This window comes from Vitis riparia, chromosome 18, assembly GCF_004353265.1.
Source record: "Vitis riparia cultivar Riparia Gloire de Montpellier isolate 1030 chromosome 18, EGFV_Vit.rip_1.0, whole genome shotgun sequence".
Classification (NCBI taxonomy): domain Eukaryota; kingdom Viridiplantae; phylum Streptophyta; class Magnoliopsida; order Vitales; family Vitaceae; genus Vitis; species Vitis riparia.
The window spans coordinates 9,250,412-9,366,654 of NC_048448.1; the positions used below are offsets into that span (position 1 = coordinate 9,250,412).

A 116,243-nucleotide genomic window follows, 5' to 3' on the forward strand; every position below is an offset into this window, starting at 1 on the left:
ATTGCCACATGTTTCATGCACGAATGAAAGACTAGATTAGAATAGAGATAGGTGGCACCAACATTGCCACAATAGATAACAGGCGGTATAGGAAGAGTGAATTTAAACTCTGTGAGAAATGAACAAATCTAATTGATTTCTGAAGTAGTAGCAGCAACTAATCAATACTCAGCCTCTATGGATGATCGAGCAATTGTACGTTGTTTCTTGGATGACCAAGAAATTGGATGATGACCAAGATAAACAATATGGGCACTCGTAAAGGTATAATTGTCTTCGTTGCTAGCCCAATCTGCATTTGAGAAGGCATGAAGAGAAAGTGGATTTGCCTTATGAAGAAATAATCCATGAGTCAATGTGCCACTCAAATATTGAAATAGTCATTTTGTAGCATTCCAATGTTCAGATGTCGGGCAATGCATGAATTGGGATAGCTTATGAACAACATATGATAGGTTTGGGCGAGTGAGGCAAGGATACTGTAGACTGCCAACAATGGTTCTATATTCTGTGCAATTAGTCAGAGTTGCACCTGAATGAAGTATGAGATTTCCATCTGTAACAAGTGGTGTAGCAACAGGTTTTGCATTAGACATTTTTGTCCAGGCAAGAAGATCAGAGATGTAGCGCCGTTGAGTAGGCAACACACCAGATGGAGTGGTAAGAACCTTAATGTCGAGAAAATAGAACAAGATGCCAAGATCCTTGATTGAAAATCTTTGTGCCAGAAGGTCAATGTAGCGTTGAATAATATTGGTGTTGGTACCTATGATAATAATGTCATCCACATAAATAAGTAGATATACAGTAATATCACTTGAGTGGAGAATGAATAGAGAAGTGTTAGCATGAGAGTTTGTGAACCCAGACTCAATGAGGAACTGGCGAAGTTCAAGATACCAAGCTTGTAGGGCCTGCTTGAGTCCATATATAGTTTTCTTTAATTTGCATACATGTGTTGGATTGTCTCTATCAACAAATCCAGGAGGCTGGGCCATGTAGATATCTTCGAAAAGATGGCCTTGAAGAAAAGCATTATTAACATCCAACTATTGCAACTGCCAGGCTTAGAACAAGTCGTATTGTTGTCGGCTTGACAACCAAACTAAAGGTGTCATGATAATCCACTTCAGGTCGCTGATGAAAACCTTTGGCAACTAATCTAGCTTGTACGTGTCAACAGAACCATCAGGAAGTCGTTTAATATGAAAAACCCACTTACATCCAACAAGATTCTGCATAGAAGTAGATGGAATAAGCTCCCAAGTTCCATTCCAAACAAGAGCATCAAATTCATCATTCATAGCTTGTCTCCATTTGGGATCAGTTAGGGCTTGGTTAACAGTATGAGACTCATTGTCTGATGGTTGAGAAAGGGTAGCAGTGAGATTCATCTTGGTTAGGGGTTTGTGGATGTTTATTTTTGGCTCTAGTGGTCATGGGATGAGTATTTTGATGGGTGGGTGGAGCTATGGTTGAAGTAGAAGAGGTCTCAGAATTGTGTGGTTCTGGTGGTAAACGGTCGATTGGTGAGGAGGGGTGGTTGACTGATTGGGCATTTTGAGACGAATGTTGACATAAGAAATCCCTTTGTGGAGGCGTATTGAGTGAGCCATTTGAAATGGGTAGAGTTTGGACTGGGGGAAGCTAGTTGGAAATGATCTCTGGGGTGGGATGAGCTAGATGGGATTGGTGAGTAGTAAAGGAAGAAGAGTTTTCAAGAAATTTGACATGACAAGAAATATATGTTTTAGAAGTGGACATATCAAGACAGATATAGGCACTTTGTGTTGAAGAGTAACCAAGAAAAACATAAGAAGTGGAATGAGAGTTAAGTTTATGTTGAGAATAAGGATGAAACCACGGATAACATAAGCAACCAAACACCCGAAATTTAGTGTAGTTGGGTGGAGACTCAAAGAGTTTGTCAAAAGGAAATGAGAGATGTAGTGTGGGTGTGGGCATACGGTTGATGAGATATACAATAGTGGCAAAGACGTAAGTCCAATAAGTTAGAGGCATCGATGCATGAGTGAAAAGAAATAGATCGGTGTCAACAATATGGCAACGACGTCGTTCGGAAAGACTTCAGGTGTATGTGGTGGTGTAGTAAGATGGGACATACCATTTGTGGAAATAAAATTATCAAGGGCTTGATATTTGCCACCATTATCAGAATAGAGGGTAACAATCCGGTGTTTAAACTTGCTTTCTACCAATGCCTTGAAGCGCACAAAGACATCATACACATGAGATTTCCTTCTAAGTGGATAATACCAAATATACCATGTATAATGATCAATAAAAATAACATTGTACTGAAAACCATCAACAAAAGAAATAGGAGAGGTCCATACATTAGAAAAAAGAAGTTCAAGCATATGGGATTAGGTTAAGGTAGAAGAAGAAAATGGAATTTTATAACTTTTATTACATGAACAGACATTACAATGTGTGGAAGAGGATAACGGACTAGACAATGGTAAAGAAAACTTGGAGACAATATTTTGCATAATAGTAAATGATGGATGACCTAGTCTAAAGTGTTACTCAAACAAAATGGTCTTGACATTGGAAAATGCAAGCAACGGTGAAGAGGTAACAGAAGGGATTGTAGTCAGCCACTCATATACGCCATCCTTAGGTTCACCCATCAAAAGAATTGCCCTCGTGTTTAGATCCTTCACTTGAAAAGCAAAGGGTGAGAATTCAACAGAAACATGGTTATTAGTGCAAAATTGATAAATTAAAATTAAGTTCTTTTGCATAGAAGGGACACAAAGGACATTTTGTAAAGTAAAGGTGTGAGAGGAATTAGGTATGGTGGTAGAACCGGTATGTGTGATGGAAAGGGCCGATCCATGGTCGATCATGACATCATCAGATCCTTGATACGGGCTATGAAGAGAAAGATTGCTCATGTCAGACGTAACGTGGTGAGATGCTCCACTATCCAACAGCCAAGTAAGAGTAGTGTTTTTACCGAGAACAACATGATTGGCTTGTGGTTGCCAGGGTGTGGAGGGGCAATATCCCTAAGTGCCTTGAGGATGAGGTGTTAGGGATTGTTGATTAGTGACAAGCTGAAACATCGGGCATCGTTTGGTAGTGTGTCCTTGAATACCACATGCTTGACAACGACCCAAATAAGGTTTGGGTTAGCGTTGATCATGAGGAGAAAACGCAGTGGTAGGGCCTGGTTGTTGTGGAGTGGTGGCTGGTGGACACCAATTTGGACGATTCAGGAAGGTTGTGGGATTTTCCGTTGCTGGTAGTGATGAGATGGTTGAGCGATCTAAAGAGATGCTTTTTGTTAAGAAGTTTCTCATGGAGCTCAGCAAAAGAAATTGATGTGTCACGGGCATTAATGGCATCAATGACGGATTTGTACTCATCACTGGGTCCTTCAAGAACCTGATCAATAAGATCCTCATCATCAACTAGCTTCCCAAAAAGGCAAGTTCATCGGCATGAGTCTTTATCGCCTGCATATATTCACTAATTGATTTTGAGCCCTTGGTACGCCGCTTTAATTGTTCCTTCAATTGTTTAATATGACCACGAGATGGTTTGGCATAAGTATTGGCTAAGGTTTGCCATGCATCAAGGGAAGTGGTGGTGTGGGCAATAAGTGGTTGTAGTGAAACGAAGATGTCACCAAGGAGAGCGCTAAAGATGAGACAATCCTGACTTTTCTAGGTTGTGTATGCCGGATTTGGGGATGCAACACCAGTGATGATGATGGTGGAGTAGGAGTGCCATCAATGAAGTGATGAAGATCATAACCTTCAAGAAGAGATTAGATTTGAAGGCTCCATGTGAGACAATTGGTGGATGACAATTTGGTGATATTGAAGAGATTGATTGTAAGGAAGGGATGTTGAGGATCTTGGGAGTTTTGGATGGTGATAGGATCGTTGGTGGAAGAGAGGGATGCACCAGAAGCCATTGAGGAGAAAAAAAAAGGAAGAAAATACGCCCAAGAAGATTAGGCTCTTGATACCATGTTGAATTAGAGAGAGAATTATTGAGAAACAATGGCTTAACTTTTCCATTGATTAAGAATGAATATATATACACAAAATTGGGCATTGTCGTGAGTTACCTAAAACACAAAAATAGGAAACAATATACCTAAAATACAAAAATAGGAAACAATCCCAGAATTAGGGGATTACAACAAAAATAGGAAACAATCCTAGAATTAGGGAATTACAACAAAAATAGGAAATTACAACTAATTACAAGAATTTAAAAATATAAAAAAAATCTATTGTAATAAATTATTTAATATTGATGTTGTCACATGGTCAAATGGTCACATGGCCACATAGTCACTTACCATTCAATGAATACAATAAATTATATTAATACTTGTATTCTGTATGACATATTATGGATAATAGGAAATTTCAATAAAACCTAGAACTGAAAAACTAACCTAATAATTATCATCTTCAAATAAAACCTAAAATTATGAATACTAAATAAAATATTTATAATAATTAATGTTATTTAATATTAATAAGTAATAAATAGTAGTGTTCTTCTTTTCATTATATTTACCATAATTTTTATATATTCTTTTATGTGGTAAGTTGTGACTACAAGCGATGAGAAATGGTTAATATGCTTTGTATGAAATATTTTAGTATTTTAGTACACCTAGTAGTCGATAAGTAGGAAAAATCGCCTTGTTCAAAATTTTTATAAATTAAGGACGACGAGCGTATATCGATTTCAAATAGATCTGAGAAATAATAGGATATACTTCATTTACATTTTATAAGAAGTGAGAATGATTTTTTTTGGAATTTGACATTACAACCCCCCTTACTATAAATACTTGTTTTAGGTGAGCTATCTCCTGCTTTAATACCATTTTAGTGAAGTTTGAGAAACTAGTGAGAGAATTGAGAGTAATTAGTTCGTGAACTTCGGAGATGAAGATAGAAAATTTTGTGAAATTTCTCATCTCATAATTAGATTGTTAGCTTGATCCTTAACTTCAATAAGTGTAACTACAAGAGCAAACACTTACCTTATCATTGAAACTAGTGAGACTAAATGGGTATTAAGAAGTAATTTTTCAAATATGAGTATATTTCAATGAATAAGTCCATGTACTTTAGTTTGTGTAATTAACTGAACTTAAAAGTAGGAAACTTTTTAACTAAATTTGGGGCTTGTGGGTAGATATATCAATAGGTTTTTTGAATTTTATGAATTAAAATTCAATTCAGATGAACAAAATTGTGTATTATTTAATTTAGGAAATAATAATTAAATTGATTTTATGAAATGTAAATCCTTGTTTTGTTTAAATAATTCTGAGTTTTGAATTAATCTCACCTCGTATTTACTGTTAATTTTGAAAATGTAAATGGTTTGAAATGATTAATTAAGGGTTTAATATTTATTTATTTTAGTAGAGCTAGAATTAATAGGGATGTATTCCTTGGTTTGTGGGTTCAATTTCATTCTTATAGCATGATCTTTTCTATTTTTGTTTGTTTACAATTAACTACAATATTTGTTGGTCATGGTTACACATAAATGGAGGATAGATGGTGAAGATCTAAAGTTCTAACCTCTCAAGTTTTTAGGCATCATACAATTAGGCCTTTGGAATTATTTACTAAAATTTTATTTTTATATTAAAATATTTAGGAAACGAGGAATATATAACATTTCATGACTTAATATATAGGCAAAGGGTAACATAGCCCAGATGGTGACAAGTTGCTTTCCCATGCGAGGGTACTCGAGTCTAAGCCACCTCCATGCCCTTTTAATTTTAAAAGCTGACACGTGACCTCGCACCTACCATCCCACCACATGGCCTAATAAATCAGTGATAAATTGAGAAAATTTTAGGAACAACTATCCTTTCTATTTTGAAAACCGGACCAGCCGGTTCTCCCAGACTTATCCACTTCATGGGCTGGGCTTGTTTTCTTCCGAGCCTTCACATCCAGCCCACCTGTTTGTCCAAAATTTAAGGTGTAGGAAAGAACCTTGTCCAAAATTGAACATTGGGTACTAAAACTTGACATTATTTTCTACTGTCAGAAACCAACATATAAAATTAGTATGTCTTTCAAAAACCCTTAAATAATTAATATTAATTATTTACTATATATTAATCTGTATGAAAATAACACATTAATTTTTTTAAATTATAAAACAATAAGATACACAACTTTTGATATGTATACAAAATTATATATTATATTTTTTTTCCATTTTAAATATATCTTCACATTAAAATATCATACATTTTTTATTTAATAAAATTTAATATATTTATATATTTATATTTATCTTTATTATTTATTGTGAAAAAAAATAAAATATTATTATTTTTAATCTTAATTTCTTATTTCAAAAGTTAATTTATATAAAATATAATATATATATTTATTATGTCACGGATTCCACTGCGATTTAATTTATTTGATTCTTGAATTATGAATTAAAAATATCTATGCTTTCATATCCGATCTATAAAAAATTTGCCTTTTATGAAGTCAAACTTTCATATTTCATCCCACAAGTACGAAAAGAAAATTATTCTGATAATGTGAACTTTTATGGGAAATCAATTCTCACCCGGCATCCTTTTATTTTAATTTTTTTTTCTCCCTCACCTCACTTTTACTTGCCTCATTCCACACACCTCACACTTGACTTTTACACGCCTAGCACATGTTTTTCCTTTTTCTTTTTCTTTTTCTTTTTCTTTTTTTTTTTCATTTCTTTTATAGGCCGACATGTCCTTTAGTAAAGCATTTTTAATTTCAAAATTTTCACTCTTTCACCATTTAATATTTATTATTTTTAATTATTTTTTGATAATTAAACATAAAATTATAAAAAAAAAATAGTTACAACAAGTTAAATATAAATATATAATAAACAAATAATGAAAATATCATCCTACAAATAATATATTTGATAATTTTAAATATTAATTATAATAATACATTTGATAATTTAGAATTTGGATTTAGAAAATACATTTTATTATTTAAAGGTTCATGATATGAATTTTTTTTATAAATTGTAAAAAAAATACTTATTTTATTTTTAAAAATAATAAAAATATATTTATAATATTATTTTATAGTTTATATTATTTTAATTTAAAATTTAAAATTTTCATATCAAAATCACAAGAAGTGATGGTGGTCTTAGTTTTTTTTCTTATGATTTGAACTTGATATTGGTTTTAACATTTTCTTTGGTTAAAAATTTTAATTTTTAAATTTACATAAAACAAGAAAATATGTTTTTTCATTAAAAAAATTGTATTTAGTATTTTATATTAGTTTTCTCTTAATTAATTTTAATTTTTTGTAGAATTGTTATAATACTTACATGTTTTAAAAAAATGTACATTCTTCTTAGAAAAATGGGTACATCTAGTATCAAATATGTACATTTCATCGAAGTTAAATCTTACCCTAGTTCTGCCTAATTTGGGCATAAGATTTTACTCTTGTAGGCCTCAAGATGCATTTAAGGCCTTCCATCGTCCCTTCAACATGGTAGAACCTTGGGTACATTCTTAAGAAAAATACATATAAATTTTTAAAAAGTACCTACATTTGATTTAAGTTGAATTGTTCCCTCATTCGACTTAATTTAGATCTAACAAAGAAATATGTGCATTTGAGGCATTCTCATACCCCATTCTAAATAGTAAGACCCTGGGCATATCCTTTAGAAAAATGCGTGATTAAAGTTAAATAGTTCCCTCATTCAGCTTCGAATCTAAACTTTAACTTATGTATGTCTTGGGATGCATTTAAGGTCTTCCTAAACCTTGCCCGACATGGTAAAACCCTAGGTACATCTTTTAGAAAAATATGTACATTTTTAAGAAAAAATGTACATATGATTTGAAGTTAATCATGTTAGAAAAATTGACTAATTCAATCAAAGGTAATCACCTTAGAAGGGGGGAGGGTGAATAGGGTGATTGTCTCTTTTTGCAAATTTAAATTATGTAAATGCAAGAGACAATTATATGCAATTTATATAATAAAAATAATATAAAGATAATTGCATATAAAATAAAAAAAGTAGGGAAAAGAAGATGTAAACACAAAAGTTTTATAGTAGTTCGACACAATCCAACCTACGTCCACTCTCTTCTAGCTTCAATCCCAAGCTTGAGGTTCCACTAATTCAAAGCTTCCAAATCAAACCTTCAAGTAATACAATTGAATTATGGTTCCAATCCACTATCTTGGACTTTTGGTTTTAAGCACCTTTTACAATCCTCAAGAGATACCTTACTCTTGAACAACCCCTCAAGTGATACTTCCACACTTGAGAATCCCTAAGTGATACCTCACACTTATATTTTTCCTCTCAAAGATTTACAAATAAAGATAGAAAATATTCTCAAACAAAATCCTAGTACAAAACTTTAGGCTAAAATGATACAAGATAAACTAGGATTGAATTGTGCACTAATTAATGATCTACAGGTTTTAGAATAAAGGTGCATTAAAAAAACACTCTTCCAAGACTCAAATAAATTTAAGAAGGTTTTGAAAGGTTAAACTCTCAAACAATAAAGACTTGAGCATTTTTATAGAGAAGAGAGGTCAAACTAGTCATTAGGGGTTTGTTTGGTTGAGTTCCAATTTGATCAGTTCATTAGTCGTTAGCATTTAATACATTGAAGGTAACCATTGAACCTCGACCGTTGTTCGATCGATACTCAATCGAATGAGGTTCAATTTCAATCGGTTAAACAAGCATTCTATAAGAGAGAGAAGGTTTTTATACCTTTCAACCGATTGAGTTGAACATGTTAACCGGTTCCTCAGTTGGTTCAACAGGTTGAGTAGATTCCTTAATCAATTGAGTTGATTCCTTAACCAATTGAGCCATTTTTTACTCAATAACCATCTTGTTCAACTTAAAACTTTTTAAATGAGTTTGAAAAGCATTTGACACAAGGTTTTAGTTGAACATATGAAATCATCTAATTTTAAAATATTTGAAACAAAATAACTCTTGGATGATTCTGGTGCATAAGTAAAGAATGTAATGCATGAAAAACCTAGTGCACCAACAACCTTATAAAGAGATCCTATGAAGCTTAGGTTTTGAAAAACACTTCTCTTTGAAATCTTTTTTTTTCTTATTGATTTCCCTTTGACATTATTTTGTTCTTTGTGATTGCCACTTTGGAAATCATCTTGCCTAGTGATTACACTTGAAATATAATCATTAGTTCCATACCTTATTTTGTAATAATCAAAATCGAGATTAACCAAATTTTGGTTTTACAAATCATAACCTCATATGACTAATTTGCGTCTAAAATTTGACTTATGTATGCCCAAGATGCAATTAAAGGCTTCCCAAACCCCGTTTAGCATGGTAGAACCCTAGATACATTTTAAAGAAAAATACATAGGTTTTTTGTAAGGCGGACTGTGAACCTACTATGCTTAAGTAGGGTCTAAATATTCACCAATGTAAACCCCAGAATGAATTTGAGTCCACCCCCTTCCTCCTGGCCATTTCAAAACCCTACATACATTCTTAAGAAAAATGTATACATTCTTAAGAAAAAATATGCATATTTTTTTTGTAAAGGAGGATCATAACCCTCTTGTACTTAATTTGGGCTTAATATTGACTAATGTAAGCCTCAGAATGAATTTGCGGCTTTCCCTTACCCCTTAGCCATGTCTACACCTTGCATACATCCTTAAGATAAATATACGTACATTCTTTTAAGGCTAACCGTGGCCTATTTTAAGCCTTATTTGGGTCTAAATATTCACATATGGAAGCCTCAAAATAAATTTAAGGCCTTTCCCCTACCTCGTTGGCCATTTATAAACCCTACATACATCCTTATAAAAAATACATACATTCATGAAAAAAATGAGTAAAATTTTTTAAGGTAGGATGTGACCCTATTCAACATTATTTAAGTGTAAATATTCACTTTTGGAAGTAGTTTTGTTAAGAATGCACGTAAGGTTTACAAATGGCTAATAGGGGAGGGGAATGCCTTTAAATCATTCTAAGGTTCACATTAGTAAATATTTAAATAAAAAACTTAGGCATAATAGGATCACAGTTTGCCTTCAAAAAATGCATGCATTTTTCTTAAGAATGTACATATTTTTCTTAAGAATGTATGTGGAGTTTAGAAATGACCAACGAGCCAAGGAAAGATAGATTTCCTTATGAAAATATTTAGGTCTAAATAAGGTTGAATAGAGTTACAGTCAAACTTTAAAAATGTATGTATTTTTTTTTTTTTAACAAATGTTTATATTTTTCTTTAGAATGTACATATTTCTCTTAAGGAAGTAACTAGGGTCTAGAAATGGCCAAGAAGGTAACCTCAATTTCATTTTGAGGCATATATTGGTGAAAACTTAGACCCAACTAAGGCATAATAGAGTTATAGTCCACCTTAGAAAGAAGTATGTATTTTTCTTTAAAATGTACCCATTTTTTTTAAGGATCACTCAAAGGAACATACTATCTCAATCCTATGGGATATCATGGTGCTTCTACCAAGAATATTTGTTGTCACTTGCCCTAACCACTAGTTAGCTAATCCATAGGGAATGTATGATAACTCAGGATCTCACCCATAGGTCAAGTAATTGATGACCTCATAACTAATGCAATATTCTCTTAAGGTTGATAAGTCATGCAACATAGTAGGTTTGAGTAGTCATGACAACCAAACAGCCATTAGTCATGACTCCCTTAAAGTTATGTTCAGTGGTAATCATATTCACTAGTATACTCACCATTGGAAACCTATCCTGATGATTAAGACAAGTCATCTACCAATTGGGAGATAGCGCACTATGTCTTTTAATGGATTGCCCAAGTCCATAAGTCAATTATGAACTAACTCATTAATTTGTAAGAAACCTATAACTTAAATCTTCTATACAACTCTTAATATACTCAAGTCATTTACAATACAAGTGATCATAACATAATGCTCAAATCTATCACACTACAAACATAATAGACAAAAGAAAAATTGTTATCATGAAATCAAAATGTTATATCATGTCACTACTTTTAAGGGCTCTATCCTAACCCCTATATCACTACATATGTTATTTTTCTTAATGACAATCTCATTTCCTAATGCTAAAAAAAATCACCATTGCAAGGTCATGATCTAATGAAGTAAGAGTATAGGGTTGTTGACTTTACAATTGCAAAAGTAACCTAGATACCTAATATTTTGTGTTAGCTTGGTTTTAGTCCCTTGAAACCACTAAATCTTGTCTCTAAACAATCTAAGTGCAACTTACGTATGTGTCAATCCATTGCTTCAATGATGCATGAAACGTGTTGCACTTGACTAGCACTTTGTGGGTGATAAATTAACTAGTGGCTCACTATGTCTAGCTTATGTTTACACTAACAATCAACTTGTAAACATCATAACCAAAACCCTGAGTAAACACCTTTTTTTCTTCTTGGATTCAAGATTGGTATCTTCAATGTGGGAAAAAGATTCACAATGACATCAAGCTCAAGTCATTCCATTATTGATGGTCCCTTAATTCTCATGCAAGTCTTTAGGACCTTGATCGTATAATTTGTAACGACCCGCTCCCAACCGTGTAGATATTGTCCGCTTTGAGCCCAAATGGGCCCTCACGGCTTTAAAACGCGTCTACTTGGTTAAGAGGAGTCTCTACATATATAGCGCCAGAAACTTGCTCCCCTATCCGATGTGGGACATCACAAATACCCCCTCATGCAAACACAACGTCCTCATTGTGTCCCATGGGATTGCGGGGCCAAACAGACAAACACCTCTTACGAAGCCAAACAAACCCCCACACCGGGGTCGGGGATCGGCTCTGATACCATTTGTAACGACCCGCTCCCAACCGTGTAGACATTGTCCGCTTTGAGCCCAAATGGGCCCTCACGGCTTTAAAACGCGTCTACTTGGTTAAGAGGAGTCTCTACATATATAGCGCCAGGAACTTGCTCCCCTATCCGATGTGGGACATCACATAATTTCTTGTTATTTCCATACTTCTATGAGTCAAGATGATTTTTTTTTTTTTCCATATTTCTTGTATGCCCAATGGCATTATTTTATAAATTTGTGTGCACATGAATAAACTGTGTAAGCACAATTTTACAAACAATTCTTCCTAATTCTCTTTATATTTAACATCTTCATGTGGTTAAAGAATAAATTCATAGAAAAATAATAAAAATTATCATTAAATGCCCGATATGGTAAAGTTAATTGGTATCATATTCAGAACATATATATTGATGTTATGGTATATATATATACATATATATATACATAGAATTGAATTCTTGCACAAATTAAATACTAAAATAACAATGCAAATAATTTGTTCGAGTTTAATCTATACTTTTGAACTCTAACGCACGGATAAATAATTTCTATTAGGCCATGTTTGGTATGCGAGGATGAGGAGTAAGAATGAACATCTCATTCATTTTCTCATTCATTCCTATATTTGGATAACTTAAATATTAATGAGAATGAAGTCCAGAATGATTTCAAAGGAAATGAAATCTCACTTATAAATAAAAATTTTATTCCTCTCTAATAGAAGGCATTTTGATTTATTAGTGCAAGTTATTTTTAAAAATACATTTCAAAAATTTTTGAAAACCCAAAACTTTTTTTAATAAGCTATTTTTAAAAATAATTTTTTTAATTTTAATTTTGTAAAAAAAATTATAAATTTATTTATATAACATAAATTAGATTTAATTCAAGTCTTATTAAAAATAAAAATAATTTTGTGACTATAAATAAATTAAAAATAAGTAATTTTAATAAAATATGAATAGTAATATTATAATTAAAATCATAACTTATATATTTTTTTATGAATATTAATTATAAAAATATGGATATTAATATCTTATAAAAGCATAAATATTGATTTATTTTATTAAAAATAAATATATATAATTGAACATGTAATAAACAGGCCTTATATTTTCCAATATTAATCAGTTTGGTCTCATTCCTCCATTCTAAGGATTAAGTGAAGCTAACATAGGATAAACAACATTATCTATCCAATTCTTAGATAAAAAATAATATATAGTGAGTAAAAAGCTTCCCTAAAGAAATGTAGGGGAATCAATTCATGTCATTAATTTTGTTAAAAAATAATAAAAATTACACCTTATGTTCTCAAGGCTATCAAAGAAATTAACTAAAGAATCACTTGATATGATCTGTATTTATCTAGAGAGAGAATATAACAAATTAAATAAAGAAAATTAAGTTCTTTTAGCCTCTATTTAATCTGTCCACACATAAATTTTCAAAATTTGTAACGTCCAGTCTTATGAGATTTTCTAATCGATCCCTCAAAGAAATCACGTGACAGTTGTTACAAATCATTCAAATTGCAACAACTCATCTGCTACTTCGCTCTCCATGGAATTTATATTAAGTAATCAACTCATCAAGGTGACTACATGAATTAATTTAAAAAATCTGTCTGGAGAAGGCTGGCAGCTTATTCCATAACTCTCATCTCTCATTCTTCCTTTATTGCAATTTTCATTTTTCATATGCCTCGTCCTCTGCAACTGAGAACCTAAAAATAAATAAGAAAGAATAACATAGAGAAAAGTGGTTATTTAAATCAGGATCGTGAAGTTAATAACATTTATCGGCTACTTCCCTGATCCAAATGGAGCTCGGGGTTTCTACAATTTTAGAAAAGACCATAAAAGTAGAAGCCCTAGGCCTAAAGTAGATCGAGCTTTAATCGATGTAACTGATGAAGTAGTTGTACTGACCACCACATATCAAGCTTCCACCGCTGTGACATGCTTGATGAGCATGGCAACAACATCTGATGAAACCCTAGAAGCAGACTCTTTCAAGCTTTGAATCCTCATTGCAGTTTCTTCATCAAGCCGTTTTACATTTGACCCACTGCTCCCACTCGTCTATATAAATCAAAAGTGAAGTGAGACCTTGTCATTCTAAAACCTTTGGCAATGACAATATTTGTGCTGATACCTCAGAAATTTTCTTCTGGTAGGCAGCTTCCATATTGGAGTGGTAGAGTTTCACTTCCCTCTCAGCTTCTTCTTTAGCTTGTTTCAACCTCGTCAACTTTACTGAAACACATTGTTCAATCATAGCATCATTTCGGATTACGAGTACTGTAATTTTGGAAAGAGATATGTAAGGATTGGGGTTTTACAGTTTTTAGCATTGGAAATAATCCGTCGGGCCTCCTGCTCTGCAGTCAGCAGCATCTGGATGCCTCCTTGTCCTTTCATGGAATCCATGGAAAATATGCTACCTAAAATACAAGACTAAGCACTTTTCAATCCCATATATAGAGAGATATATCACTTAATTACTTCTGTATAATTCAGGATATATTTTTGAGAAATTTTAATCAGAAAGAAAAAGAAAACAGAAGTAGCATCATTTCATAAAATTCTGCCGAAGAAGATCATTCAATGTCTCAATTGCAGAATGATCCTGCAATTTGATGTAAATGGATCATTCTATTCCAATGCTTTCCAAATGATTCTAAAATACTTATCTCAAATGCGTTCCCCAACCTGGTGGATCTGTGATGAAAAAACAAGATGTTGCGACTCAAATCGATGTATTTAAGTGGGTCTTCCAAATTCCATATGCCAAATAAAAGACCCAATTCTTCAAATTGGATTGTGAATAATAAAAAATCTGAAGGGGAGGAAATTGAATTAGAAAAAAAAAGAAAAAAACAAAAACCAAGGAAATGCACCCCATACCTGTGTTTAATTTCTTCAAAGGGAGAAGGTTGCAGTTAGTTTTTCAAGGCAAAAATACTGAGGTAGAGGAGGATATCATTTGGCTCTGGTAGTATTGAGATAAAAATGGATCATTTGCCACCTGTTCACCGGCTTCCTTGGTGGCTAGCACTAATTTGGATTAAAAAATTGTTACATTTAATTATTTATTTTACTTCATTTTTTGGGACTAGCCACCTCCTATATTCCTTTTATTACAATTTATTTATTTATTTAGGTGGCACTAGTGATAGGATGTAAATTAATAAGTATTAAACATATCAATTGTTATGTCCCATCACTACTTATCATATAAGCAAGTGTGGCCATCATAGTTATAACAAAACGTTTGGACTATTATTATGATTGTGATCGCCCTTAAGGAGAATGACACCTAAATCATATTATATCTAATCCTTTGCATCTTTTTGCATCCTTATTAATTTATAGCATGTTTTAGAAGACAATTTATAAGACCTAAGTTAGAGTTGAAGAGAAACTTTTGAAAGTAGATTAAGAACATCTTCGTATCTTTAAAAACGACTTCAAATCATCTTTCAATTATCTCGAAAGTTTCTTCAAATTATCTTCAATTTCTTCAAAGTTCCTTTGAAATATAAAAATCTTTAAAATTTTCTAACTTTCAAGCTTCATCTTCAAATCTACCAAAAAAAAAAAATCTCTCAATCAATGTTGTATAAATCAAGGTTTAAGTCATATTAAGGCCCAAGTTGCAATCAAACATAGGTCAAATCAAAGCTCGATTCAAACCAAAACTTAAGTCAATTCAAGATTCAAAACAAATGTCCAAGCTAAGTGCCCGTAAAATCACATCATCAAAAATCTTTATTTGAGATCAAACTCTTCAAGCTCTCATAAAAAAAAAGGGTAATAAAATGGAGATTGCACTTATAACATCCTCCAAATAAATGAACTCTTAATATAACTTCATAACTTTTGAAGAGAAATACATGAGGAAAATTCATGGACTATTTTCTTAGACTAGAGATTGTGCTCGTTTCACATTCAATATTCTGATTCCCATAAAGAAGATAATTAAATGTATGGTTTAAGGTGGTATTTGTCTTTATTTATTTTTTGTGCACATACCTACCAAATTAGAGAGATATCAACCCACCAAAATAATATCAGCATAGTAGGAGCTTGAAATTTTAAATCTGACAGTGGATTGGACATGTGGGCGCATCTCTTACGTGGATCTAACCTCCAAAGACGTGTTCTACACTCGGTTCTTTCCATAACCACACCCATTTGTCTCCCAAATCACTAACCCTTAATTTCCCAAATGTGTTATCCCTCCGTAGCCAGCCTCTGCCGCCATTGATTTGATCTCTTGAGTCGCGATTCACTTTCTCCCTTTCTCGAAAAACTCCTCGTTTCTCCCTCTACACCCTTCATCTTTAGGAGGATTCACTGCTTTGCTGGACATTCGAAGAACAGCCAGACCTGGTATTCTCACAATCTTTTCCTTTTTTTTTTTTTTGCAAAATATATTTTCTTTCGGCTTTAGAGGTTTCGATATCATGATTTTGTTGATGTTGGCTTTTTTATCCATTATGTAGTGGAATTTTCTATTTTCCATGCTTTAATTCATTTCCATTTTTGCATGGTTGCTTTCTTTGATATATTTCCTCATCTAGATTTGACTGATCTTGATAGCTTGAAGTTCTTAACCTTTTACGAGATTTGAGTTCTTTTATTTTTGGTAAATTTGGTTTTAACGGGATTTCATTTCTTTCTTTCTTTTTTTTAGTGGATTTGTTTTTGATGTGCTTAATTTTCTTTGATTTTCTTCCACATGCAATTTGCAAATATCATTGTTTAGGAACATAGGGCCTGACATATCTCTAAAATTGCTTTTCTTTTTTTCTTATAATTTTTTTTGTGTGATGTGCCTGTGGTGAATAAAAAAGGGAATGGCCTAGGTCCATGCATCTTGGCATAACCTAGATCATATTTGAGGTGGGACAATGTAGCAGCAAGATTCTAGTTTTTTTTAATAGATGGGGATGAAGTCCAGACCCTAAGTGGCCTTGGGTTTGGTCTGGTGGTGGGAAAGTGTTATCCTACAAGGGCAGAGCCGAAAAAAGGGAGCCCCCAAGACTTGCCCCCATATTCCTTAGTGAAGCCTAGCCACTTGGGAGGCATTCTTTAATGTGATGACTCAGTTTAAGAAATAAGGGTAAGAGATTTAAACATAGATGTACTTGATCTTCCCAAAATATTCCTTTGAAAGCGTTTACTATTTCTTCTTTTTAGTTTTTAAGGAAGTTCAGACTAATAGAAAGCAGCCTTAAAATGAACTCTTAATTTGGAAATAGGGCTTTTTTAAATGGTATTCTGAAACTTACATATTGATTATGAAGAAATGCATATCAATCAAGCAAGAAGTTTCATCCTTGATTAATCGAGCATTTGGGTTTTGTTGAAGATATAATAACAAATTCACTAGTCAAGACTAAGCTTTGATTAATCAAAAGCTCAAATTGACTATTTTTACCTTTATTTCCTGAATCCAAAAAATTCTTCTTAAAATAAAGTTTGAAAGTTCTCAATATGTTTTGGGCCTTATAAATTTTAGTAGATTTTCCAAAGCAAAATCCTAGGGTTTCCAAGTGACATGCCTATTTGATGTGCTTGGGACAACTATTTGTTATATCTTCCATTTGGATATGATTAAGTCCTTTAACCTTTGAGAGGGTTAGGGAGATGGATGTGTCATTTTCTCAACCTTTTTTACACATTGATACAAGATTTGATGTTATGATTTTGATATATATTCAAAAGTCCCTTCAATATGATAATGAAAGTGAAATTATGGTTGTTGATAAAATTTTCATTTCAAAATTTGACTCTTCTTTGTGTTAGTGTTTTAGGTGATAATTCTCTCATGTATAGCATCTTGTTTAGAAACACTAAGGATAAGAACATGTCACCTTCATCTAGAGGTATGGGCTCTTTTCCTTTCAAATTCTACTTTTAGAAATGATGAGACATTTATCATTTTTTATTTTATTTCATGAACTCTAATATCTAGTCTACATTTATCTTTGGGGTTGTGATGCACTAGAGGAAATATGTACTTTGCTAGAAGATGATATTAGTGCTTCTAGGCTAGATGACTTATTTGAATTGTTACGTGGAAGAAGGACCTTATCAAGTTGAGTCTATTGTCATTTCTTCTTCAATGCATAAAAAAATTTTATATTTCATAATTCATCACTCTCTGCATTTGATAAGGTGGTATGTTTTCCCTTTTAGTGTAAGGAACAAGTAGTTGAATAAGACAATTTACTTCATGCTATAGAAGTATGATGTAAAAGGAGTATAATGATACTAGTATAACAAGATAAAAGACATAACCATTTGTTCATCAAGAAGAGGTATGGAGACAAAAGCAATTATGTCAATCATCCTAAGAAATTAAGTAATTCCTTCAATATGGTGATGCTACAAATCATTGTTATCCTAAATAAGATAAAACATATTCTTTTTTTTTCATTGTTTAGGTTTGCTTTTTTGGAAAGTACAATAGGATGAGTGGAGTCGGAAGAAGGTATGTATTTTACATTTAATTTTATTAGCATATACTAAAATTATAGAAAGGCCAATTTCTTTTTACTAAGTTTTTATGTCTTATATTTACTAGTTTGTAAGACATTTTTACTCGGACTAATCCAATTAACTCATTGATCTACTTACAATTATTATTATTATTATTATTATTTTGGGGGTGGGGAGGGGGTTGGGGAACAATTTCTTTATAGCATCATTAATTTGACCATGTATTTCATTTACATTAGCTAGGTTCTAATATTTTCCAAAGATAGTCTAAATATCCCACACAACATACCAAATGGCAAGTGAGTGTTAACTTGTTAATTAACATAGCATACTAATATAACTTGTTGATTAACCGTAAATGGACTTGGGTCACCAAAAGGATTTATTTTTAACAAGGTTCAATTGTGGCAACCCTAACCTTGAGGATGGGCTACAGAGATAATGGGCTCACATGAGACTGAGACCAATTGTGTAGCCACCAGCTCAACATCAAATATTTAATAAAATATGACAAATAATGGAAAGAAAGTTTAGAAAACAACAAAAAAGTTCCAAACTAATGAAAACAAAAAGACTATGAGATTAAGCCTTATGTCTCTAATACAACCCAAGTTTTAAATTATGTCTAGTAGAAGAAAAGACAAATGGATTCTATGTCTAGAGGCAAAGACACAATAGTTTTAGGGGCTTTTTATGGTACTGCTCATCCTCAACTTGAAGCTTTCTAAAAGCTAGGTTTTGCTTGACAAAAATTAAATTAGTTGTATATATCTCATGTTTCCCTAAGTCATTAGTTATATAGACGTAGGGAAGGGATCACTTATATGGTAAATAAGTATAAAAGCATTCACATGATAAGAGTACGCACATAAAACTCATAGTCAGGGTTTCCACCCAACTCACAGTTATTTGAATACTCCCCTAAATATAGTTCAAGCACAGAATCAGAATGGGGTAGAAGGAAGGAATTGACTAAACTATAGTATGGAAAACTGGACCCTAAATAGAAGCCTTATGTCCTTAGGATTGTTAAAATTTCCAAAGAAAATTAAAGCTTTCAATTTTAAAACTAGGAACTTTGATTTCGAAACATATGTTGTTTGGGTTTTTGGAAAAACAAATTTTTATAAAAACAAAATCTTTCTTTTTATTTGAATAGATGTAGAACAAAAGTTTTAGATTCTCTTCTTATGACTTGCATGAAGAAAAACAACCAAGAAAGCTCAACTCAAGTAAATATCTAAACAACTATTTAGATGTTACCTTATGGTCTTTGAATGTGATGAAGATTTGTAGCTCACTTTGAACTTCAATCTCTCATGATCTATGAAATGTTTCAACCAAGGATGCAAGCGAAAACCAATAAAATTGATCCAAACCAACCAAAATAAAGCAAATTGGTTTGGTTTTAAAAAACCATTAAGATCGGTTCGATTTGGGAATTTTAAAAATTGTCTTAATTGATTTGATTTTTTGTTTTATTATCTCCAAATTGATAAAAACTAAACCAATTGGATTTAAAATCTAAATTAATTTGAGTCCAACAGATCATTTAACTAAACCAAATCAACATTAAACAATCTTGGTTTGACTCAATTTTTCATCACTAAATGGTTGGTTTTGTTTTGATTCAAATAAACCATGTCGGTTTTGATAAATTCTTTTCCAAAATTCAATCAAATCACACCTTTTTATGCCCCTAGTTTCAACTTCAAAAGTTTTTTAAACAATGTACATTCTTCAAGATCTTAGTGCACTAGGGGATGTTAATTAGTTCTCCTCAATTATTCAATACAAGAGAACTAAGGTTTTCTTGAAGGGTTTTTTCAATTCCATGAGTGCATAAAAAAGTACTTAGGATGCTAGGGTTTATGAAAAAGAGAGGAGGTAGAGAGATTTCCAAAATCTTCAAATTGTCTTCCACTATTCTCTTATATAGAGAATAAAAGTGAAACTCATCAGCTCATGTCTTACATTAGATAGACTTACCCTCAAATTTGATAGTTTTGACTTGTTTTCTAAGAGAAAGTAACTTGTCAAAGTTTAATAGCTTTATTTCTATATTCATATAGTAGTCCACAACCAATTTAGTCCATGGATAAATACAATAGATTCAATTTTTTGTTACTGCTCAAATGTCTATCTCATACCTAAACTCTTTGTAGGGCTCTAAGAATGGATTTATGATGAGAAAAAAAATACCAAACAAGCCCAATAGTTTTGTTTGATGCACAATGAATTAGGGGTGTATTCATCTTAGAAATTATCCACAACTAGATGGTGGTGTGAGTTCATCACAATGACAAAAATCCACCAGCACTAGATTTGTGATGAGAAAAAACACAAATCAAGCCTAATAGTTTAGTTTGATCCACAATGCATGAGAGGTATTTGTCTTAGATTCACAATGAGACTATAGGAAATTTTCGATAAAAATCCACCTATGCTAGATTTGGATGTCCATTGCATTCTTATCCAGTTCTCTTTCCTCATTTGACTCCACTTTTGATTGATTTACATGCCACTTCATTGCTAAAATAAAACCAAAATCCTTTTATAACTTGAGCACTAGACCATATGAAGCCACTTATGGGGATCTTTTTTTTTTTTTTTTTTTCTTTTTATAGGTAATTTTTTATCCCTATGGGGACTTGAACCTAGAACTCCCAAACTTGAGCTAGGCCTCAAGGGCTCTACTACTAGGGATCTAAGTATCATTCTACATTTGGTTTCTTATCAAACACCAACTTTCAAAACATACCATAGGATATAGTTGATGCAAATAATGGAAGCATAGCCTATTATGATGCCATGGTTGTGCTACCAATAGCATACTAAGATCCAACTTGTTAAATACTTACATTTATGCATTTCTCAAATTTATGGACCATCCACATATTATCACCAGCAATGTTGATGAGGCTTTTGATCTTTATTTTACTATATTTACTTAATATATTAGGCACTAAAAATTTTAAGGTCACCATAAATTTTTTAGGTAGCTATTATATTTAGATTTGTTTATTCACTTAAACTAACATATTCTTGACTCCTTATATGCTAAGTATAGATTTTGTTGCTTTTGTTCATTCTTAGGACATATAATTTAATCTTTTTGCCAACTATAACTTCATTTGAATACCTGCTTTTCATTTTTCCTTAGTTGGCGGCATTTTCCCCAAAAAATAGTTGTTTCTATAGATCTAATTATATGGGAAAAAATTTGTCTAAGAAATACATAGTATACATATATGAAAACTTTTATTCATTTATTTTTAATTTTTATGAGACACTTATTTTAGTTACACAACATTACGAAATATATGCAAATGTGGGGTCAAATTAATATGTTCTAAGAAGAAATATTTGAATATCAATGTCATCAATATTATCGATCTCATAAGTATCATACCAAATCCTATCAATTGAATCACTTTATTGAGAAATATGAGATGTCTAAGTCATATAAGTAAAGATATATATTCATGGATAAAAAAGGGAAAAAAATGTAATCAGTGATTAGATTGATAATAGAATAGAACCTTGGGTTGTGAATAGTAAGAAAAATTAGATGGCAACCATTGAGTATTCAACAGGTCCTACATATTTGCATATAAGAATATATTTAGGATAAACATTTAATAATATTAGTGATTATTACCATAGCATTAAATTCCATTAACATTCTAATGAATATATTGTAAAATTTGTAGATATAAGTCTAGTCATGATAGTTGTTTAATGTCCAACAATCCCAAATTTACAAAACTATATTGCACTAATCTTTTGTCCCAACCAAAACAATTTAAAATGAGAAGTTATATGGTACATCTTTTCAATTATCGATCCATGGGGACTCATGTGAACAAGTCAATAGAATTGAAGTTAAACTATCTCATTTACATATTTAGACTCTAACTTATTACAAATTAGAAGTAATGTGATTTTTGAGATAAAATTCTAAAGAAAAATGGAGTAAGAAGTGTAAAGTAAATAACAAGATGGTGAAATTGTTCATAAAAGGCCACACATCTAAGATCAAATTTCTACTAAGAATAGAATCTTGGCATTCTTCAAGATGATCTATATATCTCTTTCAAATTTATGTCTTTGCAACTTCTAAGTCCAAATTCATCTCAAGATGTAATATAAGATTTTGCACATCCTTAATCAAAGTCTATGATTAATAAATCAGTGAGCCAATTTAAGCATCAAAGATATCATGTCTTGATAGATCCAAAGAGAATTTTGTCGCATTGATAATTGAGATCCAAGAATTTGGAGAATAGAGATAGAATTTATAACAAGAGATATACTCATCATTGAAATTCTCCCTTAAATGCATTCATTCTCTAGATATATAAAGATCTAGCCACTAATCATAAGAAATTCAACCTTGGTTCCCATGTTTTATAGCCAAGAAAGTGCAAGAAAATAGAGTGGATGGAAAAGAAAAATACAAAAAGCTCTAAACTAAATTTAAAATATGAATTACAAAAATGTTTAGAAGATTCTCAATAAAGTTATAAGCTATGTGGCAACATCTCATCATGCCTTATCATTAAAACAAGTGTAAAAGTAACTATTACAAGCCTTTTACCTCACCTAAAGTTCACCTTGAATAAAAAAGGATCATTTATAATGGAAATCTATTTAACATGAACCACAAATCAAAAATTCAATATATTAACCCTCTCATTAATTTGATCATTGAAATTTTGATGTGAGCTCCTACTTCATTCTCCACCACATAAAAATTTTGATGTATACATATGGTCGCATCAAAATTTCAATTTAGATACTATCTTTCTAGATTTCCATATCCACATTTTGATTCTATGCTTGTAACACATCAAAATTCAATGTGGCATTTTGTCTTCATAACCACATATGGAAATTTTGATTTACTAATTCCTCATAGCTTTTCTAATATCAAACTAAGATGTCCTCTTGCACTTAAAGTACACTTCTAATCTTCAAAAATCGCAAGATTATGTCATGATCCTTTCATACTATAATTTTTCCTTCATTAATACTTAACCACACTCTTTGTAATCATGTTAAGTCATCTTTCCTTCAACACTTTCTTAGTTATCTTTCTCCTCTTTATTTCTGCATTTTCTTTAAAATAAAGAATTAGTCCACTAAATTGTGCCTTAGCATAAATTGAAGCCAAAAACATTGATTTGTCCACTAAATTATCGATGACAATAAGGTAGATTTCTTCGAGTACTAACCTCACCCTACCCTACCTCTAATGGGATGGGTTTGGAATTAAGATAAAAGGGTTAGGGGTGAGTTTGAGATTTTTCTTTAAACTAGGGATGGGTTTAGGGCAGGTTTGATTATTGTCTTGTCCTAATTATATATAACTAATTTAAAAATAATTTAATTATTTTTTTTATTTTCCTATTTTAATACATATAAAACAAAAAAAATTACTTATTAATAAAATAAGTTACAAAAATCATAATATTTACTTATTTATAAAATTATATTAATTTTAATGTAATTTAAAAATAAAAATAAAAATCAAATGGGGTAGGACGAGTATGGGAAATTCTCATACCTGCCTCATTTTGCCCTGTTTATTTTATTTTTTTTTTTAGGGTGGCGATAGGAATTACTTTGTGTAGATGGAATGGGTTTAGGATGTGGAAGGTGACTCATTTGAACTCACCTTGTTGCTATCCCTAGCACAAATTCAAGGTAAAAGCATTGATTTGTATTCATATACTCAAAAACATGTCTTTAATCAACTTTTTATACAAACATTGAGCACAAATCAAAGCCTTTTTAACTGTTAGTTATAATTTTAATTTTTAAGTTCCTATGTTAATTTGATAATACATATTATACCCAACTTTTCAGTTCCTAAAAATCTCTAGTCAAAATGAAAAACTTAAGTTATAGTTATGTAACACCCAAATATGATCAGTTTCCCTAAATAACAACTGATTTTGTATTATTCAGAAACTATATTAGTATCTACATGTTTTTTCTTTTTTTCTTTTTTTCAACATTGTAGTGGATAAGAAAGGAAAGCATTAGACGATTGATTAGACGCAGAAGCATCTTTGGCCTTGAGAAGAATGGAAGCTGAAGCCGTATTTCCAATGGATCAATAGGAAAGATGGTGTGAAGAGGGCTCATCCCAACAGATAAGGAGGGTTCAAATCAACAACTAGTGAATAATGGGCCTTGTAGTTGAATTTAATTTATTCAATGGTGAAGATATGATCATAAAAATTGAAAATGCCTCATATGGCAAGAAGATGGTAAGAGTAAAGTTTTCAAATTTTATCTAGAAGCATCTTGAAGTTCCTTTTTTCTAGTAGACATTAATGACTAAATGGTTTTAATAGCACACAACTTCTGTGAAATGTTACTATAGATGATGAAAATGCATTTCATTTTTTCCATTTCTTAGTTCAATATAAATTGTTTTTAGAAAAACTAATAAATGCCATGAGAAAATGATGAGAATGGCTTTCAAGCATATGACAGTTTTTGTTTTGAGGTCAAATACCAAAAGGTACATTTTAATGTTCATTTTTCTCTTCAAAATTGTATGAAAATTTTTTCTATGTTTCTTTTTTATTTTTAGCTAAGAAATACATAAAAGATAAATGTAATTATTTTTCTTAATTACTATAAATGAGAATAATCTAAAATACAAAAACATAAGAAAAGTAATGAAAGGAGAGACCATTGGAAAACACCAGAAGAAAAAATATAGATTAGTAGAACTTAAAGTAACAAACCCAACCCTATCTTTGATAGAATTCAATTCCTCTTTGTGATTGGAAGAGCTACATGTCCAATGCAGCCTTTGCCCCTACAAAATGACTCTCAAACTTAAGGTTGCTAGGAAGTTTTGTTGGCATCACAGATTCCAAATTGGCCTTGTTGGCATCTCAAACCTAGCAAAGTGAAAGTAATAACGATTCAAAAATAGGATCTTTAAGTTTCATAAACCATACCATTGAATTTGGATGTTCCCGCACACTATTTCTCTTCAATTTCATGAAGCTCTTGAAGACCTCTTGTATGTCTTCTACCTAATGACTCCTATTTGGATATTAACTCTTATAAGGAAGATGGAGACTACAATTCTTTTAGAAGATGTGAGATTAAGACTTAGCCTAACCCTAAACTCTAAAAGCTTTTATATAGGCTAGAAATGGACAAGTGGCTGGGGCCCAAAATATGGACTAAGGTCACTTAATCTAGCTCATTGGTCCTATTTCATTAATTAGCCATAAGATGGGTTTTAATTAATCAAAAAGCCCAAATAAAACCCAAGAATTAAGTATTGATATGTTATGGTGAAACCTTGTGAAAGTTAAGTAGCTTAACCCATAGAATATAATTAATTTAATTAAAATATAATTTAGTCAATAATAAGTACCACAAATAATATGAGCTTGAGCCTATGGCATCTTGTCTACAAAATTCAACTCTAGCCGCCTACCTACTCAGATATGCTTAGGTAGGCCTAAGTTAAGAAAGGTCCAAGTGGCCTATATATTCACCTAAGCCCGTGTCATCGTGCCATTCTAAGCCTTTTCAAGGCTTCCTTAAGAAGGTTGAGTGGGGCCCATACACAACTAGCTTAGATATGCCTAATTAAGTTAGGCTATGCTCATGTGAACTAACTCAAGCTTGCTTATCTCAATCTAGGTCTGAGCTGCTAGGGTGAGGATGATTCATGGCAATCATTAAGGCCAAATTGCCTAAATCTGCATCTTTATGTTGTTCTTTTGGTTTAGTCACTCCAATTAAGTCCCACCAAGGCCCTTTTCCCTTTAAAGGATCACAATATTTCCAAAATTCCTTTTAGATAAGGCTTACCTACTATAAAATCCTAAGAGTGATAAGGATAACATGGGATAAGGGTTATCATAATCTTCTCATAATTCCAACCCTAGGCATCATCCCAATCTTCAAATGAACTTATCCATTATAAATTGAGTGCTCCATTAGAATTACAAGGTACACAAAAAATTTCTCTTCTCCATGTTCTACTTTTCCTCCAACTTGCTGACTTAAGTAGAAAATCCATATCAAGCACCTTCTATGTGAGCTTTTTGCAACTCTTGGAGGTATTGCCTGTGTTACAAATCATCAATCTCCCACTCAATTTTATAAAGTGAAATCTTTTTTTTTTTTTTTTCCATCTTCAAAGTTGACTCATAAACTTCATGAGTAAAAGGAGAAAATTTGATTTCTTAGTGCACCAAGTTGAGTTAATAAAAGGTAAGTATTTTGAAACCTAAGTATATTCAATCATATATTTAGCAATTATAATGATTTATGGTTAGCAAAATTTTCAACTAGATTTAGGAGTTTTGGATTAATTAATCAGCATATTTCTTGAATTATTTCAGATTATTTAGCTTAGATGAAGAGAGTTGTATATTAATTTGTTCTTAAATTATTAACTTGATTTTATGAGATCTACTTCCTAGATTCGCTATTATGTTAGGAGATTTAATTATTTGGGGTGAATAGTATGTAAATGTTGATTCTTTGTTAGCCTCATGAATTATATATTTTTTATAGAATTATTAAACACATTTTAAAGGTTAAAAAAAAATGATATTTTGAATTATTAAATCATTAGAATTTAATTACAATATGGAAGTTTGAAACACTAATTTAATAATTTGAATTAAAAGTTCATTTTGATTTTTAATATGAGAAATTAAAATTTAAGTATATTGAGATTCTAGTTCTTGTTAATTTTGAATCATAAATTATTTGAAATGATTAATCTAGGGTGAATTTGCTTTATCTGTTTCTATATCTGTGAGTCAAATCCTAGAAAATTTATCATATAATGGGACGATCTTCATTGATGAAGAGGCATAAATGTTTTACAAATGCAGTCCAATTATTGGAGGTTTTTTGTTTTTTTTGTTTTTTTTTTTAATTTGGATTTTAGTCTATGAATTAAGGATCTTAATCTATGGTAAAGGTTTATTTAAAATATTTAACCTTAGATAGAGTTTGCATGACTTTTTTGCTTAAGTGGTTTTTTGGATAAGGACCTTAGTTAATTCAATCAAGCTCCATTATGCGTTTCATACTGCCTGTTAATAACGTGTATCTATGTAGCTCCATTATTGTTTGGATTCTTCCCAAGTATAATCCATATTTAAATATAATCTCAAACGAATTTCTTTCATTTTTATGCGGATTGCAGTGATATGAAAAGGTCCACGATAGAGAAGAATGTGTACTTCCCTAGAAATTAATATGCATAATCAGGGAGAAAAAGAATTCTCAAGATCAAATCAATGATTTAGCAAAATAAAAGGTAAATACATTTTTATTAATCCTGTTATCATAATGTTCATTTTGGTTCTTCTTGTTTACATCTAATATTGCAATGTAAGCTCATTAGGCAACTCTCTTTGCTTCCTAGGAACTAGAATGGGAAAATAAAAAGGAAAAGAAATTTAGAGTACTGATACCACATGAATTCTTTCTGAGTTCTTGTTTATATATATATGTTTATATATGTATGTGTACTTCACCACATTTCAAATAAGAACATGGAAATGGTCATGCTGCTAGTGCCTTGGCTAACTGTTGGAAGAATGTAACCTCTGGCAATGTGATTATGTGGTATAATACTTGCTCGATGATCCTCATAATTATAGATTTGATCTTCCAAGCAAGGCTCCTTGTTACAGTCAATTCATTACCCAGAAAACATGCGAGGGATGTATTCAGTTATGCCCATGTAATTCAGGAATTTCTTTTTTATTTGTGAGGATCAATTATTTGATCAGTTGGAATATGATTAGTGAGAGGTGTGAAATCAATGTAGATTTCATAGATGTGTTCTTCATCGATCAATAAATAAATTTAAGGGTTACTGATTTTCCTTCAAATTTTGATCTCCACAGATACCTAGTTTTAGAGCATTGCCCCCTGGAGTGAAGTTTGGACCTGGATGGTAGGAGAGAACGATGCGACACCACCAAAGCCACTAAAATGACACAACACCAATGGCAAAAGTGTTTGGTTGGTGACTAAGAAAAGGGGAAAACAAAATAATTTGCAAACTAAAAAAGTGGAGAAAGAGACAAATCAATGATAGCTGTGAAATCTAATATCATCGAGAACGAGAGTCACGATGCAACCGCAAAATGTGAAAGGATTTTAAGAATTCAAACTTTGCATAGCATCTTTCCTTGCCATAGAGTTCATGGAAATCGAGTACTCTTTTCCTTCTCTCTGCTGGATTCAGATTTCCTTTACCCCTCTCATGAAACTTATATTATCTTTTTCTATTCTCAATATGAACCAGTCAATGGGCGATAGAGAATTTTGACAATTGTATACGTACATTAAAAAATATTTCAAAAATACGGTTGGTCCAAAAATACAGTCGTTTTGGTCACGTGAGGAATCCTCTTTTATATTTATATTTATATTTATATTTATATTTTAATATTAAAAATGTTTTCTATAGAGATACTACTTTTTAAAATTTCATCTTTCTTGATGCTGGAATTTGGACAATGTGCTGACTCCTAAACATCTTTTTATGAGATGTTTTGTGCCTAATTCATGCATGAATTTTATGGGTTTTAACATTACCATTTATTTTTAGTGTTGTTATGAAAAAATTAAAAAAATAAATAAATTAATTGATTTTTAAGATAAAATCTAAAATTAATTAAAGCATTATTTTAAAAAAAATTATTCAAATTTATTATGAAAATAATTCATGTAAATATATAATTTAATATTATATAAAAATTTTATATAGCCAAGAACTGATGTGACCTAAAAAGTTTTTTTTTTTTAATGTTTTTTCATTCAAATAAAATTTTGAAACTCAAATCAAATAAAATCTATAATGATTTCATTTTTTTTTCAAACTTATGACATTGCAATCAATCCTCCTAAGAAAACTAGAATTTTATTTATTCTCAAAATAAATAATTAAGAAGTAAGATTAAAGTGAAATGGGTATTTTAGAAAAGGTATTCATAAATAATGTCCCACTAAAATTCAAATTTATGAATATAAGTTTGATTTTAAATGAATTATTTTTTATTTTATTATTTATAAATATAAATGTTAATTAGGGTTTTTTTTTCCCTTGGAAAATGGCTTTTACAAAGATGTTTTTAGATTTATTTTCTAGCCAAATAAACTATTTTACCTTTTTTTTTTAAAAAAAAAAAGGTCTCTTGAACAAATGTTTTCCACATTCATCCTATTTGTGGCATATAGTCTGGTATTATAAAAAATATTTTTTAAAGTGTCATATTTTAATTTTTTTTTTAAAAAAAAATTGCTGTGATAGATAATAATAGGTAAAGATAAGTATATATATACTTAAAGAAAAAAAAAATCATTGAATACTATAGGAATTATAAAAGAAAGGTACAATTACTAATAGGGGCAGCAATGCTAGCCCCACAAATAGGACATTCCAGCTACCATTCGATGTCAAAAAGACTCAAAAGAAAAAGAATTGAGAATATTGGCAGCAATGCTAGCTCCACAAACGCAATAAAGCATTTCAGCCAGCTAACCTGTTTTCACTTTTGAGGTTTCGCCCTTTCTTCTTTGAAGTTGCATAGAAAACTTCAAAATTGCTAAAGGCCAAGAGCTACTCAATGAGCATCCAAAGACCCTCTCTTGTTCTCCAAACTCCTGTAATTTTCACACCATCAATTCACAAATGACTTCATCTACCACTCAAAGAGCCTCTTCTTTTACTTTTACTTGCATCCATAGTAGTTATAATGTATTCTTGAGTTTTAGAGGTAAAGATACTCGAAAGAATTTCACAGATCATCTCTATACAACTTTGGTTGCCTATGGACTGCTAGTCTTTAGAGATGATGAACAACTTGAGAAAGGAGGAGATATTGCATCAGATCTCTCAAGAGCAATTGAAGATTGAGGAGCATTTTTGCATGCTTGTTGTCGTGGATTAGGCAAACTTGAGACAATAGTGGTGATTGTCTGAAAAAACCTCCAGCCAATTAGCTATATCAGCAAAAGGAAACTGTTGTTTAAGACTTGGTTCACAGATTTTGGTTTGAAAGGTCGCTTGTACTCTCTGAGTTGTATTTATTTATTCTGAATGGAATATCGTTGATGATTACTTGCTAAATTTGAATTTAAGAATACCTACGAGAAAAATGAGACCAATGTATGTGACGTGGATAAATGGGGTCCTAATATCAAGGATCCCCTTCAAAGGTATGTATAACTACATACAAGCCATCAGTTTTTGTCAAGGATAAGATTAATATCATTTTACCTTTTCACTGTACATGTAACATCAATTTTCTTGCTACAACCTAGAGAACATCAAGAGATCATATGTTCAAATATGAGAGGTAAGTTGTAACATCACTGTACAAAGGTATGTACAGTGATTTCTTGATGTAACATCATTGTACATGGGAATCGCTTTTGGTGGTTCCCATCATCTTAGATTTGGTCCTTCTTGCTAAGCTCAGTGTCCATATCCAACTCAAAATTGAAGGGGAGGACTATTTTCTTCTACATCCTTATGGGACCCTCTTGCTTTGGTTTTTACCCTCATATGATATGATCCATTTACTCAAAGGGTGTTTAATTTTGCAAGGCAAGTTTCATTCCATCCACCTAGTTGCCACCATCTTTAGTTACCTCATCAAGGCTCCTCTAGTAAGCTCTCTACACGCATTTCAAAGCTTTACACTAGGAGTTGATCTCAATGAAGGTTATGATACTTCTATCGAGAAAAAATGTGCACTTTGTTGGAAAAATTACAATAAAAATTTTGACAAAATTCTAATGCGAAACTTGTGAAACAAAAGACGTACGAGTTACTAATTATGTGTTTTTTTCTTCTTCCCTAAACTAGATTTGGGTTTTGAGGGTTTTGGTGACCTTTTGGCTGGCATCAGAATCAGGACCCAGTTGGAAATATTCATTTTGTGGTATGAGGTCCTTGATGCTTCTTGCTTTTCATGTGTTCAATTAATGCTTTTGTTTAATTATGTTACTCACTTCAACCTTTTTCTTTCTTTTTCCAAACTTTCCATAACAAACTGAATAAGGTAATTGTTAATTTCTTCATATAAACTTGACTATTATTCAAATTCTCTTTAGTAATTTAAATAGATTATTTCCACGTTTCATCTTCTTCAAACATGGTTTTTAAAGTCTTAGAATTAGTTGTGTTCCCTAGCCTGGATAAAATTGTGTAATAGGGTTGTCCAAATCATGTATCGGTTCTTTTATGGGTTCTTGACTTTCTGTTTTTTTGGAGATAACTATTGTATATGTAACATTGTGCATTTATTTATTTTTTCATTTAAGTGGGGCAGAATATTTTGCAGATATTGGCCACTGCTTATATCAGGCATGAGCCATGGGAAATGGGGGTGCATAAAAGGAATGGGGTTTTGTATCTTGATGTGCATAAACTATTGGAAAGACCACACAAAGTGACTTGGATCCCTAAAGGTATGTGAATTTGTACTGGATACAATGCTATGCACTGGACTGGACTGGATACTGATCAGGGGTTCAATTGGGAATCATCCAAAAAGAAAGGAGGATGGTACAACTCCTCATCAACTCCATTCCTGAACTGGCTGCTTCTGGAATCACACATGTTTGGCTTGGCATAAATTTTACATTAAGATTAATTGGGGTTTTTTTGTTAAACTTGTATTAATGATTAAAAGTTTTCTTGTTCTTACAGTAGGTTAAATCTCCCAATGGAAATTTTAGGGATGCAATCAGAGAGTGGGTTAGGAACTTAGAAATTGTAAACAAAGATACTGCAAGAGTCTTTAAATTTAAACTAAACTCCATGGAGCATTGTTTTAATACTTGCCTCTTGATAATGACATGGTTTATTTGTAAGAAGTTTATTGTATGTTGCTAAGAATGGTTATTCCAAGGATTATTTTCAAGTATGTAAAATATATTAGGAAGTTATACGTTTAACATGACATTATACTTTTAACAAAAATAAAGTGTAACATGAGTGTGCAATTAACCTAGCTACCAATGAAAAGAATTGAACCTTCAGCCATTGCATAGGCTACAAACCCCACTCACCACCTATAACAGCGGGCAAGGTAAGCTTGCATTCATATGGAAGCTTATAGTTGCGGACAGTAATATGCCCTAACAATGTGGGATATTAACACCCTTATGGTTGCAGCCATGAGCTGCCGCAGACATACAAAATTTTAGTTGCGGAATTACACTTGTGTAGACCCCATTTTGGGGACTGCTATTGCTCCCACTTCTTTTGGCCGGATGGTGAAGTTTTTTAGGAGCACATGTCGTTTGAAGAGGGTATTAGAAAGTGGCAGCGTGTCTGTTAATGGAGGCAGTGATTTTCTGAAGAGGCAACCAGAGGAAGACACGTAGCAAAGACTGTTGGAGGGACATCAGGAGTTTCGTGAGGGGCAAGAAACGGGGAGGAAAAAAAAAACGAAGAGGAGAAAAAATGAGAGGGAGCCATTTTTTTAGGGAGGAACCAGAGAGTGTGCAGCTAGAGAGAGGAAATGGGAGATTCTCATTTTGGGACTGTGAGAAAAAGAGAGAGTTGTGAGCAGAGGAGTGAACCTACTGATTTTTCTGCGTTCTTAGAGAGGTGAGCGAGAGAAAAGCAAAGACAAAAAGGAAATTGAGAGAGAGCTAGAGAGGGACATTTTGGGTTTTAGAGTGAGGGAAGGCAGGGAAAGGAGCTATAGTAGGTGAGCTGAGAGTAGCAAGAAGGAGGAAAGCTTACTGATCTTTGGAGGATCAGAGGAGCACTTTAGGTATGGTTTCTTTGCACATTTCTTATTCATTCTTCCTCATTATCACTGGTCTCTATCATCTCATGTTGTAGTATGTGACTCATATTGAATGAAAGACATATGGAGAAAAAGGGCGAATGATAGGTTGGGGGGTGTGGTTCAGGGGTATTTTTGGAGTTTCATTACCTGAGAGTTAGTATAAATACCTTTTTATGTAATCCTAATTTGTGATATAGTAAAAGTCTTCTTTCCTGTTTTTATGGACGTCGGCAATCTGTCGAACCAGTTTAAATTTGTGTGTTTTCTGTTCGTTTTTCTTTAATTTTTCACTAGGAATCGTTGCACGAAAATCAACATCTCATCCTGCTACTTGAGCATCGTTAGTTTATTTTATCGCGTATTGAGTTGTGTTGAATCTGAATTTACTTTCATGCTTACTCTGTTTTGGTTCTTTCCTAGTTTCTTGGATTTCTTTGATAAATAATTGCCATATAGATTTGTTTTTGAGCTCCATTTTTTTTTTATTAATCATGTTACTACTCCCTGTTTCTTCCATCTATTTCGGATCCTTTGATTAATTCATGAAACAGGATCTAGTTCAATGGCTTGTTTGCTTGCTTGCTCTTCTTGTGTTATACTCTGTTTTTTTTTTTTTTTTGTATTTTTCTTTCTTTGTTCATGGAGGCCATAAGGTCAGAATTTTAAATCCATCGGATATGGGGAGATTGCAAGAGGTAATTGGTTCCTTCCGGTAATGAGCATGTGGTGGCACTTGATCCATTAGAAGCAACATCCCACCAAAAACAAAGTGTCATGTTCCGCTAGACCAGCAACCCATTGTTGAATACCAAACCTCTCCATATCTTTCCCATCTTCATGGCCTTTTGGTGACTCTGTTGAGTACTGTTCAAGATTGTTGTCCACCGACACGTCATTTGTCCCCTTTATTGGATTGCCATTGGCCTGGTTTAAATATTAATAATATTTATAATATTACTTATTCATTTTCATATAAATGTGTTAATATTTTAAATTTTATTAAATAAAATATATACAATATTTTAAATATGAAAATATATTGAAAATGGAAAAAAAATAGTATTATATATATATATATATTATTTTTTTACATAACCTATGTAATTTATTCCCTGTTAAATTATGACACAAAAAAAGTAGCAGAGTGGAGCAATAATCCTATTATGAACCTGTCAATTCAACCTCCCCTATTGCAACATTAAAGTTGATTTTTCCTTTAAATCCCTTTGCATTGATCCCACATGGAAAATGAGAGGAGAAATGAAGACCTTTGTAATTCCTTCCCATTCACTGTAACATAAGTGGTTATTGGGCCATAAAGCTAGTGGCTACTTTTTGCAAAATAAAAGAGTGGGCATTGAAATGAAGGACGACTTAGCTCATTTTGCTAAAAAGGCTAAAAAGGGAGGTGTTGTTAAACTGTCCGACTCTTGAAGAACTGGTTCAATTGCTAGTTTAAGCAGTTCGAGACCGGTTCATTAGATGAATGGTTCAAAAAGGGCCATAAGACCGGAAAGGCCACCAGTTGGTGGTCGGACCGGCTAGTGTCCGGTTCTCAAAACACTGGAATAACTTAACATCCGACATAAACCTACGAGCTTATAAACCATCTTAGTGTACAAAACCTTCAATATATAAACCCACATGTATGCTATAAGAGCACTCTACAATTCAAGTGCAAAATTTGCCATTCACAACACTCTGAATCTTTTCGCATCTCTATCATGAAAGCTTCTAAGGAAGAGTCTATGAAGAGAATTTTCTATACAATGCTTACCAGCTAGCAAAATCTGCCATCTTTCTGTGCTTTGACTCCATTGCATCTTGACCATGTCTTTTTATTCCAAGTTGGATTTCATCAGTAAACGCCAATAAAGATCTTCATCCTCTGGTTCATCACAATTTTAGTAACTAAACAAAGAGAAACACTGATCATTCATGAAAGGTATATTGTTTTGAGCACCCACAATTCTTGCATCAGATGTCCACTACATTTAGTGTTGTTTGGTGCTTTCTAGCTACAAGATTTAATTTATGATTTTGATCTCTAAGTAATGAGAAAGCCATACAGACAAGATCAAGCAAATGCATACTATGATGAGTGACTGTAAATTCTTCAAACCACCTATTGAAAAGTGACTGTAAATTAGCATACTTGAACAATTAGGACAACAGAAATCAAGTTCAAAAGACACTTGGTCCATTTATGCATACTATCGGTCTATTTGTGAACACAGACATAGTGCAAGGCAAGAACTTAAAGTTGTTCACAAAGGGACACAAGTCCACTTGTGCAAAATTCTAGGTGATGTAAGGCAATGCACACAAATTGCTATTGGTCCGTTTGTGTGGACTCTACATCACATTGTGCACATGTACATGGTTTGCTGCCAACGGGATTAGGTTGTCTTTTTAGTTAGAAGTTGTTATCATTAGTTATTGACTTGTACCAAACTTATGTTCAAGAATATTGTAGGTATAAATGAGTTATCTTAGGCAGAAATGTGTTTTCTTTCGTCCATCCTAAAGGGAATATACATGATCTTGGTAGAAAAATCATTATAAGAAATAATCTAAAAAAAGAAAGGAAATTCTTGAGTGAATCTAACTAAATAAGTACTCTTTTGTTTGGCCACGAAGAAAGGGTGAGAGAGAGCCTTCTATTTTGTGCAAAAGAGAGAAACTAGGGTTCAATATCATTGATTACTAGTAGAGCATTGTGGATTTTTTCTTGTGGATATAGGTGATCTTCATCAAACCACGAAACATCTTGGTGTTGTGATTGTACTTTATTTTTTGCTGTATTTAAATTCTTGGGCTTATTTAATTGATCTTGTCTAGGTAAAATCCACTCAACAAACTGTTATGAGAGCCTGTAGATGGATTTAAAAAAGGTTGATATTCAATCAGAAGAATGATTTGGCACTATGGAGAATGGAGATGATAGCACCACTAGTTAAGAGGGTCTTCAAGAAGTTCTTAAGGGTAAACTTACCAAGTTCTTTATCCTTTGAGGACAAGACCAAGATCTTTGATAAAGCACACAGTGTTGTTTTTTCGAGTCTTAGTGATAAGATGTTATGTGAAGTCTTAAAGGAGTCAACTATGGCTTTGATATGGTTGAAATTGGAGCATCTACCCGTGGCAAAATCTTTAACAAATAGGCTATACTAAAGGGTTTTTGATAAATCAACTTAATGAATTAATATAATTTAATGGCTTAAGTCATTAAGTAGTTTAAGCATGTCTGGTAAAATAATTTAATATCACAACTTTAAATAAAAAATAACTTTAAGTATTAAGTTAAAATTGTTAACTTATTTTTAATCTCAAAACTTTTTTGCCTCATTTATCCATGTATAATGAAGTTATATTTTACAACTATGATTTTACATTCACAATTCATCTTTTATAATAAATATCTTTGTAGTTAACTTATGTATCTACGATACTTTAAAAAATATTAATATTTAATAAATAAATTTATTTTTTAAAATCAATGAAAATATAAATATTAGTTAGAATTAATGAAGATAAATATTTCAATTTAATGATTTAGAATAAATTTTAAGTTAATTTTATCAAAACAACCTTAATACTTAAAGTAAAAAAAAAAGTAATAAGTTTTAAATCAACAAATCCAAAATAATTTAATTTAAAGTCAACTTAAGTCTTTAACTAATAAGTACAAAGTTTTACTGAACACCCATTTAATTTTCGTATTGAGGCCTAACGATATTATTCAAATTTGAAGTTTAAAGCATATAACAAGAGAACAAGACCACAAAATGTAACATGCAACAAGAAACTAAAAGTAGCTTTAAAATTCAAATTTTTTTATTAATTAGAATAACTTTTAAACACTTCAAATATGTGCAAGATAATAAATTTTGTAAGGAATAATAATAAAAGATAAACAAGTGAAAATGTAAATTGCGTATTGAAAGGTGAATCTCAATGATGGACTACACCTAGAGAGGAGGATGAATAGGTGTTGTTGAACAATTTTTTTAAAAAAATCTCCCAACACAAATTATCTAACCTCAGAATTTCTCAATATCTATCAACTTCTCTTCCAACTTTTCAACAAAGTATAAAATTCACAAGCAAGTATGAATACAACAACACTCCCCTAACAAATTTCAAATGTAAGTCACATGCAAATGTTTCAACACTCCCCAAGATTAATTTATAAAAACAATTATCTCCTTAACTGATTTCCAATTACTACAAGATATCATTGACTAAAAAGAACAGAAAAATTATTCAAGATACCCAATGGATAATCACACATATTTCAACTCATTGTTCATCCATTTAACATATATGCTCAAGTAACCAATGATATCAAAAAACTAAAAATAAATCAAAATGAGAGAAAAAGTCAATGACACCAAATTTTAATGTGGAAAACCTCCGAAGAGATAAAAAATCACTAGCCTACAACCGATCAAAAACGTCTACTATGAAGAACAAAAATTGAATACAAGGTTTTACCTAACTCAAGCCTACCAATCCTTCCTGAACCACTTGACTAGTACCTTTCACTTTCAGTTTCTCATATTCTTCTTCCAGAGCATACTTGGAGTCCACACCAAGCTCGATCTCAACGTCTTCTTAAATCCATACAAGAAGAAAATGGGTTTTTACCCAAACCCAAATAGATTAGAAATTGAGAGATGAATGACTGAAAAATCAACCTATTTTTTTCTCAAGAAAATCCATTAAAAATAGTTTGGAAAACAATAGGAAAGTTGGATTTTCTTGGCATCCAAACACCCCAAATTAGGAAAGGAGAAAAGAATCAAAGGGGATGGTTGCTGTTGTGTCTCTCTCTACAGAACATGAAGCAAGTTTTGGGTTTTTAAATGAAAGAAGCCCATAATCTAACGAATGAGATTTCATCAAGAAAGTGCAACTGTAACAGGGCATTTTGAACACTTAGTAAAAAAAATGTTTCCCAAAGCTTCCTAACTCCTTAAAAGATGTTTCAAGAAAAATAACATTTAAATAATATGATTGATTCAATTTCATCGAACTCCAACCTCAACTACATACCTTTGCATCTTGACAAATTCAATAACTTGATTTTCATTAGGCAAGTAGTCCGAAGAAAGATTGAAAAACCGAGTTAGGAGACACTTAGGAATTTTGTCCGGAATTGCCAACCTAGCTAAACACTCACACGTATGAACTAGACATATACATTCAGAGAATGGAATGACTTTGCCATATAGAAATGAGAAGAAAGAGAGAAGTGACTCACCAATAAGCTAACAGAAGCCATTTTTGGAGTATAAGCATTCTTGGATGAGTTTAAGCATGAGATCCTTCCTCATAGTTCTCTCCTCCTCTTAGCCTCTTCTTAGGTTGTGTTTCCTCAAGACGGAAATAACCACTTCTATCACTGCTTCTCTTGGCAATTGTATACCTTGTTTGATGGTTCACTTTCTTATCTTGGGCGTATATAAGATGGATTCCACAGTTTTTCATCACATGGGATGCCCCAGAGAGACTAAAATTAGCTGTAATTTTCTTGAATTTATTGAGGCTACCGGTCTTGGATATCATAAGTTTAGCACCAGGTTGATACACCAGCCATATGTGATCAGTTTCAACCACTCTGTCTCCGCTGTGTGTCCAAGAGATGGAGCTACTCAAATAAGGCCCCTCTCTAAATTTAAAATTACAACAAATCTGACCAGGGCCTTGAATGATTTCGTCCTCCTCAAGTGTGAACACAGAGCATAGAGCAAAACCCAGAAAGTCCTTGTTATGCCAATTTGGAGGCAGCTCTATTGTTACTGAGGATCCGATACTTGGATGCTGGAACCACTCTGGAATTGTACTTCCAGGAAGAACAATACTGTATTCAATTTCTGGAAGAAAGTTCTGCATCAAAAGATAAATAAATAAATAAATAATTATAATGTTTTAAGATATAATACCAAATTCACACATGAGAGAGATAAACCTGATGAAGTTTCTCCAGTATGGTTGCCACATTATCCTGAGCTAGTGCGAAGCAATTTGACAGTTTGAAAGATACAGGATGAAGGCAAGAGGAAGACGATAGGTACTGTGGTGACTGTGGAGAGGGAATTGATAAAAACTCAAGGGATATGCAATCCCCAGCATCTAATGATTTTATACTTGGTGGAAGCTTGGAAATTTCTTGAAGGCTTTTGCACTGATTCACAGAAAGGACCCTTAGATTAGAAAGTCTATGCACCCCCTCAGGTACCATAACCAAATTGTTCCTGCTAAGGTTTAATTCTTCCAAGAAGCGTAAGCGGCCAAGATTGTCATTGATTGATCCATCTGTTAGATTGCAGCCACTAAGATCTAAATATTTTAAGGAGTATAAACCTGACAAATAAGGCAACTGCAAACCAGTCCCATCTGAGTTTTCTCTACGCAGTAACCTGAATACAAGGGACGAAATCCAGGAGTTAGATGTTGATCCTTTACATCCCCTAAAGGATAACTCTTTAAGGTTTCTCAAGTGAACAAGTGAGAAAGGTGGTTGTGTTATGGCAGTTCCATCAGCTTGAAGAATCATTAAGTATTGCAAGCTTCCCAGTTCCTCTGGCAATTTGTTGAGGTTCGAGCAACCAGAGACAATGAGGGTTTCAAGGGATCTCAAACTGCAAATGCTGTTCGGAAGACTCCTGAGGTTTTTGCATTTTCTTAGACTCAATAACTGAAGGCCTTTAAGATGAACAATTGAGGGGGGCAGCTCTTTTATAGACGTTCCATCTAAAAGAAGCTTTTGTAAACTTTCCATAACCTCCATGATTTCTGGAAACATCTCTAGTCCTGAACAGTCAGAGAACACCAGAGTTTCAAGGGATTTCAAAGAACAAATGTTGCTTGGAAGAATCTTAAGGTTTTTGCAGTTTTTCATATCCAATGAAACAAGTTGTGGAAGAAACACCACTGAAGAAGGAAGTTCTACAATAGCAGTCCCTTCCAAATTAAGCTCCGACAAATATTCCATATACCATTGGATCTCTGGAAACTTGTCAAGTTTTGAGCAGCCAGAGAGGTTAAGAACTTCAAGTTTTTCCAATACAGTGATGCTTGGAAAATGGTGAAGCATTTTGCAGTTTTTCATGTTCAAGATGGTCAGATTTATCAGCTTTGCAACTGATGGGTGCACCTCAAGCAAACTTGTACAACCATCAAGAATTAGCCTCTCCACATGTGGTGCACCCGACAAGTTCGGACACTCCACAAGGTGTTGAGAGTTACTGAGATTGATGACTTTTAACTTTCCAAGACACTGTAACATAAAATAGAATAAAATTAAGATTTTCCAACAAATTTGCTTGGCTAGCTGAACTTTAAACTTTGTTGATAAAGGAGTAGTAATCATACCTTGTGCTCTTTCCAAAGTTGTTTTATGCTGCTATGCTTCAAACTGAGTTCAACCAATTTCTCACCATGAAAATTTGATGGCAATGATTCCAAAGTCCATCCATCCCAATGGAGATATCTCAACTCATGAGAAGGAAATTTAAAATCTTGAGGAAGATGTATGGTGTTAGAAATATTTTTTAAATTATGATAGACTCGGAGCAATCTAAGCTTTTTCATCTTTTTGAAAGCATTAGTTGTAAGATGTATTTCTTTTGATGCGGACATGTCTAGGAATATGCCTTCAATTGCCTGTGTCCCCTAAAAACCATGAACAAGGGATAAGTGAAGCACGAAATGCATAAAACCTAACTGAAATTATATAAATGAGCAACTATTTAAGTTAAAATAAAAAAGCCTTAAAGTTTAAATAAGGTCAGGTATTTAAGCTCTTACCGCATTTGTTGTCAATACATCATAGACATTTTCAGGGTCCCACAATCTGCTCCATTTGCCAGGTTCATCAGGATATTTCTCCCGAACAATATCCCATCCCATTTGCTGTATTAAATCATGCATCAATAACTTGCCATTCGAAACACTAGTGAGAGATTTGTCACTGAGTGTTCGTATTCCAATAGATGGAAAGAAATTGCAAGCATGAAGTATTTCTGTAACAAACGTTACATCCTCCCCTTTGAAGAAGCATGCAACATCAAGGAATATACTTCTTTGTGTGGGATCCAGCTTATGAAAACTTCTAACAAGCACACTATGGATTTTCTCACTAGGTAATTTTCTCATCTTATCCAACTCATTTTCCCATTCAGGTTTTGTCTTACCATATAGGTGAGAACCCAGAACCTTAAGAGCCAACGGAAGTCTCTTACAATAATCCACTATGCATCTTGAGAGCTTTATAAAACCTTTTTGAGGACTGTTCATCTTAAACGCATGCAGAGAAAAGAGGTGAATAGCTTCCTCAAAATTTAATTCCTTAACCTCATATAATCGAAACACTTCACACACATGTAGTAAATGTTTATCTCTAGTCGTTACAATAATTCTACTACCTGGACCAAACCATTCATCCCTTCCAGCTAAGGATTTTAATTGAAATAGATCATCAATGTCATCAAGAATAACAAGAACCCTTCTAAAGCGGAGTCGATTCTTTATCATACTAATGCCTTCATCAATGTTCCTTACACTTGGAAAATTGTCCCCAATAATAGCTTTAAGAAGTTCATTTTGTAACTGAAGCAAATCCCTCTCGCTAACACTTGAAAGAAAGCAAGCACCTTGAAATTTATAAAAATTTTGGTTATATACAATTTTAGCGAGGGTTGTCTTGCCTATTCCACCAATTCCATGTATCCCAATTGTGCGAACATTATCTGAGTCATTAGATATTAATGAAGCAATTTCTTTCAAACAAGGTCCCATTCCAATCAGTTTATCATCAAGATCTAAGAGCTTTTTAGAAACATGGCTATTGCAAATGAGTTGAGCAATTTTCTGAATAGCCTCTGATTCATACCTGTCAATTATAAAGCATGACAGAACACGCAATAATGAGCTGCAAATGTAATAAACATAGAATTAAACAGATGATGTTTAGTTTTCTTCACAACAGTTGAACTATAGCAAGCATGTAGGGTACCTCGAAGAGATAAAAGTTAACTCAATTAACTGATATCTTTATGTATGACTTATTAATTGGAATGTGTAGAACAAATTCATATGAAACAAAATTGATGTTCTATAAAATATTTCATTCTTAGAGACTTCCTTTAAATATTGACACTGGAGAGAAAAAGAATAATTGGAAAATGGAAAGGGAATGAAAAGAAAAGGAAGAAAATAATAAATAAATAAATAAACAAACAAAAATTAATTAACAATAAGCTACCGTCCATAACTATTCCTTGATCACATTTTCAACCTTTCTAAGTTTTTTCCGATCGAAGTACATAAGCTTTCAAAACAACTTCTATTATATTTATTTGCCATCGTGTTCAGTTTTCTTGGAAGATTCCATTGTTTCCCTGAAGAAAACATCATTTCAGCACATGAATGCTAAATAAAATTATATACAAACAAGCATAAGCATGGAGTAGGTGACCAAGCAGGGATACCCAGAATTGGCTCAATTCTTTTTTTCATTTTTTTTTTTCTTTTTTTGGTCATGTCCTTGCTGATGTGAGTGCATGGTGCCTAAAAGATTAATCCAGAATTCAATTCATATAGTTGTAAATGAATGAAAGCAGCTGAAAGCAAAGATTCATACATACCCATCCTGCACATGCCATCCAGACACATTGGCCGCTTTCGTCAACGCCTCCCTCCATCTCAGTACCCTATCTTCAGAGTCATTTTCGTATCTAGCAAATGCTTCTCCAAAACTCCCCATTTGATTCCGCACATCAGACGGATTCACATGGTAGAAAACTGGTAAAACTAATTGTCCCTTTTCCATGGACTGCATGATCTTATCAAGCTCATCCAAGCACCATTTTGAATGAGCATAGTTTTCCGAAAAAACGACAACAGAAATCATTGAATCTTCAATAGCTTTCAAGAGTGAAGGTTGAATCTCTCCTCCTCTTTCAAGTCCTTCATCATCTCTGAAGGTGCGAACACCCCTCCGCATCAACTCCTTGTAAAGATGATCCGTAAAATTGAAACGGGTGTCTTCGCCTCTAAAGCTCAAAAAGACGTCCCAACGCCATGGAAAAGGAGAGAGAGTTGATCTAGTTGAGCTTCCCTTTCTCTTTGGAGCCATAGTCGGGGACGTTGTTTGTCCAAAATTACGAGACACTCAGGAAATTTTTGGGTTGTTAAGTGTCAAAAACTCAAAATTTCAAGAGAGTCAGAAGATTTATCCCTCTACCTTCTAACATTGGAACTTCCTCCAATCTTCCAACCAACTTTAATATTCATTTTTTCTTTTTTAATGTACTGAATTAGGATTGTTAATTAGTCTATTAATTTTAAAACAATAATTTAAAATTCAAAAACTAACATAATTACTACTATAAATTTATGAATTTAAATTAGTTCAAAATAACTTTATTTTTTTTTTTCTACACATAACTATATTTTTGTGAATTTTCTTATTAAAAAAAATAAGAACTTCAAATCAACGGAGACCCTATGTGTTGTATTAATTAACTAGTTTAATAATTTTTAAAAATAATTTAAAATTTGAAAATAAAACTAGTTATTATTAAAAATAATATATTAAGATCGATACATTATAAGTTATTGTTTTTCTATTTTCCTCGTACACGTAACTATATTTTCTAAATTTTTATACTAGGTAAATGGATTATAAATTAAGGCATAAATAACAATTAACTTCTTTTACAAATTTTGTCATTTTTAAGAGTAATTTAAAATTTAAAAATTCCTTCAATTAATTGCAAAACCAGTCTAAAATGTTTTGTGCATAAATAAGTACTAAAATTGGCCAGCATATTAAAAATCAATTCCTTTTAAATAAAATATTACTAATGATTACCATTACCTATTTTTAATAAAAAAAAAATCAATTATACTTTTATGCCGGATGGTATCCATATTTTTATAATATATATTAAAATAATGTTTAAAATATATATATAATTTATGATCCTATTATAATATTATTATTTATATTTTAATAAAAATTATTTCATTATTTATAACTATAAAATTGTTTTTATTTTTAATAGGACCTGTTTTTAAATTTAAATGATATTATATAATCAAATTTAAGGTGTCCGGATGCCAATAATTAAATTGAAAACGCGTGTCTTGGGCAACAAGAAAAAACGTGTGGGGACGCTGAATGGGGCAAAATCCTGTCTTAGACGACTACATCGTTTTAAAAAAGGAAAAAACAAAGAATTAAAAACAAGGAGAAAACAGATGAAATAATCTCGCTAACCTCCCTACAATTCCATAATTACCCCTTAGGTGACCCCCTTCCCCTGTTAGGGACAATTTTACTCAGGGTCTTAGTTTGAAAATTTATCAAATTTCATAATTATTTTGAATTAGAAGGGAGTTCAGTGAAAAATTCAAACAAGAAGGATTTGTGAGATGTGTAATGAAAATTTCAAACCAATAAGAATTAAATATATTTAGCTAAAACCTTATAAAAGGTTAATAAAATTAACTTTTTTTAACTATTTTAGAATGGTGATATAAGCCGACCCTCTTTTTTGTCAAATGCATGTAAAAAAAATATTGAGTTTGCCCTCTTTGATTAAAATAATATTCTAAATTTATTATTATTATTATTATTATTATTATTATTATTATTACTACTACTATATAAAGTATAACCTCTTTTTAATTTATTTGAATATATTTAAAAAAAAAATCTCCTTGGCTCTTTATGAAAAAATATAAATAATTTTGAAATATTTATAATTTTATTAAATGTCTGGAAATGAATTTTAGCTAAATAAAGGATAAAATGTTGTTTTTATCACTTTTTCTTATTTTCTCATCATGTGATAAATTGGCAGTTGAAAAAATAGCGAAAAATTAAAATTAAAAAAAAAATACTGGAAAGGACAGTCTTCTATTTTGTAATAAAATAATGAGATTGAATTCTCAATAATAATAATAATAATAAAACAAACCCTCTAATGTTACTAAAATTATATTGTTAGATAATTATATACTTTTGTAAATATAAATATTATCCATTTATTTACCAAATTATAAAAACATTATTATTCTAGTGAATAAGTTTCCTTATTTATTTCAAACTTCAGAAAATAAATCATAAATTAAAAAAGAAAAAATAGTTCATCTTTTTCCTATCCATTTATTTATCAAATTATAAAAATGTTATTACTATAATGAATAAGTTTCTTTATCTATTTCAAAATTCACAAAATAAATCATAAATTAAAAAGGAAAATCCTTCATCTTTTCCTATCATTTTTTCACTATTTATATCATTATTCATATGCTTAGATGATTGTCCCCAAAAACAATAGCAGGTAGAAAGCGAAAAAAGCTTCAATGGGGAAAAGATGCATATGACCAACCAATATATTACCCTTTTTCTTGGTCTACCCATGAAACCTTGATAAATGAATCTTCGATGAATTAATAACCTCTTTTCAATATTCTAATCCTAACTAGGTCTAGTATACTAAATTAATGACCTTTCTAAATGAATAAAATAATAATATTTTTAGAAACCCTTAAGGCCCAAGAAAATGTAAATTCATGCATGATGAAATGTATAGTATATATTTATTGAGTAACTTCATTATCTAATATTGTAACTTTTTATACATTCTATTTTCTCAATTCACTCATTCTTGTAATCCTAACATTTTTTAAGCTTTTTGTTTTTGTTTTTAAAGTTATGTTTGGTTGGTTGGATAAAATATGAGATATTAATAGAAATGTGATATTATATCATATCCCATATTTTTGTTGGTGATGGAATGAGATAAATTATCTTATCATTTATCATATCCTAGGTTCAACTAAACATTAGATAGGATAAGTGATAGAATATATATATATATATATTATTTCCATATAGGATATGTTAATTTCATGGTAAGACATGAAATATACATATATCATGTATTAAAAATTTATTTTTTTATCAATATTTTATTTTTTAATATACTTATTTTACAAAATAATTTTTTTATTATAAATTAAATTTATGATTAAAAAAAACTAAACAAATATTTATTAAATATTATTAATATTATTTTTATATTTTAAATAACATAATATAAAAAAAATTATTTGTAAAATTTAAATATTTTAATCATCAATATTGTTAAATATAACAAAAATTTTAATTTTTTAAATAGAAAATATTTGAATGTGATATCATTTTTATTTTAAACATTGAAAATAATATATATTTCATATTATTTTTTATTCATTTCACAAATTAAATATAAATATAAAATAATATAGCATGTCTAATGAAATATGATACCTTAAAATATCATGTCCATAACATATGTATATTTAAGGATATCATATTCCATTGAAAAATCATATCCTATTATACATATCCTATCAATTAAAGGTAATCTTAGGATACTAGTAAATTTTAATGCAATACCTCTTCTTTTTATAATTAATATTTATACCTTATTTTTAGAGTCTCTTAAGCTTTTATACATTAATTTTTTTTTATCACATCCATTGTTTTTAAATTTATAAGTCATACATGCATACATATTGGACAGTAAAAACCTAATATTCTTTATAAATTAATAAATATTTATTTATCAATAAATTAATAAATTATTCATTTATGGATAAATCAATAACCTCGTTAAGATAATAATTTCTCTTGGTCTCAAAAGTATTATTTAGAATTATAACAGACAAAATATAATGGGAAAAGTTTATAATAAGAAATGAAATAATATATTATATTTTATATTTAGTTGGTTATAACATATTTAATCATGGGATAAGTCCCAACATAACTTATCTAACATCACCTCTATATCCCTCTTCATAAAATATAATAACCAAAGTTGAAAACAAATTTTATATCTTATGAATCCTCAAAATTTTTAATTTTGATGTCAATTATTTTTTGTATAGTTAAGATAAAGAAATTTGAATATTAATTTTAAAAAAAAATAATTTAACGTATTTCCAAATATCTAAAAATATTTTTTCCCTATTTATATAATGAAGATAATAATTCAAGAGCTAATAATTTAAAAGAACAAAGTAATTTAATATGTTTTGAAATATCCCAAAATTGGTTACAATAATTAAAATTTTATAATATTTAGTGATTTAATTGGTTAGTAAATTGGTCATTGGTTAATAATCTATATTTTCCTATTTTATATAATAAAGATATGATATTTGAAAATTAATAATTTGAAAAAAAAAATTAATTTAACATATTTCAAGATATACCAAAATAGCAAAATTGATTACAATAACAAAATTTTGGTTAATGATTAGTAATGTAATTAATAACAAAATTTGATAATTGAGTAATAATTATTGTTCCTAATAAGGTGTCATCCTAAAAAAATATTAAATCCTTGTAAGTTAAATTTCATTAATTACTTGTTGATCTTTGTTAATAAAATATGTGTTCAATTGTTGAAATTAATTTATTAATTTCTTGTTCTTAATTTAAGGAAGGGTATCAAATCTTATGATTTTTTTTAATTAATTGGAATAGTTTATTCTAGTAGATATTTATTTATTACATTAAAAGTTGTGTTTTGAACTTCTAACTAAAGAAAATTCATTGATTATGAGACAAAAATATTAGTTTATGTGGTTGAATCTTAGTTTTAATCTTGGAATTTTATGGACATATTTTAGATTTGTTTCTTAATTTAAGACAAAGTGTGAACCCCCGTCTGGAGCTCATTTTCTGCAACTCGTTTTTGTCAAGTGGAGCAATCCTGGACGGCCACATGTCACTTTGAGGATGGTTGCCAGGGAATCACAGTAGTGCTTAAGAAAGCCAATGGAAAGGTGACACCTGTAAAGGAAGAGTGTGTTACCATTATGGAGGAGCGTATCAAGTTGCGGAGGAGAGAGGTTTCGCTGCGGGATTGAGAGAGATATTTAGTGGGAGACTTCTGGAGCTTGGGCAGCAAGCTAGAGGGGGTGCTTTTGCTGCCGTTTTTGGGAAAGATATTTGGTAGAGGTATTCGTTTTGCTTGGAGAGCAAGTCAAAGGGGTGAGGGGAGCGTAGGTTGTTACATTTAGAGATGAGATATTTTTTGGATTGTGGGATCTTCTTGGAGGGGAAGACACCTTAGAGGGGGAGTGACAGAACACTTCTTTAGGAGGGATAGCTTGAGAAAATGAAAAGATTGAGGGGAAGAGAGTTTAAGCTTGAGGGGAGAGGCAACTAAGCTAAAAAGGTGGGAGGTAGGCTGTGAGAAGGAAAAACCAGAAGGAGAAGACAGGAAAGGTATGACTGCCATGGATCCTTCGATTTTCTTTATCAGTATATAGTCTCATTCCCTTTTTCTTGATATTTTCTGTGGATTGTTCGATTATACGTTCAGTTTTATTATTCATGTTTGGTTCATGGATTTTATTGTGGCTATCTCGTCTATTTTCCTTGGGGTGATTTGAGAATAACACAACTCTATTTTAGTCTTCAATATGCATCATATAGGAGTTTTGTTTTGTTCGTATCTCCATGGGACGCATTCTAGTTCACTCACCTACAGCCAAGCCTGTTGATCTAAACATGAAACATGGCTTTGGTTGTTTTATGTGTTTCATTGGTTTGTGCTCTGTTTTGTTTTGCCATTTCCTTGTTCTTTGTATCCTACCTTGTTGTACATCAGGTTGTACATCCCTACCTAAGGGAGCCAGATAATGTTATCATAGAATAAAGCTCGTGAGTGTTGAGGATGAATAAAGCTCCTCCAGATGGTTTGGGTTTGCACAAAGATCTTGGATAGGAAAGAAGCAAGGTAATGGTTAAGTTGTATCTCATGGAAATACTACAGTTATGGTTGATCTAGATCAGTTCGTTACTAAGGATGTCATACCGATCAATGAGAAAGAAGCTGATGCTCTTCCAGTCATGGCAATGAAGCTCTCTTCCACACTTGTTGTTCGCGGAGCAGTGATGGTCTCCAAATTGAGTGACTCCGCTTTAAGATTCAGAAAGTCAAGTAGAGAACAAAAATCAAAGAATGGCTAAAGACCAGTCAGTGGTTGGGTGAAGACGGATTTACTATGAACAACATGGTAGTGAAGCATTGATCTATAGTGATAGTGAAGAAGATATTGCAGAACCTGAGAAAGAGAAGCATGAATTTTTTGAAAGCGAAGGATCCTATACTGTGTTCTCTCTCTCAAGGCTAAGGACATGAACAGAATGAAGAATCTAGCTGAGTTAGAAGGTTGGAAAGAATTTAAGTGACAACAGCAATGAGGATCAATCTATTAAGGTTATTTGGAGACTTCGGAGAGAAAGAATTTGATATGGGACCGGAAAAACAATGTTTGAGCATTTTGGGGAGCAATTATCTGGTTCTGACGCCATTAACCACAAGCAGGCCCCGTCTTATGGGTCTCTTTATGATAAGCTAAGAAGATCAACACGCGTGCCTATTAGAAATCCAGGATACATGTAAGGAGGACAGACTGTACATGGGAAGATGGATGTGCTGTCAAAGACTTAGTCCAAGTTGTTCTCAATGTTCACATATTTGCAAAGGAGTGGAAGGAGTGGGTCATGCAGTTATAGCTACTTATTTGCAACGTGTTGAGTAGTTGTTTCCTTATTTGTAGGAAGTGGTTGAACTTTATGTATTTAAATTCTATCAGATTCAATAAGAAGGAAGCAAAAGATTTGATCCAAACTCTGTGGTTTATTCTCACCCGAAGAGAATTATATTCTAGCTTTGACTGGGACCTATCATTGGTATTAGAGCTATACATCATGGCCACCAACAAAGAAAGAATCGAGAATTTAGAAGTGGGTCTTGGGGGGCTTCAATCTAATCTGAGCAGAATGGAGCTGGGTGTTAATGACAAACTACATCAACTAGAGAATGCTATCAGTAAGATCTCTGAAGTTTTGAGTACAAGGCAAGACCCAACCTCTAGCAACGTCAATGAACGCAGCAGACAGTCTTCTTATGGTCGTTCTCATGAAAACACAGAAGGGGGACGACCAATGATTTCCTCTAAGTTGGCCAAGCTTGAATTTCCCAAGTATTCTGGTGATGACCAAACAGAATGGTTTACGCATGTCGACCAATTCTTTGAATACTAGGGCACTTTTGAAACACAAAAGGTGTATTTGGCTTCCTTTCATTTGGAAAGGGAGGCAAATCAATGGTGGCAGTGGTTGCGTAAGGCTTATCATGAGAAAAGGAAGGAGGTGACGTGGGACATTTTTGTAGAGGAATTATGGTCTCGCTTTGGTTCAATAGATTGTGAAGACTTTGACGAGTCTTTATAAAAAATAAGACAAACGGGATCCTTGTGTGAGTACCAAAGGGAATTTGAGAGATTGGGGAATAGAGTTCAGGGGTGGACTCAAAAGGCATTGGTTAGCACATTTATGGGAGGTCTTAAAGCTAAAATAGCATATGAGATTTGGATGTTTAAGCCAAAATCCTTGAAAGAAGCCATCAGTTTGGCTAGGATGCGAGATGAGTAGTTGAACCGTCATAAGACGGCTACACGTCCATTCAGCAGGACCACTATTGGCTCTTCTCCAACGAAAATGAAGACCCTTTCGCCAATGAAACGACTCACTTGGGCTGAGATGCAGAGGAGGCGTGCTCAAGGCCTTTGTTTTAATTGCGATGAGAAATTTGCACCAGGGCACAAATGCAAAGGACCGCAGTTGCTCTTGCTTGAAGGAAACTATGACGAAGAGGAAAATGACGAAGCGGGAGCTCACACCCACCTTCGAGGAAAACCTGAAATTTCACTCCATGCTCTCACTGGGTGGTCAACAGCCAGAACCATGGGAGTCTCGGCTAAAGTGGGACCCCATGAACTGATTGTTCTTATTGATAGATGGTCAACCCACAATTTTATCAATGAGAGGATACCTGAACTATTGCAATTACCGGTGGTGCCAACTGAACCCTTTAATGTGAAAGTGGCTAATGGTGATCCAAACTCTGTGGTTTATTCTCACCCGAAGAGAATTATATTCTGGCTTTGACTAGGACCTATTGCATTTAACTTAACTCTTTATTCATTACCACTGATTGGGTTGGATATGGTGTTAGGAGTCCACTGGCTTGAACAATTGGGCACAGTGGTTTGTGATTGAAAAAGAATGACAATGGAGTTTTCGTGGAAGGACCAGCGTCATCAATTAGAATGAATTGACAACCAACCAATTCAACCTATAAAATTCAAAACAATTTCAAAAGAGATAAAGCAGGGAAACTCCATATTCACCATCTGTCTACATGCAGCCATGGAAGAAGTGCCTCAAGGAATTCAACTAGAAATGCAGCAATTATTATAAGAATTTGAGGACATTTATCAGGAACCAAAGCAGCTTTCACCAGAAAGGGAGATAGATCACCACATCAATCTCAAAGAGGGGACTGAGTCAATTAATGTCCGGCCATACAAGTATGCCTACTTTCAAAAAATTGAAATAGAAAAACAAGTTCATGACATGTTAAAATTGGGGCTAATAAGGTCTAGCGCAAGTCCATTCTCTTCACCTGTTCTATTAGTAAAAAAGAAAGATGGAACTTGGCGTTTTTGTATTGACTATAGAGCCTTTAATACTGTAACCATCAAAGATAGATTTCCTATTCCAACCGTTGATGATATGCTTGACAAACTATATGGGGCAACCTTCTTTACTAAACTTGATCTCAGATCAGGTTATCACCAGGTACGGGTACACCCATTAGACATTCACAAAACTGCCTTTTGTACACACAATGGTCATTATGAATATGTGGTTATGCCCTTTGGCTTGTGTAATGCTCCTTCAACTTTTCAGGCTACTATGAATTCAATATTTCAGCCATATCTTCGAGAATTTGTGTTAGTTTTTTTTTATGATATTTTAATTTATAGTCCTAATTGGATCATGCATATTGAACATGTTAAAAAGGCTTTTGAAATATTAAGGCATCACAAATTTTTCATCAAGCTTGGCAAGAGTGCCTGCGGCCAGCAAGAAGTTGAATATTTGGGTCACATTGTAACTCTACAAGGTGTCAAGGTGGACCAAGGGAAAATTAAGGCTATGCTTAATTGGCCTAGACCCACTAATGTTTCTGACTTGCAAGGATTCTTAGGCCTTACAGGTTATTACAAAAAGTGTGTTCGCAATTATGGAGTTATAGCTCGGCCACTCACTAACCTCTTAAAAAATGGGCAATTTAGATGGACGGAAGAAGCAGAGAATGCATTCAAGGCTTTGAAGCAAGCAATGACTTCTACTCCTACCCTTGCTATGCCTAATTTTAATGAACCATTTGTCATTGAATCTGATGCTTCAGGTGCTGGCATTGGAGTAGTGTTAACTCAATAAGGGAAACCCATAGCATTCATGAGCCGAGCCCTGGGAATCACTAAGCAATCATGGTCTACCTATGCCAAAGAAATGCTTGTCATTGTTCAAGCTATTCGGACTTGGAGGCCTTACTTGTTGGGCCGAAAATTCTACATCCAAACTGACCAACACAACCTCAAGTATTTAATGGAGCAACACATAGTGACGCTAGAACAACAAAAGTGGGTATCCAAATTGCTAGGGTATGACTATGAGATCACTTACAAACCAGGAAGGGAGAATTTTGTTGCTAATGCTTTGTCAAGAGTAATAGGCGGCCCCAGCCTTAACACTCTTTTTGTCCCTCAAACATCTTTGTGGAATGTAATCAAGAAGGAAGCCAACGAGCATTCCTACATGGTCCGAATTGGCAAGCTTGCCACTGCAAATCCTGGAGCACCCTACAAGTGGCAAAATGGTTTGGTATGTTACAAAAATCGTGCAGTAATTCCTCCTAATTCCAAACTTGTCAATCAGTTATTGCAGGAATTCCATGACTCACCATATGGAGGACATTCTGGGGTATTGAGAACATACAAGCGATTGACACAACAATTCTATTGGCCATCAATGCATAAGGTGATTCAACAATATGTAACCTCATGCACTGTTTGCCAAAAGAATAAAGCAGAAACTTCATCTCCAGCTGGTCTTCTTCAACCATTGCCCATCCCTTGCCAAGTTTGGGACGACATCACCATGGATTTTATTGAGGGATTACCACCATCTAATGGCAAAAGCACTATTTTTGTGGTAGTGGACCACCTGAGTAAATCAACTCATTTTTTAGCTTTGTCACATCCTTACATGGCAAAAATGGTAGCTGAAAAATTTGTGAAGGGATTGTCAAGCTTCATGGCTTGCCAAAATCAATTATTAGTGACAGAGATCCCATTTTCATAAGTCATTTTTGGCTTGAATTCTTCAAAATGTCAGGTACTAAGCTACACATGAGCTCTGCCTATCATCCCCAAACCGACGGTCAATCTAAGGTAGTTAACAGGTGCGTCGAGCAATATCTTCGTTGTTTTGTTTCTCAACAACCTCGAAAATGGAGTTCTTTTCTTCCATGGGCTGAATTTTGGTACAACACTACATACCACTCCTCTATGGGGATGACCCCTTTTCAAGCTCTCTATGGGAGCCCACCACCAAGTATTCCAAACTATCAAGTTGGAGCATCTTCTGTGAATGAGGTGGACCAAACATTGGTATCTTGAAATGCCATTTTACAACAGCTCAAGATCAATTTACATGCAGCAGTTAATCGAATGAAACAAGTGGCAGATTCAAAAAGAAGGAACATGGAATTCCAAGTGGGGGATTTGGTCTTCCTTAAACTCCATCCTTATTGCCAGCAAACTGTTTATAGGAGGGCGTACCAAAAGTTGGCCAGTCGCTTTTATGGCCCATACCAAATTGAAGAAAAGGTTGGAAAGGTAGCTTACAAACTCAAGTTGCCTGAAGGTTCCCGAATTCACCCTGTTTTTCATGTTTCACTGCTTAAAAGACAGGTAGGGGAGACTAAGGCCACCAGCACTGAGTTACTGCCCCTAACTAATAATGGTGAGATTATTATGGAACTTGAAGCTATTTTGAATACTAGGTGGGTTAAGAAAGGGTCAAGTTTTGTTGAAGAAAGCCTTGTCCAATGGAAAAAGCTTCCAGAAGAAGATGCTACGTGGGAAAATACCTAGGAGCTGCGCAACAAGTATATTAATTTGAACCTTGAGGACAAAGTTAGACTGAAAGAAGGAGGCAATGATAAGCTAAGAAGATCAACACGTGTGCCTATTAGAAATCCAGGGTGCGTGTAAGGGGGACAGACTGTGCATAGGAAGATGGATGTGCTATCAAAGATGTGCTGTCAAAGACTTAGTCCAAGTTGCTCTCAATGTTCACATATTTGTAAAGGAGTGAAAGGAGTGGGTTATGTAGTTATAGCTACTTATTTGCAATGTGTTGAGTAGTTGTTTCCTTACTTGTAGGAAGTGGTTGAACTTTATGTATTTAAATTCTATCAGATTCAATAAAAAGGCAGTAAAAGATTTGATCCAAACTCTGTGGCTTATTTTCACCCGAGGAGAATTATATTCTGGCTTTGACTAGGACCTATCACCCTAAGGCCTTGATTGTTCTTTGGTCCTTAGTGGTTCAGAGCTTGGCTAAATGTTTAATGAAAGGGATGCTAACTGAATCTGGTCATCATGGCACCTTCACCACATCATACTTGCCGTTCATCATCACTTCCCCACCCATGCCATCTTTACCCACGTATATACCCATTCTCCATGCCCACACTTCTTTCTACGCCTATTAAACCCATTCCATAACAAATCCACCCCCCCCCCCCCCACCCCACCCTCCCCACCCCTATGCATATACTCATCAAGCCACCCCACTAAACCCACTTCTCTCTCTAAGTCTATTCATACCCATTTCCTACACCAACCACCGAAACTGTCTCACTGCCCACCCTTTACGTCTCCTGTATCTACTACACACATATACACTCATTTCCTTTCACTATCTTTCCCTTCACTCCACTACTTCAACTGATTTTCTTCACCGTTTTCTCCTCTTATACTCTCATTCCCTCAGTTCGCATGGATATCTATCAAAGGGCATGTTCATTGACAAAGGGCAAACAAGATCGCTTGTGATTGAGAACGGGTTTTAAACTGTTCACAAGGAAGCTATATTCGAGGTCTATAGTACATGTCACATTGGAGGTTATACAGAAGAGAAGGACCGGGAAATCTGAGGTTCATGAATGCCGTAAAACGCATGTTTAGAATGCGAGAGAATGGTTGCAGTTGAGGAAATGGCATAATTGCACCTCCTCTATAGTGATAAAACTGAGATTCTTACTCTGAGTCGCCTCACTGTCGATTGAAATTTCGTGATATAATCGTCTTGCCTATAGTCAAAGTATCAAGCCAGGATAGTGGTCTTTCACTTGATGAAAAGAGCAGACATGTCTCAACACGCATGAGGGGAATTTTTGGCTACCCGGCACCAGAATCCACATGCATGGTCCCTTCGGTGTGCATGCTACTAGCTTTGGCTGGTTCCTAGCCTTGGCACTCTCAGTACCTGACAGTCTCCAATCAAACAGAAGAAAGCATCTCTAAGAGGGCAACAGAACATATCTGACGCTGATAAAGGACAGCACATCCAAAAAAAAGAAGAGGCACTTCCAACTTATCAGACAATGCTCAACACGCTGGATGAGGTTTGAGATGAGATGGACGTATGCCTCACTCCATGGACAGTTTGAATAAAAGCATGGACAGCTGTAGAGATCCTCCAAGCCATTGAAAATGACCAAGAGAACAAGGAACGTTGGTATTGCTGAGCGATATGAATACTCGTTACGGAGCTAGTTTGCGTACCCCGATTAAGAAGATGGAGATAAAACTGCAGATCCATGTGCAGAAAACTCTAGAAAGCTAGATGAGTCTTTAGTTTCTGAAGATGATAAGGAGGAACAGTATGCTCTAGTGCAGATGATTGGGCTGTAAGTGCATTAGGATCATGGTGACTCTAGCGGCTTCTTCTCCATAGTGCTGTCTTTCAATGACTTCAGAAAAGGAGCCCCCAAGCAACCAGAAGTTTCTGTTGGCAGCGAGGAGGTTTTCCACCTGATCTGGTTCTCACTCCGGGTTGAAAATGTCATTCCTATACCCGTTAGAGGAGGTGCATGGCAAGGATTCCTAAGAAGCAGGCTAAGTTGCTGTCTGACTTCTTATACCATTTGATCAGATAAGGAGTGTTATTGAGCAAAGTTGTTGCAGGGAATGGAGAGCTACTATGCCCAGTCATTTGCAAAGGCTCTTGAAGTCATTCTGTATGCCTAGGCAAAAGACGCAAGCTTGAACCTAATATCTTTTGTGACTGAGTTTAGGATGTAAAAATATTTACATAATCACATAGATTAATCATACATGATTAAAGGATACTAACAATAGGAAATCACTATAAAGAACATACCTGTTTGAGCCATGATAAAAAAAAACGTGATTGATTGTTGTAACCAAGTCTTCCTCTCTATGATCTTGATAATAGCTATGGTGGCTCTATGGGAAAACAGAAAACCCTTTTTATCTAGATTAGAGAGAGGACTTAGCATAACTCAAATTGGATTCTCATTGGGCCCTCCCATAATGGACTTCAATGAGACCCATAGCCTACACTTGCCACTCAACTGAGCTTCTACTCAAAAGATGCAAAACCCAATCCAAAATGTGATCACTAGTTAATTGGGCTCATTATAGAATAGACTATCCATTAACCCGTTTTTGCAAATACAAATTATTCAATTAATGTTAGCCCATATAAAAATTTTCCAACATTCTCCCACTTGGGCTACATTAATTGTTTTTGAGGATTCATTAAATTCATTTTGAAAATAAGACTCTCGGGTTAAATACAGAAAAGTTTATTTTGTGTGGCCACACCTTTTTTTTAAAGAAATGATAGTCTATAAGTAGCATCTTGTTAAACTTATCCGGTCCAACATGGTCTTAATATTGGACTATAATGGTCTATATGTTAATCTCAACAAACATAATGCCTCTTATAGTCACGAATATTTATAACCATATCGACATGGATCGTAAACCCAGTAGTGTAGTAAGAAATCAATGCCAATATGTGATCATCATCTATATGCATTGTTTTTTATCAGTCCTCATTACAATTTACCAGCAAAATGAAATTGTAATTGCAATTTCTCAACAAAATGAAATTGCTTGACTTTAACAAGTCATATGTCACCAATAGTGCACCACAAAATCTCAAAATAGTGGTATTTGTGACATCCAATAGTATACAATTGTAATTCTTAAGGTTCAATATCTCAAGATACCATGTTGTATGTAATTCAATTACGACATGCTATAATATAATACTTAATTATGATCATCATAATAAAAAGATTTTAATTTTGCAAGTCGTAGAACAATAATGATCAATGTTTACATAAAACAATATTTGAAATAAGGGAAATCACAAAAGCTCCCACTAAACCAAAGAATCAAAAGACTTAATGACACCCATATTCACAACATGTTCCTTGAACGTTATGGGCTTTAAACCTTTGGTTAGAGGATCAGCTAGCATGGACTCAGTTCTTATGTGCTCAATCACAATATCTCTTTTTTTCACTAAGTCCTTGACTGTAAGGTACTTGATTTCCATATGCTTAGAACCCGTACTAATCTTATTGTTCTTAGAGTAGAACACAGTTGCATTATTGTCACAATAAATCACAATGGGTCGAAAGATGGAATCAACAACTTGCAACTCTGAAATCAAATTTCTTAGCCAAACAGCTTGAGATGATGCACCATAACAAGCTACAAACTCAGCATACATGGTCGAGGATGCAATTAGGCTCTGTTTGACACTTTTCCATGAAATGGCTCCACCAGCTAACATAAAAATGTATCCTGAAGTAGATTTGCGATCATCAGAACAACCACCAAAATCAGAATCTGAGTATCCAACTACCTCAAGATTATCCACCCTCCTATACACAAGCATAAAATCCTTCGTTCTTTGTAGATATCTCATGACTTTCTTTGCAGCAACCCAATGATAATGTCTAGGGTTCAATAAATATCTACCAAGAACGTTAACAATGAAGGCGATATCAGGTCTTGTACATACTTGTGCATACATCAGGCTACCAATGGCATTAGCATAAGGAATAGTCTTCATGGCATCCTTTTCCAAATCATTCTTTGGACACTGTTCATTATTGAGTTTATCTCCCTTCACAACAGGTACATCACCAGCTTTGCATGTCTGCATATTGAATCTTTTAAGCACACGATTGATATAGGCTCTCTGAGATAGCCCAAGGAGGTTTCGAGATCTATCACGATAAATCTCAATACCCAACACAAAAGATGCTTCTCCAAGATCCTTCATGTTAAAATTAGCAAACAAAATACGCTTAGTATCATTCAAGAGATTCACATCACTACTAGCAAGTAGAATGTCATCGATATAAAGAACCATGAAAATGTATTTGCTCTCATTAACCTTCATGTAAACACACTGATCAAACTTGTTCTCTATAAAACCAAAAGACGTCACAATTTTGTCAAATTTCAAGTACCACTGGCGAGAAGCTTGCTTGAGACCATAAATTGACCTTTTCAATTTGCATACCATGTTCTCTTTTCCATTTTCCTTAAATCCTTCAGGTTGTGACATGTAGACCTCCTCACTCAAATCACCATTGAGAAAAGTTGTCTTGACATCCATCTGATGAAGCTCTAAGTCAAAATGAGCTACCAACGCCATAACTAGCCTAAAGGAATCTTTGGTAGAGACTGGTGAGAAAGTCTTTGTGAAATCAATGCCCTCTCGCTGTGTATACCCTTTAGCAACCAACCGAGCCTTGTATCTTTCAACATTTCCTTTGTTGTCTCTTTTGGTCTTGAATACCCATTTGCATCCAATGGGTTTATATCCTTTGGGAAGATCAACAAGTTCCCAAACATCATTGTCTGACATAGACTGCATCTCATCTCTCATGGCAATCAACCATTCATTTGCCTTATCACTACTGAGAGCTTCACAATAAGTAGTAGTGTCCACTTCTTCTCCAATGTCATACTTTCCCTCTCCAAGGTAAACATAATAATCGTTGGATAAGGCAGGTCTCCTAGTTCTTTGTGATCTCCTCATTTCCACAAGAGGAATCTCATCCATAATAGGGCTTATTTCGACAGTAGGGAAATTGACAACATCAACTCCTTGTTGAATCCCAGAATCAAAAGCTCCAACATCAAGGTTAACGTCTGAGACTGGCAAACGTAAAGAAATAACATCCATGGGTTCCACTCTTTCATTGGATTGAGAGGGTATACTATCAGCAACATCCAACTCTAAAAACTTTGCCACTTGAGACTCAACAATTCTAGTGCCACGAGTCGAACAATAAAACTTGTATCCTTTTGAGTGACTAGGATACCCAATAAAGTAGCACCTAGTAGTTCTCGAATCCGTCTTCTTTAAAGAAGGATCATAGATTTTCACCTCAGCTGGACATCCCCATACTTTAAAATGATTCAAACTGGGTTTTCTATCTGTCCATAGTTCAAACGGTGTTTTAGGCACAGACTTACTAGGAACACGGTTTAGAATGTAGTTTGTTGTTTTAATGGCTTCACCCCATAAGTATTCTGGCAAATTTGATCTACCCATCATACTCCTTTTCATTTCCGTAAGAGTGCGATTGCGCCTTTCTGCTACGTCATTCTGTTCAGGACTACCAGGCATAGTATACTGAGCAACAATACCATTATCTTGTAAGTACCTTGCAAAAGGTCCCTTTTGTTGTCCAGCATCATCATGCTTCCCATAATACTCACCACCTCGATCAGATCTCACAATTTTGATGACTTTCCCCAATTGTTTCTCAACTTCAGTTCGAAAGACTTTGAACATTTCAAGAGCATCTGTCTTTTCTTTTATCAAAAATACATAGCCATAGCGGGAAAAATCATCAATGAATGTAATGAAGTACTTGTTGCCACACAAGGTAGTGGAATAAGGTCCACTAATGTCTGTATGAACAATCTCCAACAAATTTTGACTACGAGTTGCACCCTTTTTCTTATTCTTTGTCAATTTTCCTTTCACACAATCAACACAAATTTCTAAGTCATCAGAATCAAGGCGGGGAAGAATCCCAGAACTAATTAAGCGTTCTACTCGTTCTTTAGAAATGTGCCCCAAACGCTTATGCTATAACAATGAAGATCTTTCCTTAGTCAAAGGTCTTTTAGCAACATTGTTTTCAACATTGTAAGAACAAGTAGATAACAACAACAATCTATAAAGCCCGTCAAATAAAACACAATTTCCAATCACTTTAGAGTCATAAATCACATCAACTCTTTTGTTTTCAAAAGTGAAACTATATCCAGTTTTATCAAGTACTGAAAGGGAAATTAAATTCCTTCTAAACGAAGGTACACAAAAAACATTGTCCAAAACAAGCTGAAAACCAGAATCTAATTCTAAAACAGCAACCCCAATATGCTCAACATCAATCCCGATGTCACTGCCAACTTTAAGCTTTGACTCTTTTTCACTTGGCTTCCTCAGATTTCTTATCCCCTGTAAAGAAGTTGCAACATGAACAGTAGCACCACTGTCAAGCCACCATGAATCTAAAGGAACATTAACTAAATTAGATTCAAAACAGACATAGACAGATAACATACCCTGTTCCTTCTTTTTCTTCTCTAGCCAATTCTTAAACTTAAAGCAATCAACCCTCTTGTGACCCTTTTTGTTGCAGTGATAGTACTTAAGGTCTGTGTTCTTGGCATTTCCATTCTTTTGCTTTTCACTCCCACTCTTCTTGAAATTCTTATTTTTCTTATGACTATGGAAGTTGGGCTTTCTAGTCTTTTCAACTCTTTTTTTATTATTCGGTTTTCCAAGAGCAACGTGATGAGCAGATTCATTCTTTTCTCTTTTCAGCTTTTCTTCCTCAGCCACACACTTAGTGATCAGGTCATTCACACCCCAAGACTGATTCAAGGTGTTGTATGCAGTCTTGATTTGGCTAAAAGAAGATGGCAGAGTATTGAGGGCTTGATGAACAATAAACTTATCGGGAATGGGAATGTCTAGTGCTTTCAATCTAGTCTGAAGATGCACCATTTTTAGGATATACTCACGAACCCCTTTCATATCATCATACCTCATATTCATCAGTTCATCCATAAAATGCCCAGCTTCAGCATTGTCAGATGTTTGGTATCTATTTGCCACAACAACGAGAAATTCCTTAGCATTGTTGCTCTCAGGTATTCCTCCAAGGAGATGCTCAGCAATGGACCTCTTGATTGAAATAAGACTCAAACGGTTCGATCTTTCCCATTTCGCATAATGAGCTCTCATAGCTTCAGTGTTTTCATTAGTAGGCTTAGGAGGTTCATCTTCACGTAGAGCCATGTCCAAGTCCATCATTCCTAAAACAAACTCTATGTCTGATCTCCATCTCTTATAGTTCGACCCACTTAGAATTTCAATTGTAGCATTATTGTTGTTCACAGCAAAGGAAACTAATTGACAAAATTTTGCAACTAGATCAATTATGGGCAATAGGTAAAAAAAAAAAAAAAAACTTAAATAATCATAAGCAATATAATACAAGAATCAATTGTACTATCATAAACTCCCCTTTGGGCAAAGTCCACAATAAACAACTATTCTCTAAGCATGAAGATCAACAAATAATTCATTAAAATTTATTTCCTTTGGGCAAATAAATTTATCAAATTATTCATCTCATTCAATATCCTCATGTTGTTAAATTAATTTGCACAATAACCCCCTTTGGGCAGGCGATTGTACAAATTAATCTAAAATTTTCCCCATCAACAAAATAGGAACTCATAAACTTGCAAATTTTGATGGTTAAATCACTTTGGTAAAATAACCTCAACAATTCACATGCAACGTTCCAAAATTGGGTAAATTAAAAAAAAATTGCCCAACAACAATAGTTCATATTAGCGATATATATGCATATGATCAATTATAGTTGCAAGAATTTGAACAACAATTTTTATTTATTTATTACACTTTAAATTAATTATTTAACTAGTTTATGTGATTTAGACCAAGCAGGAGAGTATGCATGAAAAAGTTTCAATCTAGAGAGAGTGAGTACTACACTCCTATTCCATATATATTAGCATAATTTCTGGTAAATTCTCAATAGAAAATTATACCAAAAAATAATTTTAAGCTAATTAAATCACATAAATAAGTAATAATTATTTAATAAATATTTTTGACCCCCAAAAAATAAAATAATATATCTAGAAAATAGATTACAAAAAAACGAGCACACAGAAAAAAACGGGGCTCAAAACGAACACCGGATGAGGTTATACGCGCCTCACACACTTGACTCGCGAGTGGGGAACATGTGGCACGTGTGGCATGTGCTGGAGGTCATCTTCAACCTCCAGCATTGGGTCCAAAATTCTGCAATACGGGTCAAATGACCCAGTTGCAACCCGGATTACAAACAATTAAAAAAAAGTTTTTTTTGATCGGGATCTTGAGGGCTTTTAAACTTTAGGTTGTTTCTAACAATTCTAGGACATTTAATCATAAAAAAAACAACTTAAAGATCTCCATAATTGATTAACAAAATTCGGTTTTTCATACCTCCATAGCCAAGATTGAAAAACTCTATTTTAACACCTATTTCGGCCTCATTTTACATGTATTTTTACATTAACAATATAAGAAGTCTCTTTACAACAATTAATTAAACAAAAAAAAACTTCTCAATCTTGCTCAATTTTCTTATTTTTTTATTTTTAAATAAAATGAATTTTCTAGGGTTCATACCATATTTTCAAATTTTTAATTTTCACCAAATTGAGCCAAAAAATTGAAATTGATGCTACATATCAACTATAATATATGTAAACAACAAAATCTAAGAGTTTAATTTGAGTAAAACACAATAATTTGAACAAATAAAATTTTTCTTGAATCTTTAAACAAGAAAATTCCGAAAATTTAAAATTTTAATTACTCCCAATTTAAACAACGAAATTGCACATATGATATATCAATTTGAAGCTTGTGACAAGAAGAACAAAAAACCTAAAGTTTCACAATCAAAAGAAACTATAAAAAAACATGCACTTTCATGGATCACAAATTTGGCTCCGAAAAGAAAATAAAATAAGAAACTAAAAATTTTATTTTCGATTTCCAAATGTAGATCCTAAATCATGTAAGTTAGGCTCTGATACCACATGTAAAAATATTTACATAATCACATAGATTAATCATACATGATTAAAGGATACTAACAATAGGAAATCACTATAAAGAACATACCTGTTTGAGCCATGATAAAAAAAACGTGATTGATTGTTGTAACCAAGTCTTCCTTTCTATGATCTTGATAATAGCTATGGTGGCTCTATGGGAAAACAGAAAACCCTTTTTATCTAGATTAGAGAGGGGACTTAGCATAACTCAAATTGGATTCTCATTGGGCCATCCCATAATGGGCTTCAATGAGACCCATAGCCTACACTTGCCACTCAATTGAGCTTCTACTCAAAAGATGCAAAACCCAATCCAAAATGTGATCACTAGTTAATTGGGCTCATTATAGAATAGACTATCCATTAACCCGTTTTTGCAAATACAAATTATTCAATTAATGTTAGCCCATATAAAAATTTTTCAACATAGGAACCACCATCTTCAAAGGGGGAATCAATGTCGAATCAATGTGATAAAGAGACATATTATCAACATCATGGAGGAGCCCTCCACGTGAAGAGAAGTTTGGCTATGGAGAGTGGTCTTCCTATCCTGAGGTTGTTCAGGAGTTACGCTGCTATGGGTAAGGGGCCTGGTGTCATAAGCAGAGGGCCAGCTATTATAATCCCAATGGCTGTAAAAAAATGTTGATCCTAAGCAAAAAGTCCTTTTTTTTTTTTTCCATAAGTTGTTTTCAAACGGGATGCGATAATCAGAGCAACGACATGATACACTTCGAATTCATATATTTGAAGAAGCTGCCCTAATATATGATTGTTGACAAATTTGAGGTTGCTTCAATGCATTGAGATGCTGTGTGCCAGATGATGTGAAACTCGTCCATGTCTGTTGTCTTGCTGCACGCTATGAGGATACAACACATTTTCGGGAAGAGGTCTTAAATTTACCGCTGGCTAGAATTGATGTAAAACTGTCCAGTGATGATCTCGAGGCAACTTATGAAGATGCTGTTTGTGATTATGTACTGGGGTGAGCCCAGAATAAAATGATCTGTGCATGGTGTACCAAATGAATGGTCACCCTTGGGCCACGAGTCACCTCTTATTTCACCATCATTGGTTTTGAAAATAGTTTCCTAAATCCCTCTATTCAAATAACCTTTTTAGTCTTCTTAAATAATCACAACTCCACATTTTTCTTCATCCTTAAAACATTTTTTAGGTTCCAAAACCTCATTTTTCAATAAAATAAATTGCCATTTTCTATTCGGCAAGTCTTTTCCACATTTTTCTCGTTTTTAAAGCATTTTAAAATAAGCATGAACTTAATCCTGTAATTCCAAAAAAATGGAGTTATTGGAATTGGTTCATGCAAAGTAAATTGGGCTTTTGCCCAAGTACGTACCCACTCCCATTCTGGTCTTTCTCTATGCATGTTCTAATTCCCATATGAGCATGATCGATTTGAGTATCCATTGATTTTCTTATTGATTGCCATATTAATTTCATTTTATTAGTAGAGACCCGACTTTAGGGATTTAGAGGGGTGTTACGGTCTTTATCGTACCTTCCCAATAAGTAACCTAACCTCCAAACCTGATCCGGTTTTTCATAAACCACTTTTTTCTAAATAAGGAGTCACATTTAGAGTTTTCTTTCTTATTTTGTTTACCCTTTGAAAAATAAAACGAAAATAAACGGTGACTCCAAGTCATTTTCTTAATAAATAAAATCATTTTCAAAATAAAAATCATCATCGAGTGGAAGCGTATAAACCGAAATACGGGGTCCACACAAAGATAAAACATTTTATATTTTCCAAAGTGGAAAAACAAACATTTATGTTTAAGTTTTAAAGAAGAAATATAAACAAGCGTCAGTAGTCAAGAAAATAAACAAGCTGGTAATTTCATGGAGAGCAACCCGAGAGCTCATGGAAAACAATTGTCTCAATTCCTTATTATTTTTTATTATTAGGTGCAAAATTCTTTGGCAAAAACCTTGTAGTTGCTTTATATGCCACCTTGCTAAAAGGTACATAATTAAGTTGAAAAATAAAGTCTTGGTCAGAATAAAAAAGCATGTGGGGTACCTTGTCTCAAATAAAAAACAAGGAAATAACGTGTGGGACCTTCAATGGAGGCAAACTAGTCTATAATTATTCTTTCGTTCATGCATTTATTATCTCTCTCAATGTTTTTAGAATTGGATTAGAGTTCAATAATCCGAATTGAATTTTAGTAGTGATGTGCCTTGTGGTTAATTTAACCTCACAATGAGGTGTTTCACATATTTTAGGGAATAACCATCCATATATGGTCTAAGGAGGCTTGGGATATATATGCTAATTAAGCCAATGGTCATGGTGAACTCTAGCTTTAACTTAGGTAAACCTATAGTGACTGCAAAAATATTGCAAACAATCTTAAAATCTTTTCCAACCATATATGAAAATATCGATAGTAATTGAATTTTACTGAAATATCATATGAAAATTCTGGATTTATTTATTTATGGAATGGAAATTAATGATTAAAACTCAAAGAAATTCCTTGGATGAAATGGATGCATTGAAGATTGAAAATAAATTTTAAATTTGATGACAATGTCATGGAACAAAGGCAACTAGCTTAAACATTAATCTGAAAATAAAACTCAAAAAGTAGTGAGATATGCTTAATTAGGATGGCAATTGGGTATGTTTGGGATGTGTCACCCTCATCCTAATTCCATCCTAATTATATATATTATAACAAAAAACAAGAAGGCTTTCTGTTTTCCTAATAAATCCAAAAGGATAACTACAATTTTATTTAGATGCACAAATTAGCAGCAAAACCTTGAAACTATGAATCAATGTTCCAGAAAAGTACAGTTAAGAGCATATATTTTGCAGGTAACACCATACTACTATATTTAATAAATTTAAACCAAACACCACAAAGGTTTTCTTAGCTGCATTTATCGAACATTTTGTCTGTATTTTTCTCCAAAAAGTCCTACTTACCGTAATCATAGCACATATTGTGGGAATTCCTGACTGAATAACCATTCCAAGTTGAGATGCCCCATAAATTGTAAGGTAGTAAATCTGAAAAATACCATTCAGAAATCACTGATAATGGGGCATAAATTCTGCGGCTTCAGATATATTATGTCTAAATAAGAAGACAAAAAGGAATCCAATTATTAAAATAGATAAACGTTTCAAACTGAAAAATGAAAATTTAGTAAGCATGAATCACTCTCTGAAGTTATAGCTAAGAAAAGTCGGTGTGTGATAATGGGGAAGGTGATAAAAATAGTGTGTGAATGCAGCTTATAGCTGGTCTTGTTCTTGCTTTTAGCTGATCTTATAGTAAAAATAGTGTGTGATCGCCCCTAGATGCCTAGAGTATTGGCTGAAGGAGGAGAGAAAAGGAAGGACATCAACTTTCATAAACGTTAATCTTCTCCCAGATGTGTCATTCTTGATTACTCTATTAGAGGTATTTTAGCAGTCCATAGTGTGTAAAATGGTCAATTCCTTTGTTCAGACATTTAACCCAAATAGTGAATTTCAAGTGTAGGGGTTTCAAATTCTCAAATCCTAAAAATCCAGAACAATGTTGCTGAGCACATTCAATATTTTGTTAAATAGCAAAAAGAAAAAAGAAAAGAAAATTAAAAAAAAAATAGAAATCCTCCCAAAGAATTAATTTCAGTTGCTTCAATAACTTTGGCATACGGAATTGAGGAGAGAAACAGAGGTGACTTACCATTAATTATTTTGGCGTACGGAGCCATTCCTGGTGGCACTTCGGAAATTTTCCATATTGTTACCACTTGTATTTGGGGCATATATAAGACGGATCGCACACTTTTTCACCTCATGCGATGCCCCTGATAGACTAAAAGAAGCCTTGATGTGCTTGAACACACTGGCATAGGTAGACTTTGATTTCACAAATTGACGGCGAGGTTGATACATCATACACACGTGATCCGTCTCAACAATTCGGTCTCCACTGTGTGTCCAAGTGATGGAATGACTGAAACAAGGCCCTTCCCTGCATTCAAAATTACAGCGAATCTCACCAGGCCGCTGAATAGTTTCGCCCTCCTCAAGTGCAAACACAGCACATAGAGCAACCCCCAAGAAGTTATTGTCAAGCCAATGTGGGGGCAGGGTTGCTGAAACTGAAGCTCCCATATTCTCATGCCAGGGCCACTTTGGAATCCCTCTTCCAGGAATCACAATACTGTATCCTATTTCTGGAAAAAGTTTCTGCACCATGCAGTTTATAATGTTAATATAATAATACCATTGAGAGAGAGAGAGAAAGAAAGAGAGAGAGAGAGAGAGAGAGAGAGAGAGAGACCTGATGAAGTGTCTCTAATGCCATTGCCACATGATCCTGATATAGTCCGGAGCAATTCCATAGCATGAATTCCACAGGACGAAGCCAAGTGGAAACCAACCAGTTTTGTGGGCTTATTATCCGAGATGGAGTCAGTAAAGACACCAGGGATGTGCAATCACAGGCATCTAATAATTTTATGCTTGGTGGAAGCTTCGGAATTTTTGAAGTTGCTCACACTGCCTCACCGAAAGAACTTTCAGATTAGAAAGTCTACTGATGTCTGCAGGTATGCTAACCATATGGTTTCTGTTGAGATTTAATACTTCCAGACGGTCCAAGTGGCAAAGCTTGTTATCGATTGTTCCTTCCATTAAATTGCAGTCACTTAGATCTAAATTTTCTATGAAGCGTAGACCTGACAAAGAAGGCAACTGCAAACCAATCCCATCTGAATTTTCTCTATGGAGTAACCTGTATATAAGGGCCGAGATCCAGAAGTTAGATGTTGATCCTTGGCATCCACTAAATGATAACTCTGTAAGGTTTGTCAATTGAACAAGTGAGATAGGTGGTTTTGTTATGGCAGTTCCATCAGCTTGAAGCCTCCTTAAGCATTGCAACATTCCCAGGTCCTCTGGCAATCTGTTGAGTTTTGAACAACCAGAAACAATGAGGGTTTCAAGAGATTTCAAACCACAAATGCTATTTGGAAGAGTCCTGAGGTCTTTGCATTTTCTCAGATTCAGTAACACAAGACCTTTGAGACGAAGAATTGAACGGGGCAGCTCTCTTATAGATGTTCCACCTAAAAGAAGCTCTTCTAAATGTTCCATAACTTCCGTGATCTCTGGAAGTCTCTCTAGTTTTGAACAGCCAGAAAGGATGAGAGTTTGAGGGATTTCAAATCACAAATTCTGCCAGGAAGGATCTTAAGGTTTTTGCAGCTTTTCATATTTAATAAAACAAGCCCTCGGAGATACCCAACCGATGAGGGAAGTTCAATGATAGCAGTGCCTTCCAAATAAAGCTCCAATAAAGACTCCATATTGGCTCGATGTCTGGAAACTTCTCAAGTGTTGAGCACCCTGAGAGGTTAAGAACTTCAAGTTTTTCCAATCCAATGATTCTGGGAAAATAGTGAAGCATCCTGCAGTTTCCCAAATTCAAGATCTTAAGATTTTTCAGCCTAGGAATTGATGGGTGCACCTCATGCAAGCTTGTACAACCATCCAGATTTAGTGTCTCCAGAGATGGTGCACCAGACACGTCCGGACATTCAACCAGGTATCGAGAGTGACTGAGATCCATGACCATTAAATTTTCAAGACACTGTAACATAAAAATAAAATAAAAATTGTTGAATAAATTTTCTTGGAAGAACTTCAAATTTATTGAGAATAAGTAGTGATCATACCTTGTTCCCTTTCCAAAGGTGGTTTAAGCTGCTATGCTTCAAACTGAGTTCAACCAGTTTCTTACCATTAAAATTTGACGGCAACGATTCCAGACTCCATCCATCCCAATGAAGATATCTTAATTCATAGGAAGGAAATTCGAATTCTTCGGGAAGGTGCACTGTGTTAGAATCATATGATGAAAGTCCATCCCAATAGACCCTGAGGAGTCGAAGTTTTGTCATATTTTTAAAAGCTTCAGTCGTAATCTGTATTTCTTTTGATGCCGACACATCAAAGGATATTCCTTCGATTGCCTCTGTCCCTAAAACCAACAACAGGGATAAGTGAAGCACAAAATGCTTAAAATCATATACATAAGCAACTTCTTAAGTGAAATTAAATGCCTTAAAAGTTTAAATAAGTTCAGGCACTTGTCTCTTACCGTTTTTTGTGTCAACACAGCATGGACATCTTCTGGATTCCACAATCTACTCCATTTGCCAGGTTGTCCAGGAAATTCTCCCCGAATGATTTCCCAACCCATTTTTTGCATCAAACCATGCATTTCTATCTTGTTGTCTAAAATACTAATGAGAGAACAATCTTTGAGAACTTTCATTCCAATTGCAGAGAAGTTGCAACTATCAAGTATTCTTCCAACAGAATCTGAGTCCTTCCCTCTGAAGAAGCATGCAATATCAAGGAATAGATCCTTTTCTGTGCTATCCAGTCCATCGAAACTTACTCTAAGCATTTGTTGGATTCTCCTGTCCCCTACTATTTGTAGCTTAAGCAGTGTATTTTCCCATTCAAGCTCCGTCTTACCATACAGGACAGATCCCATAGCTTTAACAGCAAGCGGAAGTCCATCACAGAAATTTAATGCATGTCCGGAGAGCTCCCAAAACCTATGGTCAGGAAGGTCTGCCTTGAACGCAGACAAACTAAACAGTTTAAAAGCTTCCTTAAATTTTAATTTCTGAACCTCATATAATCCATCAACTTCATGCACCTTGAGTAAACCTTTATTTCTCGATGTTATGATAATTCTACTACCTGAACCAAACCAGTGATGGCCCCCTGCCAAGAATCCTAATTGAGTCAAAGCCCTAACATCATCTAGAATGATAAGAACCTTTCTAGAGCAAAGCGTCTTCTTTATCAAGCTAATGCCTTCACAAAAGTTGCTTATGCGTGCAATTTTTTCCCCTTGGATATCTGCTAGAAGTTGTCTTAGTAATTCAAGCGATCCATGGTGTGCCTCTACCCGTGCAACATCAAAAAGAAAGCTAGCAGCTTCAAATTGATGAGCAATTTGGTTGTATATTCCTTTGGCGAGGGTAGTCTTGCCTATTCCAGCAATTCCATGTATTCCTATCATTCGAACATCATTTGACTCCATACATAATAGTGACGACATTTCTTCCAAACGGGAATCGATTCCTACCAGGTTGTCATCAATATGTAAGAGTTCAGGACGACTGATCAGCATTTTCGAAATGCCTCGAACAATTCCTTGAATAATCTGAGATTCATACCTGCCAAATAAAAAGCACAATATACGAACCACAAATTAATTGTAAGAAAGGCAGGGAAAAAAATAAATTGATGATGTTTAATTTCAATATTTGTCATGCTATCAATTGATTTATCCTAATGCCTAATTCTGATCAATATTACTATCATGGAGACAAAACTCAAAACGCATATGACTAACTGGAATGGGCAGAGCACATGTCTATCCAAAAGAATTGATGCTTTATATATATATATATATATATATATATATATATATATATATATATATATATATATATTTCCCTTTGAGGCTCTCTTTATGAAATAAATAAATAACAATATATTGGACTCTATATTTATTCCTTGATCATATTTTCAACTTTTTTTTTTTTTTTTCAATAAATGATGAGGAGCTTTTGATAACGCAAGAAATTTTTAAATAATATCTATCATATTTGATTTTTGTTTCTATTTTTCATTGCCTTTAATTTTCCTGACCATTTCCATTTGAATAGTGGATCGTGTCCTTGAAGATAAGGATCATTTCAACCCACGAATGCTAAATGGGAGTTTGTTTAATGATGTGATTTAAAAACACTTTTCTTTTTTGATAATAAAAAACTATTTTAAAAAATTTATGGTTGGCTTAGTAGTCATTCTCTAGATATAGTTTTCAAAATAAGTTGAAATAAATAATAATTTCAAGGAACCAATTGTAGAAGTTATTTTCACATGTTTATAAAAACAAAGAAAACATGGAAAAATAATTTTATTAAACCAATAAAAGGCACATGAGTATGATGCGATCTCTTTCTTCTTTGATTCTTTCTTCACCAATAAATATCAAAATTCTTTAAATATGATTTCTTTCTTAATTATATGTGCTTTTTGAATTTTCTTTAACTTCTTAAATTTTTAATTAGATAAAAAAAATTTCAAATCAAATGATACTAATTAATACATTTAATTTACTAATTTTTAAAAATAATTTAAAACTCAAAAACTAATCCAATTAATGTTAGAAAGTTAGTGAACTCAAACATTAGAAATTCACATACTAAACTTCATTATGAATTACTTTGTTAGTTTCTCTTTAGAAAGATGTTGAGATCCAGATTTTTATAATATATATTAAAATACTATCATTTCATATATATATATATATATATATGAAAGGATTTTAATACTAAAGTACTAAAAATGATTTGTTTTTAAATTTAATTGTAATTATAAAACTATTAATAATGAATAAAATATGAATTGAATTTCATTAATATTATATATAAATTGAATTCACAAATTTTTGACAAAATTTAAATAGTAAATTATTTTAAAAATAATTTATCCAAATGAGTATTTATTTTTATTTGTTGAAAAGTGATTTTAAAAGCAAGCTATCAAGTACCATTGTTTTTTAAAAATACTAAAAAATATGGTATTTGTTCTTTAATTTAAAAATATATTTTAAAAATAAGTATAAAAATACAGTGCTAAACCGATCTTAAAATTGAATATGTACAAGCATATAGGAGGTGAGCAATCAGGAATACAAAGAATTGACTAAGATTCCATTAAACAGTGTTTTTTCAAGAATCACTCAAAGTAAATTTTTAATTTTTTAAAACTGGTTAAATTTTTGTTCAAAAACATTTTTTTAGAATGTTTTTCTATTTTGAAATTAAAACCCTGTTTTAAAAAATTATGGTCAGTTTGGTGGTCATTCTCTAGAAATAATCTTTAAAAATAAGATGAAATAAAAAACAATTTTGGAGAACAAGTAATAGAAGTTATTTTTACATATTTATAAAAACAAAGAAAAGCATTGGGAAGTAATTTAAAAAAGAAAACAATAAAAAAATGAACAAAGTCCGATAGATGTCTTTCTTCTGTTATTCTCTCTCCACCGATCAATATCAAAATTTTTAAATATGATTCCTTTTTAATTACACTTTATTTATTTATTTATTTGAATTTACTTTAACTTTTAAATTTCTTTAGATAAATAAATTTCAAATCAAATGGTACTTGATATATATGATTTATTAATTTAAAAAAAAATTCAAAACTCAAAAACCAATCCAATTAATGTTGGAAAGTTACAAAACTCAAAACTAATATAGAAAACAAATTTTGTTAATTTTTTACCAAGCAAATGAACTTCAAATCAAGCAAAACTTCATATTTTTTTTATTCATAAATAAGTTTAGTAATTTTTTAAAATAAATTTAAACTCAAATAATAACTAAATTAATATAAAAATTTGTAAACAAAATTAGTTTAATATGACTTTATTATTTAATTAATCTATAGAATCATTTTTTCTTTAATTTGTTAGCAAGTTTATCAATTTGAAAAAAAAAATAGAATTCAAAACACAACACAATTAGTAGTGGAAATTCACGATCTAAATTCTATCCAAAATGACTTATATTTCATACATAACTTTATTTTTATGAGTTTTGTCGTTGGAAAATGGATTTTTAATAGAATTCAAAAATAGACGCAAGTACTATAAAAAATAATAAACCAAAATTAATACATAATAAGTTATAACTTACTGTTTCTCCTAAGCGCATAACCATATTTTCCAATTTTTCTTGCTAGGTAAATAAAATCCAAATCGAGACTTAATATCTTAAATTCTTTTATGAATCTTCTCATTTTTAAGATAATTTGAAATTAAAAAAAAAAAAAAACTAAAGATAAAAACTAATCCAAAATACTATGCCCTTAATTGAATGGTAAATGTATAGATGTAATAAATTTTTACATATTTAAATATTAAAAATATTAAACTTTATTTATTTTTAATAAATTGAGACTTAATATCTTAAATTCTTTAATGAATCTTCTCATTTTTAAGATAATTTGAAAAAAAAAAAACTAAGATAAAAACTAATCCAAAATACTACGTCCTTAATTAAATGGTAAATGTATAGATGTAATAAAATTTTTACATATTTACATATTAAAAATATTAAAGTTTATTTATTAAAAAAATTTTTAATAAATTGAGACTTAATATCATAAATTCTTTAATTGAACTTCTCTTTTTAAGATAATTTGAAATTTTTTAAAAAAAAAAAAAACTAATCCAAAATACTATGTCCTTAATTGAATGGTAAATATATAGATGTGATAAAAAATTTTACATATTTAAATATTAAATTTTATTTATTTTAAATTTTTTGAATAAAATATTATTAATTTTAAATTATTATTTCTTTTAATAAAAAATCAATTAAGCTTTAGAAAGATGATCATATTTTTATAATATGTACTAAAATACTATCATTTTGTATATATATATATATATATATATATATAGAATTCATTATTTAGTACTAAAACTACTTATTTTTAATTTATTTATAATTAGAAAACTATTTTTAGTTTAATAAGACTTGAACTAAATTTCATTGATATCATAAAAATTGAATTCACAATTTTTTGATAAAATTTAAATAGTAAAATTACTTTTAAAATAATTGATATATAAAGACGAGTTACCAAATCCTATTTCTTTTTAGAAAATATTAAAAAATCATTTTTTATTCTTTAATTTAAAAATAATTTTTAAAAGCAAGTACAAAAAAGCATTGCTAATTGGACGCCCTAAATTTCTAATATGTAAACAAGCATATAGGAAGTGAGCAATGGGGATGCCAAGAACGGACTCTCAGTTAATTTTGGTCATGCTTACCCGATTTTATCAAACTCAGTTTCCAAACACTTAAAAATCAAACATAATTGTGACTTGAGTTGTCAATGAAAGCTCAATTCACATAGAGTTGTAAATGAATAAAAAGCAACTCAAAACGGAAGAGATGGAGTAGTTATATAACATACCCATGCCGCACATGCCATCCAGACAGACCGCCGGCTTCGGTCAGTGCCGCCCTCCATCTCAGCACCCTCTCCTCAGTGACGTTTCCGTATCTTGCAAATGCTTCTCCAAAAGTTCCCGTTTGTTTCCGCACATCAGACGGATCCACATGGTAGAAAATTGGTAGAACTTTTGGCCCCTTTCTCTGCTGCACTGCATGATCTTATCAAGCTCATCCAAGCACCATTTTGAATGAGCATAGTTTTCCGAAAAAACGACAACAGAAATCAATGAATTTTCAATAGCTTCCAAGAGTGAAGGTTGAATCTCTCCTCCTCTTTCAAGTCCTTCATCATCTCTAAAGGTGTTGATGCCCTTCGTCCTCAAAGCCGAATAAAGATGATCCGTAAAATTGAAGCGGGTATCTTCCCCTCTAAAGCTCAAAAAACATCCCATCTCCGATATCGTAAAGAACGTGAGGTGCCTGAAGAATCCATTCTTGGGAGCTATCTGGTTGTGAGTCCCAAATTCCAAGACACTAAGAAAATTTTGGGTCGTCATGGGAAGATTCTCTCTCTCGACCTTTTTAACATAGGAGCTTCCTCTTGCAAGGAACTTTCATATTTTTTATTTTATCTTATTCTTTTTAGTTTTTAATTTTGTTAATGCCTATATGCATTGTGTTTGGAACAAAGGGCGAGGCTTCATGGAAAGGCCGGTGCATTTTCTTTCTGTGAGAGGTGAATAGGCCAGGAAAGAAGGTGGACATCAAAGTCAACACTGACTGCTATTGCCTGCCTCTTTTCTCACTTTTGGACTATGCTGCAGCTTTTTCATTCCTTAATCCCATACCATCAGTAATCAACATTTTATCAATTTTTCTTATTTTTTATTGTTTACATTTAGAAATATTAATTTTAAAATTTTAACTTATAAATTAATTTATAACCACTGCAACAACAATAATAATAATTAGGAGTAAAGCATATTAAAGGTTTGTTGAGAATGATTTTGATAAAAATAATTTAAACTTGTAATAGTATTATTAATAACAATTTTATTATATATAAATTTTATAGTCCTTTAATGTTCACATATAAGTGAAAAAATGTTCTTGATAATTTGTGTATTAAAGGTTTGGGATACAATTTTAAAATTCACCCTCCCTATTTTGTCATCAATGATTCGCCGAGTCCTTTTTAAAAATGATAAAATTTAAAATAAAATTCACTTTGTGTCCTGACGCTTTTTCTTTTTGACCAAGACTCTCTCTGTCAGCCTGACGCTTTTCTTTTTGACCAAGACTCTGTGTTTATATGAGAGAGAGAGAGAGAGAGATGCTCTTTTTAGCAAGGTGGCATCTCAGCAACTACAAGGTTTTTGAGACAATTATTTTCTTGGCTATACAATTGCTAAGCCCTATTTCATATTTGATTTTCACTTGGGAAAATAAGAAATGTTTTAACTTTCTCTAATTTTATTTTTTTCCCTTTCGTTTTTTCAACCTCTAAATTTTACAACATGCAAATGCAATTAATAATTATTGACTTACAAAAATAAATTAAATTATCTCAATTTCATTTTCATGTAATTGAATTGAAAAATGAATTTACCGTAAATGAGAAAAAATGTTAATTAAAAAACCAAACTAATTTGAAATAGGTGGTATTTTTATCAAGAAATTTAAATCTAAAAATTTTAAATTTTTACGCAAAATAAAAATCAAATAAAAATAACTTAATTTGATTAAGAAATGAATCTAAAATATGTCCATAAAATTCCAAAACCGAAATTAAAATTCAACCACATGCAACTAATATTTTTGTCTAATAAGGATTCAACTTCTTGTGAAATTAAGTTTCATAAATTTTTATAAATTCTGTCCTTAAAAAAAATACAGTAACATTAAAAATCATATAATTTGGATTAAAAATAAATTTACCATCATTTTTCAAAGTTTAGTTACTTACAGTTAACAAAACTAAAATCAACCAATAATCATCAAAATAAATTTTTCTTCAATTAGAAGTTTAGAAGGAATCAACTTTTCCAATTATTTTTTGAAAAATAAAATAGCAAGATTTGATATCCTTCCTCAAATTAAGAATAAGAAATTAATAAATTAATTTCAACAATGAACACATATTTAATTAACAAATCCATAAACATAAAGATGCACCACATAAAAATCAATCATAATAAATGAAATTTAACTTAAATAATGTTAAGCATAATTAGGAATAATAATTATTACCCAATTACCAATTTATTTATTAATTACATTAATAATCATTAACCAATATTTTGTTATTGTAATCAATTTTTCTATTTAGGTATATCTTGAAATATGCTAAATTATTTTTTCTTTTCAAATATCATATCTTTAATATATAAAATAAGAAGAGATAAATTATTAACCAATGACCAATTTACTAACCAATTACATCATTAAATATTATAAAATTTTAATTATTGTAATCAATTGTGTGATTTTGGGATATTTCAAAACATATTAAATTACTTTGTTCTTTTAAATTATTAGCTTTCAAATTATTATCTTACTATATAAATAAGAAAAAATAAATAAATTTTGTTATTTTTAGATATTTGGAAATACAATAAATTATTTTTTAAAAAATATTAATATTCAAATATCTTTATCTTAATTATAACATAAAATTATATCATTATTAAAAATAAATAGATTTAATAATTAATAAAACATTCATAAAATTAAACAAATTAATATTTTAATAATATTATTACTGATAAGCGTTTCAAATTCTTAATTAATACAAATTCCTTTCTATAAAGTATATTATATGAAATATTTCCTTGATGTGTTGTTGCAATATTAAATTTCCTTATTGGATAAGGAAATGTACTAAGAATATTTTTATAAATATTCTAGTTATGAGGGGAAAAATTTATGTGATGGGGATGAGTTTGTAAAGACAATGGATAGAAATGTGAAAAAAGAATGAAAAATACTTAGTGAAAATAAATAAATAAATTAATTATTACATCATCATTTTTATTTTTGTATTAATATCATATAAAGAAATATAATTCTAATACTTCTTATTTATTATATTAAATAATTAAAATAAAAAATTATTTTATAAGAAATTTAATTTTAATATCAATCAATTAAAAAAGAGTTTGGTTTACTATAACTCTCTTAAATAAACTAAAATACGCTTTTTTAGAATTTTAATTTGAAAATTTATAGTAAATATATTTTTAATCCAAATTTTATGATTTTAATGTTAGTGATTATTTTTTTTTTTACAATGAATTTACAAAAATTTATGAAACTTAATTTCATGAGAAGTTGAATATTTACAAGACAAAAATATTTGTTTATGTGGTTGAATTTTAGTTCTAATTTTGGAATTTTATGGACATATTTTTTATTCATTTCTTAATTTAAGACAAAGTTAAAGCATCTCGTATTTTCGAGAGTGTGGAAAACCAAACATTAATGTTTAAGTCAAACAAGCCTCAGCAATTCTATAGCCAAGAAAATAATTTCATGGAGAGCAACCCAAGAGCTCATGGAAAATAATTGTCTCAATTCCTTATTATTTTTCATCATTAGGTGTGAAATTCTCCCGCAAAAACCTTGTAGTTGCCTAGATGCCACCTTGCTAAAAGCGTGTGGGGACCATCTCTCAACTCAAAAACAAGGAAATAACGCATAGGGACGTGCAATGGGGGAAAAGTCATCCATAGTTATTCCTTCACTCATGCAGTTATTTTCTATATCGGATGTTTTCAAAATTGGACCATAGTTTAATAGTCAAATGGATAATTGAATTATAATGAAACTTGTGGCATCATTAAAAATATAATTTATATATTATTAAAATTAAAAATAATTATAAAAATTAACAAAGGTATAACATTTCATCATTTTATTGTCATTAATATTGATAGCTTAAATTATGATAAAATAATATAAAGATTTATTAAATTATTATCAATTTTAGTTTTATTAAATGTATCATTTTTAATTATTAAGATCATATTTATTATTTAAGTTTGTTTGAATTTCAATACTTATATATTTTACTATCTTCAAATTATTAGTTTTTTTATTTAAATATCATTGATAAATCGTAAAACTTTATATTCATTTTAAATCTTGCAATAACATATGTGTACATAGTTATTTATTTATTTATTTATTTTTGTTTCTGAAAAAACCATAGGCTTAGCTTGGTGGCCTTTTTGATATTTCCATTCCAAATACCCTGGTTCAAATCTCATTGTTCAATGGCTTTTTCCCCTGAAAGCCGAACAAGCCCATAAGTTAGTCATTAACATAGATATGGGCTTGGGTGATGGGTGTGGGCTCAAGCGCCCGAGTGGAGCACTTGGACTATGGCCAATAGCTGAGTTTGGAAATGGGTGAAGCTTCTAGATCGGCTGAGCCGCGAGAAATAATTTTTTCTGAAAATAAATTAATAAATTAAGGAAAAAAAAAAAAAAAACCCAAGTGGTTGAGGTTCAAATCGGAATGCATTTGGGATAAGATTACTCAATGGGACGGATATTAGTCATCCCAGCAAGCCCTAAAAATTCATCAACTCTTTACCAAGTAAGTTGGTACAATTTTCACATTTTATTACTTAATTGATGGATATTCATATAAAAAATAAAATAACACAAAAATCAATTTATTAAACAAATTCTAATTTTCTTCAATATCAATTTCACTAAAATTAATTTATAGGATAAAATCAATTTCAAGGACAAATTTTTTTTTTCTTCAATACGAATTCCACTAAAATTAATTTATGGAATAAAATCATATGTTTTTTTAATGTCCTATGAATTTATTAATTAAAATTGTGATTTGCTAATTTCAACTTTTTAATAATCGACTTATGAAAATAAACCCGAATTTATCTAATATTGCCTTCATAATATGCAACTTACATATAAAATTATAATTTTATTCGCATCGTTAGTAATTAATTTGCACAACCAAATTCTAGTTTCATTAATGCATATCTTATAGTAATCAATTTATGAAATAAATTCTGATATTACCCGCATCAATCTTGTACAAATCCAAAAATCAGATTCTAATTCTATCAATTATAACTTTGAGACACAATATAGTAACATCCTGATTTCTTCAATCTCAATTTTATAATGGTCTATTCATAGAATAAAATCTTGATTCTAATATCATGATTTTATGAACACTAACTATATACTAAATGAGTTGGTGAAATATAATCTTAATTTGATTAATATTCAACTTTGTAAAATCAACTTATGACTTGATTATTGATTCCATTACCATCAATCTTATAAGAAATCAGTATGTGGAATAGAATTCTGATTTAATAATTAATACTCATCCTCATAAAATCAATTTATGAACTAAATATTGATTTAATTACATCAATTTAAATTAACACCTCATTAATTTTATTAATTCTAGAAATTATAGGTATTAAAGTAAATTACAAATTATATATGCAAGTACATCAAATTGTACATGCTTGTAAATCAGCATCATCATTCTTGCTAGAATTAATTTCCATTAATTTCATATTTGCTTGCATTTTTTCTTCTGCCTTAATGTGTTAAGTTCTTGTACACATGAGTGCTTATACTACATTGATGCTAAAACATGCTTCTCATGCAATATAGTAGAACCAAAGACATGGTAGAAAGCACGAGAAGCCTATTTAGATGTGTTTTCCATCATGCCAAAATATTAAAAGTATTATCATTGTCCAAAACAAGGGAAGGAGTTTTAGGATAATATTGTAATTTCAAAAACGAATTACAACTTGATTTCCTCCTTTTTGACAAAATCCCAAGAAGGAAGCTTACTTTTAGAGGAAGATGATTGAGATTAAGAAATTTGTGCAAAAGAAATGTTGGTCCAATATTTAGAACTATATTATAAAAATTGTTATAAATATTTATGGTAATTTGTAAAAAATAACAGTATTAGAATGTTCGTACTATTATCATATGGGTATAAGCAAAAACGAAGAACTAACTTATTCTCTCCTCTTTGTTCTCAATTAACTTTTACATTTATTTTATAACATGTTACCAACACATCATTTTGACAATAAAAAGAGAAGATAATTCATTCACAAGAGTTCTTGCTTACCGGAAATACAAGAAAAAAAATTCATCCACGAGAGTTTTTGCTTGCTTGAACACTAAACCATTTTTATAAAGATATATGGTCATATTTTCTTCAAACACTTTGATTTCAAAACATATATAAAAAGTGATATTTCGTCCTATTTTGGTTTTATTATTATAATTTTTATTTACTTAATCTCATAACTAAAAACTATGAAGATAATTTATACTCATAATTATCTTATAGTAAGACGTTATGCAGACAATTTCTAATTATCTTATATAAACATAAATTATACAAAAAAAATTAGCAATTAGCAATTAGCAATTCTTTAACAAGAGTTATATAGACAATTTCTAATTATAATGTACAAATAGAAGGTATATAACAATAAAAAAAAATTATTTTTCTATAATTATTATAATTTATTAATTGTTTTATATTACAACATCACTCAAATTCTAATTACTTATAACTTGAAGTTAAGCAGAAAAAGTTAGTAAATTAATAGATGTGAAAACTCATATAGCCAGAAGCTATATAAATTTTTTTATATTATAAACTAATATTATCATATATAGTTACAAGTTATATTATTATTATTATTATTATAAGAAAATTAACATTCTTTGTACAATCAAGAGGCTATGTTTGTAGGAATGACCTTAAAAAGATCATTCCAAGCCCAAGATCAATAGGGTGTTTACAAATCTATCCTAGGGATCTTTAGATCTATGCAACGAAAGTATATATTAAATAAAAATTATAGATCTAAGTGCTCAGAATACTATACCTACGATTCGGATGTTCTCAGATTGATTTGAATAAGTGAAAAGATGATGTAGATCTTGGAAACTATGAGATCTTTTGCCCAATAACACTCTCTTTTAGATCCTAGCATGTGAGGATGGTGGAATCCTCTTTAATCGGGTGGAGACTAAAGTTCATCTCTCTTAAAGATTGAATAGCGAGACTGCAAACCCTAAATCCTTGAGGAGGTTTATATAGGTTTACCTATAAGTATAAGTAACTTAAACACATTTTTAGGCTTGGATCACTTAAACTAGCCTATTAGGTCCTAATTAATTAATTAGTCTTATTGTGTTCCAATTGATTAATTATCTTAATCTAGAGACATGCACCATTCATAATCTCTTGCATACTCTTGCATATTTACCAAAATTCCTTAATTTATGCACACAAATGAATAAAGAACCTAAATATATCTTAAGTAATATGTCATTGAGGAATATTACTTCAAGTAAGAATCATTGGGACCTATAGAAAAGTATTGGCTCCCTCATGATGTAATTTTGAAGTTGACTCAACATTCCACTAAAAAGAGTTAACTGCACTCCAGTATCTTATAATATTAGCTCGAGATAGAATACTTGGGTTCATAACCTTCTAACGATTGCATGCAAGCTTCCCATGAACCAATGTTTATAATTTAACAAGGTGAATGTTATCACTCTCTTAAAATTACTTTTACAGTCTTTTAGTCTCAAACCCTCTTATTATATAATCAATTGACACATTCTAACTCTTTAAGCACATATATCAAATTCCATTTAACTAATTATTATAGTCATAGATTCGTACTTTTAACTTTCATCCATCCTTTCAACACACATCTATGACACTCATACCATAGGGCCTCTACTATCAGTCTACTATTAAACTTCTTGAGATGTCTCATATCCTACGATTTATGGATCATTTCATCAAGGCCAACATATATTCTTTTAACCAACACAATAAGAGTTCTAAAGCGACTCAGCAGGATTGTACCACGTGTATATGAGGCAACTGGTAAAGCCTAACTTGGCTGGTTCTAGATGTCATCTATTATTTTCTAAGGAAAGTGAAAGAGAAGTTGTTAGCTTCAGCATGTTTAAAGATACAACACCAGCTCCATGGTAACCAACTCAAGTGCATTGTATTCAAGATCACTAACACAACAGTCACACAATTGGCATGACTACTAGCACAGTTAGCTAGGTAGTTTTCCCTTGTTATAACAAACTCGAATAGTTGTTAAGAACCTACTGCTACTTAAGGAAGTCACCACCTGTATTGTAAACTTAAATGAACCAATAATGAGAAATAACTAATATTTTCTTTCATCCATTTTCTTTTTCCTTTTAACACAACACGACAATATCTCATTCCATTATCTAAATTGTTCTCTTAGTATCCATTGCATTAAGGCTACCAATTACCTAATTTCGATTGATGACTTGCACACTATTGTCTACTCTGTTGATTACTGAAATATTGTATTAGTTCACTCTGAGTCTTAGCTAGCTACTCTTGGCACTCGTAGGAATAGGGTTCTGCATATTCTTCCTTCTTCATTTGATGTCGAGAGCAATCCTCCTACCCCAATTGCCCTTGTGCCCAGTGCACATGCAACTACTCCACCTATTTTGTCTGCTCCATCTCAGACTATCTCTACTACTCCTATCCTTCTATCATTAACACCTATTCACAACATTCTTAGACTTTCTCAGCCTTAGGTTGTTGATCATACTCCAAGTTTACTACAAGTTATGACCTGTTTGGCCATGCTTTAAGACCTCTTTATGAGCATGGACTCTTGTATTGATGTCAAGCTCAGTTGGATGACGACTTGCATGTGGATGATTTGACTTTTGTCATTCAACAACTTAGCTCTTTGGCTAGAGTCCTCAAATTGAGAGATGGTTTGGTACCACCAGCTTATGGAAACCTAGAGGTAGATGGTGGTACTAAGGTTTGCCTCCATTTTTTATACTAAAGTTGAGGGAGCAATGCTTGTAGCCACACCCATCCTACAACTCGAGTGCATTAGGAGTTGCACTGAAAATCCAAGTCATGCGTTCCTTACAAGTTAATAAATTGTTCACAACTAGTTCATGGACTTAGGAAACCTATTTAAGGTTGTAGTGTACAACCTCTTAATTGGAGGGATGATTTGTCTTGGCCATTATGATGAGTTTCTCATGGTAAGTGCACTGTGTGCATGGTTATACATTGGACGGGGCCTATGATGAATCATGACATTTACTATTAGGGATTCATGATTCACCAAACTACTATGTTGACCTTGAGAGAATATCGAGATAATACTGAGGTCTTTAGTGGCTTTGACTTATAAGTGAGACCATAAGGTGGTCATATATTCCCTACAAATTGGTCACTATTGATTAAAGCAAGTGACTATAGGCATTGTCAAAATAGGCACCATAATATCTTATGGGATTAGGACAATGTGTCCCCTTATGTGATTATAAGGACTTGTGTTTATGAAATCTATGGCATTGTAGGAATCCTTTTAGTGGAATTTGACATATGCTTTATGTTAGTTAGAGTATGTCAAGCGATCATATAATAAGACAATTTGAAACCTAATGATTGTAGATGAAATCTTGAGAGGTTGATAGTATTTATCTTGTTAGATAATGGACACTAGTCCATGGAGAGTCTAGATGCATGGGATAGTATATCATGGACCAAAAGAATTGATTAAATTGAATTTGATCAATTTTTATCTTGATAACATAGGATACTGAAGTGCAATTAACTTTATCTAATAGATTATTGAGTTAACTTCAGAACTGGATTATAAGGGAGTCAATATCTTAATATAATAACATATGATACTAGAGTGCAGTTGACTCTTTTTAGTAGATTATTAAGCTAACTTTCAAAATTGGATTATGAGGAAGCCAATATTTTCTTATGGGTACTAATGATCCTTACTCAAACTCACAGTCTTTGTTGACACAAAAGTTTAAGGGAAATTGGAGATTTAATCATATGCTAACATAATGGCATTTAGGTAAAAGAACAAGATTACATATGAAGTTATGATGAATGTTTTCAAAATCGGATAGGTCATTAAACAGGAAAAGTTGTCGATTGACGGTTCACTGGTCGAACCAAAGATTGAATCACAATCAAACTAGTAATGTAATAAATATATAATTTATATACTATTAAAATTAAAAATCAATTTAAAAATATATATATAATTAAAATTTTAATAATATTTCCTTTTTTATATTTGATATGTCAAATTAAATGGTAATGATAAATATAAATGTACTAATATAATAAATTTGATTAAATAGAACATGTATAATATTTAACCATGAAAATATAATTAAGATGAAAAGAAAATTTTAATATTTAATTTTATCTCTATCTATTTTATTATTTTAAAATTTTAGAAATTATTATATTACTTTTATACTTATCATTATATAGTTGTTATAAAAATAATTGTGAATATAAAAATATATATATTTGTTAAATAGACTTAAATGATAAAAATTTGAAAAAAAAAAAATCAATATTTTATATATTTTATTTTATTGAAACATTTATTAAGTTGGTTGCATAGCCCAGTGGTCCAAGTATTGGCCTTTTTAATCCAAGATCAGTGGTTCAAGCTTTCTTAAACATTATAAGTAATCTCACATTGGAAGTTTACAAATTATATTTCCTGTATAAAAACCTTGCTAATTCTTGGAGCTTCAAACATATTGTTAGGCTGGAGTATGTTATGGGGCTGCAGTCAAAGCTCATTAGGCCATAAATGAAAGGGGTTCACATTATAGTTTTGGTCAAAATATTAGTATTGATCGGTTCAAGGGAAATGGGACAGTTTGTTTGGTTCGACAATCAAACCATCGGTTTGGATGATTCAAGACCAATCTAACATAGGAATAATTCATTCCAGTCAACTAGATCGAAGAGCTGTTGATTGACGATTTGACCAATTTAATTAATTGATATGATTTGACTTTTAATCAAAGGAGTCATTGACCCAAAGATTGTGAGGTTTTGAGAAATCTTTTATAAAAAAGGATTTGAGTTTGAGAATATCCAAACCCAAGAATGGTTTTTATTTGTTATTGGGTCCTCTCAAACATGCATCATGCTGGTATAATGACTCAAATAAATATAAAATAAAATAAAAATTTTATTTTATAGACTCGATAATTTTCACTTGTGAGAGCCGAAACAATAGAATAAATATAAAATAAAAATTATAAGATAGTTTAGGTGACCTTTACATACATTTTTTGCAAAACTTCTATAGAAAAAAAATCATGATTTAACCCATGCTCTCCAAAGCTACTATTAAAATTTTAAAAATTTGAAATAATTTATATATATTAAAATATTTTTTTTTTAACTTCTATATGAAAAAAAAAACATAGAAATTGACCTTATGTTCTAAAACAGTAGTTACCAAAATTTTTAAAATTTGAGATAGTAAATTTTTTTTCAATACCTATATAGTTTTCTAAACTTTTTTTGAAAATCATTGTCTTGTTAAAGTATGGATCTTTCAGTGGCTATTTTCTATTTTCTAAAAATAAAAAACAAAAAGGTCTCCGAATACCACCATCGCTTTTACATTCAATTTTTTAAGTCACTAATATTTATAGAAATTATTAAAATATTGTTTTTTTTTCCAAGAACAAAAATTTAACTTGAATGCATTAATATTTTCATTTAGTAATAACTTTCACAAGTTATGGATTCGGAACAACAAATTAGGACAAATTAAAAGATGTTTTAAGTATTTTTTGCAAGACATTTGAGAAAAAACTTTAAAATAAAAAAGTATATATATTACTAAACCAAAGTGTCAAAGAAAGAGAGACTTTCTCTTGAAAATTGTTTTCTTTACATAATTCTCAGAAAAATAATTAAATTTTTGTATTAAAATTAAGAAACCAATGTTTATTTTCTTAGTTTCAAATTAATTTATTTTCTTCTTTTGAGACATTAAGTGAGATTACTTGTATAACAAAAATGTCCAATAGTTATTTAGTAACAAAAATAAAAATAATTTTGTCTTTAGACCATAGTTTGCAGGAGTACTATATATATATATAGAGAGAGAGAGAGAGGTGAGTTGGGAGTGGTGTAATTAAATTTCCAAGGTCATGTTTTGTTCAGAAGATTATTTTAAAAAAAAAAAAATTTGGAAGAAAATCATATTTAATTGTGTTGTGAAAGAAATAAAAAAATAAAATATAATTAAAATTATATAAAAATGTGTACATTTTAAAATCATTTGACTTTATAAAAACAATAAACAAATTAAAATAATATGCAAAAATAGTTTATTGATTTTAAACTTATTTTTTTCATTTTTTTTCATTTTTTCTCTTTTTAAAATTTTTTTTCACTGTTTTCTTTTTCTAACACTTTCCCTCGGATTTTTAGAAACTAAACCTAACCTTAAAAAATAAAATAAAAAATAAAAATAGCATATGCACAGGATGAGATTTTACACTGACGTATCAAGCCATCAGGCCATAGTCTGCATTAAACCTAGGCTTAGGGCTGAGTTTAAGCTAAGAGTTAAATTCCAAGTATGGGCCAAGCCTAATGACTTTTCTTATTTGGGATAATTGTTGAGCATGGAGTGGGCACATCAACTATCCCATCACAAACTAAATTGTGTCCCACTAAATTATTTTATCGAGGGAAACATTTAAAAAAAAAAAATTATTCATCCTAAATGAAACTATGAACATGTTTGTAATTGTATTGTTTTTTGTTTTAAGTATTCATACTTTATCTAAAAAATTTCAAAAATATATAAAAATAGGAAAAACAAATCAAATTCCTATCAAAATCTTTGGAATAGAAGTCTGCTCTTCAATGACAAAAAAATATCCTTATGAAAATAACTCAATATTTTTAAAATCGGATTGAACATTAAACCGAAAAAATTACTAATTAATGTTTCATTGATCGGATTGATAGTCGAATCGATGTCAGACCAATAATCAAATCAGGATCGAATGGGTGGTCGAATCGAGGTTAAATCCTTAACGTCATAAATATATAATTTATATTTTCTTAAAATTAAAAATAATGTTAAAATATTTAAAATATATATCTTTTCAAGTACAAAATGCCATAAGAGCACTCTAAAATTCAAGTACAAAATCTGCCATCCGCGGCACTCTGAATCTTTTTGCATCTCCATCATGAAAGCTTCCAAGGTGGAGTCTAAGAAGAGAATTTTCTAAGCAATGCTTACCAGGCAACAAAATTTGCCACCCTTTCTATGCTTTGACTCCATTGCATCTCGACCATGTCTTTTTGTTCCAAGCTGGATTTCATCAGTAAACGCCAATAAAGATCTCCATCCTCTAGTTCATCTAATAAACCCAACCTACACACAAGCTTAGTAACTGAACAAAGAGAAACACTGATCATTCATGAAAGGTATATTGTTTTGAGCACCCACGATTCATGCATAAGATATCCACTACATTTAGTGTTGTTTGGTGATTTCTAGCTACAAGATTTAATTTCTAAGAAATGAGAAAGCCATACAGACAAGATCAAGCAAATGCATACCATGATAAGTGACTGTAAATTCTTCAAACCATCTATTGAAACGTGACTGTAAATTAGCATACTCAAACAATTAGGACAACAGAAATCATGTTCAAAAGACACTTCGTCCATTTATGCATACTATCGGTCTATTTGTGAACACAGACATAGTGCAAGGTAAAAACTCAAAGTTGTTCACAAAGGGACACAAGTCCACTAGTGCAAAATTCTAGGTGATGTGAGGCAATGCACACAAATTGCTATTGGTCCATTTGTGTGGACTCTACATCACATCATGCACATGTACATGGTTAATTTGCTACCAACCGGATTAGGTTGTCTTTTCAATTAGAAGTCGTTATCATTAGTTATTGACTTGTAACAAACTTATGTTTAAGAATATCTTAGGTATAAATGAGTAGAAATGTGTTTTCTTTTATCCATCCTAAAGAGAATATACATGGTCTTGGTAGATAGATCATTGTAAGAAATAATCTAAAAAAGAAAAGAAATTCTTGAGTGAATCTAACTGAATAAGTACCCTTTTTTTGGCCATGAGGGAAAGGGTGAGAGAGAGCCTTCTATTTTGTGCAAAAGAGAGAAACAAAGGTTCAATATCATTAACTAGTAAAGCATTTGTGGATTCTTTTCTTGTGGATATAGGTGATCTTCATCAAACCACGAAGCATCTTGGTGTTGTGATTGTACTTTATTTTTTGTTGTATTTAAGTTCTTGGGCTTATTTAATTGATCTTGTTGATGTAAAATCCCCTTAACAAACTGTTATGAGAGCATGTAGATGGATTTAACAAAGGTTGATATTTAATCAGAAGAATGATTTAGCACTATGGAGAATGGAGATGATAGCATCACTAGTTAAGAGGCCTTCAAGAAGTTCCTAGGGGTAAACTTACCAAGTTCTTTATCCTTTGAGGACAAGACCAAGATCCCTGATAAAGCATACAATGTTGTCTTTTCGAGTCTTAGTGATAAGATGTTATGTGAAGTCTTAAAGGAGTCAACTATAGCTTTGATATGGTTGAAATTGAAGCATCTGCTCGTGGCAAAATCTTTGACAAATAGACTATACTAAAAGTAGAAAATGGCATAACAGGTTGAAGACTGTATTGACAACTTCAATAATATCAAATTAGATCTTGAAAATAGTAAAGTGAAGATTGAAGATAAAGACCAAGCAATAATCCTCTCAAATTCATTGTCTGAGTTAAATAAGCACTTTGTAGACACCATGATCTATGGTAGAGGGTATTTATTTATGCAAGAAGTATAGGATGCCCTAAATTCTAAGGAGTTGAAGAAGAAATGTTATAAGAATAAAGAAGATGACTCAGGGGTGAGGGGCACACAGTGAGATGGTGATCTTGTAAGAAACTTTTTTAGGATATATATAGACCAAGGTCAAGGTTGAAATATAAGTACATAATGTTTTCTCTATCATAAAGAATGCCATGTAAAGAAAGATTATCCAAAAAGATAACTTCAAGGACCCTGAAGATATTGGCACTACATCAAAGGGGTATGAAAGCACTAAGGTATTATCCATTTCAAAATCTATTGAAAATAATTAAATGAATTATTGATTTTGGTCACACTTCTCACATGTTTCCAAATCAATCTTGATTTTCTTCTATTAAATGATTGATGGGGGCTAAGTGTTGCTGGGAAACAATAAGGCATGTCACGTGATTGGAGTAGGAGTTACAAAAATCAAGATAGCAGATTGGGTTGAAAGCATATTGTAGGTGAGAGGCATATGCTTGAATTGAAGAGTAATCTAATTTCACTGAGAATGTTGGACAAAAGTGTAAAGGAGAAGATGGAGACTTGAAGGTAATTAAAGGATCACTACAACTTCAAGGAATATATATTCTAGACAAAGTAAAGTTTTTGACACATAGACTTATATATCAGTGAAAAGAGTGGTCTAAATAAAGTAAACACAATCTTCTTTGGGGAAATAATATGAGTAAGTTGGAATTTTCGGAAGATTGCATTTATGGTGAGATTTATAGAATTAAATTCAATATAGCAAATCAAAGGACAAAGGAAACTCTCGATTATGTTCATTTAAATATTTTGGGCCAACAAGGATTGATTCTTTGAGTGATTAGATATACCTTACATTGATTGATGATTATCAAAGAAGAGTATGGGTGTATATAAAATCTAAATGCAACAACTGTATAGAGGGCTCTATAGAAAAGGGAAGGAGAACCATGTATGCATGCTTATCATAGTATGGCTTAAAGCAGTTTCCAAGGCATTGGTACAACAGGTTTGATATATTCCAATTGAAATATAGTTTTAAAAAAATGTGGATGTGATAGTTTTTTTGTACTATAAGAACCTCCTATCTAATACTGCCACTTATTTTCCACCGTTTTTGTGTGCTATAAGAATGCCTTATAATGCCACTTATTTGCTAATCTATGATGACATGTTCATAGCATCTAATAGACTAATTAAAGTCATTTTTTTCAGAGTGAGTTAAAGACGAAGGATCTTGGACTAGCCAAGAGGATTCTAGGGATTGAAATCATAAAGGTTCTTGATAGGTTTGTGATGTCAAGGGCAAAATGGGAACAACAATTACGTTGTATTTTAAGTCATCCCAAGCTTAGTCACCTTGACCTGAAATTGGGGATAAGGATTATATGGTAAAGGTACCCTATGCTCGTGTAGTTGGAAGTATCATGTACGCCTTGATGTGATAAACCTAATTTATGTAATGCTATGAGTGTGATTAGTAGGTATGAAAAATCCAGAAAATGGATTACAATGTTGTGAAATAGCAACTAGGGTCTTCAATATATTAAGGATGTTGGATTGATGTATTAAGGAGGGTAGAATACAAGTCAATAGGTTAATAGCTATGTGGATTCTAATTATGCAAGAGACTTGGATGGTAAGAGATTATTGAGGTACAAGTTATATTTTTTATTTAGGGAGATTCATAGTTTGCTAGACAGCCTCATTATAGTGCATAGGTTCTCTTTCAATCATAGAGGTGGAATATATGGCAATAGCTAAATCTATCAAGGAAGCAATTATGCAGACATATACAAGGGTTGGTTAGTAAGCTAAGCATGAAGCAAGGGTCTGTAACAGTGTTTTATGATAGTCAAAGTGTAATTTATTAGTCCAAAAATTAAATATAACATGAGAGGATAAATCACATTAAGGTAAGACTTCATTTTATCTTAGACATAAACATTGGGGGAGCATTACACATAAAGAAAATCTTAACTCTTGGGAATCCAATAGATATAATTGCAAAGGCCACAATGTTTAATTAGTTCAAGTATTGCTTGGACTTAGTTTATGTAAAAGGTTGCTGACTTAGGAAATAGGAAAAGGCTATTGTTGCAAGTGATTTGAATTCTACAACCAATGTGGAGGATTGTTGAGTAGTGAGTTTGAAATAGCTCACTTAAACAATATGAACGAGTGAAATCACATTCAAAAGACACTTTGTTCATTTGTGTACATTAGCATAAAGTAAGGTAAGAGCTCAAAGGTGTGTACAAAGTGACATGCTCCATTTTGAAAACTTCAGGTGACGTAAGGTAATGCACACTAAGTGGACAAGTCTCTTTGTGTGGTCTCTTCAATACTTTGGGCTAATGCACACTAAGTGGACAAGTCTCTTTGTGTGTCTCTTCAATACTTTGGGCTAATGCACACTAAGTGGACAAGTCTCTTTGTGTGGTCTCTTCAGTACTTTGGGCACATGCACTGGTTTTGCTACCAATATAGATCAGGTTGTTTATTCAATTAATGTTTATTATGATTAGTTGTTCACTTCTAACAACTTTTATTCAAGACAAATGAGTACTATTTTACTTATTGTAAAGGGAATCTAGATCGCCTTGATAGATAGATCATTATGAGAAAGATTCTAAACACAAGAGAAATGCTTGTGTAAATATAACTGGGAAGTGCTCCTATGCTTTTCTAATAGGAAAGTATGAGAGAGAGTCCTGAAAGAAAAAATGAAGGTCGTATCTCAATGATCAATTATCAAACCTCTGTAGATTCATTTCATATGGATATAGGTGGTTTTCACTGAACCAGGTAATATCTGTGTTTTAAGTGTGCTGTATTTTTTGTTGTGTTTTTGTGATTCTTAGGTTTGTTTAATTAACCTTGTTTGAGCAAAATCTCCTCAACACCATCCAATATATCAAAGGATTTCCTGACTAAATTATGATTCCAATTTGAAGTGCCTCATAACATGTAATGAAATAATTGAAAATCATCTAAAAATCTAAAAACGAGGTTTCAGAAATCACAAACATGAATCATTCTCTAAAGATATAGCTTAGAGAAGTTGTTTTATAATGGAGAAAGTAACAAAAAAAAAAATGTATTAATACCATGTATAAGAAAGTAACAAAAAAACATTTACGTATTAGTACTATGTATCATAGCTAGTCATGTGTTTACTTTTAGCTAATCTTATGCTTCAATCAGTACACATGAGTTTGGACCCAAAATTTAGTTGCCTAGAGTATTGGCTAAAGGGGGAAAGATGACATATTTTCATGAATAACCTTCCTGGTGAAGGTCATAAATCTAATCATATCCCAGATGGATAATTCGAAAATTTTCTATTAGAGTTGTTTTAACATTTGAAATTGCATAAAGTAGTCAGCAAAAAGCTAATAGGAACTACTGTAAAACGATTTATGCTATAATTCATTCTCATCTTCTAGAGTTTGTGTGCACTTTCAAAGTGCCAAAATACTGATATCAAATTAATGAAGGCATGTATAAGAAAACAATGGTTGTGAACTTGGCAACGTCAGGAAGATGGTAAAAGAGTTAAATAATTATAAAGGTAAAGTTGTGGCTTCATGATAAATATTTTATAGTTTGGAGGATACTTGGAAAGTCTTCTGTAAATTGCAAGGAATATACAAGAAGTCTTCAATGGATTAAGCAAGAAGAACATGTGGAAAGCACAACCAATCCATCTGCCTTAATATGTCTTCAAGTTGGTAATTGATGGTGGGGACTTTAGACAAATGCAGAATGACTAAAAAAGAAATTGCTACCATTGATTCAAATTCTAATAATAACTCAAAAAGAACTACCACTAAAGGTCAAATGAAAATCGCATTAACAGGCACGAAATACTAAATCAGAGCATGTTGGGAACTGATTCATTCATTTTGCCTTTTACTATAGGCACAAACTAAAGTACTAAATGATCATAATCTATGGATGGCCTTAAATTGTATCAAAGGTTTCCTGAATAAAAACCATGCTGAGACTACCTAGCACAGCCATGGTTTGAAATGGTATAAGCTATAGCCATCAAGATCATAGAGTCTTGAAAATTAACTTTTGTGGTCATCTGCTTGGGTAACAAAAATAGGGGTTTGAGGTATGAGAATAGGCCTTCATGCTAATTCTATCTATGGCATTGGCATCAGTTTTTGAGGTTTGTCCACATTCAATTGCATGTTCTGCAAATAAACAAGTGAAAAGTACTTTTGTATTTCACTCTCAAAGCCTCCTTATAAAGGACTTTTGTCCTACCAAGGTTGTTAGTGGGATCAAATTAATCCTTTTTCTGTGATTTTTGAGTAACACAAAATCCCAAGCCAACAACATTGGACAAACTCCCTAGGCTAACACCAAATCCCAAGAACACACAATCTCAAGCTTACTCCTTGAGCCAATACCAAATCCCGAGCCAACTCGATCTTGGATATATTTCTCGGGCTGACACCAAATCCCAGCCACATACAATTTGAAGCCTTACTTCGTAAGGCATCATTTTCCTGGGAGAGGCACTGTGGCCAACCTTTGGCTGGTGGTTGACCAAATTAGAGAGGCCTTGAAAGAACCTTCATTTTGATGTCTGGGTGGAAGGAATGAGGAAAATCCATGTACCGTATGCCTTTCATGCATTTTGAACTTGTTCTAGAGGTTTCCGACCCAAAACCATAAAAAAGACCAACAAAATTAAGATGGCCACCTCTAGTATAACATGATGAAAACAGGGGATGGCTGTGGTATCCTAACAAATCAGTCGATCAAAACGGTTTTCCTCTCCACTGCAGGGAACTCCTCCACTGCAGGAAAGAAGAAGATTACATTGCATACGTTTCCAACAGAACTGGCTATTCCACTAAAATTTAATTTCTCAGTATCTACGTATCAAAACAGAGTGATTTTTCATTGAGAAAAGACGTACTTGGTTGTAGATTTTGGTGATTTGATAATCATTTTTTTTTCATACAAAACATTTGATTTTCAGTGCAGTCCAGATCAAAGCCCTAAAAATGCAAAGATAAAACAGAAAGGTTGTTTAAAATTATCTCAGATCAATGACATAAGAACATAATTCACTGTCAAAACTCCAAGAAAAAACCCAAGAAACTAATATTACCTGTCTCAAACCTCAAGAATAGAAAGAAAGATATGACAAGAATTGATGTATAAGAGCAGCAATGCGATCAGTTGATAAGCCTTACTACCAACTGTCATATAATGAAAAGGCAAACCTCCATTATCTCAGTTCTGAAACTTTCAAATGCGAATCAGAATCTGAATGGGTCATGGTTAGAATCAAAATGGCCTGTGATTGAGAAGGTGTAAAGTACCGTAACTTATTAACCCAACAATGACTCTAAATTAGAGATTGAGAAGGTGTTATGCAGCTTAATATAATTTAATGACTTAAGTTATTAAGTAGTTAAGCATGTTTGGTAAAAATAATTTAATATCACAACTTTAAATAAAAATTAATTTTAAATATTAAGTTAAAATTGTTAACTTATTCTTAATTTCAAAACCTTTTTGTCTCATTTATTCATTTTTAGTGAAGGTATATTTTATGACTATGATCTTGCATTCACAACTCATCTTTTATAGTAAATATCTTTGTAGTTAACTTATGCATCTACAATACTTTAAAAAATATTAATGTTTAACAAATAAATTTATTATTTAGAATTAGTGAATATATAAATATTAGTTAGAGTTAATGAAAATAAATATATCAATTTGATAATTTTGAATAAATTTTAAGTTAATTTTACCAACAAAAAAATAAAACTTTAATAGTTAAAGTAAAAAATAAATAATAAGTTTTAAGTCAACAATTTAAGAATAATTTAACTTAAAGTTAACTTAAATCATTAATTAATAAGTAGAAAGTTTTACGAAACACCCATTTAATTTGTGTATTGAGGTTTAACGATATTATCAAACGAAGTTTACAGCATATAATAAATTTAAAATTTAAAATTTAAATTTAATATGCAACAAGAAACTAAAAGCAACTTTAAAATTTAAATTTTTAAAATTAGAATAACTTTCAAGCACTTCAAATGTGCAAGATAATAAATTTTGTAAGGAATAATAATAAAACATAACAAGTGAAAATGTAAATTGCAAATAAACTAGACATGTACATTCAGAGAATGAAATGACTTTGCCATATAGAAATGAGAAGAAAGAGAGAGGTGACTCACCAATAAGCTGACATAAGCCATTCTTGGAGTTTAAGCATTCTTGGATGAGTTTAAGCATGGAATCCTTCCTCACAGTTCTCTCCTCCTCTTGGCCTCTTAGGTTGTGATTCCTCAAGACAGTTATAACGACTTCCATCACTGCTTCTCTTGGCACTAGTATACCTTGTTTGATGGTTCACTTTCTTATCTCGAGCGTATATAAGATGGATTCCACAGTTTTTCACCACATGGGATGCCCCAGAGAGACTAAAATAAGCTGTAATCTTCCTGGATTTATTGGGGCTACTGGACTTGGGTATCATAAGTTTAGCACCAGGTTGATACACCAGCCATATGTGATCAGTCTCAACCACTCTGTCTCCGCTGTGTGTCCAAGAGATGGAACTAGTCAAATAAGGCCCCTCTCTAAATTCAAAATTACAACAAATCAGACCAGGGCCTTGAATTATTTCATCCTCCTCAAGTGAGAACACAGAGCATAGAGCAAAACCCAAGAAGTCCTTGTTATGCCAATTTGGAGGCAGCTCTATTGTTACCGAGGATCCGATACTTGGATGCTGGAACCACTCTGGAATTGTACTTCCAGGAAGAACAATACTGTATTCAATTTCTGGAAGAAAGTTCTGCATCAAAAGATAAATAGATAAATAAATAATTATAATGTTTTAAGATATAAGACCAAATTCAAACATGAGAGAGTTAAACCTGATGAAGTTTCTCCAGTATAGTTGCCACATTATCCTGAGCTAGTGCGAAGCAATTCGGCAGTTTGAAAGTTACAGGACGAAGGCAAGAGGAAGACGATAGGTACTGTGGCGACTGTGGAGATAGAACTGATAAAGACTCAAGGGATATGCAATCCCCAGCATCTAATAATTTTATACTTGGTGGGAGCTTGGAAATTTCTTGAAGGCTTTTGCACTGATTCACAGAAAGGACCCTTAGATGAGAAAGTCTATTCACCTCCTCAGGTACGGTAACCAAATTGTTTCTGCTAAGGTTTAATTCTTCCAAGAAGTGTAAGTGGCCAATATTGTCATTGATCGATCTATCGGTTAGATTGCAGCCACTAAGATCTAAATATTTTAAGGAGTATAAACCTGACAAATAAGGCAACTGCAAACCAGTCCCATCTGAATTTTCTCTATGTAGTAACCTGAATAGAAGGGATGAAATCCAGGAGTTAGATGTTGATCCTTTACATCCCCTAAAGGATAACTCTTTAAGGTTTCTCAAATGAAAAAGTGAGAGAGGTGGTTGAGTTATAGCAGTTCCATCAGCTTGAAGTTTCATCAAGAATTGCAACCTCCCCAGGTCCTCTGGCAATTTGCTGAGTTTTGAACAGCCAGAGACAATGAGGGTTTCAAGGGATCTCAAACTGCAAATGCTATTTGGAAGACTCCTGAGGTTTTTGCATTTTCTCATATTCAATAACTGAAGGCCTTTAAGATGAACAATTGAGGGGGACAGCTCTTTTATAGATGTTCCATCTAAAAGAAGCTCTTGTAAACATTCCATATCCTCCATGATTTCCGGAAAAATCTCTAGACCTGAACAGCCAGAGAGCACCAGAGTTCCCAGGGATTTCAAAGAATAAATGTTGCTTGGAAGAATCATAAGGTTTTTGCAGTTTTTCATATCCAATAAAACAAGTCTTGGGAGAAACACCACTGAAGGGGGAAGTTCTACAATAGCAGTCCCTTCCAAATTAAGCTCCAACAAATTTTCCATACACCCTTGGATCTCTGGAAACTTGTCAATTTTAGAGCAGCCAGAGAGGTTAAGAACTTCAAGTGATTCCAATCCAGTGATGCTTGGAAAATAGTGAAGCATTTTGCAGTTTTTCACATTCAAGATCGTAAGTCTCTTCAGCTTTGTAACTGATGGGTGCACCTCAGGCAAACTCGTACAACCGTCAAGAATTAGCCGCTCCACACGTGGTGCAAAAGACAAGTTTGGGCATTCCAGAAGGTGTTGAGAGTTACCGAGATCGATGACTACTAACTTTGGAAGACGCTGAAACATAAAGTAAATCAAAATTAAAATTCCCACTCATTTGCTTAGATGAACTTTAAACTTCGTTGATAAAGAAGCAGCAATCATACCTTACGCCTTTTCCAGAGGTATTTTAAGCTGCTATGCCTCAAACTGAGTTCACCCAATTTCTCACCATCAAAATTTGATGGCAATGACTCCAAAGTCCATCCATCCCAATGGAGATATCTCAACTCATGAGAAGGAAATTTAAAATCTCGAGGAAGATGGACGGTGTTAGAAACTATAGAATTATTTTCTGCATTTTGATAGACTCGGAGCAATCTAAGTCTTGTCATTTTTTTGAAAGCATCAGAGGTAAGATGTATTTCATTTGATAGAGACATGTTTAGGAATATGCCTTCAATTCTCTCTGTCCCCTAAAAACCATGAAGAAGGGATTAGTAAAGAACAAAACCCATAAAATCTAACTAAAAACATATAGGTAAACAACTTTTGAACTGAAAATCAATGCCTTAAAATCTAAATAAGGTCAGGTACTTAAGCTCTTACCGTATTTTTTGTCATTACATGATGAACATCTTCAGGATCCCACAATCTACTCCATTTTCCAGGTTCATTATGATCTTGCTGCCGAACAATTTCCCAACAAGCTTTTTGCATCAAATCATGCATCAATAACTTCTTGTCAAAAATACTAATGAGAGATTTGTCTTCAAGCACTCGCATTCCCCCTAATGCAAACAAATTGCAAGTGTCAAGTATTCGTAGAACAAAATTCAAATCCTCTCCTTTGAAGAAGCATGCAACATCGAGGAATATCTCTCTTTCGAACATATCCAATGTTTGAAAACCTCTCATAAGCACATTTTGGATTTGCATGCTAGGTCGTTTCTCCAGCCTTTGCAATACACTTTTCCATTCAAATTTTTTCTTACCAAACAAGAGAGAACCTAGAACTTCAAGAGCTATTGGAAGTCCCTTACAATAATCTACTATACGTCTCGATAGGTCTATAAAACCTTTTTGAGGACTGTTCATGTGGAACGCATGCAAAGAAAAGAGTTGAATAGCTTCCTTACAATTTAATTCCTCAACCATATATGATTCATCCACTCTCCACACAAGAAACAAACGTTTGTATCTAGATGTTAAAATAATTCTACTACCTGGACCAAAATATCTACAATTGTAAACTAAGAAATATATTTGTCTGATATGATCAACATCATCAAGAACAACAAGAACCTTTTTAAAGCAAAGCCTGTGCCTTATTACATGAGTCCCTTCAGAAATATCTGTAATGGACGGAATATCTTCCCCTAAAATATCTCTAAGAAGTTGGTTTTGTAACTGAAGCAAATTAGGCTTTTGACTACTAATATTCAAAAGAAAGCTAGCACCATTGAATAGATGAGCAATTTCGTTATACACAACTTTGGCTAGAGTTGTCTTGCCTATTCCATCCATTCCATATATCCCAATCATGCGGACATCATTTGAGTCAATAGATAGTCGTGAGGCCATTTCCTTCAGACGGCGTTCCATTCCAATCAGCTTATCACCAACATGTAAGAGTTTAAGATTCCTACTTAAAATGTCTTGAACAATTCTCTGAGTAGCCTGTGATTCATACCTGCCAATCATAAAGCAATATAACAACCTATAATGAGTTAGAAACTGTAATAAACAAAGCAGAGAACTGATGATGATGTTTAGTTTTCTTCACAACCGAACTATAGCAAGCATAAATATAGGATTCCTTGAAGTGCATGATAAATATAAATTAATTAAATGTTGTGCACCCATTATTAAATGTAAAAGACCGGATGAGTTTGTCTGTGCTCCATGTTTAGTGACTCCAAATCATTGAAGTTGATTACTAGTAGCAAATATCAGTTTTGTTTCAACACACACATGTATCCAAGCGCCAAATCCCAATGACTATTACTATCATGGAAAAAACTCATGAATAACTAGAATGCTTAGAAAAAATTTATATCCAACAAAATTTCCTTGATCATATGTTTGATTTTACTAACTTTTTTTCGATCAATGATGAGGAGCTTGAAAGTAGTTAAATTTTGAAAATTAATCATTTCTACTATATTAATTATTTTCCATTTTGGGTGCTCATTTTTCTCGAAAGTTTCCATTTGAATATTGCATTAATTGTTTCCTTATAGCTGTAAATGAATGAAAGCAGCTGAAAGCAAAGATTCATATATACCCATGCTGCACATGCCATCCACTCAAATTGGCTGCTGCCCTCAACGCCGCCTTCCATCTCATCACCTTATCCTGCGGGACCTTCTGGTGGTTATCAAATGCTTCTCCAAAACTTCCCGTCTGATTTCGCACATCAGATGGATCCACATGGTAGAAGACTGGCACAACCGTCTGTCCCTTTTGTGTCTTCCACTCCATGATCTTGGCCAGCTCATCCAAGCACCATTTTGAATGAGCATAGGTTTTCGAAAAAACCACAATATACATCCTCGATTCTTCGATAGCCTTCAAGAGTGATGACCCGATCTCTTCTCCTCTATCAAGTCCTTCATCGTCTCTGAAGGTGCGGATGCCCTTCTGACACAAAGCGGAATGAAGATGATCTGTAAAAGTGAAGCGAGTGTCTTCACCTCTAAAGCTCAAAAAGACGTCCCATTTGCATCCAAGAGAAAGGACAGTTGAGCTTGTCGTTGGAGCCATAGTCGGGGACGTTGTTCGTCCAAAATTGCAAGACACTAAGAAATTTTTGGGTTGTTAGTGTCAAAATTACAAGAGTCTGAAGATTTATTTCTCTCTACCTTTTAACATTGGAGCTTCCTCCAATCTTCTTCGTTCTTTCTATCATTTTATTTTATTTTATTTTATTTTATTTTTATTTAATGCACAGTATTAGAAACAGTGAGCGACACTTCCTGGAATTTCTAGTTCGGTTTCCTCACTTCTTTTTCCTCTTGGACGGTCAACTTTGGGCTGCTGCTTTCCCTTTTCTCACCATTTTTGGCCCTTTTCTTTCCGGGTCGGATTCTGGTATGTTTTTTCATTTGGTACGATCACGTCGGAGCTTTCATCCCACGCTTTCTCATTTTTTATTTTAAAAAAAATAATTCTAAAAACAGTTTTTGCTTTTGAAAATAAAAACCCGGTTTTAAAATTTTAGGGCACCGTTTAGTTATTGTTTTCTGAAAATAATTTTTTAAAAAAAAATAAAATTGAGATCAATTCCTTCTTTACAACTCTCACTGATATTGAAAATTTTAAAAAATATGATATTTTCTATTAATTACAAGTGCTTTCCTAAATTTCCTTTTAATTTTTCTAAATTTTTTAATTAGCCAAATAGTTTTAAATCAAACCACACCTAATACATAAAAATTAACATTATAAAATCAAAAATGTCCAAATTGATCCGATTAACATTATAAAGTTATAAACTAAAATACATTTTGAATGACTTTACTATTTTTCTCTTCATATATAATCATATTTTTTCAGATTTTTTTATTATAAATAGTGAACGAAATTAATAAGTAAAACTTAAATGATTCAATTAATATAAAAAATTTATAAACAAAAATTGATTTAAAATGATTTTATTATTTCTTTTTTAACCATCCGTTTTCAATTTCTTTCACTACACAAATTAATAGATTTCAAATCAAGTATGACTCAATATGTTAGATTCGTTAATAAATTTACTAATTTTCAAAAATAATTTAAAACTAAAATAATGACCGAATTAATATTAAAAATTTATAAACAAAAATTTTTCTAAAATGATTCTATGTTTCTCTTCCCTATAAAATCATAATTTTTTAAAATTTTTCTTTAGACAAATATTCTAAATAAAAAAGACTTAATTCTTGAATTCATTAATAAGTCTTATTAATTTTTAAAAATGATTTAAAACTAAAAAAATAACATAATTACAACTAGAAACTCATGGATTTAAATCAGTATAAAATGACTTTATTATATCTCTTTTACACATAATTATATTTTTATGAATTTTCTCACTAAAATAAACTTCAAATCAAGAGAGGTTTTATGCGTTATATTTATTAATAAATCTAATCATTTTTAAAAATAATTTGAAATTTAAAAATAAATCTAATTACCAATAAAAATAATAGATCAAAAGTGGTATAATATCTTGAATTTATTGTTTTTCTTATACATACAACTATATTTTTAAAATTTTCTCGTTAAATAAATAAATTAAATTAAGTAAGATATAATTAATATTTAAATTCTTTAATCTTTAAATTTTTAAGAATAATTTGAAATTCAAAAAACTAACCTAATTTATTGCAAGCCATATCAAAACCAACGCAAAATAAATAAGTATTAAATATATAAGTGTAATGACAAACTTGACACATATGCATTTTAGAAAATAAATTCATTTTAAATAAAATATTATTTTATATTTTTAAGAAAAAAAATTAATTATATTTTATGAAGGAAAAACTATTTATTTGTAATTATAAAATTATTTTTATTATATAATTAAATTTAACCAGGTAGCTGGATGCCACGCTGCTAAAAAGTATACAACTTAAGTCTTGGTCAAAAAGAAAAAGCGTGTAGGGGACGTTGAACGGGGAAAAATCCTCTCCCATTAGACTACTTATTATTCTTTTTATTCCTTGGCTCAGAAGCAATTTCCATGTAGAAAGTGCAGGAAGCTTTCATTGGGGCAAAGTGTCTGACTCATCAATATATCGTTTGTCCAAAATTACGAGACATCAATGACTAGAGATTCAGAAGATTTATTCCTCTACAACTTCCTCCCATCTTCCAACCAACTTTAATGTACTGGATCAGGAACAGAGGGCGAGACTTCCTGGAATTGCTACTGCTGTTACTTCCCCTTTTCTCACTTTTTTGTTTTTTTTTCCAACTGCGGTATGCATCATTCATTGGTACAACCATAATCGACACCGAACCTCCACCCCACGCTTTCTAATCCTTTATTTTAAGAAAAAATTAAAACAGTTTTGTGTCTTTAAAAATAAAATAAAATAATAAATTATTTTTTTAAAATAAAATTGAGAACAAATTTTGACACTTCAGTAAAAATTATTTTCACGTGATTTTTAAAACATGGAGAAATAAATTTCTTTTTGTCTCTCTCCATCACTAAATAACACTATTAAAAATCTTCAAATATGATTTTTTGTGAATTTTCTTTAACTTCTCTATTTTTTTTTAAGGTAAATAGATTTTAAATCAAACCATACTTTAAAAAAAATTATCAATTTTTAAAAATAATTTAAAACTCAAAACTCATTCAATTAGAATTTAAAAGTCACAGAATTCAAAATCGATCTAATTAACATTAGAAAGTCATTTACCAAGATTTATTGAATGACTTTACTAGTTTCTTCTTTACATATAACCATAATTTTGAAAAAAAAAAAATACTAAGCAAATGAACTCTTAGGAATATATTCAATAAGTGTTTATAATATTTTTAGCTCTTAAAAATTTTTTATTAAAAAAATTATTTTAAGTGCCATAAAAGATTTTTAGGAAATGTTTATAACCTCACAAGCACTTCAAAACATTTTTGACAAGTACGCTCTAAATTAAAAAAAAAAAAGAAAAAAACTAATGCTAAGATTTGTTAATAAGTTTATTAATTTTAAAACAATAATTTAAACCTCAAAAATCAACATAATTATTACTATAAATTTATGAATTTAAATTGGTTCAACAAGAATTTATTGTTTTTTTCTACACATAATTATATTTTTGTGAATTTTCTCATAAAAAAAAACTTCAAATCAATAGTCTCTATGTATTATATTTATTAGAGTTTAATAATTTTTAAAAATAATTTAAAATTTGAAAACAAATCTAATTACTATTAAAAATAATATTTAATACCAAAACATTATAAGTTATGATTTTATTGTTTTTCTTATGCACGTAACTATATTTTCTAAATTTTTACACTAGGTAAATGGATCATAAATTAAGGCATAAGTAACAAGTAAATTCTTTTACAAATTTTCTAATTTTTAAGAGTAATTTAAAATTTAAAAATTAATTCAATTAATTGTAAACTAAATCAAAACCGGTTTAAAATGCTTTGTGTATAAATAATAACTAAATACATGTAATGAAAAATTGGCCCCTTTGCATATTAAAATAAATTCATTTTAAATAAAACATTATTAATGATTACTATTATCTATTTTTAATAAAAAAAAAATCAATTATCCATATTTTTATGACATATATTAAAATAGTATTTTATTTATAATTATAAAATTATTTTTATTTTTAATAGGACCTGAATTAAATTTAATAGATATTATATAATCAAATTTATGAAGGTGTCCGGATTCCAATAAATAAATTGAAAAACGCGTGTCTTGGTCGAAAAGAAAAATCGTGTGGGGACGCTGAATGGACGCGTGTCTTGGTCAAAAATAAAAAAAGTGTGGAGACGCTGAATGGACGCGTGTCTTGGTCAAAAATAAAAAACGTGTGGAGACGCTGAATGGACGCATGTCTTGGTCAAAAAGAAAATACGTGTGGGGACGCTGAATGGGACAAAACTCTCTCTGATAGACAGTCACATCGTTTTAAAAAAGGAGAAAACAAAGAATTGAAACAGATGAAATAATCCCGCTAACCTCCCCACAATTCCATAATTACCCCTAATGTGATAATTTTACTCACTGGGGTCATAGTTAATTACAATTATTAGTTTGAAAATTTGTTAAATACTATGATTATTTTAAATTAGAGGAAATATGAGTAAAAATATCAAATGAAAATGATTTAAGAGATATGATGAAAATTTCAAACCAATGAGAATTAAACATATTTAAATAAAACCTTAAAAGAAGTCGATGAAATTAATCTTTTTAACTATTTTAGACGGATGATATAACCTCACCTTCTTTTTTGTCGAGTGCATGTGAAAAAATATTGAGTTTGTCCTCTTTGATTAAAATAATATTTCAATTTTATTATTATTATTATTACATAAAGTGTAACCTTTATTAATTTATTTGAATATATTTAAAAAAATTATTTGGCTCTTTATGAAAAAATATAAATAATTTTGAAATATTTATAATTTTATTAAATGTTTGGAAATAAATTTTAGCTAAATAAAGGATAAAATGTTGTTTTTATCACTTTTTATTATTTTCTCATCATGTGATTAATTAGCAGTTGAAAAAAAAAGTGAAAAATAAAAATTATAAATTTAAAAAAAATAAAAAAATGGAAAGGGCAGTCTTTTATTTATAATAAAATAATGAGATTGAATTCTCAATAACCATAAAACCCCTCTAATATTACTAAAATTACATTGTTAGATAATTATATACTTTTGTAAATATAAATATTATCCATTTATTTATCAAATTATAAAAATATTATTATTATAGTGAATAAGTTTCCTTATTTATTTCAAACTTCAGAAAATAAATCATAAATTAAAAAAGAAAAAATAGTTCATCTTTTCCTATCCATTTATTTATCAAATTATAAATATATTATTACTATAATGAATAAGTTTCTTTATCTATTTCAAAATTCAGAAAATAAATCAGAAATTAAAAAGGAAAAATCCTTCATCTTTTCCTATCATTTTTTCACTATATATATATATATATATCATTATTCATATGCTTAGATGATTGTCCCCAAAAACAGTAGCATGTAGAAAGCGGGCAAAGATGCACATGACCAACCAATATATTACCCTTTTTCTTCCTGTACCCATGAAACCTTGATAAATGAATCTTGGATAAATTAATAACCTCGTTTCAATATTCTAATCCAACTAGGTCTAGTATACTAAATTAATAACCTTTCTAAATGTATAAAATAATAATATTTTTAAAAATCCTTAATGCCCAAGAAAATGTAAATTCATACGTGATGAAGTGTATAGTATATATGTATTGAGTAACTTCACAATTCAAATTCATAATAATATTTTACAATCTTCAAATTATTAGTTTTTTTTATTATTTAAATATCATTGATAAATCATAAAACTTTATATTCATTTTAAATCTTGCAATAATGTGTACATAGTTTTTATTCTTGTTTCTGAAAAAACCATAGGCCTTGGTGGCCTTTTTGATATTTCTATTCCAAATACCCAGGTCCAAATCTCATTGTCCACTTCAATGGCTTTTTCCCTCGAAAGCCGAAGTAGCCCATAAGTTAGTCATTAACATAGATATGGGCTTGGGTGATGAGTGTGGGCTTAAGCGCCCGAGTGGAGCACTTGGACTATGGGCCAATAGCTGAGTTTGGAAATGGTTGTAGCTTCTAGATCGGCTGAGCCGCGAGAAATAATTTTTTCTGGAAATAAAGTAATAAATTAAGGAAAATCTAGATTCTGATATCATGATTTTATGAACACTGACTATATACTAAATGAGTTTGTGAAATATGATCTTAATTTGATCAATATTCAACTTTGTAAAATCAATTTATGACTTAATTATTGATTCCATTACCATCAATCTTATAAGAAATCAGTACGTGGAATAGAATTTTGATTTAATAATTAATGCTCATCCTCATAAAATCAATTTTTGAACTAAATATTGGCTTAATTACATCAATTTGAATTAACACCTCATTAATTTTATTAATTCTAGAAATTAAATAAATTTATAAATTATACGTATTAAAGTAAATTACAAATTATGTGGGGGGTTCCTCTCCATGTGTCCCTTTCAAGTTCAAGACCCCTTGGTCATCTAGGGCGAGTATGTAACCCATCCGGGATCATTCCGTCCAAGCCAAGATAAGTTTCATTTAGCACCAGAAGTAAAAGGGTTCCCTTCTCCCACAGGGCTAGACAGAATCGACGGCCTAGACTCCCAAACAAGAAGGACTGTCCAATCAAGTCTTTAAAACCTTTGACATGCATAATCAATCACGTTTAACATATGAGCGGCCAAGGAAACTCCATTTAGCCCACAGGTCCATGTCAATTAATTGTGGCACATATTCCCAAACGTTGATAGGCTAAATGGACAAACAACTGCACGGTCTAAGATCTTGGCACATCGGCAGATGGCACTTGTCAACTGCCCTTAACTGAGATGATTGCCTAGTCGCCCTAAGGACAATCATCATTACAGGAAGGGTCAGAGTGCATAGTCAGCACTACAGTGATGGTGTCATCAACTTTATATAAGCCCTTCAAAAAGCACGAACAAGGTATGCGCACGTACATACACTCACTCTCTCTCATAAAATAGTTGGAACTACTCTTGTTTGACTTAATCTTCGAAGGGGCGTGCCCGGACCATTGGTCCGGACATCCTTTTGTGCAGAAAAGAAGCCCGTTTGGCTCTAATACAGTTGGACAGACTTTTCAAGAGACACGAAGTAGGGAAGAAGTCTGTCTGACTTCAGCAAAGCTAGATAGACTTGACTCTAGTTGGCTTAACATCAACAAATTATATATGCTAGTACATCAAATTGTACATGCTTGTAAATAAGCATCATCATTCTTGTTGGAATTAATTTCCATTAATTTCATATTTTCTTGCATTTCTTCTTTTGTCTTAATGTGTTAAGTTCTTGTTATTGCTTTCTTCTAAGTTGTTGTATACATGAGAGCTTGTACTACATTGATGTTAAAACATGCTTCTCGTGCAATATAGTAGAAACAAGAACATGGCAGAAAGAATAAGAAACCTATTTAGATGTATTTTCCTTCATGCCAAAATATTGAAAGTATTATCATCATCCACAACAAGGAAAAGAGTTTCAGGATAATATTGTAATTTCAAAAAATAAGTATAAGTTGATTTCCTCATTTTTACGAAATCCTAAGAAAGAAGCTTTACCTTTAGAGGAAGTTGATAGACATTAAGAAATTTGTGCAAAAGAAATGTTGGTCCCATATTTAGAACTATATTATAAAAATTGTTATAAATATTTATAGTAATTTGTAGAAGATAACACTATTACCATGTTCGTACTATTATCATATTGGTACAAGCAAAATCGAAGAACTAACTTATTCTCTTCTCTTTGTTCTCTATTAACTTTTACATTTATTTTATAACACGTTATCAACACATCATTCTAATAATAGGAAGAAAAGATAATTCATTCACAAGATTTCTTGCTTGCCTGAAACACGAGAAAAGAATTTATCCACAAGAGTTTTTGCTTGCTTGAAACACTAAACCATATTTATAAAGGTATATGGTCTTATTTTCTTCAAACACTTTTATTTCAAAAGATATATAAAAAGTGACATTTCATCCTATTTTATTTTTATTGTTATAATTTTTATTTACCTTATCTCATAGCTAGAAGATATGAAGATAATTTCTATTCATAATTATCTTATAGCAAGAAGTTATGCAAACAATTTCTAATTATCATGTATAATACAAATTATTAAAAAAAAAAATTATCAATTAGCAATTCTTTAACAAGGAGTTATATAGACAATTTCTAATTATATTGTACAAATAAAAGGTATATCACAATAAAACATTTATTTTTCTATAATTATTATAATTTATTAATTGTTTTATGTTATTACAATATCACTCAAATTCTAATTATTTATAACTTGAAGTTAAGTAGAAAAATTTAGTAAATTAATAGATGTCAAAACTCAAAACTCATATTGCCTTTTGGTTTATGCAATGCACCTGCAACATTCCAAAGATGTATGTTGAGTATCTGCAGTGATATGGTGGAGCGAATTATGGAGGTTTTCATGAATGACATCACCGTATATGGAGGTACATTTGAAGAATGCTTAGTCAATTTGGAAGCGGTTCTTAACAGATGCATTGAGAAAGATTTGGTGCTCAACTGGGAGAAATGCCATTTTATGGTACGTCAGGGAATTGTCCTTGGCCATATCATCTCCGAGAAAGGCATTGAAGTTGATAAAGCAAAGGTGGAACTTATTATCAAATTGCCATCCCCAACAACTGTAAAAGGAGTAAGGCAATTCCTTGGCCATGCAGGGTTCTATAGGAGATTTATAAAAGATTTCTCTAATCTTTCAAAACCTCTTTGTGAACTTTTGGCTAAGGATGCTAAGTTTATATGGGATGAAAGATGTCAAAAGAGCTTTGATCAACTGAAGCAATTCTTAACAACAACTCCAATAGTGAGGGCTCCTAACTGGCAACTACCCTTTGAAATAATGTGTGATGCCAGTGACTTTGCTATAGGAGCTGTGCTTGGCCAAAGAGAAGATGGGAAGCCCTATGTGATCTACTATGCAAGCAAGACATTAAACGAAGCTCAAAGGAACTACACAACTACAAAGAAAGAATTGTTAGCTGTGGTGTTTGCCTTAGACAAGTTTCGTGCTTATCTAGTAGGGTCTTTCATCATTGTTTTCACTAACCATTCAACCTTGAAGTATTTATTGACAAAACAAGATGCAAAAGCAAGGTTGATTAGATGGATTCTCTTACTACAAGAGTTCGATCTCCAAATCAGAGATAAGAAAGGAGTGGAGAATGTGGTAGCTGACCACCTGTCAAGGTTGGCTATAACACACAATTCCCATGTCTTACCTATTAATGATGATTTTCCTGAGGAATCACTCATGTTGTTAGAAAAAACTCCTTGGTATGCTCATATTGCTAACTATCTAGTTACTGGTGAAGTTTCAAGTGAGTGGAAAGCATAAGTGTAGACCCTCAATTTTGTCCCTTTAGCACATGTCTTTAAAATTCGTTTTCAATGCTCCACAATAGTTCCTTGGTGGCCCATGGCTACTCATACCACTTACCTTTTTCTGAGTCACCTCGGAGATTTTGGTTGAGGGATTATTTGATCCCTTATTGTGACCCTTGGCAGCCCTAATTTAGACTTAGGCTTTTCTTGTTTCTTTTTTAGGATACCTTTTAGATACACTTGGCCCATTAGGCACCACCCTAGGCCCACTTAGTCTCATCATAGGCCCGTTTAGGCACACTTGGCCCATTTGGACATTTTTAGCGTGACTTGTATGACTTGCATGGTTACATGGCTTTTGGGCTCGGCTGTTGTTTATTGGTTTATTTTTATTTTATTTTATTTATTTTATTTTATGTATTTTATTTTTTTTAGTTTTAGTTTTATGATTATCATTCACTTTTTATTGGTTATCTTCCTCTTTATATTATTTTCCTTAACTTATTTATTATTTTTATTTATTTATTTATTTATTTATTTTTACCGTTTCCTAATTTATTTACTTGCTTATCCGTTCATTCAATTATTTAACTTCAAAAATTTCATGTTTTTTTGCAAGGAAACTTACTATTGGAGTTTAAGGAAGATGGGACTCTCTTTGGAAGGTTTTGGAGAGGAATTTGAAATTGGGAAGATTGCTTTTGAATTGGAAGATTTAAAAAAGGATGAGGAGAAAAGAAGAGAGAAAATAGGAGAATTTTCCTTTTTGGAAACAAATTTAGGTCTTGAGGGGTGATATATATAGGTGAGAAAAGGAAAGGAAAGGGAGGTTGGAAGCACGTATTGGAGGATTGGGAGAAAGAAAAAGGGATTTTTAGAGAACACGCAAGAGAGAATTTTTGGAGCAAAGGGTCGTGATATTCTTTTTGAAATAGAGAGGAACAGAGGATTTTCAAGGAGGGGCTACTTTAACGCATCAAAGACGGATTTTTTCCATAACACAGGTTAGTTTTTTAAAGAGTTTTCATTTTTTTTTATTAGATATCTTTTTTTTTTCTTTTTTTTTTAATTCCAATTTAATTTAGTATTAATTTATTTGTTAGTTTGGCTTGAATGAGTTTGTGTGTTTTAATTTTGATTCATTATATTAGAAAAAAAAAGAGAATGATTTGATCCCTATTTTTGATTGATTGCATCAGATTGAAAACATTTGAGTTTTATTTATTCATTTATTCATGTATTTGCTACTCTTTTAATTACTTGTATTTCATTTATTTATTTATTGATAAAGTTGATCCCATATTTGAGAGTTCATATTTTTAGTATTCTTTGATTTAATGTGATTCATTTTAATTAGTTTAGATACTTTTATAATTTTAGTTCGTTAATAAAATTGATTCTATATTAAAAGTTCATGTTTTTAGTTTACTTTTGATTTAGTTTAATTCATCTATTTAGTTCAAATACATTTATAGTTTTAGTTCATTGATAAAATTGATTCCATGTTTGAAAGTTTGCGTTTTTAGGTTACTTTAATTTAATTTGATTCATTATAGTTAGTTTAGATATTTTTTATAGTTTAGTTCATTAATAAAATTGATCCCATGTTTGAAAGTTTCAGTTTTTTTTTAGTTTGCTTTGATTTAATAATTTATATTCATTATTTTAGGTGTTTTTATAGTTTTAGTTTATTAATAAAATTGATTTCATGTTTGGAAGTTCATATTTTTAGTATCCCATGTTTGGAAGTTCATATTTTTAGTATTTTTTGATTTAGTGTGATTCATTTTAATTAGTTTAGATACTTTTATAATTTTAGTTCGTTAATAAAATTGATTCTATATTAAAAGTTCATGTCTTTAGTTTACTTTTGATTTAGTTTAATTCATCTATTTAGTTCAAATACATTTATAGTTTTAGTTCATTGATAAAATTGATTCCATGTTTGAAAGTTTGCGTTTTTAGGTTACTTTAATTTAATTTGATTCATTATAGTTAGTTTAGATATTTTTTATAGTTTAGTTCATTAATAAAATTGATCCCATGTTTGAAAGTTTCAGTTTTTTTTTAGTTTGCTTTGATTTAATAATTTATATTCATTATTTTAGGTGTTTTTATAGTTTTAGTTTATTAATAAAATTGATTTCATGTTTGGAAGTTCATATTTTTAGTATCCCATGTTTGGAAGTTCATATTTTTAGTATTCTTTGATTTAGTGTGATTCATTTTAATTAGTTTAGATACTTTTATAATTTTAGTTCGTTAATAAAATTGATTCTATATTAAAAGTTCATGTCTTTAGTTTACTTTTGATTTAGTTTAATTCATCTATTTAGTTCAAATACATTTATAGTTTTAGTTCGTTGATAAAATTGATTCCATGTTTGAAAGTTTGCGTTTTTAGGTTACTTTAATTTAATTTGATTCATTATAGTTAGTTTAGATATTTTTCATAGTTTAGTTCATTAATAAAATTGATCCCATGTTTGAAAGTTTCAGTTTTTTTTAGTTTGCTTTGATTTAATAATTTATATTCATTATTTTAGGTGTTTTTATAGTTTTAGTTTATTAATAAAATTGATTTCATGTTTGGAAGTTCATATTTTTAGTATCCCATGTTTGGAAGTTCATATTTTTAGTATTCTTTGATTTAATTTGGTTCCTTTTAATTAGTTTATATGTTTTTATAGTTTTATTTATTTATTGATAAATTTGATTCATTATTTAAAAGTTCATGTTTTTAGTGTACTTTGATTTAATTTAATTCATCTATTTAGTTTAGACACTTTTATAATTTTTGGTTCATCAATAAAATTAATTCTATGCTTGAAAGTACATATCTTTAGTTTGCTTTGATTTAGTTTGGCTCATTTTAATTAGCTTAAGCACTTTTATAATTGTAGTTCATTAGTAAAATTAATTCTATGTTTGAAAGTTCACGTTTTTAGTTTAATTTAGTCAAACTCGTTTTAATTAGTTTAGGTACTTCTATAATTTTAGTTCCTTACCCGAATTGATCTTTTTTTTAGTTTTTATTTCAAAATCATTAATGTTAGTTCCTGATCATCCCTATCTTAGCTTATATGCTTTTAAAATCCTAGCTGTTAGTTCATGAATTGATACTTTGTTAGTTTGTCTAATTTAGAACGTCTTGCCTGTTAGTGATCCCTCACTTAATTTGATTTCTTTTTCTAAGGCTTTTGGAAACTCATGAAGATTAGCCTCCATTATCACCTTCAATTTTTCTTGGTTGTCAAAAATTCTACTTTGTGATTTTGTTCTCTTTTGTTTTGCTTGGTATTTTGATTCATACACTTTATTGCTTTCAAATTAATTTCTTTTTATTTTTAAAATATAACATTATTCTCAAAATCTCATTTTCCTTAAAAGTCCATTTCAAAAATTCATTTAGAGTTTCTTAGAGTCAAAAGATCCCCTTAAAAATCCATTTCAAAAATTCATTTAGAGTTCTTAGAATCAAAATCTCATTTTTTTAAAATAATGTGCAACCATGTTTTGATCGGTTCACATCTTTCAAATAAAATTACGGTTTTGAATAAAACACGAATCAAAGCTTGTGGTCCCAAACAAATGGGATAATTCTAAGCTAAATTCGTGTATATCGATTGGGGAATTGGTGAAACCCCTACATAAGAAAATCTTTTCAAATTTTATTTTTGTTGCCACATTTGACACTTGTTGAAATCATGTATATCTATTTTTTTTAGGAATTATATACAAGATGTATGTGATAATTGATGATTCTATATACTTTGATCACTTTTGCTATGCTAATTAGATAATGAGCATGCTAGGATTTCTATATTTTATTATTTGTTATCTAACCCCTTACAACTTGAGGAAGCACGTTACAAATTATCTATGCTATCCAGGTATGTCCCCTATCACCTACTTTCTGAATTATGTGAATATGCTTGTCATTGTGAAATAATGCTTATGTCTAATAATGCTTGAGTGTTCTGATATACATGTTTCATTGTTTGATTATTTCTAATAAAATACATGTTGGATGATATATTGTTTAAATTAACCTTTGATGTCTTGTGATAGCGCTTAAGAAGCAATCCAGGTACGCATCCTAACCTTTCTTTATTATGATTTGATCTTGTTTGGCATGCTATTTTTTTGGAACCATCTAGCCTACTTAGGTATCCATAATTAACCGATTAATTGCCACGTTTCTCTCAACTTAGTCAGTAGAGACCTTTTCAGGGCTTAGAGGGGTGCTACCTCCTAGAGGTACCTTCCCAATAAGTAACCTGATCCCCGGACTTAGACTCGGGTTTTTCAAAGACATGCCTTTTTTCCAAAAATCATGGAGTCACATTTTAGGGTTTTTCTTTCTTGTTTTATTTTCCCTTTAAAATAAAAATAAAATAAGTGGCGACTCCAACTTTTCTAAAAATTAATTTTTCACAAATAAAAAAGCGAGTCTCGCCGATCGAGTGGGGACGCACGTGAAAAATGCGGGTCCACAATAAGACAGGAAGCACTTCTTTGCAAAGATTCATGCTTATTATTGGGAGGAGTCTTTCCTTTTCAAGTATTGTGCAGATCAAATAATAAGGAAGTGTGTCCTTGAAGAAGAGCAACAAGGAATCCTCAGCCATTGCCATGAAAGTGCATGTGGAGGCCACTTTGCCTCTTAGAAAACAGCTATGAAGGTGTTGCAATCAGGGTTTACTTGGCCCTCACTTTTCAAAAATGCCCACATCATGTGTAGGAGCTGTGATAGATGCCAAAGGCTTGGAAAGTTAACAAGAAGGAATCAAATGCCTATGAACCCCATTCTAATAGTTGATCTCTTTGATGTTTGGGGCATAGACTTTATGAGACCTTTCCCAATGTTTTTTGGTAACTCTTATATCTTGGTGGGGGTGGACTATGTGTCTAAATGGGTTGAGGCAATCCCCTGTAAACACAATGATCATAGGGTGGTTCTCAAGTTTCTCAAAGAGAACATCTTCTCAAGATTTGGGGTGCCCAAGGCCATAATCAGTGATGGGGGTACTCATTTTTGCAATAAACCTTTTGAAGCCTTATTAGCCAATTATGGAGTGAAACATAAGGTAGCTACACTTTATCATCCTCAGACTTCCGGTCAAGTGGAGCTAGCAAACAGGGAAATCAAGAATATATTGATGAAGGTGGTGATCACGAGCAGAAAAGATTGGTTTATTAAGCTTCATGATTCACTATGGGAATATAGAATAGTTTACAAGACTATTCTTGGTATGTCTCCTTATCGCCTAGTCTATGGCAAAGCATGCCATCTCCCTGTGGAAGTTGAATATAAAGCTTGGTGGGCAATCAAGAAGTTGAACATGGACTTGATCAGAGCCGGGGCAAAGAGGTGATTAGACCTTAATGAGATGTAGGAATTAAGAAATGATGCTTACATCAATTCCAAAGTTGCAAAACAGAGGATGAAGAGGTGGCATGATCAATTAATCTCCAACAAAGAATTCCATAAAGGACAAAGAGTCTTACTCTATGATTCAAGGCTTCACATCTTTCCAGGGAAGCTCAAGTCAAGGTGGATAGGCCCTTTCATTATTCACCAAGTGCACTTGAATGGAGTGGTGGAATTATTGAATTCCAACAGCACTGACACTTTCAAGGTCAATGGTCATCGCCTCAAGCCATTCATTGAGCCATTCAAACAAGAAAATGAGGAAATCAACCTCCTTGAGCCACAAAAAGCCTAATCAGAAAAGGGTTAGATGGACTTGGTTTCACCAAAGTCCATAATTTTTGTTAATTTTGTTAATTTAAAAGCTTTATTAATTTTTTTAATTTTAATTTTGATCTTAAGTTATGTAATTGTATGTAATTTAATCTTTTTGAATGATCTCATGTAGGAGGAATAGCAAAAAAATCGAAGGAAGGTCGTTTGGAGCAAGAAGGAATTTAAAACCAAGGGAAAAGTATTGGTCTGCGAAATTTCGCAGCCCAAAGGAGGCCGCTGCGAAATCGCCCATTTGCTGCGAAATGATTTTGCAGCCCCAAAAGGTCCGCTACGAAATCAAGCTTTCGCTGCGAAATCATTTTCGCAGCCTCATGCCCCCCTCTGCAAAAATTTTCGCAGCTGCGAAACCACCTCTTGGCACACGAGTGCCATTTCGCAGCACAGTGACCTCGTTTCGTAGCTGCAAAATGGCTGTGAAATCCCCATAGCTTTGGCACATGAGTGCCATTTCGCAACATAGTACCCTCATTTCGCAGCTGCGAAATGGGCTGCGAAAATGGCCCTTTGCTGCGAAAAAGCCCTTCCGTTGTGAAATCGACCCTCCTCTGCGAAAATTAAAAACGACCTTTGGCATCCAATTTTTGAACCTTATAAATTCCATATTTTGTTAAAACTGGTCATTTGAGCTGCGAAAAGGTGCCAAAGAGAATCCAAGGCAGAGCAACCGTTCATTTGCTCTCTCCTCTGAGCCTAAGCCGCGTGCGTCTCCGGCCATCACCTCCGGCCATTTTCTTCAGTCAGCCATGGCAAGAACCAGATGAGCTAAGTCATCATTTCCGTCCAGCCGCAAGAGAGCCACAAAAGAGACCCATGTTCAAGGCTCCACATCCGAGCCTCCGCGACCAGTAGTCGTTCCGCCTCCGACTGAACCCGCACCATTGAGTCCTCTGGTGAGGCGCTATCAGACAAGGTCCGGTGGCTGTCCACCAATGAAAAAAGCCAGGGTATCAGACTCAGAGCCAATTGACTTGACAGAGCCATCTCTAGAGCCATCTCCAGAGCCGTCTCCGGAGCCTCCGTCGGAGCCTCAGCCGTCTCACCCACCACCTGCAGAATCTCAGATTCCCTCAGGCATGACTCCTGAGGTGATTATCAGGCGTCCCATGGTCGCTCAGCCTCCCATTCAAGGCAATTTGGATTGTCGGGCTAGACCATTTCCCTCTAAGCTGTGTTTTGACACAACCACCTTCAGACTTCAGCCTGAGCTCCGAGACTCCTTTCATCTGCTGCACAAGTATCATTTAGAGCATTTGCTGACTTCCAGGGATTTTTTCTATCCCTATGTAGTCATGGACTTCTATCAGTCCATGA

At 32.0% G+C, this 116,243-nt stretch overlaps 4 protein-coding genes, 1 long non-coding RNA gene and 1 pseudogene across 16 annotated transcripts; 1 reads left to right on the top strand and 5 right to left on the bottom strand.

Annotated features, from left to right (window-relative positions):
• Positions 1 to 13,329: 13,329 nt before the first annotated feature.
• On the bottom strand, positions 13,330 to 14,879 carry LOC117907860 (V-type proton ATPase subunit G 1-like). 7 transcript variants are annotated; one of them, XM_034821529.1, is made up of 6 exons: positions 14,815 to 14,860; positions 14,601 to 14,680; positions 14,250 to 14,351; positions 14,063 to 14,163; positions 13,837 to 13,989; positions 13,330 to 13,631 (listed from the first exon to the last, which is right to left on the bottom strand). In XM_034821529.1, the coding sequence occupies exons 3-5, from the start codon at positions 14,335 to 14,337 to the stop codon at positions 13,846 to 13,848; spliced, it is 333 nt and encodes a 110-aa protein (XP_034677420.1). In that variant the 5' UTR covers positions 14,338 to 14,351; positions 14,601 to 14,680; positions 14,815 to 14,860; the 3' UTR covers positions 13,330 to 13,631; positions 13,837 to 13,845. The 7 variants fall into 7 exon arrangements, with proteins under 7 accessions (XP_034677420.1, XP_034677417.1, XP_034677416.1 ...); XM_034821526.1 differs by having other exon boundaries at positions 14,620 to 14,680; positions 14,815 to 14,856; XM_034821525.1 differs by having other exon boundaries at positions 14,620 to 14,746; positions 14,815 to 14,853.
• A 1,273-nt stretch (positions 14,880 to 16,152) lies between these two features.
• On the top strand, positions 16,153 to 28,553 carry LOC117905366. Its single transcript, XR_004649730.1, has 5 exons — positions 16,153 to 16,302; positions 17,730 to 17,801; positions 18,363 to 18,409; positions 27,626 to 27,739; positions 28,335 to 28,553. It is a non-coding gene; the product is annotated as an uncharacterized LOC117905366 (long non-coding RNA).
• Positions 28,554 to 37,244: 8,691 nt separating this feature from the next.
• Positions 37,245 to 43,478, bottom strand: LOC117907637 (disease resistance protein RPV1-like). The gene is made up of 6 exons (XM_034821254.1): positions 42,899 to 43,478; positions 41,061 to 42,144; positions 40,626 to 40,925; positions 39,220 to 40,530; positions 38,512 to 39,137; positions 37,245 to 37,858 (listed from the first exon to the last, which is right to left on the bottom strand). Exons 1-5 carry the CDS (start codon positions 43,387 to 43,389, stop codon positions 38,562 to 38,564), a joined length of 3,762 nt encoding a protein of 1,253 aa, XP_034677145.1. The 5' UTR covers positions 43,390 to 43,478; the 3' UTR covers positions 37,245 to 37,858; positions 38,512 to 38,561.
• A 22,714-nt stretch (positions 43,479 to 66,192) lies between these two features.
• Positions 66,193 to 68,656, bottom strand: LOC117907167 (probable disease resistance protein At4g19530). 2 transcript variants are annotated; one of them, XM_034820605.1, is made up of 3 exons: positions 67,796 to 68,656; positions 67,193 to 67,701; positions 66,193 to 66,525 (listed from the first exon to the last, which is right to left on the bottom strand). In XM_034820605.1, exons 1-2 carry the CDS (start codon positions 67,859 to 67,861, stop codon positions 67,195 to 67,197), a joined length of 573 nt encoding a protein of 190 aa, XP_034676496.1. In that variant the 5' UTR covers positions 67,862 to 68,656; the 3' UTR covers positions 66,193 to 66,525; positions 67,193 to 67,194. The 2 variants fall into 2 exon arrangements, with proteins under 2 accessions (XP_034676496.1, XP_034676497.1); XM_034820606.1 differs by lacking the exon at positions 66,193 to 66,525 and adding an exon at positions 66,546 to 66,592.
• On the bottom strand, positions 67,972 to 75,098 carry LOC117907658 (annotated as a pseudogene).
• Positions 75,099 to 87,535: 12,437 nt separating this feature from the next.
• On the bottom strand, positions 87,536 to 100,320 carry LOC117907166 (disease resistance protein RPV1-like). Of its 5 annotated transcripts, none has more exons than XM_034820602.1 (7): positions 99,732 to 100,320; positions 98,054 to 99,137; positions 97,612 to 97,920; positions 96,212 to 97,522; positions 95,507 to 96,129; positions 94,420 to 94,510; positions 87,536 to 87,817 (listed from the first exon to the last, which is right to left on the bottom strand). In XM_034820602.1, exons 1-5 carry the CDS (start codon positions 100,208 to 100,210, stop codon positions 95,557 to 95,559), a joined length of 3,756 nt encoding a protein of 1,251 aa, XP_034676493.1. In that variant the 5' UTR covers positions 100,211 to 100,320; the 3' UTR covers positions 87,536 to 87,817; positions 94,420 to 94,510; positions 95,507 to 95,556. The 5 variants fall into 5 exon arrangements, with proteins under 5 accessions (XP_034676493.1, XP_034676492.1, XP_034676490.1 ...); XM_034820601.1 differs by having other exon boundaries at positions 87,536 to 87,831; XM_034820603.1 differs by lacking the exon at positions 87,536 to 87,817 and adding an exon at positions 94,284 to 94,306.
• Between the last annotated feature and the right edge of the window lie 15,923 nt (positions 100,321 to 116,243).

Coding starts and splice junctions, on each gene's coding strand:
- LOC117907860 (XM_034821530.1), bottom strand. CDS start 14,337: ATGGATTCCATGAAAGGACAAGGAGGCATCCAGATGCTGCTGACTGCA. Junction 14,164..14,249: donor TATTTCCAATGCTAAAAACT/GTAAAACCCCAA, acceptor AATGTGTTTCAG/TAAAGTTGACGAGGTTGAAA. Junction 13,990..14,062: donor ACCAGAAGAAAATTTCTGAG/GTATCAGCACAA, acceptor TGATTTATATAG/ACGAGTGGGAGCAGTGGGTC.
- LOC117907637 (XM_034821254.1), bottom strand. CDS start 43,389: ATGGCTCCAAAGAGAAAGGGAAGCTCAACTAGATCAACTCTCTCTCCT. Junction 40,926..41,060: donor ATGTATTGACAACAAATGCG/GTAAGAGCTTAA, acceptor CATGGTTTTTAG/GGGACACAGGCAATTGAAGG. Junction 40,531..40,625: donor AACTTTGGAAAGAGCACAAG/GTATGATTACTA, acceptor TTTATGTTACAG/TGTCTTGGAAAGTTAAAAGT.
- LOC117907167 (XM_034820605.1), bottom strand. CDS start 67,861: ATGCTATGGAATTGCTCCGGACTATATCAGGATCATGTGGCAATGGCA. Junction 67,702..67,795: donor CATTAGAGACACTTCATCAG/GTCTCTCTCTCT, acceptor TGCATGGTGCAG/AAACTTTTTCCAGAAATAGG.
- LOC117907166 (XM_034820599.1), bottom strand. CDS start 100,210: ATGGCTCCAACGACAAGCTCAACTGTCCTTTCTCTTGGATGCAAATGG. Junction 97,523..97,611: donor ACCTCTGGAAAAGGCGTAAG/GTATGATTGCTG, acceptor TTTATGTTTCAG/CGTCTTCCAAAGTTAGTAGT. Junction 96,130..96,211: donor TACTGGAGAAACTTCATCAG/GTTTAACTCTCT, acceptor CTTTTGATGCAG/AACTTTCTTCCAGAAATTGA.